Source organism: Styela clava, chromosome 1 (assembly GCF_964204865.1).
Source record: "Styela clava chromosome 1, kaStyClav1.hap1.2, whole genome shotgun sequence".
NCBI lineage: Eukaryota > Metazoa > Chordata > Ascidiacea > Stolidobranchia > Styelidae > Styela > Styela clava.
The window spans coordinates 31,094,302-31,201,702 of NC_135250.1; the positions used below are offsets into that span (position 1 = coordinate 31,094,302).

General features: G+C 36.5%; 9 protein-coding genes and 1 long non-coding RNA gene across 16 annotated transcripts; 4 read left to right on the forward strand and 6 right to left on the reverse strand.

The window, feature by feature from the left end:
* Positions 1–18,575: 18,575 nt before the first annotated feature.
* LOC120335066 (uncharacterized) lies at positions 18,576–22,719 on the forward strand. Of its 3 annotated transcripts, none has more exons than XM_078113470.1 (3): positions 18,576–18,703; positions 19,312–19,400; positions 20,647–22,719. In XM_078113470.1, exon 3 carries the CDS (start codon positions 20,699–20,701, stop codon positions 22,088–22,090), a length of 1,392 nt encoding a protein of 463 aa, XP_077969596.1. In that variant the 5' UTR covers positions 18,576–18,703; positions 19,312–19,400; positions 20,647–20,698; the 3' UTR covers positions 22,091–22,719. The 3 variants fall into 3 exon arrangements, with proteins under 3 accessions (XP_077969596.1, XP_077969594.1, XP_077969597.1); XM_078113468.1 differs by lacking the exon at positions 18,576–18,703 and adding an exon at positions 18,810–19,025; XM_078113471.1 differs by lacking the exons at positions 18,576–18,703; positions 19,312–19,400 and adding an exon at positions 18,810–19,025.
* Positions 22,720–22,884: 165 nt separating this feature from the next.
* On the forward strand, positions 22,885–47,010 carry LOC144424293 (uncharacterized). Of its 3 annotated transcripts, none has more exons than XM_078113462.1 (5): positions 22,885–23,089; positions 37,428–37,504; positions 37,882–37,962; positions 41,879–41,992; positions 44,384–47,010. In XM_078113462.1, the coding sequence occupies exons 2-5, from the start codon at positions 37,441–37,443 to the stop codon at positions 45,868–45,870; spliced, it is 1,746 nt and encodes a 581-aa protein (XP_077969588.1). In that variant the 5' UTR covers positions 22,885–23,089; positions 37,428–37,440; the 3' UTR covers positions 45,871–47,010. The 3 variants fall into 3 exon arrangements, with proteins under 3 accessions (XP_077969588.1, XP_077969578.1, XP_077969581.1); XM_078113452.1 differs by having other exon boundaries at positions 22,887–23,089; positions 44,369–47,010; XM_078113455.1 differs by having other exon boundaries at positions 22,887–23,089; positions 37,882–37,956; positions 44,369–47,010.
* Positions 47,011–47,021: 11 nt separating this feature from the next.
* LOC144424310 (uncharacterized) lies at positions 47,022–85,306 on the forward strand. 2 transcript variants are annotated; one of them, XR_013476613.1, is made up of 4 exons: positions 47,022–47,224; positions 47,990–48,121; positions 48,634–49,013; positions 85,285–85,306. It is a non-coding gene; the product is annotated as an uncharacterized LOC144424310 (long non-coding RNA). The 2 variants fall into 2 exon arrangements; XR_013476612.1 differs by lacking the exon at positions 85,285–85,306 and having other exon boundaries at positions 48,634–51,167.
* On the forward strand, positions 58,646–73,914 carry LOC120334884 (uncharacterized). 2 transcript variants are annotated; one of them, XM_039402399.2, is made up of 14 exons: positions 58,646–58,909; positions 59,676–59,775; positions 61,075–61,181; positions 61,835–61,933; positions 63,083–63,173; positions 63,724–63,857; positions 65,392–65,565; positions 66,260–66,420; positions 66,892–67,147; positions 67,735–67,836; positions 68,672–68,823; positions 69,309–69,516; positions 70,151–70,351; positions 71,159–73,914. In XM_039402399.2, the coding sequence occupies exons 1-14, from the start codon at positions 58,767–58,769 to the stop codon at positions 72,135–72,137; spliced, it is 2,907 nt and encodes a 968-aa protein (XP_039258333.2). In that variant the 5' UTR covers positions 58,646–58,766; the 3' UTR covers positions 72,138–73,914. The 2 variants fall into 2 exon arrangements, with proteins under 2 accessions (XP_039258333.2, XP_039258334.2); XM_039402400.2 differs by having other exon boundaries at positions 63,086–63,173.
* A 689-nt stretch (positions 85,307–85,995) lies between the features above and the next one.
* On the reverse strand, positions 85,996–91,157 carry LOC120334737 (plasminogen receptor (KT)-like). Its single transcript, XM_039402232.2, has 5 exons — positions 91,043–91,157; positions 90,333–90,449; positions 89,971–90,077; positions 89,268–89,374; positions 85,996–88,738 (listed from the first exon to the last, which is right to left on the reverse strand). The coding sequence occupies exons 2-5, from the start codon at positions 90,447–90,449 to the stop codon at positions 88,632–88,634; spliced, it is 438 nt and encodes a 145-aa protein (XP_039258166.2). The 5' UTR covers positions 91,043–91,157; the 3' UTR covers positions 85,996–88,631.
* LOC120334728 (peptidyl-prolyl cis-trans isomerase FKBP8-like) lies at positions 91,098–94,461 on the reverse strand. Its single transcript, XM_039402223.2, has one exon. It carries the CDS (start codon positions 94,339–94,341, stop codon positions 92,875–92,877), a length of 1,467 nt encoding a protein of 488 aa, XP_039258157.2. The 5' UTR covers positions 94,342–94,461; the 3' UTR covers positions 91,098–92,874.
* An 822-nt stretch (positions 94,462–95,283) lies between these two features.
* Positions 95,284–99,398, reverse strand: LOC120334740 (coiled-coil domain-containing protein 174-like). Its single transcript, XM_039402234.2, has 4 exons — positions 99,160–99,398; positions 98,309–98,483; positions 97,552–97,710; positions 95,284–96,775 (listed from the first exon to the last, which is right to left on the reverse strand). The coding sequence occupies exons 1-4, from the start codon at positions 99,394–99,396 to the stop codon at positions 95,682–95,684; spliced, it is 1,665 nt and encodes a 554-aa protein (XP_039258168.2). The 5' UTR covers positions 99,397–99,398; the 3' UTR covers positions 95,284–95,681.
* Positions 99,399–99,405: 7 nt separating this feature from the next.
* Positions 99,406–100,902, reverse strand: LOC120334736 (exosome complex component RRP43-like). The gene has a single exon (XM_078113405.1). It carries the CDS (start codon positions 100,876–100,878, stop codon positions 100,051–100,053), a length of 828 nt encoding a protein of 275 aa, XP_077969531.1. The 5' UTR covers positions 100,879–100,902; the 3' UTR covers positions 99,406–100,050.
* LOC120334730 (2-(3-amino-3-carboxypropyl)histidine synthase subunit 1-like) lies at positions 100,902–105,196 on the reverse strand. The gene has a single exon (XM_039402224.2). The coding sequence runs from the start codon at positions 103,162–103,164 to the stop codon at positions 101,947–101,949; it is 1,218 nt and encodes a 405-aa protein (XP_039258158.2). The 5' UTR covers positions 103,165–105,196; the 3' UTR covers positions 100,902–101,946.
* A 145-nt stretch (positions 105,197–105,341) lies between these two features.
* LOC120334733 (nitric oxide synthase-interacting protein-like) lies at positions 105,342–106,300 on the reverse strand. Its single transcript, XM_039402227.2, has one exon. It carries the CDS (start codon positions 106,264–106,266, stop codon positions 105,355–105,357), a length of 912 nt encoding a protein of 303 aa, XP_039258161.2. The 5' UTR covers positions 106,267–106,300; the 3' UTR covers positions 105,342–105,354.
* Positions 106,301–107,401: the final 1,101 nt, after the last annotated feature.

The window sequence follows — 107,401 nt, forward strand, 5'->3', positions numbered from 1 at the left end:
TTTTTTCAATCTTCTCAATTTCATCTGTTAGATAGTCTTGGTTGGTCCAACGATATGGCAACAAGCACCAGTAGTTCTGATGAATATGTGACAATTTTTAAACCATGTTTATCACTATAACATCATTGGTCTTGTATGTGATCGATCATAATACCTCAATAAACCTGTTGAATCGAATCTTTCAATAGTATATTTGTACCCATCTCACTGAGCTAATAAATCTGTGTTTCTATGATACGACATAAACTTAAGTGCCCTCACCGTGCCTAGCATGTACAAATTGCATCAGAGATTTGGTGACTATCCAGCGACACCACTATTTGAAGATGATGTGGTGGCAGAGACTCTTGAACTTATCTATATCACTTGGCTCTGAAATCTAGCGTTGAACCAAGATTGAAGACTGAATCATCATGAATGTATCTGAAAAATATATCCATCTGTTCATAATTACAGATTGCTTTAGTTTGAGCAATGTTTCCAAGAATGTATTTAAAAGACTTTTCAAACTGCCCCTGCATTTCATTTGTTTCCATACTAAACTCACCAATTCAGCCCCAACTTGGACTCTATCTATTAGTCTATGAATCATGGGATACAGTACCGGTGGTCACGCAGGTCTCCCAGTCCTCTGACATTCTTCAACAATATAAGTTTAAATATCACCTTTCTATGAAAAGTTTGTATCCTTCTCCAGCTGGTGGAAAGAAAAGTTTTTTGGAGAACCAAGTCATAGAAAAGTCATCTCTGAGTGATTCCATTTTTGTATGTCAAATAAGCTTTTGGAACGAAGTTAGGTGTGGTAACGGGCTAACGGCAATGTGAAGGCAGAATAACGTTCATAATAAATCTGTAATTTGTTAATGTGTTATAACTTTAAAAGCACGAAAATACCGCCATCACAAGTGAAATGCCATTCGAAAGCCTTTAAAACGAGCAACGTACCACTCTATCGCCCTACACAAGCCTGAATATTTGCAATGTTTGTCTGAGCAATGACATTAAACAACATGATAGGCAACTCTGACGTCACTCCATAAGACTACAGGCGAAAGATTGTATTTCATGATACGCTCCAATGCACATATTTCTCGTCGCCTTTCGCGTCCGTTTTCAGCTCGCTTTTGCTACTCAGCGTCTTTTTTACGTGTAGTACCTGCCTTTTTGCGCCTGTAACGAAACAAAATAATCTGTCATTGGTCTGGGCGACCAAAATCAAAACAATAAAGGTCAAAGGTCGGGGAAAGGTTCATTAGAGGTTTGGTACTGTCACCACTAGTGTACGCCAATGAGCAACCGGAATTTATTTAATTCTATTGTGACATTCTGTTACTTCTCTTTTAATTTGTTCCTTTTATTTTTCTTGTTTTTGAAAAGGTGCTGTAGACTAGATCAGTGGTTCCCAACCGCCGGTCCGCGGACCGGTGCCAGTCCGCTAGAAATTTCGTTGTTTTGTTGTTTTTATGTCGTCTCAATCGCTTTACCGTAGACAAAGTTGCATTGGCTTATTACGCAATTCTCTTCCTCCGTCATATTGCGACGTCTTCCGTGACATGTTAGCGCCGATCATTCACACTTTTCGCTTTTTCGGCTCCGATTCATCGCGAATGCGCTCCATCAAATCTCGCAAAATTAGGAAGCCTAAAAATCGGCACGCGTGATTTACCTGATTAATATGACCATCCATATAAAACGTAATGCATATCTCCTTGTTTACACCAGAAAACAGTCAAGAACAGTATAATATTCCAGAAGATATGAACTTGTTGCGACCCCACAGGTGGTCAAGACGCGCAAAAAGCATGGGTCGCAGAGATCTTTTTCAGACACAGTAGGGTTTTGAGCCTGTTGCCAAGTTATCGACCACTTTTTCATTGTAATACAAATTCATTTCGTTTGAGGCTTCGATCAACTGCAGAGGGATTAATATGATAGACCCAATGAAAAAAAAGGCTTGATTAAAATGGCGATTCTAATTTACAGTCCAGATTAATAAAGAATTACTTATCACAAATTTAGATGATAACGAATACCCATCGCCAAGTAATCGAGCAATCAAACTGTTGTCCGTCTTTTCAGCCAGTTACTGCGTTATGCGAAAAAACATTTCCATCACTAGATTCAATTAAAACGAAACAAAGAAATCGGCTGCACGCGGCTGCAGAGCTACGTGTTGCAAAAACTTCTTTGAGGCCTCGTTTGCAATTTTATATTGGAAACGAAACAACAGCAAAATTCTCACCGGAGTTCATTGTGCATGTTTTTAATGTGAGATATTTTATGCGTGCCTTTCTTACGCATAATGAGTGCCCAGCACTGCATTTCATTACGCAAATTATTTTATGCTTCACCCATTTTTAATTTTGGTCGGCACATTACTTGATAGTTTTTCTCCGTGAGAAATGTTTTTAAGTGTGCGTTTTCGTCTAGAAGCATATTGAGTGCCCGACATTGCATTATATTACGCAAATATATGTTATTCTTTTCTGTTCTGGCCATTTCAATTTTTTGCCGGTCCGCGAGTACATTTAATCTAATCTTACCGGTCCGCCAGGGTAGAAAGGTTGGGAACCGCTGGACTAGATGACGGAGCAATCGGTTCCTCACATCACTTGTCATTTTGATACTGTATTTATTACATACACTCTATTGTTGAATGTTTTCTTTATTCGAAGTGACAAATAAAATAACTTAACTTCAAAGTTTAATTTAATGGTTTATCATATTCAAGGTTGAAAATTAGGACACACGTCAAAATAAAGATGTTTCTTAGAAAAGAGGACAATTATTTTCCAAAACAAAAACTTTCAAAATAAGACCAAATTCTAAAAATAAGGACGTTATGGCGGCCCTGATTATAGGTCAAGTGGAGAAAAAACGTCTGTGAAAGCTACAATACTTGAGATGGAGTGAGACCAAAATGCTGTGCTACTAGACGTTTTTTTTATATGAAGTGCAAAGTATTCATTTTCGTCACCACTTTACCTACATCTGACCAATGACATTAAACAACATGATAGGCAACTCTGACGTCACTCCATAAGACTACAGGCGACAGATTGTATTTCATGATACGCCCCAATGCACATATTTCTCGTCGCCTTTCGCGACTGTTTTCCGCTCGCGTATGCTACTCGGCGTCTCCTTTACATGTACCTGCCTTTTTGCTCCTGTAACGAAAGAAAATAATCTCTAAATCTAAGAAGTTTTGCTCACTTTGAAAGCTGGAATAGCAGACAAGCTGTAAAGAGCAATTCTGGACATCATAGACGTTTTTTGTTTTATCAGAGAAGATTACAAACGCGATAGCGAAAAGATTTGTGTGGAACATTTTGCAGATAATGACAAAGTTCAAAGTTAATAGTTTTAATGTTTGCGCTTAAACATTGAAATTTCATTTTAAGAGAGTGTCATACAAAACAGCAAAACTGTTTTTACCTCTCTTAACGGTGCTGTGATACAATTTCATAACACAAAGTTTGCACCTGTCGAACTTGCTTTAGTAGGTGAATTTATTACATATTCATATTCAGTTAATCGTAGGTAACATTGCTGGTAATTAATTAATATTATCTTCTATGCAGGAGGTTGCAGGGCTGAATTCAACTTGCAACCTTACCGATCACCTGACGATGCTCATTTAGTTTGGTTCGAGCAAGTATTCTTGAAAGCCTTGTGTGGATGGAAACTACCTATATGTTTAGCTTTCCTCCGATTTTAGGAGGCAAATTTATTCTGAGGGATTTCGCATATAATTCTCATTGATTGTGGGCTGTTTATATTTCCTATTATTTGTGAATTCTGATTATAAAAAAAAGTTAAAAAAAATTTTACGCAATTTACTGGCCCCTTTTTTTGTCAATACTCCAAGCTGAGGTAATAAACAAGACAATACATTTATGTCATCTGGAAGAAAAATATGCACACTAATTAATAGTTTGACACATTGAGATAATACATCATAAAAGAAAATACAAGTTAAAGATATGTATGACCATCACATGGTAATTAAAATTAAAAAAAAATTAATAGGGGCTGTGGAGTATCAAGACAAAGAAAAGAACAAAAGTTCATAGCTCATGAACTCTCAATCTTGCCTCCATTGCACTGTGAAGGCCAATATATTTCAGGTGGCTGAATTGGTTTACCTTTATGATAGCAACGATTTTGTATTTAATATAGCGAGATTTTTTTCAATTTAATTGAAGTGATATTATTTCCCAAAGCAATGCTTGAATCGTCTAGAATAGATCAGTGGTGTCAAACTCATGGGTTTTCGAGAGCCGCATTGCATTTTGAAAATTGTAAAAAGGGCCGCAAACAGTTTTTGTTAATGTATACTTGAAAGATATTTTTAAGATAGTTTTAGTTTGTGACATATATTGTGATGCAACTAAACAGTTGGATTAAGTTTTATTATTTTCTTTAATTTCAAATGCAAATACATATTAATATTTGCATTCCACTATTATTGCACGTTACTGTATTTATTATAAAAAATCATAAAATTCTATGTACAACCATCAAAATCATTTTTGAACAAGCTTTGGATAAGAAAAGAATAATACATACACTAAAAATGACTTAATCTAAATATATGGACCTAAAATTAACAAAAATACTACAGTATAAACTCAATGTCTTTTTTATTTACATTTGTCCTGACGTTTGGCATCTTTTTTGTGTCACCAGCATACTAATGCTAGACTGAAATGATTTTATAGTACCAACTCTAACTAACGAGGTCACATGATCATGGGTTAATTTGGATCTTTGCGAATGTTTAATTAATTCCAGTAATGCAAAAAAGTTACTTTTATCATTTCATGTATAGATCAGTAAAAAAACAAATGACAGATTTTTGCGACAAGACATTTCGCGCCACATTGCATGGCATAGGATTGCTTGAATTATTATTGATATTGATTTTTAGTAACTAAGTGGTTGTATAATTATATTAATATACAAACACATGGAAATTTTCTGTTCGAAGTTGGTCATCGAATTTGTCATATTGACTGCTGAGCTCATTGTGTTTTTTTATTGTATTGATGGAAATATGACAAATTAATCAATGTGCTTCAGAATTTTGTGAAATGCAGAAATATTGCAACTCCCATTTTCTTCGAAAATGCAACCTTCTTCATGTACTTTGCGTTTAATTTAATCACTCAAGGGTTTCATTCAGGTATTCTTTTGCTAGCTTGATGTGTTTTCCTAATTGGGTCAAAATGTGAACAAAAAAAATTAATTTTTCAAAACTACTTTCAGTAAATTGTTTTCTGTGTGAATAATCAATTTCACTTTAAAAGGTTTAAAAAATCTATTATATTTAGATAAAAAAAAAACTTGAAGTTGTCCAAAATATATATAAAAGTATTTTATCATGAATCATGATTATACCCTTTCCTGGATTTCTTCCATAGTACTACCAAAAGTTGCTGAACTAAATATAACACAGGTGTAGTGAGTTACCCGTAATCCTCATTTTCTAAAGCTGTTTTAAGTATGTCTGGCGTGTTTTGTGCCTTTTTACAAAGAAGACCGCTTATGCAATCTTACGCTTTAGAATTTTTAGTTAGTTTCCTCAAGCCCTGCAGGATATGGGGGCCATACACAACAACTCTACCGGAGGGTCAAATGTCTTTGCATGCCTCCATAGGTTGTTTTTCTATTGCAAACATTATATTTCTTGGAATCACACTGTCACTGATATGTCGCCAGACTTCTGATATCTCCCCGTCCGCTATAGTTGTCCTGTGAATAAATAATAGGAAATTGAGATTAGACGAATAGTTGAAAGTTTTTGCTTGATGTCGACTTAATTTCTTGATTGATATACTTACTATTTTTGCTATTGCCTCTTGTGCTGCAGGAGTCTCACAATGCTTAGACAGGTTTGTCCACAACTTTCACATCTGAAGAAAGAGAGGAGATTTATTAATTTTCGTTAAGAATAAATAAAGCAGTCTATATGATTTAGAATGGAAAAGCTAATAAATCTCATCTTTTATGAAAAAATGTTTTACTGAATTTTGTATATAAACCAACTGATAATAGGGTTTATTCAGAAAATTACAAGCATTCGTGGCTCCAAATACTTGAGAAATCAGACTATACAATATAGACCGGTATGAGTGAAATGTTAGGTGAACTTGTTAACCTTTTGATTCAATACGCAAATAAAAGTGAATGCGCAATAGTATGTTACAGCAATGAGTATATATCCTGACTGATTAAAAAAATCTAAATGAAGGTGCATGAACTATTTGAAACCATAAGGGGTAAGTAAATATGCAATTTCGGCAAATGGGTAACTACGTACCGTACTGAATTAATAACTTCGTAGTATTTGACAAAAGCTGGCTTTCCCACATGTACTTAACAGTGCGATGCCCGGGTGTGGTATACAACAATAGTATTTACCTTACCTTTTTCGGATTTCTTTTTACCTCAACTTTCCAAAATTTCATTGAAATCGACAACAACTGTCAAAGCAGGCACGAACACCATTCGTGCTATGCCTTGAAAGCAGCACACATCCGCTCGTTTTCGTCTCGTCAAGTATGTGCATTGGAGCGTGCTATCGGATACGATCTTCGGTCAAAAATGCCGGAGTTGTTTATTGTCATTGATCTGACTGACATTTTTTGCAATGCATCGCATTTTTGATGCCTTGCTTTCTTTCAACAAGGAAGTTGTCACATCATCCTGGTCATTCGCAAGACAGACTGTGTCTTCATTTTTACAATTATTTGTTCATTTTTATCAAATTTCTTCGTTATTCAGCAAATATTTCGATCAGTCATCAATGAACAGGGCTAGTTTTCGAGCTGTGATGCAGGAGCGTCGTCGTCGTTAAGCATCTTGTCTGAACAAAACCAACCGTAACGCCCGCCACTTGGAAGTGCAACATCGCCTTTGTTTGTTTATTATACGGCGAGTGGAGTTGGAGATTTAGTAGTAATATATATTTACGGTTATCCAATTACTGAACTATCAATGAATTCATTACATTAAGATTTTTTCTATTGAGAAATGGAAGACAATTGTTAACTTATCATTTGCACATACTTACCTGTGTGTTGACTTGTCTATATATTGTTTTGAATTTTTTTGAGGTCAACTACCATATTTTACAAACCATGAGACTCACTTTAAATACTTTTTGTCAAAAATCAATCATGCGCTTTTTAAGCCAGTGTGCCCAATGTATGGTCAAGGATTTGCTTTATGCTATACTGCCTACACTTAAAACCATTGCCAGTATCCGCTGCGTTTTAGAGCCTGATGCGGCTTCTGTATGAAGAAAACCCAATCTAGACAATACATTGTGTGTGCCCTAGGGTTCTTAAAATACTTATTAAAGTGTAGTGTACCAGTGTAGTGTCGCAATTATCAAAGTGGTTTTCTTAAAGATAATATGTGTGTTTACCAGAGCAAATTTAAATCATTTTCGAAAGTGCCCAGATAAATCTACAATTATGCTCAAAAGTTTCTGGGATATTGTTGACTCATAACGAACCCTTGTCAGTTATTGCTAACCTTTTTAATACATCCCCCCTTGCTTATTTTAACACTCTCAACCCTCCCTATTTTTAAAGTAATGGTCTCTATTATTTTTTATTGTAAACCTCGACCTTAGCCCACTCCAACATATACTTTTTTTTGGGCCGGACGTTATTGGTATAATTACACTTTTATTATTTTAGCAAAAATGCAATCATTAGGTTTTGTTAAAATGCTTTTCACTGATTTTATTTTTTCTTCAACTCTTAACCACATTCGGCTTTTATTTTTAAATAAATCAAGAATAGATAAGAATGAGATACGCAACAGTGAAGTATTTCACCACAATCTGTTTGGTTCCCTTTTTTACCGGAAATAGCCATATTCTATCAAAGACACTATTATCACTCTTGAGTGACGCATGCCATATAGTTATAAAAACCGCACATTTACCTCTTAAACTTCGTCCTTTCATACTATATGGTCTCATCACTCAAGGGGGCTGTATTTACGCCTAAATTTTTATTTCATCATTATGTGTATGTGTATTTATTTGGTTTTATGTTGTCCCTATTCATATATATTGTCCTGTCTTATAAACTTCCCTGTATAAACAGTTTTGTATACTCCTCCCTTAGCACTTTCACCACACCAAATGATCCATTGCCTCACCTTGCACAACTGTCTGTGAATGGGACCATATTATACATATTTAATCTAACGTTTTTTGTTGTATATTTGTCAAGATGGGTGCATGCCGCACATTTGTGTTTTTGGCCAGTAGGTCTTGTACATGCATCCTGTCTCAAATATTAATAATTATCAATTTATTTATATTTCTCGCTATTACCAGACGAATAAACATACTTACATATAAGTGCGACAATTGGTATTATTGGGACACATGGTTCAAGTGTGACACGTGAGGCAAGTTGTACACGTGGGACCAAGTGAGACACCGCAAAATGTATGGCAGATGGTTGCATCTGTATAAATATTGAGAAATATAATAGAATCAGGTTCCGCACAGAAGATCTCTTTTGTCTACAATGAACCGTCCCAAAATGAATTGCAGATGTGATAAATAGTCATGACTGACAAGAGGCGCGACGGTGTGGCTCATCGTGCTAAGCGTTAGGAATACGCTCGCCAACGCACCTCTAATTAGTCTGCGTGGGTTCGCAGGTTTGAATCCCATGCGGGATGGTTATGTGCGATAGGATTGCTGGACTTCCACCGCCGTAGGGTGGTTCACGAAACCGCTGGTCGGTTACGGCTTTCTCCACCATCAAAGTACATGCTTCCGAAAAAATAAAATAAACAACTAATCCCATACCCGACATGGAATGGTAACCGAACGAGAGGTCGTGGTTCGCCATATAGATAAGCCGTATTATCGGCTTTCCTCTCCCCCGGGATAAATATGTAAATATCTTATCCTATGAGCAAATATTTGAAAAGTCTACGCTAAGTGGCAGTATAGAACAACAAAATTAATCAATGTGGTCTCCGAAGATTGACATCTGATGATCAGGACATTTCATTTAATTTCAACTCAATTCCGACTTTTTCTTTCAGTAATCAAATAATATTATGCAAACTCAACACGTCTACGACCTTTTTAGTGGTACATCAAATAATATTATGCTAACTATCAACCCGTCTCCCATCTAATTTGGAATTTTTGGAACTTCAACAGCAGCCACTATGTGGCAACAATGAGCAATATTCATTTAGGTATCCATGGCGACTAAATTGTAACTTCCGGGCTAAGTTCATAATATTTTAGGTATCTGGATAGCAAAGCTTTGGGGTTCCTAACGTTAGAGATATAGCATAAATTCACTATTGTTTGAGGCTCTTGATATACAACAACTCAATTGTATTTTAAAAAGAAGATTATTATTATTAGGATAGGATAGAAGAGAATTTACATATCCTGAGGGAGAGGAAATCCAATAACAATGCTTTAATCATATGGCCAACCACCAGTTACTGCACCAGTCCATGTCGGGCATGGGATTAGTCAGCCAGTTATTTGACTTTGGATGCATGTTTTTGATGGTGGAGGGAGCTGCAACTGACCAGCGGTTATGTGAACCACCCTACGGACTATGGTTGGGAGGAGTCCAACAATCCTCTCGCACATAATTTTCCATCAAGGGATTCAAATCTGCAAACCCATGCAAGGTAATCAATGGTGTGGTGGCGAGCGTATTTCCAAGGCTTAGCACGATGTGCCACACCGCCGAGCAGATTAACCAATTAGGGCTTGCCATTAATTTTCTTATATGTTTTCTTTCTTTTTTTCATGAGATGAATTCAGTTATTGTCTCACCTTTCTCTGTTTATCTTATAATCCCAACCCAATATAAACACAAATAAATCAAATAATTAATGGTGGGGCAATAACAATAAATTATTTTGAAAGTCACCCAGAGTTGAACCCAAATGTTTGTGTTTAAAAACTTCAGTTTTTATAATTTATCGAAAACACGATATTTATGTGTAATCATTCATTTCCACTTATTAGTAATTGCTTGCAAAAAGTCTTGTTTAGATTACAGCTGTGCGCCTAATACACCATTAAATGTTTGAAATTGCAAAATTGGTTTTAATTTATTCTAAATTATCATAATTGCAACAAATTTTTTATGTGCGCAAAATTTTACTGTTAAAATTAGATATTATCATGATTTTAGATTAAAAATAGAAAAATTTCCAGGCAACAGTAAAAATTTTGATAGAAATTTGACATCTTGTAAAAGTCTTTTCAAGCCAAGTGGCTAAGATCTACCTATGTTGGCATTGCAGGTTATAAATGTTTGGTTTAAATCATTCACACTTTTATATAGTAAAGATTTTAGACTTTAAAAAATGTATATCAGTGGAAGCTTATACAGAGCCTAGTTCAGAGTGAAAAGCAAGAAAAAACATCAAATAGATGTTCTGGTAATTGGTAAGAAAAGTTTTAGGAGTTATAAGACAGTGATCACCAAAGTGTGAGTTGTGACCCCAAGTTGGGTCGCCTCAAATATTTTGCGTGTCGCCAATTGACCGTGCATTCTACATTGCGCTGACTAGCACTACATAGCAAGTTGGGATATTCTGAATTAGCGTGATATCTTCCATAATAAGGCTATTTTGTAACGACAATAATTTAAATTGTACCGTATTCCTCATTTTTTTTTTAAATTCAAAAACTTATCTGGAAAAATAAACCCAAACGTATAATGTCAACTTGCTGTAAAACATGACAAAAATATACCTATACCTTGCCTATTTATTTATACGCAAATTAAATGAAAATGTTTAGAATTCACAACATGGGAAACAAAATTATTTCTGAGGCAAACTACGCCACTTTCAAACATGGCTAATGGAATGTTCAACATCTAGTTTATTGATTATTTTTTTCTAACGTTCAAATATATAAAATTCAAAAAATTGAAATTTGCTGAAAATTTTATAACCAAATAAAAGCCAGTTTAAAGGCAAAATAGTCCATTTTTCGTTGTTGCAAATGGCAAGTTCAAAACATAATTTTTCGATTCCATTACTTTTCTATAATAGCACTCTAGTATTGAAATGTAAAAAATACGAACTTTCCAATTTTGAAGCAAATAATAATTAAACATAAACCATTTTTGGGGCAAATTATATTATTTTCGGTTATTGTTTATGGAGCATTTAATCCATACATATTCGATTATATTCCTAGTGCAGGTGTTGAAATGAAAATTTTTGTTTCCACTATTAGTGATTGCATGTTAAAATCTGTTTTAAGAGTGAATCTGTAATTCGAACATTTCGGTGGTGTGGCGCATCGTGCTAAGCATTAGGAATACGCTCGCCACCGCACCTCTGATTACCCTGCATGGGTTCACAAGTTTGAATACCATGCAAGGAATGTTATGTGGAAGAAAATTGCTGGACTCGTGGAGCCGTCGTAGGGTGGTTCAAATAACCATTCGTCGGTAAGGCTTCCTCCACCATCAAGTCGATGCATCTAAAAAAATATCTGTCTAAGTAATCTGATACCTGACACAAGTCTCACAAGTGCTGCCTCACACATGTAAATCGTTGCAAAAGGCAATGAAATTTTAGTTACAACATTAAGTTGTGTAAAGGGACAGTAATGCCTAAGGGAAGGGTGTATATTCACTTGGCTAACACAGACAGTCCCCCAACTCATGATAGAACTAAAATAAGGAAAATCAGAAGGAAATTATGGCCTAACCCTAACCTAGTACACATAACCCAGGAGTACCGATTTTTGTCCATATTACGTTTCTCTAATGCTATTTTTTTTAATGATCTAATGATTAATGAAGTTTTCTCGTCTGTTGTTGTTGATTTTTGCCAGTATTTGGTTTTATTTGTCTATAATTTTATTTGTGAATAAATTTTTCATTCATCAATCACATGAAAAAAATTGAACGTAAATACCCACAGTAATACATACAGTTTGAAAGTTGAATGTCTTGACAACTCAAACAATGAGCTTTGTTAAGAAAAGCAACAGACTGAAACAAGGCATTGTGAGGCTGTAAAGTGTAAAAGGGAGTGTAAACATTATGTGTTATTCTACAAACATTGTCTGGCAAGTAGAGAAAATCACAAATGGTTAAGTTACGCTTTATTGCCTGTACCCAAACCAGTACTAGTACTGCATGCGCCTTACAGTCCGGTGCGCCTTATGTATAAAGAAAAAATCAATTCAATTATTTTATTGATGTTGTGCCTTATAGCACGGTCCATTACGGCTTCCTCCACTATCAAGTCCATGCTTCCGAAAACAAATAACTAACTGATCCCATACCTGACATGGAATGGTTACCGGACGAGAGGCCGTGGTTCGCCATATGGTTAAGCCGTCTTATCGGCTTTCCTTTCCCCTGGAATAAATTAGTAAATCCTATTCTATCCACCGCCTTATGGTTGTAAAATGCGGTACTTGAACTGTTCACCTAACAATATATATTCAGCACAGCGGATCAAGTATAGGGCCCAACATTTTTGCGATACAGTGTCATATTTTAGTTACCTTATATTTAGTTTTTATCCATTCCATTTGTTTAGTCTTGTCTTGGTTTTGTTAATTTGAACTCCAGCTTTTCATGGTGAGGCAGCTATAGGCTTTTTATATTTATAAGTTGTGTTGCCCAAAACTAATTTACCTAGAAGTGAGGTTTTCTTTACTTTAGACCAGTGGTTCTCAAACTTTTTTAGTCCCAGAGCCGCATAACAAATGCAAGCATTCTTTTCATGTGAGGAATTATTATTTTTTTATTGTTCCCCGAGTTTTTAATTGTGTCGATTTTTGCCAGTATTTGGTTTTGGTTTAAGTGAGGATATTTTTAATTTGTCAGGCATATGGAAAAGATTTTATTGAAATAATCACAGTATTACAGTTTGGAACCCTGTATGGTTATATTATTAGGTATGGTGCCATGTCTGAAAATCGGCGTTTTAGAAGTGTGTGTACCAAGATGGAGGCAACTAATCTTGTTCGCCTACTTTACATCAAGTTGTGTAAAGGGACTTAAACCTATGGGCAGGGGTTATATTCACTTGGCTAACACAAACAGTCCCTAAATAATAGGATTAAAATAAGAAAAATCGGAATAAAATTATGGCCTAACCTTAACCTGGTACACACACTACGGGAGTACCGATGAATCACACAAGCGTTAAGACATCTTACACAAGATAAGCAATAGACAAAAAACAGGCATTGTTTGGTTGTAAACAAAGAGGGTGGGTATCTATTACGTGGTACTTTTATTAATATTATGTTTTAATGGATGCCGATACAACTCTAACATTGGGCTTTGCTATGAAAAGCAACAGACCGTAACAAGGCATTGTGAGGTTGTGAAGCGTAACAGGGTGCGTATCTACTATGTGTTGCTTTTTCAAATATTGTCTGGCAAGTAGAGAAAATCACAAGTATACCTATGTATGGTTAAGTTACGCTTGGTCCACTGTTTTTTATTTGATACCATTGACTTACTATCCTATCCTCATACCTGGAATAGCAATTGAATTGTTTAGTGAAATTGAATTGTAAGTAAAATCACAAGTGTTCCTATGGTATAGATTTGTTATAACTTATCTGAGTGATGTTTTGTGTGAGTTAGATTTTATTGGATTATTTACATTTTAGATTCAACATTTATTTATTTTTTGTTCTTTCTACTATTCACCAGCGATAAATGTTTTTGATGATTTACAAATTTCAATTCTGGGAGGGGATACCTGAAAAAGGTCAGTATTTTGTCCAAAAATATATTTTACTGAGCTCTAGATCAGGGGGGGGTGCAAGATTTTTTGTGGGTGAGCCATATAACCAACTTCAACATCTGGCTGAGCCACACAAAAAATTTACACAATGAATTTAAAATACTCACAATGCAAGAATTTTCTTATTTAACATTTTAGTGGAACGCTTTTCAAGTTTTTGCATAGTTTGTTAAAATCAGCCTCTAACTGACTGGTAAAACATTATGTATTTTTACCCATGTGAGCACTTTTTTAAACATTAACTGTCGTATTCGGATTTTATGCTTGATTGGGAAAATCTAATTGTTGACAAGGGCCACACTAAATAGGGTGGCGGGTCAAGTTGGGGCCCTCGGGCTGCCTGTGGCACACTCCTAGTCTAGGTAAATTGTTGTGATTAAAAATTTCCTTATTTAATATTATTCAAGTTGGGTTTTATGAATATCACTTTTAGACAAAGTGTATACTTTTACTATCCTTAAATTTCTCTTATGTCACTTGCTAGGTCAAATGTAAAACAAGTATAAGTGAGGCACGAGTAGAATTTTGAACGATCCAGACGAATGTGTACCAATATGGCTGTAACTAATTTTGTTCGCTTATTTCACATCAAATTGTGCAAAGAGACTGAAACCCATAGGCAGGGAGTATATTCACTTGGCTAACTCAGACAGTCCCTGAACTCGTAATATAATAGAATAAATGTGTTTATGTACCTTTTGAAACTTTGATACTTGATTGTCGTATGGTTTTACGAACTCTTTTTAGAATGAGTGATTGGTTAATGAAAAATGTAGAACTATGTACTGTTTTAGGGAATATTCCATATTAAATTATTATCAAAAATGCTTTCATCAATTTGAGGATGCATTTATTTAGAAAAAATTATAAATCAAACATTTTCATTCCTAAGCCAAATTCTGTATGTAACAATTTGCTATTCTATTGCTGAAGTCAAGTTTATTTATCCATCCAATAAAAAATCATTCAAACACAGAATATGAGAAAATGACAAATATACAGTTGTACTGGGGAAGGGAAATCACTGGGAACCAAAGCTGTAGTAGCGGCACTCAAGGTTCTAATATCTGATTTGAAATATTCAGTTTTGAAATTACTATTTTCGCCGCAATTTTATAATTCAGAAGTGTTTCAAGCAAAAATGCACTAAATAAAATGAGAGCTCATCCATGTATTTTCTATTTCAATTCCTTGCTTTGTGTCCGTCTTCTCAATATTTTGGTGCCGGTCCACGAGGTCATTCTATTTGATCGTACCATTCCGTCTATGTATAAAGGTCGGGAACCACTGCTACACACAATTATTTAAAACCAGATTCAACTATCTTACATACTAATATGAATGAATGGTAAAATAATATTGCATTTCACTGTATCTAATGGATTTTATTTGATCAATACTTCACATGTAGATGGCTTGGTACATTTTTTTGTTCCTTTGTATTGTAAGATTATAACTATTGAATTCTAAGAGCTATTTGTTAGTAATTCGATATAAACAAAGATTATAATTGGCACCTTCTTGATTCGCTTCAAAAAAAAATAAAAATCTGTACGGCAGCGTTATACCTTTGTGTTCTGTTCTCATTTGTATTGTTTAAAAAGCGATCAATTTCCACAGAACGCACTCTCACATGTGAGTGCATATCATGTTACAGGGTTAATGAAAAGGTTTTTGTAATGTATCTGTTCCACACCATGACAACCACATAAACATGTATCTTTCAAATATCAAATATAATTTGTTGTTATCATTAAGTAGAGTGATCTGCTTTACACATTTGCCTGATATACTAAATTTAAAAAGCTAATTCTAATTGATTTAAATATGTCTTTAAAATTTTAAGATGAAAAAAGTGGGAATTACCCACTCGCCTGTTTTAATAAATAAAGGATTGTTTGTGAGGCGTTTATCATTCTCATACTGAATTAACAAATGCAGTTTTTGGAGAGAGAGTGGTTGGAGAGAAATGAATAAAAAAAAGTTGCTATAATGGTTCCAATAGGTATTTGTAATCTGTAGTGTTTTCTGATATAGCTTTAGACTTTGTTTCGAAATTTCAAAATTGACAGGAGAGAAAATTTCAAACATAATTTGTAATTGAAATCAAATTTAATTCATTCCAGAATAATATTATTTAGAGCCCAACAACCCTGCTTTATCAGTGTTATTGTATTTTGTAGTTTGTAGTTCAAAATACTGTTATTTGTCTGAGTAAGTCTTTGTGTGAGTCAGATTTCACTTTTATTGGGTTGATTTTTGGGCGCTCCAGAAGTATGTGTACCAATATGGAGGTAAATATTTTTGTTTGCCTACTCTAAATGAAGTTGTGTAAAGAGAACTGAAACCTATGGGCAGTGGGTATAATCATTTGGCTATCACAGACAGTCCTCGAACTTATAACAGACCTAAAATAGGGAAAATGGGAATAAAATCATGCCCTAACCTGGTACACACACCATGGAAGTTCCGATTTTTGTCCATACTACGTTTTATCAATGCAATTTTTTTTAATGACCCCGAGTTTTTGATTCTGATGATTTCTGCCTGTATTTGGTATTTGTCTAAGTGAAGACATTTTTATCTGTCAGTCACAGGGAAAAATTTTCATTAAATAATCACAGTATTACAGTTTGGAAGCCCTGGATGGTTATATAATTAAGTATGATGTAATGTCTGATGAATCGGCGCTCCAGTTACCTCCATATTGGTACACACACTTCTGGAGCGCCTGTTTAGAAATGCAAATACTGTCTAGTTATTTGGTAAAATCACAAGTGTCTCTATTGTATAGTTTTATTATGCTTGGTCCATTGTTTTTCATCTGAAACTATTGGCTTGCTATTCCATTCCCATGCCCAAACTGGAATAGCAATTGAATTGTTTGCATATCCTAACCCAGACCGTAGCACAAATTCTACTTTCTATGTTTTCTTCAATTGTTCGCCTAACAATAAATATCTACGCTAACTCAAAACATACCAAAGTAAGCTGTTGCAACACTAATGTGAGTCATCAGCCACTACGATGTGGGGGTGGCTGTGATATTGCCCATCACTGGTCTCAATAAGATCCAGTTTTTTCACAATCGGTCGCCGTTTTCTCGCCAACCAAGTCGAAAATTAAAATTCCAAGAGCGCTACCTTCCGCATAGCAAAATACTCTTCCCAATAAGTCATCTTTGGTCTCGATACTCTATTAACTGGAGAAGCCTTAGTGTTTTAGTGAACATGTTTTTTATTTATTTTTTGCCACATATCAGTCACGCGAGTATGTCAACGCAACACGCAGCGTTCGAAATGAACTCAACGGAACGCGCAGCATTTGCAATGAACTGGCATTTTTAGTAGTGTCTTCTATTATCCATTAATAAACTGAAATGACGCGGGCCTCAAGCAATGGCGGAGATCCAACTGGGCACCTACCGGCTTGGTATCATTTCAAGCTAGACTAACTACCCCAATGCCTGTCACATGAAACCTGAGCGTACCATTAGTGCCTGTGATTTCCGTTCGACTTGGTCCGATTCAGGAGTCTCATATTAATACCGGGAGGCGGGAGAGAAAACTGAGACTAAGATGGCCTTATCAAATGGCGAATCATAGTGTCTCGTCTGTTGGTTGGGGGGATTAGTTAGTCAGCTATTTGTTTAAAATTCATGGTCTTTCAATATCCTTCGCATGCTTGCCGCACTCTTACTTGGAGAGTTCCCCGCCAAGCTCTGTAAGCTTACCGTCTGCCATTTGGGTCGATTCAAGATCGGCCTTCTGTTGCGATGTGGATCAGTGTGCCAAAGATGCAATATGCGACGCCTTAAGGCTTCAAAGAACTAAAAACAATAACTATGAACGCAGTTGAATAAAATCTAGTGCTGGTCGATATGTTTTGTTCCATATATAAGTTAGCTATTTGGTATTTGTCGGAGAGAAACGAATATGAGAAGTTTAATATATGGTGATTGTTCGTAGTCGTAAATTATTTCGGCCCGCATGCTACCGTAACTTTGAAAATTAGGCCTTCCAGTACAGATTTGCCGACCACTGCTCTAGCCTTTGCTCGAGTTTTAGTTTAGTTTACCTTTATCAGAATTTTGATAGCAATGTTAAGGTTGCTTTTGCATAAAGAGACAAATTTGTTTGGCAAAATCGCAGGCTGGCTCTTGTGAGTTTCATTTTTGTCCAAACATAAAGAAATTTATTCTACTAATTTCTAGATGAATTGATTGAATTAAAAAATCTTAGAATTAACTTCAGTCAGTAACACTGACCCTAACATTATTGAACCTGATCTATTCCTGCAAGACAGAATAACAGAATTCCGCTGTCAAATGTCCAGTTCATTAGTTACAGCTTTTTTTACGGTGCTATCCTCAAAATAAATTGTGGCAGCATTGCGATGGAGCAGGATAAGTGTTGCAGAAACAGATCAGATTCGTCTAATTGGCGAAAATATAAATGAAAACAAGATATAATCTGACATTTTGCATCACGTTTTCATTTCCACAGATTGCCTTGGTATATTATCACAATCACAGATTAAATTGATCACGATTAATTTAATGAATCAATCCATTTTAAATATGTCCCTATCGGCCATGGATTGAAAATTTTATGCAACAGAAAAATCATCACGTATTCCATTTTTCATATTTCAACCTCATTTCTTTTTTTCTGATTATATCTTTTTTTTTAAATGACGATTTCATCATTGTCAGTTTTTAGATAAGTAACCGTATTTAGCAGTATATTTAAAGTGAATATGCCATTTCAACTTGATTGGAGAGACAAAACGAGGCATTTTGAGGTTAAATTTGATGATGGTACTCTAGAAATGAAGCATGAAGATTTTGTTAAATGCAGAGAAATTAAGCTGAGAACAAATACGGATCGTAAGTTTATGTTGAGGTGCATTGCTGGTGGTGTAGGTGTTGCAGCAATTGGTGCAACATCCCTGATCTTAAAAAAACCCATCAATTTGCCAGCAATAATTTTTGCATTTGGGTGTGGTATATTTGAGGTGACAATTCCAAGTGACCACGAGAATGAATTCGAAGAGTTTGTCAACAGTGGAAAGCTGACTTCCGAGTTGCAAAGAGAATTCGAAAACATCGAAAGTCATCTGAAAGTTCTGGGAATTACAACCGAATGTTTGGATGATCAAAACAAGATCATCCAATTACTAAAAGGAATCAAAATAGAATCAGTTGAAATGTAAATTCAATGAAATTCCATTCTATTCCCAAACAATTTGTCCAAGTCCAAATATAACTGCAAATTGAAAAAAGAATTTTCAAATTGTAATAGATGTTTTGTGGAAAATTGTAATTATAATACACAGTTACCTATTGTATATAAATTGGCATCATTCTCGAATATGTTTATATTCTGATCAAGCGAGTGAGCATTTCAAACTTTACTGAAATTTAATAATACAGCAAAGCTTTTGCAATTATTATTTATCTCATAAAAATAATAACACATACTTATCCTTGTTCAGTTGTAGTCAAGAGATTGCGGAAAAAGCATTTGAAGATATGTATAGCAAGGAAGAAGAACACACAAGAATGCCTGCCATTACCGACAGTGGTAATATTTTTATTTTTTATGCAAGTTTCAATCAAAGATTTCAAAATAAAAAAGGGCAGATCTATGAATAGAAAAGTTCAAGTAACCACAGATGCACTAAGAGCTTCGTATAACATTTTCTTGTCAGGGAGGAATCCGCATGCAAGAAAATTGGCGCGCACAGAAATTTAATTTGGTAAAAAAGAACTCTACAATAAAAATAGCAGTTTGTTCAGATGCTGACTGAATGTACCTCGTTGAATTAATGAGCCCATCAATACTATCCTGTAGTCAGTCTTATATGAATAAATTCCCTAGCTGTTGCAGGAATAACTTCAAGTAAATTGCAGATGCTGGAAGTTTGCCCGGTTCTGGCCAAAATGCTTATATCGGATACTGTGTTGAATTTCGCCAATGAAAGTGTAATTTGCTGATTCAAATATTAGCAATAATTAAATAGTATTTTACATTCTACAAGAAAAAAAGCTCTTAATTGCTTGATTGGGTCGCGTATGTAATGTATCAGATGAAAAGTGCTGTTTAGTGTTATCCTTCTGAATGGAACTCATGAATTAAGTTTTAAGAGATTTAGGGCCAAAAATTTTTTTTGTAATGACCCATTGACTCCCATACTGGCGTTCCGGTCACAACAGAGATTTGAAACTCAAATGAAAAATCCTATCAAAGCTATTGTATGTATTGGTGTCATAGGGAGGATAAACATACATATATTCAATCATGTATATCAGCCAATACGCTTCTAGCTTTCCAATCAAAAACCGCGATTCCTTGCACCCAAAAAGTCCATCTTTGCATACGTCCAAAGCTACAATTCTGAGATATCCGTTCTTCAATTCGAAATAACAGTCATCGTAATTCATTGCAAACAACTATACTGTCCCGTAAGCTCAAAAATGTTGTGAATGCGTTAACGATAATTACGTATCATCGGAATATTGGCATATCAGGTTTGGCGTTTCGAGTTGGTATTAGATCAGTATAGCCCAGTAAAGCTGGTTTCGGTATTATTACCGATTATGAAGCATAGCAAATACTATGATTCATAATTTGTCATACCAAAAATTAGGTCTAACTGTAGCAGCAATGCCTAATTAGTCATAATTTGGCAGCTCTCACAAAATTGAAAACATCCAGTTTGGTGTCAAAAGTTAACCTGAAATTTCTCTTGATTTTCTGCACCAATGCATCATATTGACATAAAAAACGTATAATAAAGGGTAAAGCAAGGTATCCCTTATTTGTCTAGGAAACACAATAGATCGGGAGGAAATTATTTATGATGTGAATCAAAGGCTTGGATGTCGAGTGTATGTGGGATGAATGCAATCCGCTATAAGGGTAAGAAGAAATGTGCTGTGAAGCTGCGCACTATTGATAGCAGTATATTCGAGGATAAGTTTCTGAATGAAACTGAAATGGAAAACCAGCTGGATGACCACGTGAATATTGTTCGATACAAGAAACATCACATCGATTCTACTGTACAAGAACGTACATTAGTCTTTGTGACTCAGCTATGCAACAATGAGAAATTGGAAAATCTGTTGCCGACATTTTCTTTTAAGCAAAAGAAAATACTGCTTATACAACTTTGTCATGGGCTGAAGTACATCCATGATAATCAAATTGCTCATAGAAATCTTACACCAGGCAATGTGCTACTTTCGTTAGATGGTAAGAACATCAAAATTATGGATTTTGGAATCAACAAGAAGTTTGCATTGGATGAAAAGAAAATCATTACCAGATCAACTGGGTTTAATGGAACCCTCGGTTGGGTTGCATCAGAAATGTGTTCAGACAACCGATCCAAAGGATTCGAAGCATGGGTCAAGGCTGATATATATTCATTAGGTCTTCTTATTTATTATATTTTCACTGATGGAAAACACCCTTATGAAGGAGATGCTAATGACAAGCATCAAGGGATCAAGAACAAGAAACCACCAGATTTCTCATTCATTGAAAATAGCGAAAAATTTCATGATAGGTATTTATTAATCGACGTCCTGAAGGCCATGCTCAGTCATGAACCAGACGCTCGTCCTGGAATTACACAAATACTTCAGCATTGCATTACATGGGATGCAGTAAAGAAGATGAGTTTTATTAAGGATTGCCATCTCTATCTTGAACAACCTCGTGATGAAGACAGGCAAAAGCCAAAGAGAAAAGCAAAAAGACAACTTGAACACAATGGAACAGTGAAACAGAGAATGGCATACATTGGCAAAGAAAGCATTGATAATTACAGCAGTGATGACAGTGAAGAGTTTGTTCAGTTCGGCAGAAGTGGAGGCGCACCCAAGGACAATGACGGACCTGAGCTGACAGAAGAAGAAGAAAAAGCATTGGAGAGAATTCATGAAATCACTGGTGGAGACTGGGTTGAATTGATAAAGAAAATGCTAGAAGATCCCAACAGTGGAAATAATAAAAGACCGTATGAGAACAGCTTTACTGATCTGGTTCGTTATATACGAAACACTCATGAATATTTCAAAGACAATACAAGAAAAATGAAATCTAAACTTGGCTCAAGAAATGAAGGCATGTGGAACTTTATTGCTTCAAACGTTCCAAAGTTCTTCATTTACCTATTCAATCTTATGAAAAATGAGTTAGAAGAAGATGATAAAAAAAGGTATTTGCAAGAAAAAGCAAAGAATTGTGAATTGCCACAAGAATAATGCAACAAGAAATTGCAAAACTGTAAATGGCAGTGGCATTGCCAACTGAAAGTGATTTGAAAGCAAACAATTATCTGAACTCAGCAAAGACTATTTTACTCTCAATTAGCAAGTGATTTAATTATGTAGTTAAGCAATTTTTTTAATTATTAACTGTCTATGCTGATATTTTTTTTCATATGTTATGACACTATGTGGTAATTTTATTGCACAGTACCATATTTCATTACCATATTTCACGGACCATAATATGCATTCAACAAATAGCTAAATCATTATGACTGTTTTTGCACAGTACCGGTATTTCATTTTGTCTCTTGAATTCAAAACCATATTCATACTTAGGGAACTTAATCACTGAATTAAGTGCTTTTGATCGTAGATTACTCATTTTGTTGTCCAAATATTTTATCATTAAGTTTTGAAATCAAATGATTTGTCTATGTAAACTTGGATTTATAGCATGTGGTGTTTGTCTTAGAAAGTCTAGTCAGGTCTGCTTAACTCAAGTACAATTTGAACTCAACCTTAGCCACAATAACAAGAAAGCTGGGATAGAATGTGATTATTCTGACCAGTCATGCCCCAATGACTTTTGTCCAATGACGCATTCTTAATTGTACTAAAGTTTACCAGACCCGCCTAGCTACAATGAAATTGTGTATATTTGCTCTTATTAGTATGTAGCAATCCTCCTGAATTACTTGTAATTTATTTCTTAAACTCATTTTACTGATAAGTGATTATGTTTTTAAAAAATAATTTTCAATTAATGCTATTAATATGTGTGTGTATATTACAGGTACCATACTTAACATTAATTAGATAATAATAGCAAAGAATTATTTAATGACACCTGATTAAAGATTGCTTATGAGAAGAGCAAGAAAATAAAGAAGTACTCCGTTGGATGTAGATGGAAGTTACTGGAATAACAGCAAATTCCAAACTGCCTCCATTTTTGAGAGACAATTGATAGCCTGACTGGTTTATTCATTGGTGAGTTATCAGTTATCAATTTGCCCTTTTTCTATAAAATATTTGATGAAAAGTAGTACATAGATATTTATTGATTTCCACAATAAACAAACTTAATTATTTCTACTGTCTTGTTATTGACTGATTTTCGGTCTTTCTGTAACAGCAACGTTCATTCCGAACGAGGCCCCGTGCAAGCATCCCCATAAGCTTTTGGAGACAGGAGTCTTTCTAGTTCAGTATTGTATAATTGAACTTATTATGCCCTGGGTGATGAGAAAGGGACCTTAACTCTGAATGTGTATGTTTGTGATGGAAAGTAATATACAGGGTGTCCATGAAGTCTCTTTGCAATTTCAATTTTGGTATGAAGCCAGTTCTCAATATATCTTTAACCAGGTTTGTTGTTTTTAATCAGTTATTGTTCGAGTCTTTTTCTTCTGTGGAGGTAACAACAATATATGGTATCGATAAATTCCCTTTGCAATTTTAAAGGCTTCCCAGACTTTATGGACACCCTCTACCTGCGGGAATTTATGAATAAATGAGTTTATTTTCGGTTTCTATGAAACCAAATTCAGGTCAATGGTATCAGATGAAAAACAATGGACCAAGCGTAACTTAACCATACATAGGGACACTTGTGATTTTCTCTGCTTGCCAGACAATATTTTTAAAAGTAACACAATACATACACTCCTTGTTACGTTTTACAACCCAACAATGCCCTGTTTTGTTATGTTGCTTTTCTTAGCAAAGCTCAATGATTGAGTTGTCACGTAATGCATTACTAATTTTAAAGACTATTCCAGAAATTCTCAGATATAATACTTAATAATTCTTTAATAATTACCGGCATTAAAAATTAGTTTACTTAAAACAAATACTGGAAAAATTCATTGACAAAAGAATTAAAAACTTTTAAATCATTAAAAAAAATAATTACCGTACTTGTGGAAATTAGCACGGACAAAATTAAAATAAATAAAGGCGAAAACTCGTGATTTGACTGAATTGCCAGGCAATATTTTTAGAAGTAATATATATTAGACACACCCCCTCTATGTTAGGCTTCACAGCCTCACAATGCCTTGTTTCGGTCCGTTGCTTTTCTTAACCAATCTCAATGTTTGAGTTGTCATGTCACGCATAACTAATTTTAAAGACTATTCCAGAAATTCTCAGATATAATACTGAATAATTCTTTATTAATGACCGGCAATAAAAATTAGTTTACACAAATACTGGAAAAATTCATTGACAAAAGAATTAAAAACTTTTAAATCCTTGAAAAAAATTACCGGTATTACCGTACTTGTGGAAATTAGCACGCACAAAATTAAAATAAATAAATGCGAAAACTCGTGATTTGACTAAATTGCCAGACAATATTTTTAGAAGTAATATATATTAGACACACACCCTCTATGTTAGGCTCCACAGCCTCACAATGCCTTGTTTCGGTCTGTTGCTTTTCTTAACCAAGCTCAATGTTTGAGTTGTCACGACATCTAACTTTCAAACTGTATTATTGCGGCTATTTGAATGAAATTTTTTCCATCGGCTGACAAATAGAAAATGTGTTCCCTCCGACAAATACCAATTGCAAAATTAACGAAATTAAAAAGTAAATAAAAAGCAGTATGAACAAAAACTAAGCCGATGAAAGTAAAATCTGACTCACACAACTAACAGTATTTTGACCAACTACTGGTAAAGAATATCAGAATATTATTCTTGAATGAATAAAATTTTATTTCAATTACAAACTTTGGGTAGTTTGGATTTTTCTTCCCTATTAATTTTAAAATTTCAAAACAGAGTCTAAATAAAACATCAGCAAAACACTATAGATTACGAATAACCATTGGAACTATTATAGCAACTCTTTTTTAATTCATTTCTCTCCAACTGCGTATAAAAGCTGCATTTGTTATCTTAGATATGTATTTCCGTCGTGCATGAAATATTGTACAAATAATATACAAAGTATAATAAAATATTTGCTTGCGGTATCTGCAACTTATACTCTGACGTCGGTACATTTTGATGTTTGCCGTGCCGTTGCCAACAGCGTTTGCCAAACTGAGGTCCGCGGACCACTCGAGTTAATTGATATTAATCAAAAAGTCATTGCATCTTTTAGATGGAGCGTTGCGGACGGATGGATATACATGATGTCAGAGAAGGCAACTAAAATTTTATTGCCTTTTGCAACGATTTACGCATGTGAGATAGCACGTGTGAGCTGTAGTTAGTAATGCACGTAATACAAATTGAAATTTTCTCCCAACAACATTCAAATTCTTCCCCTTGCCCCACTTGTACCCCGCTTGTCTTGTCTTACACTCGGCCTAGCAAATGACAGAAAAGAAATTTGGGGATGGACAAAATCTAAACTTTGACAAAAATCTGTGTTGATAAAATCCAACTTGAATATTATTAAACAAGGAAATTATTTCTCATGACAAACCAAACTAAATTCTAACAGACAAATTTATTCGAAAACAGAAGTTTGCTTCAAATTAGGCCCACCATATGTGTTGTTTGGTACTCCCGAATTATGTAAACCAAGATGGCAAACAGCGGAATGTAGTATTTGTACCAGGTTATGGTTAGGCCATAATTGTATTCTGATTTTTTTTATTTTTGTTCGATTACGAGTTCGGGGACTAGCCAAGTGACTGCCATAGTATCTGTACGTGAAATCAATTATGGCCTAAACCTAACCTGTTACACATACTACGTTCCTGTGTCCGCCATCTTGGTTTACATACTTCGGGAGTAACGTTGATTTAGCTGGGACAGTCCCGCTGTACCACCCGGTAAACTTGAATGTCCCAGTCATGCGGTATGTCATTATAAATATTTTTAAAAAAGTGCAAGTTTTTTAATGGTTTGAAATATCACTCATATTCATATGAGTTGAATGTTACGAAGCCTCTGAATCTAACAAAGACTTGTTCAATTTGCACTCCCAGTTTTTTATTTCCTATCTATGGTACGCCTACTCATAATATAACTTGAAACTAATCTGTTGATTTCAACAAGCCTAACAGAGGTAAAGCTTGGCCAACAAGTGAAAATATAGGGTGAACAATATAATACTGGTAACTGGGCAATCCAGAAGTGTGTGTACCAATATGGAGGTAACTAATTTAGTTTGCCTATTTTACATCAGGTTGTTTAAAAAGACTGGAACCTATGGGCAGGGGGTATATTCACTTGGCTAACACAGACAGTCCCCAAACTCTGGAAAATCGCAATAAAATTATGGCCTATACTCTAAAATTTATCTGAATAACTAAACTTGACAGAATTTTGGACAGATAAACTCTGAGAGATTCCTATTTCAACAATTTATATAAAACTTAGCTACAATTTTTTTTTAGAATCTAGGCTGGCCAAAATCCTAACTTAGACAAGATGCCACACTGATAAAATACAACAAACCTGGCAGTACTAAATTCTCGTGTGATAAATGAACATAATATGGCATTGGAAAAAGTTAAAACAAAAAATGTCCTATTTTAGCAATTTATCAAAAACTTAGCAGCCTAAATTACTAGAATTCTAATTCAGACAAAAAGCCATACTAATAAAATTTAACAATTTAAAATCCGTTTTCCACAAACTGTGAGGCGAGGCGGACCTGGTTATAATGCGCATTGAAAATAAATTGCTTGGATTGGTGTTTTGTCCATGGATAAGTTCATCTGACTATTAAACGCAACCGGTACTGGATTTGAGTGAAGACAATAATGCACCAGGCACTACCTGATACATACATTAGGTGCACTGGCTTATAAGGCAAACAATTGATTTTGGAGATGAAAACTCCACAACACACACAAATTGAAAACGGAGAATTCTGGAGAGCGATCAAAACGTTTAATAATGTTTGAAACAAAAAAAATTACATGTGCCCACCTGCCAGCACACACACAAAACATAAACCCAGCGGTTATTTTCTTACACCCCCCTATAGTGGTGAACAACCGCCTAAAATTTAAATATTTATAAAGTGGCTCATATGTTGGTGAAGATGATCAGTCAAATACATAACACATGTTTATAAGTTACAAATCGTTTTACCACTAATAACAAAATATCTACCACCCACTGGATTTGGAAACACCACCCCCCCCCTCTAAAATAAAAAGATGGGGAACATACTGGTCAACCTGCTTAAATAAAGCTTGGAACATTTATATAAAATTTGTCTGATAACCTCTAACGTTAACTATGTAGATTTGGTATTCCTACAGTATGTGAACCAGGTTACGATTAGGTCATTATTTTATTACGATTTTCCTTGATTTAGTTCTATTACGAGCTCGGGGACTGTCAGTGTTGGCCAAGTCAATCTACCCCCTGCACATAGGTTTCAGTTGCTTTACACAACTTGATGTGAAGTAAGCGAACAAAAGTAGTTACCTCCATATTGGTACACATACTTCTGAAGCTCCAATAATTTTTCATCACAACAATTTATCTAAACTAGGGGTGTGCAACAGGCGGCCCGTGGGCCCCAACTTGACCCATCTAACCGTTTAGTGTGGCCCTTGTCAACAATCAGATTTTTTCCATCAAGCATAAAATCACAATCCGACAGTTTATTTTTAAAAAGGTCGCATGGGTAAAAATACAGAATGTATTACCAGTCGGTTAAAGGTTGGTACAAAGTTTGACAAAGCTGTCATTAACAAATTATGCAAGATTTTGAAAAGTATCGCTATTAAAATGTTGAATAGATAATATTTTGCATTGAAAGAATTTTTCAATCGTTGTGTAAATTTTTTGTGTGGCCCAGCCAGATATCTGAAGTTGGTTATATGGCCCAATAACAAAAAATGTAGCACACCCCTGATCCACAGCTTAGTAAAATATATTACTTTATGTTTGGGCAAAATTTAAAACTGTGACAAAAACATTCTAACCCTGACCAATATTGTATTAACAACCCAACATTGTCGCAACAACCCAAATTGGACAAAAAATACCCAAAATACCATACCATACTCCAATATTAACAATTTATCTAGAACTAAAAAAGTATCATAAATTTTTAGAATATAATTCTTAATCTCCCAGCAAAAGTTAAAATTGAACAGTTGTCTTTCCCATCTATCTTTCAAAAAAAGTTTCGCAACCTAGGAATCACGACGCCCACACTTCGTCATTATCAACGCCGCCAGACTCATTCTGAAAATATTTAGAAACCATAGAAAAGGGGGAAAGGAAAGCCTACAAAATAGCGCGATTTATTGGCAAACCACCTTCTAATCCGTTCACTACAAGACCAACAACCCACTTTGCCTTTCCGCGGTCAGTCGACACATACAGTGCGCCTGAAGAACAATTTTAGAGTGCACTAAATCATTGGCAGAACAAACTATTCCAACTGGGAATAGCTCTTTTTCCTAATCTCGATGTCGGGATTCATGTTTGTCAAAATCACGGAATTTCAATGTTGTATGTATAAACGTCAAGACGGTGCCAATATGGAAATGACGTTCTGTGAGAAGGAGAATGGATTGTCTTGTGCAGACAGGACCGAGCCGATGAAATGGGTCGCGCTTTTTATCTAAGCTTCGTACCTTAAGATCGCGCCAAGTAACTCCTCATTTGAAAAGACGTTATGTGCTTTTATTTTAGTAAAAGCACTCCTCTATTTTCAAGCGTTGGGCATGTGACAGCAGTACGAACGACAGAGATGACCACGCGCCATGCGATCCGTTTTTTTTTTAGCTGGGTACGGAATCCCAACTTAGACGGACTTGGTTGTTCTTTGACGATAGCACTAGGCTTGCTTCCTCTACAAGTGATAAAATTAGTCAAATATAACAATTTATCATACAATGAGAGTAAAAAAATGTGACCGTAAACTCGCGATGTTTTAATCACTTTTGGGTTTTCCACGATTAATGCCTGCGAGACATCCTCAAAAGTTTTTGCGGCCCGCCAACCTCGCAACATTGGACCACCTTGTGTTATGTTTTTGACTGAACATTTGTACTGGTATATACGCCATATTCTGAATATTCAAATACAATTATGATCCAGTTAGGGATTGAAGTCTGGTGCCACACCTCAAAATTAGGGAGGTATCTGAAATTTTAGGGAGGGAGGAGTGAGTGTAGGGAATCACTGCTAGAGGTCGCTGTTAATACGTTAGGCACCCATCGAAACAGGAAGTGGTTTGTTGGTCCCCTGACGAACAAATTAAAAGCCATTAGAAGATTTCCTCTCCCCCTATATCATATTTTCTGAATATTCCATGTCTGAGTTTGAGCTTATGGGCGGGGGCAATGGGGGAGTTCGAACGACGCAATCCTTAGGTTGTAAAACTTCTTTTGAAAACTAGAAACAGAGACAGGAAAGATGTAGAAACTATCCTCTGTCATATTTTGGATTTTGCAAAGATGTGGAGAAATACATTTATAAAAATTTATGATACTAAGATACTATGATACTAATTTGTTAAAATTGGAATTTACTGAGTTAGCTTCAGTCAATATACAGATATAGTATTTTTCCAATTTGGTTTATTGTGACGGATTTCAAGTAATTATCAGTGAATAAATGTGATATATTTTCTTTAATACAATATTGGATAGTGTTGGGATGTAATGAAATAATCCAAGTCGGCACTTGTCACAGTTTTGAAATCTGTTCAAACATAGAGAAATATATTTTACTAAGCTCTAGATCAGGGGTGTGCAACATTTTTTGTCGGTGGGCCATATTACAAACTTCAGATATCTGACTGTGCCACACAAAAATTTATCAAACAATGCAAAATTTTATTTATTTCACATTTTAGTGGGACACTTTTCAGTTCTTGCATAGTTTGTTAACATCAGCTTTGACAAACGTTGTAGCAACCTTTAACTGACAGGTAAAACATGATGTATTTTCATGCACGTGAGAGCTGTTTTAAAAATAAACTGTGGGATTGGGATTTTATACTTGATGGGGAAAATTTGATTGTTGACAAGGGCCACACTGAAGGGCTCGACTCGGCGGGTCAAGTTGCAGCCCACGGGCTGCCTGTTGCATACCCATGTTCCATAAAAATTATCGAAATTAAACATTTTCAGAGTTAAATTCAGTGAAAATTGTATTTTGTCTAGGTTATAAGACAAATTTGATATGAATGTTCCAAGCCTTGTTTCACTAGGTTGACCAGTATGTTCTCAACCTTTTTATTTATTTTTTTTGTTGGAGGGGGGGGAGGGGGGCTAAATATAGGGGGTGGTAGATATTTTGTCATTAGTGATAAAACTATTTGTAACTTATGAAAATGTGTTCACCATAAATGTATTTGACTGATCATCTTCAACGTCATATGAGCCACTTTCTGGATATTCAAATACATTTATATTTTCGTTAAGAATTGAGGTACCGTATGGTGTCACACCTGAAACGCAGGGGAGTGTTTGAAATTTTAGGGGGGTGTTCACTTCTTATAAGGGGGGGATCACTGCTAGGTTCATGTTTTTTTTTTGGGGGGGGGGGGGGTGCTGGTGGGTGAGCACATGATGTTTGATACTTTTTAAAGGTTTTATTTGCTTTCCATGATTCTTCATTTTTAATTTGTGTTCAGCACAGAGTTTTCAAAACAAACTGTTATCCTAATTTCATATCATATTGATTGGTTCATATGACCTATTATCAGGGGCATGTCTAGGGAGGCAGAAACACCCGAGCAGTATGCTATAAGGGTGAGTTTGTTGCTTTGTTCGATGATTTTATACCAATGCTAATTTTATTGAAAAGCTGAAATTTGTTTAAAGTTGCATTTGTATAAATTTGTATTTCTAAAATTTGATTTTCCGTTGATTACACCCAATGCCGTCTGGAGTTAAGCAACGTTGGGCTCACATAGCACTTGCATGTCTCTATAGAATTTATGGTGCTATGTTTGTCATAATTAGAATTTTGGATAAAATTTTCTATATAAATCCTGGGAGAGAGAAAAGCCGAAAGATGTTGCGATAAGATATTGCAAACCACGGCCTCTCATTCGTTTACCAGTCCATGTCGGGTACGGCATTACTTGGACTTGATGGTGGAGAAAGCCGTAACCGACCAGCGGTTACTACCAACTCCTTATTGGTATTACTTGAGTTTGGGTTTCATCTTATTGGTGTTTTGTCTGATTTAGAACTTTGTCCGTTCTAGATTCCTAAAATTTATGTTGCCAAGTTTTAAATAAATTGTTAAATTAGGAGTTTTTTTTAACCTCAAATTATCTTAATATTGTTGATTTGTCTCAGTAGAATTTATTAGGTGGATTTGTCATATTCAGTATTGCCTCCTCATTGGTATGACTATATTTTATGGAACACAAGGCGCATTTCGAATCCTATTTTTTCTCAAAAATTGACCGTTCGCCTATAAGCCAGCGCACCTAATGTGTGTATCAGGTAGTGCTTTATGCTTTGTGGTCTACACTCAAAACCAGTACCAGTTGCAGTTTCGTGTTATAGACTTGTGCGCCTTATGTATGGACATAACCCCAATCTAAGCAATTTGCTTCCAGTGCTCTCAATGGTTCATGGAAAATGGTAGTAGAAATCATTTTACCCCCTCATTGGTATTACTTAAGTTCAAATCTTATCAGTGTGGCATCTTTTCTAAATTGGATTTTTGTGCATCCTAGATTCTAGTAATTTAGGCTGCTAAGTTTTTGATCAATTGTTAAATTTTTGTCTTCATTTTTGTCAATGCGATATTATGTTTATTTATCTCAGTATAATTTAGTAATGTCGGATTATTCATAGTAAGTATCAACTCCTCAATACAATACTCATTGGTGTAAGTTTGTATTTTACCAGTGTGGCATCTTATCTGAGTTGGGATTTTGTTTAGCCTAGATTCTAAAAAAATTGTAGCTAATTTTAATATGAATTTATAAAAAAAGAGTTCATCTGCCTCAAATTCTGTCAAGTTGAATTATCCAGATGAATTTTAAATGATCAGTTAGGCCATCTTGGTTCACATGCTCCAGGAGTACCCAGGTTCGGGGACTGTCTGTGTCAGTCAAGTTGACATACCCCCTGCCCATAGGTTTCCGTCCCTTTACACAACTTGATGTAAAATAGGCGAACAAAATTCGTTACTTCCACGTTGGTACACACACTTCTGGATCGCTCAGTTACCAGTATTAAATATTGTTCATCTTATATTTTCACTTGGCCAAACTTTACCTCTGTTAGGTTTGTTGAGAACAACAGATTAGTTCAAATTTAAATTTTTATATATGATACTATTCATATTAAACAAAAAAAACTGGGACAGTGCAGATTGGACAAAACTAGATTCGATTCGATTCGGACTGTCCTGGCTATTTCAACATGTATGGTGGGCCTAATTTGTGGCAAACTTCTGCTTTTATAAAAAATTTGTTTGTTAGAATTCAGTTTGGTTTGTCATAAGAAATAATTTCCTTTTTTAATATTATTCAAGTTGGATTTTATCAGTACGGCTCGAGTCATTATATCAAAGTTTTAACAATTTTAGTTTTGCTTGAGTATAAAGAGAGATATTAAAGAGATGGCCCTGGTAAGAATTTCGAATTTTCTCCAAACATAGATGAATGTATTCTACTAAGTTCTTGATGAATTGGTAAAATTAAAAATTTTCAGAGTTGTAGATAACTGTATAACTGTAGAGGTACTGTATTAAATATAGTATTTTGTCCAGGTTGGATTATTTAGACAGATTTCAGATGATTGCTAGTGAGTATTATGTCTTTTTCTGATAAAAAGCCACTAATCACAGCCTAAGCAATATGTGATCAATTTGGATCATGAAACTACATGCATGTTGATGGTTGTATGTCAATGTTATTGATTAACTCAAAATTTCTCGCAATAATGTAATGTTGAAAAATATTCTAAAATTTTGAGGTTCCCAACTTGAATAAAATTGTATTTAAATAGCCAGAAAGATATATTATAGTTGTGTGATGCAATAATCCATTCTCAGAAAGTACAGATAACGCACTCAAAAGTAAATCTTGTCAAAAGTGTGATTAAATCTGGTCAAATGCCTTGAATAAGCATGTTCTGTTAAATTAATAAGATCTTATGTTCTGTTGTAGCTTGGCTCATCGGGTTGTGCTTGATTTATTATTTTTTCAAGCTAGACAAATTAAACATGATGCAATACATTGTGATAACGTAATTTTGTTAATTATTATCCAAGTTCCAAGAACTATTATATAACACTCCATTGAGTATATTTACTTCAATTTAATAAGTGTTTGTTGTGTATCGAAAGGTATTTCGAAACTCGCCATAATGACTGCTATTTTTTGTATCTGGTAAACAGATCATTCCCCTGACTCAAACTTCAAATTTAAATTGTTTGAATAATGTTGGCCTTAGTTACTACTTATACTGATGATTCTTTATTTCACTAGGAAAGATGGTTCATCTCTGATGACCACAATAGTCATTTGTAGGCCTACACTAAATTTACTTGCATTGTCATACAGACTCCCTTTTAGGATTCATTTGTTATTTATTATTTACTGCACTATTCACATTTACTTTTATTACATTTATTTACTATTCACATGCTCCTTAACAGCTAGCAGTCATAACTTTGTTCATGGGTCGCTTGACCTCTCAGCCTGCCCACCCCTTCCCTTTCTCCTATGCTCGAATTTATTACCTAATATGAAACAAATGACTTAACAACAGTTTCCATACCTGGCATATCGATACTGAAGGCCAGGTTTCATAAAGTAGTAGTCAGTAAATTAACCGAACTGTATCCTGTACAGCCTGCACACACAAGTTTATTCGAAACAAATCCTACATCTCATTAAATTTGATTCTAGCAGGCCTTTGCTTGAGTTTTAGTTAAGTTTTCTTTCTATTAGAGTTTTAACAATGTTAGGATTGTTCTAATGTGAAGAGCAGAATTTGTTTGCCGAATTTTCGAGGTTGGCTCTGGTTAGAAATTCGAATTTTATTCCAACATAGATAAATAAATTCTAAGTTCGAGATAGTTTTCAACGGGGTTCCGTGTTGCTGTGGGGTTCCGACAGTAGAATGCAGAAGTTCCACAAGTTTCCACTCAGAAATTCTATAGGTGGGGTGGGCAAGATTTTTGAACCAGGGGCCAAAAATTTTTCCATTGGACTGGCAGGCCAAGTAAGTGTGATGTAAAAGTTTATGAACAATATTTACAGTGATACAAAAGCAAATGTGGAAAACAATAAGCCAAGTGCAAAAACAAAATTTACCAACAATCTCAACAAATTCCTTGAGCAATGTTTCAGTTAAAATGTCACAAAATGATTTTACTTGGGCTGTGGCTTCATCAGGTGTACCAGATTGAACTACCCAACGGGTTGGGTTTGGCCTGCGTAGATATTCGGAAGTTAATATATAATTTGAGCAACATATTATTCTTGTGGATTTGGAATAACTTTGTCCAATATATTGCTTATTAAATATTGTGAAGAGTTCACACTGACTTTCTATGAACAAGTCGTATTAAAACAGTTAAGGTTAATTATAAACTAATATCTGTGCAAGTTTGTTGAAAGTAATAAGGATCGAACAAATTTAAGCTGCTGAGAATTGAATTTAAAAATTATATAAAAACTAAACAATTAGTATTGGCAGTGTAATCACCGGTTTTCAAAATTATTCAACTTTTTTACATGATATGACAGTTTACATTTTTCAGTTGCAATAATTTTTTCACAGTTATACTTTATAAATACTTTTTATCATATATAAAAATTGATCAAATTGAGGCCTCTCATCGATGTTAAGATTAGGGATCGACCGATATTGTCTCCTTGAACCGATACCCATAGTTTTCTAAAACTGGGCGAATAAGCCGATACCAATGTTTTCTCACATAAAAATAAGTGAAGTAAGTTTGGGTCCTTGTAACCGGATGTGTTTCATGAAACTAGTGGTCGCTTAATGCTCTCTTCGAAAACTATGCACCTGCTGTTCTGGGAAAATTACCTGGTCAGAACTTATATTATAGAGACAATTCATCCTCTAATTTGACCAGAGGTGGTGGGACCACAATGGTTTGATGTTATTAAATTATAATGGTAACTAAATGCCACTATTGTATAAGACAATAAAGTATGCTAACTTGATTCACCTATTTCACAAATAAAAGTATTAGGGAAATATGTAGAAAGGTGGTGAACAGTTATAGAATACGTCCTCGTAACGGGTCGAAGCATTTGAGCACCAAACGCTTAATATCACAGTCCTGGTGCACAAAACTAAGCCAGTTATAAGCACCATTAAAATAATAATATAAATAAATAGGTTGGGAAAGGAAGGATTTCGCTATTCGCCATTTTGTAATATTAAGTGTTTATAATTATGTTCCCATGTTATTTTATATGTTTGACATGCGATGTGGTGACCATTTGTACTAAGAACCTGATAAAGTGTTGCATAGAACATGGCCAATCAGTCTCATTCTCTCTAAACTAAAAAATCTAGTATATTTATGTAGCTGATTGTATAAAAAATCAAATCATGGTGTCTCAAAAATGCTGTGTCCCACTTGCAACCTTTGCCAAGCTGAATTAAGCTAAATTTGTAGCAAACTTCCGTTTTCAAATAAATTTGTTTGTTTGAATTCGGTTTTGTTTGTCATGAGAAATAATTTCCTTATTCAATATTATTCAAGTTAGATTTTATCAGCATGGGTTTTTGTCAAAGTTTAGATTTTGTCCATTCTTGAATTTTTTTCTGCTACTTGGTACTAATACTGTTATTTGTCTTTGTGTCAGTAAGATTTTACTATCATTGGGTTGTTTTTTGGGCACTCCAGAAGTGTGTGCACCAATATGGAGGTACTAATTTTGTTTGCCTACTTTGCATCGAGTTGTGTAAAGGGACTGAAACCTATGGGCAGGAAATGTATTCAGTTGGCTAACACAGACTGTTCCCGAACTTGTAATAGAATTAAAATAAAAAAAATCGGAATAAAATTATGCTCTAATCCTAACCTTGTAAACACACTACGAGAGTACCAATCTTTTTGTCCATACTTTTGATCAATGTTAATTTTTTTAATGATCCCGAATGTTTAATTCTGTTGATTTTCGCCTGTATATGGTATTTGTCTAAGTGAAGACATTTTTTTTATCTGTCAGTCACAAGGAAAAGACTTCATTCAAATAATTACAGTATTACAGTTTGGAAGCCCTGATGGTTATATTATCAGGTATGGTGCAATGTCTGATGAATCACACATCTTACACAAAACTTCAGAAAGCGATAGACAATGGTTGTAAACAAAGGGAATGGGTATCTATTACGTGATCCCTTTAATTACCATTATGTTTTAATGGATGCCGTTAGTAATGGCCCGTTACAACTCAAACATTGAGATTTTCTGAGAAAACCAATAGACCGAAATAAGGCATTGTTGCGTTATAAAGCGCGACGTGTATCTATTATGTGTTATGCTTGAAAATACTGGCTAGTAATTTGGTAGAATCACAAGCGTCTCTATCGTATAGATTTGTTATGCCTGGGCCATTGTTTTTCATCTGAAACAATTTACTTGTTATTTTATCCCCATGCCTAATCTGTAATAGCAATTGGATTGTTTGCATATCCTTACCCAATACATTCCATGAAGCCCACCTTATATGTTTACTAAATTTTACAGACCATGAAGCGCTCCCAAAATAAATTTTTCGAAGTCTGTCATGCGCCTTCTAAGCCGGCGCGCCATATGTATAGATCAGATAGTGCTTTATTGCCTTTACTCAAACCAGTACTGCTTGTGCCTTATAGTCAGGTGTATGAATACAAACTCAATTTGAGTGTTTTGTTGATATTCACCCTATAACATAGTGCAATGTCTTATGGTCCTAATATATAGTACTGTACTTGAACTGTTTGTCAATAATATATATCTATCCTCAGTAATTCAGAACAGTGGTGCAAGTATGGGGCCCAAAATTGTTGCGATACAGTTGTATCAGTGTCATATTCTTGTTACCTTATATTTAGTTTTTATCCATTCCATTTGTTTAGTCTCGTCTTGGATTTGTCAATTTTGAATTCCAGCTTTTAAAAGTAAAGCCGCTATAACCTTTTTGTATTTTTATTGCAAATCTGTGTTTCCCAAATCTAATTCACTTGGAATTGAGGTTTTCTTCTACAATGAGACCAGAGCACATGACTTCCTTCAGAAACCAAGTCCAATGTCCAGAGTCCAACCAGACTTAGTGTTTTATTTATATGTTTCTCTTTGACACATGCAAGTTTGTTTGAATTTTAATTCCCATATCTATCACTGCAAAGTATATATACACAGTATATATTATATATATATATATAAGGTGAAACTTCATAATGGAGAATAAGGATCAAAAAGCTAGCAATGATCAGGAAGCTGAAAAGAATCAGCCGTCGCAAGGTGAGCCTGTTAAATATTTGAATTTCAATTTACTTTGATTACCCTACTCATGTTTGCAGGTTCAAATCCTGTGGCAGATGATTATGTGAGACAGGATTGCTGGACTCCTTGACACCGTAGGTAGGGTGGTTCACGTAACTGCTGGTCGGTTACGACTTTCTCCACCGCCGAGTCCATGTTTCCGAAAACAAATAACTGGCTAACTAATCCCATACCGCCATGGACTGGTAACCATACAAGAGGCTGTGGTTTGGCATATGGTTAATTTGTCTTACGGCTTTTCTTTCTCCTGAGATAAATATGTGAATTTTAGCTTATATTGTTGCACTTTACTGAAAATTTTTCTGTATTTTCAACTCTAATCTTTTTTTGTCCAGGGAATGAAAGCCATGTTCCATCATCAGACCAAGTGACGGAAGAACCACCATCAGAAGTTTTTGTGGAAGTACAAAGTGGGAGTGTGAAATTTTTGTGATATTTGAAAAAAATTTATGGAGTGATTCATTGTGCTATGTATAAGGTCATTGCATTGCTGACTACCCTTCATACATTCATTTGAGACAAGCCGGACTGTCCTGAACTGTGACTTACTGACTAGTTAAACAGATATATAGTTAGATATAATATATATATATTTAGTTTGGGGTTCCATTACATTTGAACCCACGTACATTTGAACCAGGGGCAGCTACTTTCCATAATTTTGGGGGGGGGGAACTTGGATCGCCTACCGAAAAACACCGCGCTGTGTATCGTCACGTAACAATAACCTGTCATTCTCAAAGTATTAGAATGTCATTTTGCTACTCATATATCAAGTACCTAGGATGCTTCGCTTAAACACGGAACTTGCGCGTCACTGAACCTATTTCTTAAATTCCGCGAGAATTAGCTCACGGCTCTTGCTAACAAACAGAAAACGAGAATATCGGTCAGAGACTGAAGACTTATCGATCGAAAGTTAGAGGACCCCCCAAAACAGCGCTCTTACTCCATAGTGACACTTTGTGTTCCATTACTAATCAATTAATACCTCGCTAATTATACGACATAATTCGCCCAAAATCAATAGGCTGCTGGTCCGAGATAAGATGAATGCACATGCAAAATCTGGAGCAGATTCAATATCGCTTTCGTGAGATATCGCGTGCATCTGACAGAATAACAAACAGACATACAACATACTTACCGATTAAAATCGATAAGTAATTACAAATTTGAGGAGTCGTATCAGGTTATTGTTTCAATTCCTAGTTCTGCATAAAGCCGACTAACGCCATTTCGTAAAATTAGAAATGCAAAACAAGGTAACAAGCTATTGTGCAAATTTTTTCCTAAATTTTACCAAGGAATTATCATTTGAATAGTAAAATTGCCATTATTGCTGATTTATTAAATCATCATTTGAATTCGAAATAACATTCAGGATTCACGCAATGACTTTGCAGGGTTTTTATTTATAATTCAATACAAAAATAAACAGGCACAAGTTCAGGCGCGCAGCCAGGATTTAAAAAAGAAGGTGGGGGGGATCAAAGTCGGAAATTCCCATTGCTGTCTGAACAGTCACCGCAATCACGCGCTCGTTAAAAGAGCAGCCTTTTTAAGCATATAATGATTTTTCTGTCGCGTTGAATATTCAATCCATGACAGCCATGAGATTCTTGTGTGCATCGTTACTCGCGGTTGCGACTTGTTACGTCAAAATAAAAATATTACTAAACTAAAATACCACGGCGATATGTGGACATAAAAATATGAGATAAGCTGCCTGATTTAATTTTGATACGTATTTTTGCAATCTTCCGAACTCGTTATCGCCGTTACAAAAATCTCGATTTCTGATATAAAATCCCCTATAGCAGTGATCGGCAACCTTTTTTAAGTGACGGACCGGTAAAGCCTGACCAAAATTTTGGCAGACCACATTTGTGTTGACAATATATTCAAAACAAAAATGATGCTATTTATTGCGAAATCTGCTATTGTTTGCTGGTCGTTAATTGTTCCCAATTTGGAGATATGGTCGACAGTGATACACGTTTCATGTTTTTTGCGTTCAGCCTACCTCGGTATTTATTTTTTGTAGTTGTTAATATTGAAAACCCGACCTCACATAAGGAAAAAAGTAACGCGCCCGCAAACGTCTGGGTAGGATAGGATTCACATATTTATCCCGGGGGAGAGGAAAGCCGATAAGACGGCTTATCCATATGGCGAACCACGGCCTCTCGTCCGGTTACCATTCCAAGTCGGGTATGGGATTAGTTTTTACTGTATTGTTTGTTTTCGGAAGCATGGACTTGGTGGTGAAGGAAGCCGTAACCGACCAGCGGTTACGTGAACCACCCAACGACGGCGAGGAGTCCAGCAATCCTCTCGCACATAACCATCCCTGCATGGGATTCGAACCTGCGAACCCACGCAGAGTAATTAGAGGTGCGGTGGCGAGCGTATTCCTAACGCTTAGCCCGTTGAGCCACACCGCCGCGTATACATATAAGATTATAGACCAAAAAACTGCCAAGGTATATTTCGCAAAGATGCTTTTCAACTCATTATTATTTGAATCAACCTCTTTATATAACACAATCTCGTTGTCCACGATACAATCGCATCGTTCGAAGAAGTTTCTAAGGCTTCATTGCATTATTTATTTAAGAGTTCATTATGACAAAGGACGCAAACTGGACAAATTTCTTTTCTGTCACTTATGGCTATGAATCCATATTGCAAATACAAAGTATTTTTTCTTCGTGAATGATGTTCCCGGCATATCTACACTCTTAGATTCGTTAAATATTTTGGGACGCAGTCATTTGAGAATTGCTTTTTTGATGTTTGTTTAGCCATAACTATTGACGTAGAAATCGTTTGTGAAGTCAGATGTGCTGTTTTTGTCTCATTTGTGGAGGTGTTATTAGGGCTTTAGGCAGTGGTGGGTTTCAAATTTTATTTTGTTATATGTTTTTTTAGTAATGCTAAACGGTTCGCTGATCTCAGAAAATTCCGCGGATGGTGCGAACCGGCTGAATCCCACCACCTTAGGCTACATTTCTGCGGACCGGTAGTGATCTTGCCGCAGACCGGCGATGGGCCGGGGCCCGGTGGTTGCCGACCACTGCCCTATAGTACAATTTCACTTCATACAATGAAAATAATTATAAAGTATACTAGTAAATCAAAAATACAAGTTCATTGTCTCGAAATCCACGCGGCTCCGCTCAATTGCAATGTTGTCACTCCGATTATTTTTAAAGTTAAAACCTTTCAGTACAATAAAAATTGATCGAATATACTTTAATTAGCTTATATATCATCACGAACCGGGAAAAAGTCGCGTTCTCAGCCATGTTTAATGTTGACACGAAAATTTTCGGCGTCAATTTAAAAGTAATGGTTAAACAAGCAAATCCGCTCACAATTAACCGTGTTTCGATTTTAGTGACGAAATGTTTTTTTAAAGGCCAACCAAACATAATTGAAAAGCGATTTTAGACTGTCGCGGGCCTCAACAAATATTATATTGTTTACAGTTTTATTTTTAGTATTTTATATTGCCGCTTTTCAATCAAAAAATATAGGTCTCGGATTTTACTCCTCCATTTGTCTTTAGAATCTCACCGCCGATGAACTTATACGAATTTTCGCCGGGTTCATAAGTGCTACCCGTGCTAGTACACCCGTGCCAGTACAAAAATGAAATAATTATCATAGTCATCGTGTCACAAATTTGTGGAAAATTTGTGACTTAGAGAGAATAAACGCCAACGTAAAAGCGTTTTCGGCCTAAATAACATAAGTGAAAAGATTCGTCCAGCGGTGAAAATTGTTTATAAAAATTTTAAATCTATTTAATGTTTTAGCGATAATAATTAATTGTTGTAATAAAATACAGTTTGCCTCTTTCACTACTCGCGCAAGTGCCAACAATAACACTATTGAAAGATTTTGACAATGAGAAAATCATATTAAATTGTACAAAAATGAATTAGTTGTGCAAAACCGTGGTACGTGATCAGCGGTGCGTTTGAAGACGGAGTATTACCTGTGCGGGCGTGCATGTTCCACGAAAATGTGAGTTGCTCCGAAGGAGCCCTGGTCTACATTATTGTAAGAAAACAGTTATAATATCGGTAACTTTTAACCGTTTACTTGCGCTTGACTATCGCACTTTTCGGAAATGATATTGTAAGTCGGAAACAACATGTGTTAAAATATATTGCGAAATTATTGGGGGGGGGGGGGGGCGACCATGGGTTCAAATGTACGTGGGTTCAAATGTACGGTCACCTTAGTTTTGGGTTTACTTTTCTTCTTGATAATCATGCTTAGCTGATTCATTCGTGAATGTAACCATATTGTTAACTGCAGCGAAGGTGTTTGGACTTGATGATGCAATTTCAAAGCAACCAACTTGCCCACAAACCTCAGAAACTCCAACTCCAGTAGAATCATCGCCAAGGGAATTTGACCTCAAGCCTGGAGGTATGTTCTGAAAAGCTGGTACCAGACATTACATCTTGATCGCTTGAGTTGGGAACAAAAACTATGCTTTGTTCTCTTTGATAAACTGTGAGGATAACACAAAATACCAACCATACCAAGTCTGTATAACTGGGACGGACTAAAAGTAGGCACTTAAAATTTATGCACCTATTTAGGCACTTCAGAAAAATGGGCGTAATAACTTCTAATACTGCACTTTAAACCTTGTTATTGCGTTTACTTATTGCATATTACATGTTGCATGTTTCACTGAATACGGCATTTTCAGTAACAGATTGAACATAAATGCAAAGTTTTGTTCGCAACAACTCAACTTGTGAGATGAATAGTGTATATACTGAAATATTTATCAATAATAAAATCTTGCCACTAATATCGATTAAACATGCTGTTGTAGTTCGAAAGTTGTGAAATTTCACATTCTTTTCGTTCATGTCGATTTTGACGAAATTAGTGAACATAGTATTTGTGTACCGGTTGCGGTTCAGGTTGTGTGACATCTTGGTGCACATACTGCTGGAGCGCCAAATTTTGTTCGTGACAACTCAACTTATATGTAGGGATGGGCAATGTAGAATAATTTACTATTCTAGAATATTCTAGAATAGTTAAATCGAATCCAGAATACCGAATCCTATTCTATTTCCATACTCATTCAAATAGTGGAAATTTTCCTGATTGCTGGATTTAGATGTCAAAAAATTATAAATGTATTACTATAAATGTATTATTTGTTTGGAAATGTCCTTAACATTGGATTTGATACTAAACAGGCATTTCCCAGGACAATGAAATCTGGGAATATCACAATATTTTTGCTTTTAATTGTTCCAAATGTATGTAATCTCTAAATACTGATATGCTAAATTAAGACACGCTTCAAACACTTAATAGTAAGCGGTTATATACAAAAATAGATATGAAACGGCATTAAATCATTATTAATGTTAGAGTGCCGAGTGTACTAAAACACACCCGCTGAGAATTAATTAGATTCAGGACCAGCGTTTGGCCACTGCAACCTATGCGACCGGTGTAATATAATAAATTTAATCACTATCAAATAAAATCATTTTTTATTCTGTGCGATCAAGACGTGCAAAACAAGGTTCCCGTGAACGCGATTTCGTAGTTAGTTATTAGTTAATATCATCTGAAGACGAATGCATTTTCTATTAATATCGTTACATATCATTATCTACCCAGGCTTGGCCCTACTCAAACTCAATACGTAACTATTTTCGCCAGATGTGGCATCTTTTTTTAATTTATCGGCGAATAAAATTACTACAGATCAAACGTGCTATCTTGAACGATAAAAATGGACTGAAAGATATGTAATCTTTTGAGAGGGAAATTGAAATGTGACAGATCGTGGTGTTTGCGATATAACTTTGTATTTCAGAAACTGGTGTAATAAAAGTAATAAAATTATTCCTAAATGTTATTTGATTTAAATTAATCGCAAGTAATGTCATAACATTTCACGCCTGGGTTTTGGTTTACATGCATCATTTTCTGGGAAAACTCGCCGGTCGCGGAAAATCATTTACAGTAATGTAAAATGAAGAAGGCACGTCTGTAAACAATTGAAGATTGTTGCAATCAGATCGGAATATCGCCAGTAAGTCGGCACAAATAATTATTATTATTAAACCCTAGCTAGATAGCAAAGCAGGAAAACGCAAAAAATGGTGCAATAACGAGTCTTCGTCGTAAGGTGTACTTCACGACCTCTTGTCTAGAATACGCCGATTGAGATTACAGTGTTTTGATGTTTACCGATTTTACGGGTTTTTTGCGATTAGGCAAGTTTAAATAAACGAGAGAAATTTCCCCGCGAGAAAGAACGCTCGTCTTTAATTGATAAATTAGAAACCCGAAATACAAAAATTGACGCACGGTGAAAACGCAAAAATGGTGCAATAACGAGTCTTCGCCATGAGATGTACTTCGCCGACTTCCTGTCCAGAATACGCCGATTGAGATTACAGTGTTTGAAGTTTACCAATTTACGGGTTTTTCCGAGCAGACCGCAAGGGTATTTAAACGAGAGAGATTTCCGCAATAGAAAAACGCTCGTCTTTAATTGATATTTAGAAAACGGAAATGCAAAAATCGACGCATGGCGCCAGAGAGGCGGAAACCGAATCCTGTTATCGGTTCCTGTTGGATTCGGTATTCTATATTGCCCATCCCTAGTTCTATGATGTACCACATTATATTATGACACATTATTATTATTATTGTACTATTATATTTTCCAATAATAAAATCTTGCCCCTCTTAATTGGATAGACCTGCTATTGTAGCCTGATTTTGGTTGGAAATTTTGATTGCTTTTAACACTCACAGAATACCCAATTCCAGTTGAAGAAAACTCTGCAATAATCTATAGTGCAAAAAAAGATAAGTGTCTGGGAAACAGAGTATACGAGGGAAGAATAGTAACGCATGATATTGTTCGAAATACGATCACACAGGATAAATTAGCTGTTAAACTTCGAACTATTAATAGCAGCTTGTCGAAAGAAGAAATAGATAAACAGTATTACAATGAAATAGAAAATTCAATTAAGTTGCTTGCACATGTCAATGTGGCTAGATATGTGAGACATCTTGCATGCTATCTTCTCAATGAACCTACTGTTGTCATTGTCACAGACCTATGCAACCCTGGAAAGTTAGAAAAGCACTTGCTTGGTTTCTCAATAGAAGGAAAAATAATATTGCTTGTACAACTTTGTCATGGACTGAAACATATCCATATGAATCAGATTGCTCATCGAGATCTGAAACCAAGTAACGTGCTGCTTTCATTGGATGGAAAGCATATCAAAATTATTGATTTTGGAATCAGCAAGGAGTTCGCATTGGATGAAAATAATACTATTACCAAATCTTCTGGGTTTAGTGGAACCCTTGGTTGGGTTGCACCCGAAATGTGTTCAGACGACCGATCCAAAGAATTCGAAGCATGGGTCAAGGCTGATATATATTCATTAGGTCTTCTTATTTATTTTATTTTCACTGATGGAAAACATCCTTATCAAGGAGATGCTAATGATAAGCATCAAAGTATAAAAAACAAGAAACGACCAGATTTTTCAGTCATTGAAAATGACAAAGAATTCCATGACAGGTATTTACTGATCGACCTCCTGAGGGCCATGCTCAGTCATGAGCCAGATGATCGTCCTGCAATTAGAGAAATACTTCAGCATTGCTTTACATGGAATGACGAAAAAAAAATGAACTTTATCCATGTTTGTCATAAACATTTTGAACAACCTTATGATCATGACCCAAAATTAGCAAGTAAAAAATCAAGGAAAGCTCTGAATATTATTGGAACGGTGGAACAAAAAATGGCATACTTTGACAGAGAAATAAAAAAGGAGGACAAAAGCCTTGATACTCATAGCAGGGATGATGACAGTGAAGATTCCGTGCAGTTTGACAGAAGGGAAGAGGCACCCAAGGACAATGACGAACCTGAGCGGACAGAAGAAGAAAAAAAAGCATTGGAGAGAATTTTTGAAATCATTGGTGAAGACTGGGTTACATTGATAAAAGAAAAACTGGAAGATCCCAACAGTGGAAATAATCAAAGACCATATGAAAACAGCTTTACTGATCTGGTTCGTTACATAAGAAACTCTCATGAGCATTTCGAAGAGAGACCAGAAAAAGTGAAATCCAAACTAGGCTCAAAAAATGAAGGCATGTGGAAGTTTTTCGCTTCAAAATTTCCAGAGTTTTTCTCTCACTCATTCGATCTCATGAAGGATGAATTAAAAAGCGATGTTAAAGAAAAGTATTTGCAAGAAGAAGCAAAGAGTTGTGAACTGCCATAAGAATAATGCAACAAGAAATTGTGAAACTGAAAATTATCAAATTCCAGTGGCATTGCCAACTGAAAGTGATTTGAATGCAAACAATTATCGGAACTCAGTGAAGACTCATTTACTCTCAATTAACAAATGATTTAGTTATGTTGTTATGCAATTTTTTTTCTAAGTCTATACTGATATTTTTTATTTTATATGTTATGGAACTATGTCAAAATTTTATACATTTTTTGAATCAAATCAGTGCACTATTTGATCATGCAATTTTTCAAGTTTTGAAATTATTTTGGGTGAAACCTCCAATCCATATATCGCATGGTATATCTTCGTTTCGAATTTTGTATCTCCGCTCTGTTATATAATTTGCATATTTGTCCTGCAGGTGAAGAATGTCCATAAGATAACCTGATACAGAGAGCTCCAAGCATGTGCTTTATTTTTTAGTTTGCATCAAAATAGTTGAACATTTCATGGATTGTGGGAAAAAAAACTGTGCACACATCATTAAACCTCGGGATGTAAATAGTGTTCTTAGTGGATATCAGCGAACAATAAACAGTTTCCTTTTGACATACTTAATACAATGATAATAGCTTCACTGTTTTTGCCCTTACCAGTTAGCAGTAATCATTAAATAGTTATTCAATTATTTTCTTAAATTCAAAACCATATTATTACTTTAGGAACTAAAAAAAAATTACCCCCAGTACCGGTAATCCAACATATAGCTAAATCGTTGCTTTAGAATATCTAATTTTTGTATAGAAAAAAAACTTAGATTTATAGTAAGTAGTGTTTGTACTAGAAAGTCTAGTCAGGTCTGGTTAACTTTAGTGCAATTCAAACTCAACTTTAGTCACAATAACAAGAAATCTGGAAATAGCAGCACTGACATGCTTAAGATGTGATTATTCTGGCCAGTCATGCCCTAATGACTTATTCTTAATTGTACTGAAGTTTACCAGACCCGCCTAGCTTTAACAAAATTGTGTATATTTGCGCTTATTAATACGGTATGTAGCAAGACTCCTTAATTACTTGAAATTTATTTTTTAAAATCATTTTTATCAGCACGTTACTGATATGTGATCTAGTTTTTAAAAAATAATTGTCAATTAATGCTATTAATATGTGTATTGTGTGTATATTACAGGTACCATAGTTAATTATAATTTACCGGTAGATTTTAACCTGACTAAGGATTCAATGTTTGAAAAAAAGATTTTTCATGAGAAGAGCAAGCCAAGAAAGAAGTACCAGTACTCCATTGGATGTAGATGGAAGTTACTAGAATATCAGCAGATACCAAACCGCCCCCATTTTTTAGAGACTATGGATAGCCTAACTGGCTAATTCACAGGTGAGTTATCAATTCCTCTTTGTCTTTTTTTGTAAAATATTTGATAAAAAATAAAAGTTTTTCAGAAAATTTTTTGATTTTCATGATAAACGAAATTAACTAACTTCACTTTTCTTATTGACTGATTTTTTGACTTCCTGTAGCTTTTTTCATATGTCACTTATGAGCAACGTTGGTTGTGAATCAAGCCCTGTGCAAGTGTCCACTAATATCCAATACCGTGTTTGTCCGAAAATACAACCAGGTATTTTTTCGATTTTCTTTCGAAAAATAACACTAGGGCTTATTTTTGGGGAATGTCTTTTACCAACCCTGGTGGCCCTCCGTTGTCAGCCTTTTTTATTTTTATTTTAATCGTGTTTTTTTGATTTATTTTTTTAATTTGTTTTTTGCATTTTACTTTTATTTTCGTTCTCATTTTTAATTTTACTTTTGTTTTTTTACAAAAAAAACATTTAATTTTTTTTTTGATTTTTATTATTTCTTATTCCATTTTTATTTTATTTTCGTTTTTTTATTTCAATTTTTTTTTTTGCAAAAATATTTTAATTTTACGCGTGACAACGATGGGCTATCATACATCTGTGAAGGCAAAACAATATATGGTATTGATAAATTTCCTTTGCAATTTTAAAAAATTTTAGGATTTTATGGACACTCCCTAATAACGAAAAATTATGAATAAAAATGTTTATTAACTGTTTCCATGAAGCCAAATTCAATCATTTTTGATCCGTTCCATTGAATTTGTTTATTTTGATTCAGGGTAAAAAAGATGGAAGAATAACCTGACCTAAGAGGAACAGAATTGGAGGAAACAGATCAGAAAATCTGAGGCGGGGAAATACCAGGACAACGCCAATTAACAGAATTTGGCTCGATGGGAACCAAAGAAAGGTGTGTCGAAAATTGTAATAAAAAATTAGGAATTTACTGGCTTGTTTCAGTAATAACTCAAAATAAGCCATGTTGTTGATATGGTAAATATAGCTAAATTTTCCAAATAGCGTTAGCTTGACAAGAAATATTGGGATGTATTTTCTTTAATCGTTAGAAGCAGAGCTGTTGAGTTGGAGCATTGCTTTTTGATATTGGAATCAAAGCAGGGATCTGAATTTTCAAATTATTTAGACTTGGAGTCAAATTTCAGTGCACTGGTGATATGGACGTTGGAATTGTTGGGTAAAAAATCTTAAACAATTAATAAAGGGGGTTGACTTCGCAAATTTGTTTTTCTTGGAGCACAGAGCTGGACTTAAAATTTCCTTCGGGCTCAGTATGTAGTAAAAACTGTTTTCTAGTAGCTTGGTGTTTTTACACGCTCTGGGCGTAAATTTTCCTTGATTTAACAAACCTGATTGAAAGGCATGACATCGTTCTATGAATTAACACAAGTTTTTTATTTTCAGATCCAAAGAGCGGAGATGAAGACAAGATACCGAACACCGAATTCGGAAAGAAAGAACTGAATCAAGGAATCCAGGAAACTTGTGAATCCAGGATAAGAAGAAGAGGAAAGAACGACGATTCTGAAGAAAAGAATGAAAAGAGATTGAATCGAAGGAATTCATATTTTTTCCATATTTTCAACACCAGTCACCCCAGCACCAGGCAGCCCAGTCTGCAAACACAATTGGATTTCAATTTTAAAGCAGAGACAGCCCAATCCGGAAATATTCAAAATTGAGTCCTGTTCAACATAGAACACATAGTAGCCAATGTATATTGGAGGATTAGCGCGGCGGTGTGGCTCAACGGGCTAAGCGTTACCTCTAATTACTCTGCGTGGGTTCGCAGGTTCGAATCCCATGCAGGGATGGTTATGTGCGAGAGGATTGCTGGACTCCTCGCCATCGTTGGGTGGTTCAGGTAACCGCTGGTCGGTTACGGCTTCCTCCACCACCAAGTCCATGCTTCCGAAAACAAACCATATAACTAATCTCATACCCGACTTGGAATTGTAACCGGGCGAGAGGCCGTGGTTCGCCATATGGATAAGCCATCTTATCGGCTTTCCTCTCCCCCAGGATAAATATGTAAATCCTATCCTACTTTGGTATGCGCAAACTATGGACACCCTGTTTATTGAAAGATGTAATTTCATAGAACTACTTCGGTACGAGAACGAAACCCATGGACACACTGTATATTAAAAGATGTCACTACAATACGTGAAAAAATGCAGAAAATCGTTTGAAGATTTCTCTTGAATACGAAACGCCTAGCTGACGGCTAAAAGTGACTATTATTCGGAATTATTCTAAAATTTGCCGAAAATATATTCGAATGCTTCAAACATGCTTTGATATTCATATATTCGATTCGTTTTAGACAACTCTACCTCTACTTATTTTAGCCCCGGCAAAAAAAACCTTAATAAAAAATTGGAATAAAATTATGGCGAAACCCTAACCTGGTACACATACTATGTACCGGTGTCCACCATCTTGGTTCACATACTTTGGGAGTACCCTTTACTTTCTTGTATACACTTAAAACCAGTCCCCGTTGGATCTTATAGTCCGATGCACCTTATGTAATAATAGAACTCAATCAAAGCAGTTTATTGACGGTGCGCCACTACGCCTTATAACCCCGTATGACTTATGGTTCTCAAAAACAATAATTGAGTAGTGTACCAGTTCGAAATTATCAAAAATGTTCTTTTAAAAGATTATTTTTGTGTTTACAGAACAAATGTACTACCGTAAATCACATTCAAATTAATAGATAAATTTTCGATTATGCGCAAAAGTTCAGGGAATTTGACTCATAATGGCCATTGCCAGTTATTCCTAACTTTTTTATATCATCCTTGCTTATTTTAATACTTTCAATCCCCCCCTTCCCCCATTTTTAAAGTTGTGGTGTCCATAATATTTGTGTATAATCTTTGATCTCAGATAGGATTTACATATTTATCCTGGGGGAGAGGAAAGCCGATAAGACAGCTTAATCATATGGCGAACCACGTTATTTGTTTTTGGAAGCATGGACTTGATGGTGGAGGAAGCCGTAACCGACTAGCGGTTACGTGAACCACCCTACGGCAGCGGGGGGTCCAGCAATCCTCTCGCACATGATCATCCCTGCATGGGATTCGAACCTGCGATCTCACGAAGGGTAATCAGATATGCGGTGGCGAGCGTATTCCTAACACTTAGCGCGATGTGCCCCACCGCCGAGCCAAATCACTAATTATACTTCATTTCGAAAGTTTATATTCAATGTGTACGTTTATTAAGGGTATTAGTGTATTTCCATTTAACTGTTACTGAAAATGATTTAATTCCATTGTACAATTTTACATTATATGGCATTACAAAACCCTAATTTTAATTATTTCTCTCTTCAGTTGGCGCTTTTTATTTCTACAGAGGTGGTGACTCCTCTACAGCCCATGGGCCGGGACCACGGCCTATCTAATTGGGCCACATGGGCCGCGGCCCCATCAGGAAAAATTCAATTATCTTACAAATATTTCCAATTTTTACAAAATTGTCAATATTCAAACCAAAAAAAATCGCGGGATGCCTCCAAATTTTTTTCTTACGATAAGCATTTATATAAAAATAAATACCAAGCTACATACTACTCCTGTAGTAGGCTATGTGTGGGGTACAAGGTTAGGGTTAGGAGTTCAGTCACTGTCTGTGTTAGCCAAGTGATTAGACCCTTTACACAACTTGACGCCCAATTCGATGGGCTGTGGCCCCGGCCCATGGGCCGTAGAGGAGTCACCACTTCCACTCTTTTATTTTGCACAGGGCCCGCAATAGCTAAGGAGGGATTTGCTTATGTTTAGGTTGTATATGTATTTTCATTTTTCTTTTACCTGAAATAATTCATTTTGAATGAGCAACTTTACAATATATGAACATTTCGCAACACAAAAATCGTGTTTTTTTCGGCAATTAAAAAGGTTATCTTTTGTCAAATGGTACGGTACCGGTACTGTGATAAGAAATTGGGAGATACCCCTCCCCTAGACGTGTTCATTAACGCCGTTTGTAGCAAAATAAACATAAAAACCGTTACAAAATATGAAATAGAATAGGATTTACATATTTATCCCAGGGGAGAGGAAAGTCGATAAGACGGCTACGGCTTAACCATAAGGAGACCAGGGCCTCTCGTCCGGTTACAGGTGCTAGCACTTGAAAGAGAGATTTCTGTTGATGTGTAAATGACGCTACGATCATTAGAAAAATAGGAAACAGCTAAATGACAAGACGACTTAATCATATGAATAACCACGACTTCTCTATTATTCCCTGTTTAAGGTTTAGTGTAATTTAAAATAAAACTAATCTAACATGAATCCTCCAAGACCACCTCCGAGAGAAAAAACACCTTCCAAGATCAAAAAGGTGTTTATAAAGACAACAAAAAGTACTACCAATGAGGAAAAACTACAAGCTGGAGAAACGGAAGCAATGGAGCTACTCAACGTTTCAACCACGTCTGACTTGTCGCAGCACAGTGAGTTAGTTAGCGGAATCCTTCCTCTAATAACGAGGAACATAATAAATGGCATAACCCTGCAACTCCCTGCCATGATAGGCCAGTGTCTTACTGACAACTACGACCTATCTGACAACTCAGACATTTTGACCCCGTTAACACCAAACATTGGGGAAATACTCAATGACTTAAATCAATCTATGCGAGATATTAGATCTGAATTGACTGAAATAAAAGAAAGTCAAGCGTTTCATACTAGATTGTATGATGATCTTGCGAAAAAGAATAAATTTTTGGAAAAGCAAGCATCTGATAATAAGAAAACTATTGAAAGTCTCCTTGATCGAATACATGATCTAGAAGAAGATTTATTTTATGTCTCCGAAAAAGTAGAAGACCAAGAAAGACGAGGGCGGCTAGAGAACCTGGAGTTCCATGGTGTCCCTATTTCTGAAAATGAGAACACTGACCAAATAGTCTGCAACATCGCGAAGATGGTTGGTGTTGAAATCCAAGCTAGCGATATCTCGACATCACATAGAATGCCAACAGGGATAGAAAAAACTAGAACCCCTGTTATTATTGCCAAATTTGTCCATCGCAAAAACAAAATCAAGATTTTTGAAAAAAGGAAACTCTTGCGTTCAGTAAAATCGAGCACCGACTTCAAACATCCATCAAAAATATTCATCGCTGAAAATCTAACTGCCATAAATAAAGACCTATACTTCAGAGCTAGATCAGCAAAAAATAATTGCGGATACAGATATATTTGGACTTCAAATGGAAAGGTATTTGTGAAAAAGAACAGTGATGTCAAAAATTCTCTATATATTAGATGTGAAGAAGATCTTTCTCAAATCAAATAACTATTTATGTGAGTGTAATTTCTTATTTATTCTAAAATGACTAGTAGTGATTTTTTAACATGTTACTTATGTAACAGATCAATAATATTAGGCCAAACAAAATTAAATTGTGAAATATGTGGCAAACAATTACACCTCGAATGTGCTCTTATTTTCGCACCCTCAGATGCACCACTAGCTCAGCCTTATTTTTGCCAAGCATGTCTAAAGGAAACTCGATCGTATCAAAAGTTTCATGGTGCTTTTGCTAATAATTTTAAAGTGCTTAATGAACTGAGTAGATGTCGATGCCAAAACATAGAAGTGTCAGATTTGAATATTATTAGTAGGTCCATGTCAAAAAACTGTTTTATTGCTTTCCACTTGAACACTAGATCTCTCCAAAAGAATTATGACGAGCTTGTTAACTTATTGTCTGAATTTGCTACCCCCCCACATCTCATTGCTATTTCTGAAACAAGGCTTGGCGTGACCCCTAATTCAAATATATCCTTAAATAATTATGATTTCATTCATAAACCTTCCATAACAATTGCTGGAGGGGTTGGCCTATATGTTAGTCGGGACCTTTCTTTTTGTCAAATCCATGAATATGACCTAGAGCACCCCGACTGTGAAGATTTATGGATAAACTTGAAAATTAATCTCAATATCTCATTCATAATAGGAGTAATTTATAAGCACCCAAGAAAAGATATTATTCAATTTACAAGTACCATTTCTAATGTATTAGATAGGTTGAACCGGGACAAAAGATTATTCATTTTGCTAGGAGACTGGAACATTGATTTATTGGGCCAATCGACAGATTTGGCCACTATGAAATATATAGATACGCATCTTGCCAATTTGTCATTGCCCTTAATTACAAAATCAACAAGAGTGACTCGCACCTCCAGCACACTAATTGATAATATTTTCACCAACGCCATAAACTATGATTTATCGAGCTTTGTTATTTTAACTGATATAAGTGACCATTACCCACAATTTTGCACCGTCTCTACTCCAATATTTACAAGAAGACAAAATCAAATTTTCAGGCATGATATGAGAAATTTCTCTATTGATATGTATAGATCTGACATAGAATCATCTATCCTCCCAATATCAAATTGCCAAATTACATGTGATAATTTAAATATTTTATTTGACTCATTTGTAGCAATTATTAAATCGAGCATTGATGCACCAATAAAACCATTGAGTCGGCATAAAACTAGACTTCTAGCCAAACCTTGGATAACCAAGGGAATTCGTGTTTCAGTTAAAAGGAAACATAAAATGTATAAAACTCACTTCAAAAATGGTACTAACACGCAATATAGAACGTATAAAACTTATAGCAATTTACTGGCAGTTCTCATAAACAAGGCCAAAAAAATGTACTACTTCAATAAAATTAAACAGGTCAGTGGTGATATTAGATCCACTTGGGACCTAATTGGTCGAATAGTTAACATCAAAAAAGAGAGAACGCCAGTGACTGCGATAAAAACAATAAAAACTGATAATGGATCGAGGGTAAATGATCCATTATTAATCGCCAACTATTTTAATGATTACTTCACTTCCATAGGCCCGAATCTCTCTGAAAAAATCCCCCACATTGAGGGATCTTTTTTGAGTAATCTTAAGAACCCTATAAAAAAATCTCTTTTTCTTAGACCGACAACTGTTAACGAAATATATACCACTATAGCGAGCTTATCTGATGATAAAGCAGTTGGTTATGATAACATACCAGCAAAATTCTTAAAATATGCTGCTGATATAGTTTCTCCCATGATGTGTAAACTATTTAATGCTTCCATAGACTATGGTATATTCCCAAATTGTTTAAAAATTGCCAAAGTCTCACCTGTGTACAAGACAGGAGATAAAGAATGTGCATCGAATTATCGCCCAATATCGGTTCTTTCTACGATGACTATAGTTTTTGAAAAAATTATACATAGTAGGCTAATCCAATTTATAGACCAACATAGCATCATAAACAAATCACAGTTTGGATTTCAAAAAAAGCATTCTACTAACCATGCAATGCTTGATATGGTGACTCATATTTATGACAAGATAGAGAGAAAGGAATACATTAGTGCTATTTTCCTTGACCTCAAAAAGGCGTTCGACACTGTCGACCATAACATTCTAATAAGAAAGATGAGCCACTATGGTATTCGCGGTCACGCGTTGACTTTTTTCAGGAGCTATTTGAGTTCACGTCAGCAATGTGTTAAATTTGGTTCGAATTGCTCCAAACTCTCTACTGTACAATGCGGAATTCCACAAGGATCGATCATTGGACCGATAATGTTTATTCTATTTGTCAATGACCTTCCTCATGCCACTAAATTACTTGTCAAACTCTTCGCTGACGATACCGGTTTGTTTGGAAGTTCAGCTTCGCCAAACGACTTGGAATTGCGGATGAATTCTGAAATGCAAAAAATTGCAACCTGGATGACCATAAATAAACTCACCATAAATATTGAAAAATCAAAATGCTTATTAATTAGTCCCAGGATAAATGAAAAAAATAAAATTCGGCTTCAAATTAATATTGACAAGGTTCCACTTGAAAATGTCAACTCATACAAATACCTAGGTATCCACATTGATGACCAATTGAAATGGACATCACACATTAATTACATTGCTGGAAAGTTGTCAAGTGCAACAGGTTTATTATTTAAACTAAGAAAATTCCTCACCATGCCAGCTCTCCGATTGGTTTATTTTTCTCTTTTCCAGTCGTATCTGCAGTATGGCATTATAACTTGGGGTAGTGCGTCATCGACTCTACTCCACAGATTAGAAGTTTTGCAAAACAAAGCAATTAGAGCCATATGTAGTGCACCTTTCCGATCTAGACTAGATCCTTTGTACCACAGGTGTCGAATTATTAAGCTTGGTCATATCCATGAATTTGAGATACTGAAACTCATGCACCAGTACTTCGATAACAAGCTTCCCATGGCATTCGCGGGAATTTTCAGAATGCAGAGTAATATCCATTCATACTCTACTAGATCAGCTTCGTCAAGTTCATATTATGTCCCAAGATATTCATCAAGCAGGACACAGAAATCCATAAAATACACGGGTGTGAAACTGTGGAATGCCTTACCAAGTACCATTAAATCTTTAGGCTATTACGGTTTCAAATTATATCTAAAAAGTAAATATATTAGTTATTATCTCTCTTCCATCAGCCATTGATTGGAGTATTCAGTATGATTCGCCATCTTCTGTCCATAGCTCAGCAGTCGCATTTGTAGACTGTCGCCATGGCTGCCTAAAAACCGGAGGAACTATAGGTGTAAGGAGTCTATTTCTAAAGTACCCGGTACTTTAACTTCACCAACCTTGGTGCAACCTCTACACTAAAATGCCAAAATTCGTTATATTTTAATTTATTGAGCAAGCATATGCCTACCATTCTTTCGTAAATTTTATGCCCACTTGCTGTGGAGCGTATATATATATATACATATCAACGTTTTATGATTTATTAGAGCTTACCAACTTCTATTCAATTAATCACTTACAATTTTGTCTTTGGTCTAACCATTTTCCCCTCGCTTGTCGTTTGTCTTTTATGTAACTTATATACATTTATTCAAATATGCCTTTTTTATAAATTTATAGTTGAGTTGTTTTTCTTTTTTTTTCTCTCTATTATATGATTTTAGTAAAGTTGCGTTTGCTGCGAATTTTTTCAATGATTCAAAATAGTTCATCATAACGACTATTGCATAGTCAATGTTTGTAGCAAATGTAGTTATTTTTTTACACTGAACCAGTAACAGCGCTTTAGGTGTCGCTGCTTGAAGACCTAATATGGTCCCTCGCGACTCCTGTCGCACAAATATCATTATTATTATATTTATTTATTGTACCAATTTTTTGTGCATTTGATGTTTTTGTGACGACGAATAAATGATTGATTGATTGATTGATGCCAGGCCAGATGCATGGGCTTGGTGGCGGAAAATGCCGTATTCGACCGGCGGGGACGTGAACCACCCCACGGCGGCGAGGAGTTCAGCAATAATCGCGCATATAAAACCGGTACCCCCCGCTCCCCCCCCCCCCCCCCCACGGAATCGCAGGGTAATCAGGGGTGCGGTGGCCACTCCGTCGAGCCGGCTAATATCTCCTGCTAATGGCCCAGTAAAATTTATCGGAAAACGGAATTTGATATTGAGGAAGAATGAAAATTTCCAAAATAGAAAATAAAATTAATTTATTGATTAAAAAAAAATTGGAATTGATCGAAAAAGGTTAGAAAGAGTCCCGCTGGGGCAAATCCGGTGGAGCAGGAGTCCAAGTTTTGCTCCAGAATTGACCAGAAGGTGCACAGCGTGATTTAGTGTTTTTGTTGTTACATTTGCCAAGAAGTCAGCTGTTCAGTTGATTCAGTCTGCCAGTGATCGGTGTTTGCTGGGTACAGTAGTCTGGTAGTACCGTATGCTATGCAGGTAACCTACCGTACCGGTACCTATCTAGTACGGTACAGTATCCCAGTATTCATTCTGATACCGGTACCGGTAGCATACCTGTATTTAAGAATGAAAATACTGGGATACCGGTACCGGTACCGTAGTTTTCATGTTTTATTTCTCAGTTTCTGGTCTATGGATTGGGAAATTTTATTAACTGTACTGTAAAAGCGCCTAATTCCGGACAAAATGTTCATATTTTTTTCAATAATTGGGCCATTTATTGTCGAAACGACGCCAAAATTGCTCGGTAAGACGGTGAGGTAATTCACATTACCTGCAAATTTCGTGTTGATTGGACTATTTTTATAATTGAAATAATCAATTTTTCTTGCTATGTGACCGTTATCCTTCACTGCCCTAACTTCGAACAGTAATTTTCCTCACTGCGTAATCACGACGCACTGAGAAAAAGAGGCTTCCGATGCGGGTGACGTAATCACGTCGATGCGTGAAGATAAGACGCTCGATCGGCGTCGTAATGCAACGTCGTGGTGTAAATGCATTATTTGAAACTTCCGTCGTCCTATGTTTACATCTTTCATTCGTTATTTTTGTTACGTCAGATAGCACAATACCATGTTAGTCATTTTAATCAGGAAATACATAAGTAAATATATCTGATGCAAACCGTTCCAATCTACAATGAAATATTTTAACGATTGTAAAGTTCAATTCAAAGTTCAACTTAATCTTGTAAACATATTTGTATTTTTGTTGGGGGTTAAATTAATTGTTCACTTCGAGTCTCGGTCGTGAGCGGAAAATGATCTACGTGAGGTTGACGTAACTTTTGTCGCTGCGTGAAATCTCAATATTCTTACGGAATTTATATTTCAGGTTTTATTTAAATCTTGTACGACATCTTGCAATCACTCTGATAAATTATATACATTGTTATCGCTCTCTACCGAATGATGGTATTTTGACGACGACAGCTTAAGTAGAAGCGACGCTCTACACCGTTGAATGCCGGGCAGTCAAATTTCAGCAAAATTTCCGTTTTTCACCAAAAAAGTATTTATGCAACATTAAAAAAGTTGAGAATAGGTGTAGATATAACAACGCTACCTATGATAAAAAATTGGCAACATAGGGCGCTTTTTAGCCAAGATATGGTCGTTCAAAATTTTTGTCTGAAGTTAGGAACTGTCTGAAGTTATGCGCTTTTACGGTACATCCTAAAACAGTAAAATGTTAAGACAAAAGAAATAAAATGATTGGTTCAGTGGTTAAAAGAATACCTGAATACACTAAATTGAATTTTTTCAAATTAAAAATTTGAACCCTGGGTGTCACCTTGTCACTGCTCGTTAACCAGCTTTGGTTCCTCGTGACTTCCCTTCCCCAGTAAAACTGTAATTTTCATTTTTTTTTTGTATTTTATGTGTTCATTGGTTTTTTATGTATTTACTGGTTGGAAAAAATTACCTTGACTTGACAGCACTGTCACATTTATATCTAAATGAGTTTTTACCGACCAGTCATGCTCCAATAGTTTTTTGATATTGAAGTCAGAATGTAAACAAAATCAATGATAACGTAAGCTCAAATTTTCTCATAAAAATGTCTTTATTTATCAGAAATAAACATTGATAACTGGTTTATCAAAATAAGTAGAACATATTTTGGCACGGTCACTTATGCTCTGGGCTTACAACTTTGATAATTAAACTAGAAGCAGAACTGAGCCACTTTGACAAAATGGTAAAGTCTCCAAAACGTAGGAGGATGTCGGCATCAAGCCATCACTCTTCGGAAGGGAAGGCTGTTGGAATGGACATGGAGGAAGCAGCAACAACAACAAAAGACAGCGATAAAAAAGAAGGGGAGTCATCTCCAGCCAGGTGAATATAATATGTCTTCATCATTGTATAGAGAAATTATTTTAATTCAGTCGCAAAAAATAAGATTTTATTTTAAGATCTGCAATGGTACATAAAATTACAAACACAGTAGACAGATATTTGGGAAAGGCACTAAAATTTTGAATGAGGCTTAAAATATGTTTACTGAAATTACTCAGAATTAAGAAGGCAGAAAGCCTGGGAAGTGAACAAACTCTAAAACTGAGGCGCAGTTCTTACCACTTCATGGCAGCCTCTGCCATGAAAGAACCGATTGCAGCTGTTGCTGTGGTTATGGCGCTATTACGGTATATTCACAAAGTCATATACAAAATTTTAGTTTACCATGCAGGATCATATATACTTAAACCGGCAACCTAACCTCAAATCCATCAAAACTGTATCTATAAGAAAGATGTTTCAACTTACCCAATATCTATCACCATCAGGGGCAGCCCTGCTATTACAGCTGACATGCTGTGGTTACGGCAGCAAAATTTTACCCGTCGTTGGTTTTCAATTCGCTGCCGTAGTAACAGCAGCTCGCCATTGGTTCGTGGCAGCTAAAATGTCAGTCGCCATAGGTTTCGCCATAGTGGCCATGGTTTGGAAATCCAGCCATGCTTTTGCGGCAGCTTCGAACGCCACAAAATACTTGAAACTGCACTTGCTAAAACTTGTTAAACGTTTTTAGCTAAAACATTGGTAGTAGGGCAATACAGAATAATAACCAGCACTTCTTTACATAAAGTTTTTCTCTGTTCAGATGCCCAATATGTCTGGCACCTCCTGAAAATCCAGCTAAAAGTGAATCCTGTTCTCATTTCTTTTGCTTCATTTGCCTGAAAACTTGGTCAAAACAGAAGGTATGTTCTTTCTATATCAAATTTTATTTATACCGATTCCCCTATGTGGGATAGGTGCGTGTAAAATGATTGGCATGACATGTTGTGGGGTGGTTCACATAACCACTGTTCCATTGCGGCTTCCTCCACCCTCAAATCCATTCAAGGTCTTAAACAAACAACTGGTTAACTAACCCCATACCCAACAAGGGTTGATAAAACAAAATGCAGTAGTTTTTCATTTCATTAAGCAGCTTTAATTTGATTGCACTGGAGATCTTAGTTTTTATTACCGAATTTCTGAAGATTACTTTCATTTCCAGATTAAGGGTGTGTATTAGGCATTGTTGTAGAATATGGTAAATAAGAGTTAAGTCTGGTTATTGAGGTTAGGGTTAGGCCATAATTTTAGGTATAAATACTACGGGAGGCTCTTGGCTAGTCTTCGAACTGATAATAGGACTAAAATAAGGAAAATTGGAAAAAAATTATCGCCTAACCCTAACCTGTTACCCATGTTACGTTCCGATGTCCGCCATCTTGGTTCGCATACTTCGGGAGCACCGAATTTTTCACCTTCAATTTAAACTTAGATAAGTATCCTTCATTTTGAATGAATGCCTTTGACAAATGAGCGAATTCCCTTCAAAAAGAAATTCATATCCAAGTTATCAATTTATTATTCCATGCGAAGAAATTCTATATCGCAGCATTAGAACCGAATTAGCTGATGTGGAAAAATGTCCTGTAGTGTCACATACAATATGCACATTATTGGCATGGATTTTTAGTGTTACATTAAGTAACTTGAGCAACACGTAGGGGGATAGTTCAGCTACTGCACCAGAAAATATTATGGGCTCCTACTGTACAATCGCAAAAATTTACAGCACAACACAACGTACTGTTAGTGCATGGTGGATTTGCCGTCCTGTAGTGTCACGCTATATTTTACTATATTTTTTATATCCAAGTATGTCTTGGGTGTAACTTTTGTGCAATTTTTTACATATTTAATAAAGCAACTGATTGGACAATGAAACAAAACATGTAGCTGAAAATGTGAAAATATATTGAATTTAACAACATACAAAATTTCTGGAATTGTCCTGTAGTGTCACTTGGAATAGCCCATATGGGAACTACCTAAAATCAGACCTAAAACAGATACCAGACCAAGATATGGTCCACAATGGCAGAGGATTTAAAAAATGTGACACAGCCACTTTTACTGCGTCAATATGGCAATTGTGATGATTTACCCAACTTTGTGCTCCGAATTCATTCTATCATTTAACTTTTAATTTATTCTAATTTCAGGCTGAGTGTCCTCTCTGCAAGATGCCGATACGTACGATTTATTACGATATAAAGAGCGATACAGAGTTCCATGAATACCATGTACAACAGCGACCTGCCGAAACAAGGTTTGTAATGAAGGCGGCTAAAATTTTGTGAAGGGAAATCATCGGAAACTTGCCTATATCCTAAAAGAAACTCATTTCTGAAATATTGAATCTCACCACTGTGTAGAGGTAAAATCGGGCCCAAAAATTCTAGCCCGGCCCGACCCAGGCCCGTGGGTATTAAACCAGAGCCGACCCCGACTGATTAACTGGATTTGCAGGCCCAAGCCGAAGCAAACTTGAAATTTCATATTTTATTTAGGAGTTCTTTGAATTGTCATTGCAAGAGTTTAGTACAGTATGTGTCGTGTTGATGAGGCAACTTCAGTTTTTTTGTGTTAAATACAACGGCTAGTAAAGTACACGGCATATAATTGACATGTAATTTTGCATATGCTACTACAAAACAAACGTCGTACAAGGCAAGCCATCATTACAGCATAAATGGGCCATAAAATAGTTGTTTGTGGGTTGCATTTGGCCCGCAGGGTCAACCACTGTTTTAATTTTATATTCAACTTTTTGTTTTTATACACTAAAAGTGAGTTTTTTGTTTTATGCATTAAAAGTGTGGTTATTCGAAAGCCAAAAATTTTTTGTTTTTGGGCCACAATTAGCCCACAGGCCACGGTATCTGGACCACTCTTTTAATTCTATATTCAACTCTATTCCAGATACCAATTCCCTAATTCATCGTATCGAATGATCAACATTGAATCCTTTGACAACTGGTGGCACGGCAGGATGTTGGAGTTCAGAAATCAACAAAGAAGGTATGAAACGAAAATAATAAGCGTTAGAGCAGTGGTTCTCAAACTTTCTAATTTGTCCCTTTTTTAAAAATTTGTCAAGTTTTGCGTCCCACCTCGAAAATAGATAACTAAGAATGAACTACAAATAACAGATAGTAAGGCAAAAGTACGTTATAGAACATGTTGAAAATACATGGATGGAAAGTAAATATCCAAATACAGAAATGTGAACATAAGGTGAACAAGATCAAATCTAACAAGTGTTCGTATTTTTAATTATCCCCTCGAAGAATGTTATGCACCCCCCCTGTTACAATATAACGTAATATACCCTATAGTAGCATCTGTGTTTAATGTCCTTGACTGTTCTTGTAAAACATGGTATTCGTCTTGTAACTGTCTACTGTGCAGTGTGTCTTCATGTTTACTGATAATATAAGTTGGTGATACCATGTCAAGTGTTGAGAACCTGTGGATATAGAACGAAATCCTCCCTTTCTTACGTATAAGGATGGAGGAATGAAGGCTACTCCCAAAGTATGTGAATGAAGATGGCGGACACCGTAACATATGATGTGTACCAGGTTTAGGTTAGGCCATAATTTCAGGTACAAATACTACGGCCGTCACTTGGCTAGTCCCCAAACTGAAATGAGGAAAATTGAAATAAAATAATGGCCCAACCCTAACCTGGTACACATACTATGTTCTAGTGTCCGCCATCTTGGTTGACATACTTATGGAGCGCCAAAATAAGAGTCCTGAAATAGGCAGAGAGAGAAATTTGTGGTTTCCTAAATTTTTTTTAAATTTCTCTCTCCACAAATTTTCGATTTTTTTTTTCTTCCCCAACTATTCATGGAAACTCTGTTATTTGTGGCCTTATCTTTGTGGTTTTAGAGCAGAGGTGGGGAAGGTTTTTGGATCGTGAGACAGAAATTTTGCCCATCTAGACTGGCGGCCCATTTAAGTGTAACGTAAAAGTTACATTTTATGAACAATATTTACAGAGGTATGAAAGCAAAGGTGGTTTTGGTTTTGTTTGGTTGTGGCAGCATCCGGCAGGCAGATTGAATTAGTTTAGTTTGCCCATGTCAGTTTTGGAGTAAGCCTTGTATTTCAACTCGAGACTATTTCTATTTATATTATATTGATTAAATATTATTTCAGAAGACGTGAGAACAGCCTGGCTGCCCGAGAAGCTTTGAGCAATGTAGGTCTCATACGGGAGAGAAGAATGCATTACTGGAACAAAAAAAAGGTAATTTTGTTTTTATATTTCAGATTTAACTTTTAACAAGAATCCAGCGGTCCTATTATCTTTTCTCTCCTCTGAAATAACTATGTCCGTAACTCCTGCCTTAACTTTGTTTGGAGACATTTACTGATTATATGGTACTTCTGTAGTATGATGGCGGACACCGGAACGTGTACCAAGTTAGAGGTAAAATATATTTATTCCAATATACCTTATTTTAGTTCTATGAAGAGGTCAGGGACTAGCAGGATGACTCCTGTAGTATTTGTACCTGAAATTATGGCCTAACCCTAACCTGGTACACATACTACGCTTTAGTGTCTGCCATCTTGGTTCACATACTACAGGAGTACCTTAAAACGTTGCTTTAATCTACTTCTTCATGCAAATTTCCTCCTGGGGAATTCCCTCTCCATTTGGGAAATGCGGACATATTCAATTATTTTTAAAATTTGTCATTGTGTTTTCATATCCTTCTGTTATGACCAGGTAAACATGTCAAGTCATTTTGTAAGCATAGATAAATTTAAAACTGATACAATTCTTCATCCAGGTTCATCGTGTTGATACTGGGAACAGAGTTCGAGATATTTCCGCTGAATTTTATCGTCAAAATCCGAGTCAAATGCACAGACTTGAACCTTGGTTAAGAAGAGAATTGACTGTTCTTTATGGTGCTCATAACAGGTAGGATTGCAGCTTTTATAAATTGAATGAATTCTTTTTAAATGAAAATTTCTTTTAAAATTAAACACTCTGCTTTTGGAGTGAGACAATATAACTCTGCATGTTGCAAAATTTATTGTTTGTCAGGCAAGACACACAATATTCAGCTTTTTTATCCTGAAGCTTGGCAGCAACGAAACTTGTATTTGGTACGTAATATATGCTCTATCGTACTTGCCCAAACTTAAATGGTGTCTGTGTATGTCATATTTTGTCAATTTATCGCCGTTTCCTCGTCAATCAAGTCGAAAATTACAAGAACGCTACCTTCAGCAGAAGGAAATACTCTTTCGAACAAGTTGTCTTTCGCCTCGATACTATCTGAACTGGGGAAGTCATAGGGATTTTAATGAACATTATTTTAATCATTAGCTATATATCACTCATGCAAGAATGTCTACCAGAAACATGCAGCGCTTAAAATGAACTGGCTGTTTTTGTAGCCCGCTTACTTGATCATGCTGTCGTCATTTCTATGGATAGTACCCGATAGCTTGAGTGCAGGCCTCAACTGTCGGCGGAGATTCTGGGCGTGTATTTAATTAAATATGAGTAGATTTGAATATTCAAATTGCTCAGGACGTCCCTGTCCTCTTAATATAATTCAGCCTACTGCGTTTTCCGTCATACTGTGATACTTCAGTTGCTCAAATGATTATTTTTAATATGAAGACTGTTTTTAATTATTTTCAAATAATAAAAAATATTGAATATTTTCACATTGATTCAAATGTTCAATTTATTCTGGGGCCCTTCCGAAGTATGTGTACCAAGATGACTCACAACTGAACCCTAGCCTGGTACACACACTATGTTCAGGTTGTGTGCCATCTTGGTGCACATACTTCGGGAGCTCCCATTCTGGACCTCTCTAGGATTTTAACATCTTAACTCTAGGGTTTCATGATATACAGGCCATATATTCATAAAATTGAATTGAATGATAGAAAAAAAATTACAAAGAAAATGATACTTTTTGAGCTGTTTTCTGACTAAAATTTAGAAGTTAAATTGACTAAAGTGTGTAAATAAAAGGTACTCTAGAAGTATGTGTACCAGGTTAGGGTTAGGGCATAATTTTAGGTACAAATACTATTGGAGTCACTTGGCTAGTCACCGAACTCGCAATAGAACTAAAATAAGAAATATTGAAATAAAATTATGGCCTAACCCTAAACCTGGTACACATACTATGTTCCGGTGTCCGCCATCTTGGTGCACATACTTTGGAGCATCAAATAAAATAGCTTTTGTCTAATTAGATCTCGTCATTTTATTTGCAGCCAGTAACTTGGTGCAAAAACTTCTGCTTTTGAGTGAGTGCGCCAGACATTGCTTTGAGCAGATTTTTTGCCGCTCCGGAAGTATGTGCACCAAGATGACGCACAAACTGAATCCTAACTTGGTACGCATACTATGTTCAGGTTGTGCGCCATCTTCGTGCACATACTTTGGGCGCACTCTTTTCCTTGTAAAATTCTATCTTGTATTCCAGGCTTTTGATCAGACGTGTTCGAGACCTAATAATGTCCGCTGTGACAACAATTGGGATGACATCACCGACTTTTTATTCAACGATACAACCGTATATGCTGGAACACACCGCACAATTTGTTCATGAATTTGTGTCTTTTGCTAAATCACCATACGATATGGTGCAATATGATAGGTTAGTTAGTAGGTATATTTCATTTTATTACAGTTATGGGATTGGGCAATTACATTTCTGCAGTTACAAAAAATAGACTCACAAATGGAAATGTCACACCTTATCCAACTAGGCCAGTCACCAATGATAACCAATTAAAGAGACAAAATTTAAAAAAAGGGAATTTTTAAAGAAGGTCCAAGTTGGACCATAATAGCTTGCGGATACTGCCGAAGACCATTAAAAATGTGAGTTTTCAAGTAGTCCCGAGGGTATAAAAAAATTCTTCAAAATGCGGGTTCTCCCCCCCAAACCCCCCTGGCTACTCCATTTCTTGATGCTCAGAGCTAAACTTGATCTTCCCCAACTTGAATTCGGACTCCAGTGTGGAAATATATATCAACCCATATCTGTGAGTCTCATCCAATGTTGCTTTTCAAATGGCTCATAACTCAGAGCCTGTATTTATTGCCTGCTCCCTCAGCCTCGCTTATGAGCTGGTCTCACATATAAGCCAACCCCCTGAAAGAGAATTAATGAAATGAAAACCATTATTATGCGATCAAATATATTCGAGTACAGGCCGATTTTTTAATGCGATCAGAGTTATGTTCCTATCGGCTGACCACTTTTTTTTGCGTTTTAAACTCGGCCTATATGCGAGGATGACTCATAGACATGAACCTGCTCAAAACTAACTCGATTCATCATGCAGGCATGCTCAATATGATTCTACATCTACGAGCGAAGAATCACAACGACGGTCAGGTGGGGGCAGTAGAGATTCTGTTACTGTTCCAAGAAGGAGGCGAAGTAGAAACCCCACCAGGATTATCAGATGGGAGGAAAGTCCGGATGCAGCAAATAACGTCCCTGGTTAGTTTTTTTTGGACACCAAGTGGACATAGTTTGGAACCGAGTTTACTAAATTGTTGTTTTGTAAAAAAAAAATTTTGCTTCGAAACTAACAGCACAATCTATTTCAAATAGGATTTACATATTTATCATGTGGGGAGAGAAAAGCTGATGTGACGACTTAACCTTTTGGCGAACCACGACCTCTCGTCCGATTACCATTCAACTTGATGGTAGAGGAAGCCGTAACCAACGGTTACGTGAAGCACCCAACGGCGCAAGAAGTCCAGCAATCATCTCGCACATAACTATCCCCGGCTGGGATTAGAACCTGCGAACTCACACAGAGTAATCAGAGGTGTGGTGTCGAGCGTATTCCTAATGATGAGCCACACCGTCGTCTGGCGTTTCCCAAGTTGCACGATTTTTATTCAAATTTTTTACATAAAATAAAAATTTACTGAATTAAAATTATTATTTTTTTTATTACAGGGGAACCCACTAGCCAATCTGTCATGCTGTCCAATACTTCATGGGGGGAAGATTTGGGGACAACGTATCCCCCATCCAATGCCCCGTACCCCCCATCCAGTTCAACATCAACATTGAGTTACCCAAGATCAAGTAATCGTGCGTATGATGCTTACCCTACTCCTCCCCCTCCCCGGGACTTCCCCGTTGCGGCTCCAGAGTGGAATGTTCCATATTCCCGCATGATGAGATACATGAACAGACCACCGACAATTGAGTGAGTATTATTGCAGTTCAAACCTTCTTTTTTTGCTTAATTCCTTTCTTTGACTAGTTTAATTAATGTTCCTTATTCCTCTCTATGTATAAAAACGATTCCAGGTCCCCCCACCTCCCTATCTCTTAATGCAAAATCGGTGGTTTCACCTTTTTTACTAAATTTCTTCCTTTGCCTATTTTAATTAAAGCTCTTCTTTCCTCCTCTCCATGAAACGGAATCCATCTGCCCTCTTCATCTATGGAAAGGAGGGTTTCTCCCCCCATGGTTTTCACATGAAAAGTATCCCAGCTCCGTAATCCGAAAATTTCACATAAAACTTTATATTATAAATATTCATTATAAGAAGTAGAAATGTCCTACATAAGTTTGATAAGTCTATTTACTAGCCTTTCAAAAAAAAAAACTGTGGTCGGCAAATTGCGACAATTTTTTTGTGGTCCTCGAACGACTTCAATTTTAATGCGTAAAAACAGGAATTGCTCATAAATTCATCTATGAACAGGCATCTGTCGTAACAATAGCTGTATCTTGCTTTCATTGTACAGAAAATTTTTTATCATCCAATTTCTTCTTTTTTTTTTCAGTCGTGAGGTAGAAGCCCCGCTGGTTCATCAATCAATAGATTTACATCGTCCCGGTGGTTCATCAGCGAGACATTATGATCGGATGGAAGTCTACAGAAGACAGTAAGTTATTAGTATCTGTAGTTTGGTTACTATCCTTTTTATATCCTATTTTTGTTACTTCTCAATCTCGATCGGTAAGTATTTTGATAGGTGTTTGTCTGTCTATCTGTTAGACGCACGCGATATCTCACGAAAGCGAGATTGAATCTGCTCCAAATTTTGCATGTGCATTCATCATATATCGGACCAGAAGGCTATTGTTTTTTGATGAATTATGTCGTATAATGAGCGAGTTGTTAATTAATTAGTGATGGGACATGTGGTGTCGCTATTGAGTCAGAGCGAAGGATACACCCCGCTTGATCGATAAGCCGGCGGTCATTTGTTCATTGTTTATTAAACACTTGAACTTTCTGTTTGTCTGTAATTGAACGAAAAACGACAGAGTCAAAATTTTCGTTATTCTAGTTTAAATCATACTTGAGAACGGGAAATAACAATATATTAATTATTGTAACGATCGAAAATACCAAGCGCCCGTGCTTGAATAAGGGCCCGGTTAGTGAGTTGGTTGAAAAAAATATGGGCCCGGGCTACAAAACGAGCAAATACGGTAATAGCCAACCTCTTCATGGGCTACATAAGACCAAACATTTGGGAACCCCTGAAATAGATTGGTGGTTTTCAGCTATTATGGTGAAGCGGAACGCCGAATGAAACACTACATAGGTTCCTCTGTGCAATAGTTAATCGGGTGCTCCTGAAGTATGCGCACCAAGATGTCGCATAACCTGAACCCTAACCTGATACAAAACCTGAATTCAGGTTGTGCGCCATCTTGGTGCGGGGAAAACAACTGCACTGGACCATCTTCACCGTTTTTATCATTTTACAGTTTTGATCGCCATTCTCGACGTCGAAGATTGGAAGAATCTCGTAAATTGGTCAAAGCCGTTTCGTTTGGTGGATCTGAAACCATCCGTGAACCAGACCCACCAGAAGTCATCGTGATTTCGTCTGATTCAAGCGACAAGGAACAGGAACCAGGTTGGTTATCCAGTGGATTTTCTATGACATGATGATTTATTTTAAAAATTAAGAGATTGACGACGATTACGGAACGTAAATCTCCCGCTTACATATTTACTAAAGTGGGTACTCCCGTAGTGTGGGTACCAGGTTAGGCTCAGGTTATAATTTTATCCCGATTTTCCTTCTTTTAGTAGTATCTTTAGAGATCGGCATTGCAGTATTTATACCCAGAAAGCAACGCGATCCCACACTACATTCATTTACAGTCTTATCAATTCATGGCATTTTAGTGGCCTGTAGCCCCGTGCTTGGGATTATTCCCTTTAATACTGAGTGAGTTCTTGTTACCTTGTTAAGGGTGTCCAAGTATTTTACTTCATTTAATACATCTTTGAAGGCCAAAAACAATATGGTATCGATAAACTCCCTTCGCAATTTTAAAAATGTAAGACTTTATGGACACCCTATATAATGTGAAAAATAATGTTTCGTTTTCTTAGGTCCATCAGACAGTGATTACAGACGCAGAAGTCCAGTTTTGCTTCATTATCATCCGACAGAAGCCGGAACATCGCGAAGTAACGCTGAATCTACGGCAGATGATCAAAGACCTATGGAGGTCAAGATAGAAAATAGTGCAGAGTCGCAAAAGCATGACTCGGCTTCTGTGAATTCTGATTCAGAAGACAGTGAGATTGAATTCGTCAAGTAAGTTTTTGATGAAGCAGTGTTACCAGCTAGTGAGTCCTACTGGAGGCTGAAAAAAGTGGCTTTCATAAATCCTGAGGTTCCAAAAGTGTTCACACTGCCAAAAACTGCCATGTGTGTCTCCCACACTTATGAGGGGTGAGCAAGATTTTTGAACCTGGAACCAAAAAAATTTTCCCACTTAGTCGGGCGGGCCATGTAAGTGTGACGCAAAAAGTTACATTTCATAAACAAAATTTACAGTGTTACAAAGCATAAATGGAAAACAATATGCCTCGTGCCAAAACTAAATTTAATCGCCAGCTCAACAAATTCCTTGAGCTATTTTAGCCAAAACATATCAAAATTTGGTTTTAGTTTGGTTGTGGCAACATCAGGCTGGCCAGATTGAATTACCCAACGGGCTGGAGTTTGCCAATGTCTGCCTTATACCCCCTCATCACGTGCTCCATAACACCAAAAGTTTGATAACCCTTAATCTAGGTAATGTGTTCCATTTTATTCCCTCAGCTAAAATTGGAGCATTGTTTTGTGTAATCAGATAAGAGGTGTTTCGCATTATTTCTTCGAATTGTAAAATTGTAGGCTTTGATTGTATTAAGACACAGTGAGTAATGGGGTTAATTTTTTTCAGGTATGTGAAACCCCCCCACCTTCGTACCCCTGAGGCATTTATAAACATAAGCTCAACAGATGAAGACCAACCAGGACCAAGCACAAGAGGGGGCTATTATGAGGACAGAAACAAGAAACCTAAGCCTATTGTGACATCATCATCGTCGTCATCTTCCAGCAGTGAAGAGTCATCTTCAGATGAAAGGAATCCCGATTCAAAGTATGTATTACTTTACACCAAACATAGCTTTAGACCAGGGGTTTTAAACGTTTTTGGTGAATTGTAACTCAGGCTAGTTTAAGTATAGCCAAAACAGCTTCCATTCAATTTCTGAAAAACCAAAATTTTGCTACCATGTGTCTGTATTTTTTTTTAAATACCCAATTAGAATATAATCACTGGTTACTGGGTACCGGTAATTAATAAATAATAGGCATTCTTATAAGAGGCCTTGTAAATTGAACCGACTTTGCCAGATACTTTGAGATATTTGTTGATATACGCCGCTCATTCACAATCTTTGCTCCAAACAAGGCTCTTTACAAGCAGTCTCTTGTAGGTGTGGAGCTTCTTATAATTTGAAGTGACTTGAGTCTTTCTAGCTCGGCATCCCAATCGAACCCAGGATGTGCAACCTGAAATACCAATACACTTAGCTGATACGTCTGGCATGGGCAAGTTACAGCCCACGGGCCAAATCAGACCTGTCGTGAATTCAATCTGACCTGCCTGATGCTGCCACAACCAAACTGAAACTAAATTTTGATGTTATAGTTTAAAATAGTTCAAGGAATTTGCTGAGATTGCGATTAATTTTACTCTTGGCGCGAGACTTATTGTTTTCCACTTTTTGCTTTTGTAACACTGAAAATAAAACATAACTTTTTACGTCACACTTACATGGCCCACCTGTCTAGGTGGGCTAAATTTTTGGCTCCTGATCCAAAAACCGTGCCCACCCTAGTGATCACTCTGATACGAGATTCTTGGACTAAATACCATAACCGTCAATTTCCTAATTTTCAGAAATCGTCGTCGGAAATCCACTGGATCATATAGTCACAGAGACGTTTTACAAAGAACGAGAGATTTTTTGAATCGAGCACGAAACGCATCTCGTTCCCATAGCAATGATGATGTCACAATACCCTCTATTGCCACGGTAACTCCTGTCGATGACACAGAATTCTCTGGTGAACCATTTATTTCACCAAGTGATCACTCACCTGAAGCTATGCCAATACCAACTCGGCCTGTGACATCACCAACCCCACTTATGACATCATCAACTCCTGTGATTTTATCTCCTATGATGTCATCAGACAATGCAATGGATTCATTACAAACTGCAAGCAATTCTGTGACATCACAAAGTGCTGACAAGCAGAACCCGAAGAAAATTTTCGAAAAAGGAAAAGTTACGATTAATTTTGAAATACCTGGAATGAAAGGAATTCCGCTATATAGTTCGGATTCAGACTCGGAGATCGATGTGGGAATGGAAACAAAACGAACACCGTTGGAAATTTATTCTGCGAAGCCCTATGAAGTGGAAAATTCACAGCGTAGCCGTTCAAGAGATGATTTTGAAAACAACCAAGAATCTCCTCAGATTCACGGTGAATTGAATTCACCAAATTATAGCTTCACTTCTTCATCTAGCTCGGAAAATCGTGAAAGAATACGATCTCATTCTAGTGATTTGAATTCACAGAGAAATTCACGAACTCATGAACAGTTTTTGGTGAATTCAAATGCTAAAGAACCTCAGCGGCATAGAAGTTCATCTTTACATAAAAAGAAGAAACACTCACGAAAGTCTCACAAAAAAAGATCACGACATCATGGTGAATCGGACAGCCTCACGAAACATCACCGTGAATCTAGATCTTCTCATGAAGATGATCACAATCACAAATCAAAGAAACACAGAAAAAAATCATCGAAACATCACAAATCACGATCTTCCAGTGTAGAATTTGTCTCTCGCATTCGCAATTATTAATTTTTGTTCATATGTATTCTAACATGAAGCGATAACTAACTTTTTCATCAGCCATCTTTGCAATACCACTATAAAAAAGGCCTCACATGTTACTCTAGCCCAGTGGGCTAGTGACCTCCTTCTGAAGATGGCTGAGGTTGCTAGAATTGCTGTTCCTTTTGTTCTTGAGTCCTATGTGACCTTATTGCTTTACCCGAAATGATGCTGTTTCATTTCATGGATCGTTATTGTTATGTCGTTAGGATTCTTGTTGGGCCAATTCCTTTGAAATTTTCAGTGGTGAAAGATTGTATTTTTTGCTAGAAGACTATTACTTCTATTTATTTAAAAAATTTCTGTAGGCTTTCAAGGAATTCATTTTAATCTGAAATGAGGTTATCAAAATTACTACTGTCTACTGTGACAGGTTGCTAACCTTTACAACTTTATGTCTTGTATTCATTCAATCATGCTTGTTCCCTAATCTTTCCAGCAAACATGGTGCTCGCTCGGTCACTGCTTAAGCCTCGCCATACCAGCATGTGTAAACTTCATATTCATTTACTTATTTAACCCTTGCACCTTTTTTTGCTATCGTGTTGTATTTTACATTTTGCTGCAGCTATTGTAAAAGTTCTTTTTTTAATATAATAGGTGTTGTTCAAATGTGTGTTAATTTGAAGGTGAGTCTTGATGGCAAGTTTCCTTGTGCTGGTTAATTTGATGAGACAAGGAAGTGGAGAGATAGATAACAATCAATGCTTTCAACATGTTCAATGTAATAACTCTAGCCCCACAATATTGTTCTTTGTACATGGGAGTACAACATTTGGATCATTAAGTTATCTTTAATTGAGATTTGGCTGGAGACGCTAAGATGCCTATACTTTCGTTTTCCAGTACCATTGGACCCAAAGTTGTACTGTTTTATTTTATTCATTGGGAGCACTTTTCATGAAATATAAAACACTTTATTATTCTATCACGCCATTGTACATGGAGTACAACATTTTGATCGTTATTGTTGAGTATATCTTTTAAATTATTTTTAGAATGAGGACGACCAACTCGACTTATGTTTCTAGTACCATGGGACCTTAATTTGTAATGAAAAATGGAACACTGTCGTTTCATCACGCCTAGCTGCCATGCTTTTCACCAAACTTTGTGCTCAGCCACTGCTATGTTCAGACTTTGTATCCATATCTTTGACTGTCCCCTTTTTTCGCGTATTGTGTTGTATTTTACATTTTGCTGCGTCTATTGTAAAAGTCATTTTTTAATATAATTGATAATGTTCAGGTGTGTGTTGATTACTTGTGCATTTGAAGTGAAGTAGGTCGGTCAGTCTCCCTTGTGCTAAGTAAAGTCGATAAAGAGATGAAATTCTATGCTTTCAACATGTTCAATGTAACAACTCTATTTGTACATGGAGCGCTACAGTTGAATCGCCTATTGTTGGGTATTGCTTTTCTCCCTAACTGGTTCACCATTGGATTTCAAATTTACACCACTTGCAGAAAAAACTTTTGTATGCTATTACTTTTGCTCTTGAGTCCCATGGAACCTTATTTATTACCCAAAACTTTTACTGTTTTTTTATAATTATTAGAAACTTTATATATTCCATCACACTTGTCCGGCGATCTTTTCAGCAAACTTGGTGTTCAGCTTTATTGTACGTGTATGTGTGAACCTCGTATTCATATATTTAAACATTGTTTTTTTTTTTGCTCTTCGTGTTGTATTTGTTGTCAAAGGTCTTTGTTCTTTTTTAATATAATCGATGATATTCAGATGTGGGCTGATGATTACTTGTAATATGGAAGTGAGGCCAAGTCTTCTTGTGTTGGGGAAAGTTGGTGAAACAAGGAAGTGGAGAGATGACATTCTATGCTCCCAAAATGTTCAATGTAACAACTCTGTTTGCTACAGTCTTATCGCATATTGCTTTTCATAACTGATCAAACAATCATTTCAAATTTTCAGTAATTGAAAGTGGGTATTATCGGACCTGACATACCTCTCAAAATACCAATCAACCAACCATGACTAGTGCTGGGCATTTCGAATCGAATAGTAAATAAATCGAAATGGTTTAGAGCAAATGTTCGAATCGCCGCCATCTTGTTTTACTTTTTCCGCCAATGGTCGAGGTAAATTTCTCAATTTTTTTTTCATCGAAGCCATATTTTGTCAACACAATTCTGACTCATGACTCTTTTCTGTATTGAGGTATTGATGAAAACGTGTTTTTTTTATTGTCAGTACTGTATTCTATGTTTTCAGTAACTTATGTGTCTGGAGGAACTAAAATACTAAGAAAGTTACATACAATTTCATACCTTTCAAGATTCGATTCGAAAAAATTATTTAATTCGATTCTGAAATCATCAGGTATTCGAAAATGCCCAACCCTAACTATGACCTCATAAACCAACTTACTTGTGAACCAACAAACTAACCGACCTGACACTTAACTAACCTCCAAACTTACATACAAACCGACCTAATCACCAACCAAACTATAAATTTACTTACTAACAAACTAACCAACCGACCAACTCATCTCCCAGCCTCTCAACCAACCAACACATTTACCAATCAGCCAACCTGCTTACTCACAAGCTTAACAACCTATCTACCAAACAACCTACCACCAGCCAACACACATAGGCTACTTACTAACCTACAATTTACCCTGCAAATCCAACCTACTTTCTAACCTCCTTACCAAGCAACTTGCGTTCCTAAGAGCCAATCCGCCAACTAACCAAGCATCCCGCCACCAAGCAACAAACTAAGCTACTTACCAATCAACCAACAAATAACTGACTTAACAACCAACCTGCTTATGTATCAATCTGCCAACCATCTAGTCAGCCAAACATCCAAACAACTATTCTACAAAGTTACTCAAAAACAAATCATCTAACGCTTCTTTACATTTATCTAACAATCCTTCAAACACACCCCCAACTTACCAAGCTCATAAACAAGTCAATTGATGAACCAGAGAAAAAATCAACCTATTACTGTATTAATAAATCAACTATCTACTAAACAACAAACTAAATCCACAACCAATCAACACAAGGACTTGTTAACTCACTAGCTTATCAACTTAACTACTAACCTAGATTCTAATCACTAGACAAACACATTTATCAATCTATCAACCAATAAAAAAAAATTACCAAGCAACCTACACACCAAACAACCTAATCTAATAATCTTTTACCGTACCAACTAAAAACTGACTGACAATCAACCTACGGAACAACCGATATAAAAATTACCAAACCCACCTACAACCTGCCCACCAACCAACCAATCGACTTATTAGCAAACCTACCTATTAACTAGCCTAATGCTATTCAATCTAATAGTTGATTCAAACCAGCCTACCAATCAACTTACTTACAAGCAAACGAACCTACAAACCAACCTACCAACTAACGTACTACTAATCCAACCAACCTGTCAACGAATCTACGAACCAACCTACTTATCAACTAACCTACTACTATCCAACTTTTCTATCAACCAATTTACCTACCAACTAACCTGTTACTATCTAGTGGGTAGTAACAAATTATTCAACCTACAGCAAACCAACCAACATACCCACCTACCTATCAACTAACCTACCCACTAACTTACCCACCAACTAACTTACCTACCAAATAACCTACTACTATCCAACACACCTACCAATTGAACCTTCCTACCAGCAAACCTACCTACCAACCAACCACTAACTACAAACTAACCTACTAATATCTAACCAACCTACCAACTAACTTTTCTACCAGCAAACCTACCTACCAACCAACATAATAACTCAAGTACTAATATCTAGATGGGTTAGTTCGGTAATTGAATAGTAGTAGTTCAGTCGATAGCTAGGTTGGTTGGATGGCTGGTAGGTAGGTTAGTTGGTACTGGTAGGTAGGTTCGTTTGATAGTAGAAGGTTAGTTAATAGGTAGATTGGTTTGTTGGATAGTGTTAAGTGTTGCTTGTATGTAAGTTAGTTGGTAAATTGGTTCATTGGTTTTCTGGTAGGTAAGTTAATTGGATAATAGCAGGTTAGTTGGTAGGTAGGTTTGTTTGGTGGGATGGTGTGATAGTAGCAAGTTAGTTAATAGGTATGTTGGTTTATTGGTTGGTAGGTAGGTTTGGTTAGTAGGTAGGTGGGTATGTTGGTTGGTTTTCTGGTGGGTTGGTTGGTTTGATAGTATGTAATTGGCTGATTGGCCGGTAGTTAAGTTTGTTGGATAGTAGTACGCTATTTGGTAGGTATGTTAGTTGGTTTGCTGTAGGTTGGTAGATTTGATAGTTGATAGATAGGTTGAAAAGTTGACTGGTTTGGGATCAGGTTAGTTGACAGTTGATAGGTTGGTTGGTTAGTTGATAGGTAGATGGGTATGTTGGTTGGTTTACTGTAGGTTGGTTAATAGTATATTGGAAAGTTGGCTGGTTTGTGGGTAGGTTGTTTGGTTGGGTAGTTGATAAGTAGTTGGTTGGTAAGTTAGTTGATAGGCTAGTGTGTATGTTCGTTGGTTTGCTGGTAGGTAGGTTTGTTGGATAGTTGATAAGTAGGTGAGTGTGTTTGTTGGTAGGTAGAATGGTTGAATAGTAGTAGGTTTATTGACAAGTAGGTTGGTTTATTGGTCGTAAGTTGGTTGGTAAAAAGGTTTGATAGCAGTTAGTTTGTTGGTAGGTTGGTTGGTTTATTAGTTAGTTGGTTTGTTTGCTGGTAGGTGGGTTCGTTCTAGCAAGGTTGGATAGTAATCAGTTTGTTGGTAAGTTGGTTAGTTTGTTGGTAGGTAGATTTTGTTGGTACTGGTAGGTAGGTTCGTTTGATAGTAGAAGGTTAGTTGATAGGTAGATTGGTTAGTTGGAGGATTGGTTGCATAGTAATAGATTAGTTTGTAGATCGGTTAGATATTAGTACTTGAGTTTTTATGTTGGTTGGTAGGTAGGTTGGTTTGCTGGTAGGTAAATTAGTTGGTAGGTTGGTTAGATATTAGTAGGTTAGTTTGTAGTTAGGTTGGTTGGTTAGTTGATAGGTAGGTGGGTATGTTGGTTGGTTTGCTAGTAGGCAGATTTGTTAGATACTTGATAAGTAGACGGGTGTGTTTGTTGGTAGGTAGATTGGTTGAATAGTAGTAGGTTTATTGATAAGTATGTTGGTTTATTGGTAGGTTGGTTGGATAGTAATAAGTTAGTTGGTAGGTTGGTTGAATAGTAGTAGGTGAGTTGATAAGTACATGGGTATGTTGCTTGATAGGTAGGTTGGTTTGCAGGTGGGTTAGTTCGGTAATTGAATAGTAGTAGTTTAGTCGATAGCTAGGTTGATTAGATGGCTGGTAGGTAGATTTTGTTGTTGTTGCTTGGTAAGTAGGTTGGATAGTAGTTAGCTTGTTGGTAGGTTGGTTTGCTGGTAGGTAGATTTTGTTGGTACTGATAGGTAGGTTCGTTGGATAGTGGTAGGTTAGTTGATAGGTAGATTGTTTTTTTGGGAGATTGGTTGCATAGTAATAAATTATTTTTATGTTTGTTTGATAGTGTTACGTGATTTGGTAGGTTGATTGGTTGGTAGGTTGGTTGAATAGTAGTAGGTGGGTCGATAAGTACGTGGGTATGTTGCTTGATATTAATTAACTAACCTACTACTATCAAACGAACCTACCTACCAAAAAATCAAATGACTACCAACCAACAAACTAACCTACCTACCTATCAACTAATCTAATACTATTCAACATACCAACCAAAGCTGCCCATCAGTAAACCAAACTATAAACCAACATACCTAGTTACCTTTCAACTACCAACCTACCCACCAACTAACCTACTACTATTCAACGGGCCTAACAACCAGCCTATGTACCAACTAATCTGCTATTGTCCTATTAACCAACTTACCTACCAGCAAGCCAACCTACTAACAAACAAACAAACCCATCCACTAAACTACTACTATCAAACCAACCAACCATCAAAGCAACTTTTCTATAAAGTTTATAAATTAACCAATCAGTCTACCAAGGTATCCACCTACCAGCTAAACAACAACATACCCACCTACCAATCAATAAACAAGCTAACCTAACAACAAATTAACTACTATCCAACCTTTCCACAGACCCACTCACCTAACCGCAAACCAACCAACCTACTAATGGACCAACCATTCCACCAACAAACTAACTACTATCGAACCTTTCAACCAACCAACTTACTTACCAGCAAACCAACCAACCTTGCTATTAACTAATCTACTATTATCCAATTACGCCAACCTACCTACCTGCAAACCAATTTACCAATCAACTAACCTACTACTATCAAACGAACCTAACTACCAGTACCAACAAACCAACCAACCTACCAACAACTATCTAACCTTACTAGAAACCAACTCACCTTCCAGCAAACCAACCAACTTACTAACAAACCAACGAACCTACCAACAAACTAACTACTATCCAACAATTTCACCAACCAACTTACCTACCAGCAAATCAACCAACCTAACTATCGACTAACCTACCACTATCCAATTACCCGAACCAACCCAACTGCAAACCAACCTACCTACCAAGCAACATACCCACGTACTTATCAACTTACCTACTACTATTCAACCAACCTACCAAGTAACCTATTACCATGCAACCAACCTACCAATAAACCAACCTACTTATCAATGAATCTACTACTATTCAATCAATCTACCTACCAACAAATCGACCTACCAACAAACACACCCACCTAATTATCAATCATTTAACAAACCTACCGACTAACAAACCAACCAACATATTTACCAGCCTATCAACTAACCAATCAACCTACTAACCAACTACTCTTTAAGTACCCAACCGACCAACCTACCCACAAACCGGCTGACTTCACAACATACTTATCAACTAACAAATTAATCAACCTACAGCAAACCAACCAACATACCCACCTACCTATCAACTAACCTACCCACTAACTTACCCACCAACTAACTTACCTACCAAATAACCTACTACTATCCAACACACCTACCAGCAAACCAACCTACCTACCAACCAACCACTAACCTACTAATATCTAACCAACTTACCAACTAACTTACCTACCAGCAAACCAACCTACCTACCAACCAACATAAAAAATCCAGTACTAATATCTAACCAACCAACAAACCAATCTACCTATTAACTAACCTACTACTATCAAACGAACCTACCTACTAAGAAATCCTACTTACCAACCAACAAACTAACCTACCTATCAACTAATCTACTATTCAACCTACCGACTAAAGCTGCCTACCAGTAAACCAAACTATAAACCAACATACCCATTTATCTATCAACTATCCAACCAACCTACTCACAAACAAAGCAATATATCCACTTACCTATCAACTACCAACCTACCCATCACCTAACTTACCCACCAACTAACCTACTAAGAAACAAATCAACCTATCAATTAAACTACTACTAACAAACCAACCTACATTGAAACAACCTTTCTATAACCTTTATAAACAAACCAATCCACTTACCAACTAATCTACTCTACTATCCAAACAACCTACTTACAAGCAAACCAACCAACATAGAACATACCCACCTAACAATCAACTGAACAACCTACCAACAAAGAAACTACTACCCAACCAACCAACTAACTGAGTACTATCCAACCTTCTTACCCAAAAACGTACCTACCAGCAAACCTACCAACCCAGCTATCGACCAACCTACTACCATTCAATTACCCGAATCTACTAACCCTGCAAACCAACCTACCTACCAAGCAACATACCCACGTACTCATCAACTCACATACTATTATTCAATCAACCTGTCAACAAACAAACCAACCTATGAAATAAACTACTACTCACAACCAACCTACCATCAAAGAAACCTTTCCATAAAGTTTATAAACAAACCAATCAACCTATTAACTAATCTACAGTACTATCAACTAACAAACCAACCTACCCACAAACTTGTCAACTTGCCAACATATCTATAAACTAACCTACCAACCCATTTACCCACCAACTAAATTACCTACCAATTAACCTACTACTATCCATCCAACCTATCAACCAACGCACCCACCCACCTATCGACTAACCTATTACTACCAAACCAACTTACGAACAAACATACTCACCTACCCATCAACCAGCTTACTACTATTCTACAAACTAACCAATCATCTTATCAACCAACTACTTATCGACTCTCCAACCATTCAATCTACCAGCGAACCAACCTACCTATACTACAGAACTTTTTAACCAGTCTATCAACCAACTTACTACTAATCAACTAACCTTCCTTCCAGCAAACCAAGCAATCCATCTACTAGCGAACCAACCTATCTATCAACTAACCTGCTACTATTCAACAAACCTATCTACCAGCAAACTAACCTACCTACCAACCAACGCACCCACCCACCTATCAACTAACCTATTACTATCCAACCAACCTACCAACAAACATACTCACCTACCCATCAACCAGCATACCACTATCCTACAAACTAGCCTACTACTATGCAACCAACCTACATACCAAACAAACATATCTAATAACAAATCAACCTATCTATCAAATATTCATCCAACCACCGAATCTACCTACCAGCAAACCAACCTACCTATCAAACGACGAAACAACCCACCTTTCAACTAAACTACTAATATCCAACCAAACCTGCCTACTAGCAAACCAACATATTAACCAACTGCCTATCAACTATTCTGCCCACAAACTTATCTACAAACCAGCCAACTTACCCACCTATCTAGTGATTATCAAACCAACCAACCTATCAGAAAACCAACCAACAAACCAACTTACCCATCAACTAGCATACTACTATCCCCCATACCTACCAACCAACCAACATACCTATCAAATATTCAGCCAACCGCCAAATCAACAAACCAACCTAGCTATTAACTAACCTACCTCCTACTATCAAACCAACCTACCAACCAAACCTACCTACCAGAAAAACCGACCTGCCTATCAAATATTCGGCCTATCGCCGAATCTACATGCCAACAAACCTACCTACCAACCAACTAATCCACTCTTATCCAACCGATATACCAACCAACTTACCTACAAGCCTCCGAGTCAACCTACCAACATACAATCTACCTACCACTATTCAATCAGCCTACCAACCAACTTACCTACCTGAAAACCAATGATAATAGCAACAAACTAACTAACCTATCAACTAATTCACTACTATCAAATCAAACTACCATAAAACAAACCTTCCTGCAAACAACCCATCAACCTAACGACTAATCCACACTACTAACTACAAACTAACTAACCAACCTACCAACCAAACTTACCTACCAGCAAAGCAACCTACCTACCAACCGACATTCCAACCTACCTATCAACTAATCTTTTATTATCCAACCCACCTATTATAAACCAGCCAACATACCAACAAACTAACTCCTATCGAACCTTCAAATCGACCAACTTACCTACCGGCAAACCAACCAATCTACCAACCTAGCTATCTACTAATCCACTATTATCCAATTACCCAAACCTGCCTACCTGCAACCAATCTACCTACCGAGTAACATACCCACCTACTTATTAACTAACCTACTACTATCCAACCAACCTACCAACTATTAAGCTATTACTATCCAACTAACCTACCAACTAAGCTATTACTATGCAACCAACCTGCATACCAGCAAACAAATCAACATACCCACCTATCTATTAACTAACCAACCAACCTAACTACTAACTAATTACTATTAAATCTTCCTAAAAACCCTTTTAATTACCAGCAAACCAGCCAATCAACTAATCTTCTACTATCCGATTAACCAAACCTACCTACCTGCAAACCAACCTACCTACCAAGAAACACACCCACTTACTTATCAACTAACCTACCACAATCCAACCAACCTAACAACTAACCTAATATTATGCAACCAACTTACCAACAAACCAACCTACATATCAATGAACCTACTACTATTCAACCAACCTACATACCAACAAACCAACCTTCCAACCAACACACCTACCTAGATATTAACTAACCAACCAGCCTACCTACCTACCTATCAGCAAACCAACCAATATGCCCACCTACTTATCAACTAGCAAACCAACCAATCAACCTACCCACAAAGCAGCCAACTCCCCAACCTATCCATCAAATCAACCAACCTACCAGCAGACCAACCAACATACCCACCTACAAACTAACTTACCAACCAACTTACATATCAACTAAGTCATCTACCAATTACCCTAATAATCTCCAACCAATCTATCACCCGAACCTACCTACCAGCAAACCAACCAAACTACCTATAAACTAACTTGCTATTATCGCTCAACCTACCAACCTAACCTACCTACCAACTCAAGTACCACTATCCAACCAACCTACAAACTGGTCTTTTACTATGCAACCAACCTACCAAAAAACCAATCTACATATTATCTAACCTACTACTAAGTACCCACCTAACAACAAAACATACCTACCCGCAAACCAACCTCACCACCAACCAAAAAACTATCCTACCTGTCAACTAACTTACTACTATCTAACCTACCAACCCAAGCTGCTTATCAGTAAACCAAACTATCAACCAACATACCCATCTACCTAGCAACTATCCAACCAACGTATCCACAGATCAGCGAATATATCCACTTACGTAACCACTACCAACCTACCCAACTAACCTACTACTACTCAACCAGCCCACCAACCAACATAACTACCAACTAACCTGCTACTGACCAACTAGCCTACCAACCAACTTACTTACCAGTAAACAAATCTACCAACAAACGAATCAACCTAGCAACTAAACTACTACTATAAAACCCCCAACCTACCTTCCAATCAAAGCTACCTTACAGCAAACTAGCCTACCTATCAAGCATACCAGCAAAACAACCAACATACCCACCTACCTATTAACTGACCAACCAATCTATCAACAAACAAACAAACCTGCCCAGCAACTACCATTCTACAATCACACCAACCTACCAGCCTAACCGACCTACTTACCAATCAACCTACCAACCAAGCCACCAACCAACATACCTACCAACTAACCTACTAATATCCAACCAACATATCCACCAGCAAATCAACCTACCTACAAACTACTACCAACTCTCGTACTACTATCCAACTGAACCACCGACAAACAAATCTATCTATTATTACCTACTGCTATCAAACAAACCTAATTACCAACAGAACATACCTACCAGCAAACCAACCTACCTACCAACCAACAAACTAACCTACCTATCAACTTACCTACTACTATCCGACATACCTTTCAATCAATCTACCAACAAGCCAACCTATCAACTACACACCACTATTCAATCAGTCTACCAACCAAATTACCTACCAGAAATCCAACCAACCTCTGAACCTAGCAACAAACTGACCAACCTATCAACTAACTTTCTACTATCACACCAACCTACCAGCCTAACTTACCTACGAACCAACCAACCTATCTAACTACCAACTAATCTACTAATATCCAACCGACCAACTTACCTACCAGCAAACCAACCTACCGACTAACTTTCCCGCCAGCAAATCAACCTACCAACTAACCTACATTTATCTAACCAACTTTCGAACAAACCAACCTACCGACTAACTTACCTATCAGTAAATCAACTTACCCACCAACCAAACTACCAACCTACATACCAACTATCCAACCAACCCAACCTACAAGCAGACCAACCAACATACCAATCTACCTATCATCTAACCAACCAGCCTGCCTACGAACCAATGACCTTAAACAACGTCATTGTACGAACTTACCTACTACCATCCTACCAACTAACTTTCCTACCAGCAAACCAACATACCTACCAACGAACCAACCCACTAACAAACAACCCAAAAAACTAACTACTATCCAATCAACCTTCCTACCAACAAACCATTCAACATACCAACTAATCTACACTATTTTTCAATTAACCTACCAACTATCCAACCTACTAACTCATACACCAACCTGCCAATCAACCTAACTACCAGCAAACCAATTAACATATCCACCTACCCGTCAACTTACCAACAAACCAACCAACCTACATTACAACTAACCCACTACTATCCAACAGCCTACCAACCAACTTACCAGCAAACCAACCGCCCAACCTATCACTATCCAACCAACCAAAACAAACTTCCCATCAACCAACATAGCTACCAACAAACCGACCTACTTACCATCAATCCAACATGGCTACCAACAAACCAATCTACCTACCATCAACTAATAGAGGTAAAATCGGGCCCAAAAATTCCAGCCCGACCCGATCCAGGCCCGTGGGTATTAAACCCGACCCGAGCCAGAAGCGAACCCGAGATTCTTAAAATAAGCCGCGAAAATTTTGCAATGGTAAAGTGTATGAAGAATATTTTCGGGGGTCAAAGGTCGGGAAAAGGTTCATTATAGCTTCTTCTCTGTTTTATTCAAATCATGTCTTTTATAAGTATTCCTTAGTTTAGTATCCACACATAGTTTTAGTATATATTTTTTATAAACATATATTTTTTTAAAAAAAGTCAGCGAAAGTGAAGCCCGACCTGACCCGAATGTAATGATCAACATATTAGGCCCGACCCGGCACGAATTTCGGGTCGGGCTTCAGATCTTAGATCTACAATACAACATATCTACCAACAAACCTACCAATAAACAGCCCTACTTATCAATTAACTTACCAGCAAACTAACCTAAATACCAGCAAACCAACTTACCTAACTGCTCACTCATCCTTCTTATATACCCAACCAAAGTTCACTATCTTCCAACCCTCCTTACCTGCCAGACTATTATCAAAACTATATTCCCAATTACCTACTTTCCTTCCCACATTCTTACAAAACAAATAGATTATAGCATAAAAAGTACTGAAAGGAACAGTATATGCTCTGATGGGATTCAAACTTCAAGAATGGGTTCTCTCTTGTATCCAACTCGCTAACAACAGTTGGTGTGGCTCAACGTGCTAAGCGTTAGGAATACGCTCGCCACCGCACCTCTAGTTACTCTGCGTGGGTTCGCAGGTTCGAATCCCATGCAGGGATGGTTATGTGCGAGAGGATTGCTGGACTCCTCGCCGTCGTTGGGTGTATCACGTAACCGCTGGTCGGTTACGGCTTCCTCCACCACCAAGTCCATGCTTCCGAAAACAAACAATATAACTTATCCCATACCCGACTTGGAATGGTTACCGGACGAGAGGGCGTGGTTCGCCATATGGATAAGCTGTCTTATCGGCTTTCCTCTCCCCCGGGATAAATATGTAAATCCTATCCTAATTAATTTTATTAAAAAAAACAATGTCGAACCTTTAGCTCAATAATGATGACGTAGTCGAGTTGACTGATTATATCTTGACATCCCAAGATAGGGTACACACGCACAAAATCCAAGTTCCACCACTAGGTACATATATATTGATAAAAACAGCCGCTATTATTGACAAAGCTTTATAGTATGTGTGGTCTACTAGACTAGCGAAGTCCAGGTCACCAGTAAGACCTAATTTCAGACCTCGCAAACTTACCCTAATTAGATATTGAATCTTGGGTGTCGCTGCTCGATAACAAATTTTGGTTCCTGTGGCCTCCCCCTCTCCAGTAAGTACGCGTCTTAAATTATTATTTTTTTTTAATTTCGTATGTTGTATTTTACTGGATGGAAAAAATAAACTTGACTACGACTATCCACGTTGGATGAGACTGCACTTTTGTTGCCATAAAACCACTCAAATATTTCTGATAATAATTATATTTTGAAAACATTTCTCTACATACACACACTATTAATCATTAATTCATAAAGAAAAGATTGGTTCATTTTTATAAGTTGAATGAACGCATAACAAGTCTTCATTTTTGCAACACTGAATACGATAGACATTGCCATTGATTGCGACAGGGACAAAAATACCTGTACACGATAGTAAAACATATAAATATGGATATTAAGCAATGTTCCCTCCCGTACTCAGAAATTGAAAAAAATGGTCTGCTGAGGAATCCTAGGTGATGAAATTATTGGACACATAGTGGACATAACGATCGTTTCCATATTATGTTGTTCTTGTTCTTTGACACAGAATAACACACCTAGTGGAAATATTAAAAAAACGCTTTTCTCTTCGAATACTGGACCAATTGCTTTGAAATTTTCAGTGGTTGAAGATAAAATTTTTCCCCAGAAGGCTATTACTTTTATTCATTTTAAATATTTCTGTTAGCTCTGTGAGATTTGTTTTTGTTTGCTATGAAGTCATTAAACGTTCTGCGGACATCGGACGCCTACTGTACTGCTTCGCTTGGTGTGAATATATTTGTAGACTGTGATCTGACGGTACGGTAAACCGTACTGTACTGCGAACAGACGTGTCCATTATTTGGGCGTAGCTCTCTTGTTCTAGAAATCGACAAAATTCACCAAAAGAAAAAAATGGGCCCCAAGGTACCAGCACAATAAATTTGAAAAAATATTAAAAGAAATACCCTTCATGGAGACAATTTTAAAGTAATTGGTCCAGTATTCAAAGCGGAAGGCTGACAGCAAGCAAACAAAAGGCATCATGCCCCCAACAATTTGACACCTATAAACAGTTGAATAAAAACAAAATATGGACATTGTATAATGGTGTGAAAGAGCGAATATCTGGATTTAGGTGGTTATATAAAATTTGGCTTCTTGTTATGAAATCTCAACATTAATAAAAGTAATGCATTCATGTAATATAATCGTAGTTCGAGGTAATTCAACAAGTATTTGAATGAAAGGTTAGCGGAGTTTTAATATAAATATTTTTCATCGTTCTAACACTTTTAAGTTTCAACATTTTAAAATTATGTTTTGCAATTTTAAAAATGGTCTCATAATTGATTAATTGCAAATCTCTTAACCCTTTCCATGCGATTTTTATTTTTTATTAAATAATCGTATTTGCTACGCCGATTTTATGCATTTGTATCCCCACAACTAATCGATCGACTGACAAAAAACTAATGATCCTCTGCTGCCCACTGACGGCTCGTTGGAAAGCTTATTCAAAGAGCTTGCAATTGGCGATTAAAAAAAAAAATTTTTTTTAAAAGTGGTGGTCTGAGTCACAAACCGGATAGAAAAAAGGCATTTTTTTTCTAGGGAGTTAAATTTCAAACCGTGATAAAAAATAGAAATATTCGCTAAATCCTTTACTGTTACCGCTTCGTGGTTGTGGAACAATAGCATAATATTGCTGTAGCAATTTCGTGATCTAACTCAAAATACTTGGTAGATGGAAGAGATAATATGTCTTTTATTACCACCCAAAAAACACCGAAATTTGCATAAATTTCAAAACCACTCCCTCGTTCCGCCGCAAATAAAATTTCCGTCGTAAACGAAAGCGAGATTTACAGTCGCTTATGTTAATCTCGAAGAAGACTTCTTTTCAATAAACTAAAACCTGGAAAAACTAGACCAACAGTTTGCGACCGATTGCAAAATAAAACAGTGGAGTACATCAACTTACCCGCCGCAATCTAGCGACCTTTGTCGTTGGTATGTATACGTGCCCACCGCACGGAAAGGGTTAATTTCTATGTTTACTAAACACATAATTGTACATATATATGACATCTGGAGCAAAGACAATCACAATCTAAGTATTGATACATGAAGCAAATAAAATTGAAAAAGTACCAGAGAATTCAATACTCAATCTTGTAAATTTAGTCAGAAAAAAATATTTTTTAGGAAATAGCTATAGAGTACGTGATTTTCAAAAAGAAGGTAACATTGATTGAATACACATTCGTATGAAGTGAGAAAAAGGGAAATTGCTCTTCTTCGAGCAAATACATGAAAAAACACTAGAGAGATTTGAACAATACAATAATATTGTATATATGAAGATTTCAATTTGAAACAGGCACAAGCCCAACGGGGAATCACCTTGGAGAGAGAGATTTTAAAAAGTCAAACCCTCTCTCAAGAATTAACCTTCAATATTAATTAAAATTTGGAATATAAAATTCCACTTCCCACTATACAGAACTCTCAACCCTTACTTTGAGAAAATTTGATTAGTCCTGGGAATTCCAGGTAAACATTTTTGGCCATAACCTGTCCTGACCTCTGCACTAAAAAGCCTGATCACATTCTTTGTGAAAATAAAAATAGATTATTGAAAGTATTGCGATTCAATTAATATTTTTCTCTCCAATGCGACACATCTAGGATGGAAATTCTTGTGATCACAAAAATGCCAAAAGATACTAGTCAAAATTGAGATCCTCCATTGAGAAACAAGATACATTATATTTGGGAAACCCTGATTATTGTTTGTGAAAAAAAAAGGAAAATTTAAAGTTTTTGCATCTTCTAATCAACATTATTTTCTCTACTGCTTCCTGGCTAATCTTCCTTCTTCTATAGTTTCAAATGTCGGGAGACCTTTGGGAAGTCCAAGTAGATCATGTTCGTCTTTTATAATGCTGTTGGCGCCATCTAGCAATTTAAAAAAAATATTAAGTCCAAGTTTATTTTTTTTCAACGATTTGGAACATATAGATAATGTCATATTTATTGCCACATTTTGACGCTACCATTTTTAAATTTTAATATTGCCGTTAATGCTTCTTTGGACAGTTATAAAAATTAACCAAGTCAGTATTTTAAATGAGAGTAAATGAATAGCTTGGTTCCTCTCACAAGGCCGAGAGTCTCATTATGGAGCGCTTTGAACCTATGACATAGCTGCCGAGAGATTCGGTGGACACCGGAACGTAGTATGTGAACCAAGATGGCGGACACCGGAACGTAATATGCGTACCAGGTTAGGGTTAGGCCCTAATTCTATCCCAGTTTTACTTATTTTAGTTCTATTACGAGTTCGGGTAGCCAAGTGACTCCCGTAGTATTTGTACCTGAAATTATGGCCTAACCCCAACCTTGTACACATACTACGTTCCGGTGTCCGCCATCTTGGTTCACATACTTTGAAATATTTAAAAAATTAAAAGGGAAATCAACTGACCTCTGACCCTTGACAGCAAAGTTCCGTAAGCTGCGTCATATTGGAACGCAAGAATAAATGAGAATGGAATTAGTGGAATGGCTGCGGCTGGACGACCTTTCATTGCTCTGAAAAATAAATTTAAGTTGGAGAATGTTACACAAGTTCTGCTCAGGACAGACAAGGCTTTGAGTGGGCTAAGCTAAAACTAGGATAAACGTCCCAAACTTCCTGATCAGGGCTCTGAGGACGAATTTTTAGGGTTATTGTGACAGAATTTTGAATGTTTTCACAGAAGTCGGAAGACAAAATTCTGAAATCTCCTTGAGGAGGAAATACAATTTTTATCAAAGGTGATAGCAGAATTTTTGGTGCTCCCGAAGTATGTGTACCAAGTATGTGCACAACCTGAACCCTGATTAGGGTTCGGGTTTTGCGCCATCTTGGTACACATACTTCCAGAGCGCCGAATTTTTTACAAAAACTGAAAAGCGGAAGTTTACTTAGTGTTCCGAAAAAAATAGATTTCATTATTTGTATGGAGTATTAGAAAAATCATAAATGTGAATAAATAATGGGATGGAGCCACTAAAATTTCTGGTTGCTTTTGGTCCATCTAATATGGTAAGCTTGGCTCTGGCTCCACCAAAAAATTACAGCTTCCCAGCCCTTTCCCTGATTCCACATCCTTTGACAAAAGTAATAGAACCAAGCAACCACTCACCCAGCCAAACCCCCAACAAGAACGAAGCTGTAGAATCCGGCATAATACTTGATAATTTCACGAGCTCTTGCAATTCCCATCGCCATTTGTCGCTCTCTCATTTCATTCTATAAAAATAAGCATTAGATGAAGAGTTTGAGAGTTGCGATAAAAAGCCACCATACCTCTGATTACCTTACACGAGTTCGCAGGTTGGAATCCCATGCAGAGATAGTTATGCGCAAAGGAATTGTCGGATGCCTCCGAAGGTGGTTCAACATCTCCATTTCCACAATCAAGTCCATGCATTTGAAACACATAACTGGCTCGTCTAGCGCCTTCCTCAGAGTGAATTTTGACTACAAAACTACTACAAAACTCACCTGCATAACAATATTCCGCTCCATCATGGTTTGTTGGTTTTTCATCATAAAATCCTGCTGCTTCTTCATGTTTTCATCCATTACTGAACCCATTTGGGACGAAAGCATTGAACCCATCTGAAAAACAACAATCATTTTTATCAAAAGAATAAACCATGAGCCGCAATACGTATGTCAGCTTAAGGAAGGCAGCGAATAAGTTGGCAGTCTAATACAAAGAATATCCAATGGTTCAAACCAGTGGTTCCCAAAGCCGGGGGGTAAAATTAGAAGCAGAAGGATATTCGAGGGCGAGGAGCGCCTGCAAGGGGCCGATACTGGCCCCGAGATGTGTAATTAAAATAACAAAATACTTGAATTGTTGCGAATATACAAATACTGATACTGGGATACTCACGTAACAATTGGCGACAGACCATATTAAATCTACGTAACTGGCCGGGGTTTGGGAAGCATTGGTTTAAACCCACGTTTCCAGACTGGGGAGAAAGTTATCCCCTTAAATACACCAATTTCACACAAGTATTACAGTATATCTATTGTACTTTTTTAGACTTTTTATTTGAAAAACAAGTACAAAACATAAATCTCACGATTTCGAGAGAATACATAGGATCAGAGAATGCATAACAACGCCGACTTTGACCGTAAAACCAAAGAGAGCTTGCATCGAACGCATTTTACTGAAAGGAAAATATAAATTCACTCACCTTGTAATATTATTTTATGCTCCTAATTTAATAAAACTATAATTTTTATCGAATATCTGCAAAAAAACACAAGAATCGAAAAAAATAATAAGAATTAAAAAACATATTGGCCATTGGTTGCACAGTTACTTACATTAGAATCAATTATTGGAAGCAGTAAAACTACAATGTGTCCAGAAAATTTTGTCAGATTTTATAATTGTATGTTTAAATAAATTTTATTGTATGCTAAATGCGAACTAAAAGCACAATAAGAACTACCGGAAATAAATGAAAACGAAGAGAATTTTAATTGTCATTATTATAAAATTGAGCAAAATTTTTTGGACACATATATACAATCTATCAGCATGTCAGCAATTGCTTACAACCGAAAATCAAACAGATCAAAAAATATAGCTATGAGAATACAACTTTTCTATCAGCACTATTTCCATTTTTAATAGCGACCTCTTGACATTCTCTCGAGAGAGAACCGAGTAAAAAAGAAAAAAAGAGCAAAATCACTATTTGCTATTAATTTATCACTGGATAAGTTAAAAGCAATGTTAAAGCATTTCTATGGATGGATCAACTGATCACAAGGATTTGGATTCAAACCAAACATAAAATGGTTTTCTTAGAGAATCGCAACTCCATTTTTAATAGAGAGCCTTCTCTCATTTATAAGAGAATGGAATACACACGTAAAAATAAAAAAGAAATAAAATCATAATTTGCTAATAAATCATCACTGTATATATTATAGCATTCCCATGGATGTATCTACTAATGAAATTTAAATTCAATTTAAAGTAAACCTAAAATGGCTTTTACAGGGAATTGCTATTTCAAATATTCATAATAATTGTAAGTACACCATTAGAGTATTAAAGTTTTTAAGTAAAATTATACAAAGCCAACATTTTGGATGATCTGGATTGAAATAAGCTGCAGAAAACCCTACTGGTAGAGGAATTGTACGATGAACTTAATTCCGGATAAACCTAAAAATAACTTTTTTAGGGAATCACAATTTTTAAGTATCTAAATATTCACAACAAGCATGATAATATTAACTATTAGAACAGTAAAATCAATATTTATGTGAAATTAATTCAAATTTATATTTTTGGGTGATCACTCCGTAACAAAGGCCGGGGTTTCCCAGCCGGGTTCCTGCTCTCTAGTAGCCCACAAAGTGCTTCTACCAGGGCCACAAATAATGCCAGGGGTCCACCCACTTATACTACATTACAGTGATAATAGAATACTATTAAAAAAATTTCGGTCCCTCAGAGTCCATCATGTATGCAAAGAATACCTGGACGCCTACATTTTCAATTGCAGAGACAGCAGAGGAGGGATGCCAGATTTTGAAAAAAAGCTCCAAGCAAATATACAGTATGACAAAGCTGAGATTAAAAATTGAAACAGCATCAACCCCCTGCTGTTAAATGGTCACGCTCGCACACTCTGAATCGAAAGAATTCTGTGTAATTAAACATGAACAGTCAACAAATAATAGTTATTTTTTGCAAAAAATTTCTTTGTAAAGAAAGGAAATGAATGGCACACTGAAATAAAACGAAGGCGAGCAACCATCAGCTGAAGCTCCAAGAAGTTGATTACAATCATCACAGATTATAATATCGGTAAAATGAGCAAACCCATGCGATATTTTGCAGTTCCTTCAATATCAAAATAGAATTTCATATAGGAATTTGTTGATTTAATATTCCCTGACACAGGGTTAAACAAATAGCCATATTTTATTAATTAGACATTGAATAGGTATTTGACATTAGGGATGCCATATTGTCAGAAAAATTATCAGAAAATTATTGAAATGTTTAGCTTCGTTGAGCGAGAAAGACTCCAATTAAAACAGCACCAATAGCAAGAGTTCCACCAACAACACGGCCCCAGTTCTGAGACCAAAATGACGTTTTCTCTTCTGGTTTCATTGAAGCACTAGTATCTGGAGTACCGAGCATTCGTCTGTACATTTTCTTCTGCGACTCTTTTTGTTTATCCAATTTCTTTTTATGTTTTGCAATTTCGTTTGCGATGACTTTGTTTTCAGGTTCTAATTTCCCTGCTTTCGTTAAAACATCAACTGCTTTATCTAATTCTCCAAGCATAACATGAATTTTTCCTTTTCTAAAAAGCGCTTTCACATTATTGGGTTCCAATTTTTCTGCAGCACGGCAAGATTTGAACGCATCTTGCCATTTCTCTTGCTTCATTTGTGACGCTGTTAAATTATTATAACACTTAATCCTCAATTCGTTGATGCGTACCCTCCCTGCTTCCGATTCCTCGCACATCCAGCCCTTTTCAAGCGCTTTGGTGCACCTAGTGTACGTCATTGTCGCTTCATCATACTTTTTCGCACTGTATAGTTTATTCCCGGCTTGTCGTTTTGCGTCCGCCCACTTAATTCTTCGATCTAAGTCAATAGTGCTACTAAACGGGCCGTCCTGTATTTTCAAAACTTCAATTTCGAAAATTAATTTTGCATTTGGTGGAACTTCTGGTAATTTTCCTTCGCTTCCGTAAGCGTATTTAGCATCACTCTCTACTGCCGCCACTTCACCTCGTTCCATTAAAGCTACGGAAATATCAATAGCATCCAAGATATCTTGCATTCCGAGAACGAAAACTAAATCATCATTTTTCTCAACGAGTGTTCCATCTTCTAGTTTTGCTTCGTACCTCACAGTAATTTCTTCTTCTCGTTTAGGTCTCGAATCTCTCCCCTCCCCACTTTTTAAAATCTTTTTCCGTAGTAAACTATTGCCGAGAATATCTAGCCATTCTTCTTTCTTTTCGACATCTTGCGCCGCATTATTTTCAATCTCCGAGGCTACTTGTTGTTTTGCTCCATCCACTGCATTTTTGATAATCTCTTTAGCCATAGTTGCCAGATTTTCTGCTTCACCATCCTCATTATCTGCTGACGCAGCAGTTTTAATTTCAGAACCGTTATTTGCTGAGTTATCACCATTATTTGTTGAGTAATCAGTTTTATTTGCCAAGTCATCACTATTATTTGCTGTATCATCAATCTCATCTGCTGACTCACCATATTTATTCAAATCTTCATGACTTTCTTTTAACGAGTCAACGTTTTGAATAGCGTCATTCTCGGGAGAATTTTGAAATTTTTGTGATAGGTCCTCCCCCTTTCCTAATTCGTCATCAAATTTTTTGGGCTCCTCCCCGCTTGAAGTATTCAATGCCATATTAGCATGGAGATTCTCAAAGTTTACGGTAATGCTGGCATCCTCAGGTTTTTTGTCAGTTATGTCTTCCATTTTTTCTTTTAAAAAACTAATTAAACTACTTTAATATTTCTGTGAAAAATAGGCAAAATGAAACTAAAGTTGCACTTTATAATTAATATAAAATATATTTGATCACACCGACTTACTAACTATTAGGGATGGGACGAGTCCGGAATTACAGAGATTCGACGAATCCGAGTAATAGGTCGAGGACTCGAATCGAATCTGCCGAGTCCGTGATGTCATAATGGAGAAGCCGAAAAACACGTTTTTGACCATGCTACAGCAACGTGCGCTCACAAACATACGTCGTAGCTCATACCACCGATAATTCTAGGCGGCTGTTTCGAAATTCTTACATGCCAATATGAAAAATAAAAAGCTTTTGACTACATTGCTTCTACATAATTCCATATACTTCTTACTATGTGCGTGTGCGCAAATGGTAGATGCCACTCATGCCAATACAATGTTGTACATCTGCTTGAAATTTAGTAGTGCATGTAAAATTCTAAAATTTGCCATGTTTTCAATTGCTCTCTCTTTAGGGAAAAGATTACACGTAATAAACTCAATTTAAAAGAGGTATGAATAAATTCCCCCCCTGGGTTGATCCAAGGCATGTTTCATTATACGCGAATCGAAGACTCAAAAGTATTGCGCTAATGTTCACATGTATACCAAAAAGGATATATAGTTTTTGAAGGCGACAGCTTTGTTATAAGCGATCAATAGTTTTTAATATGCGTTTTGATTGGTTAGGGCAGGACCAGGGGCCAAAAATTTTGCCCATCTAGACTGGCGGGCCATGTAAATGTGACGTAAAAGGTTACATTTTACGAGCAATATTAACAGTGTTACAAAAGCAAAAGTGGAAAAAAATAGCTTCGTGCCAAAACTATATTTAGTCAGGATCTCAACAAATTTCTTGGGCTATTTTTTTTTTAGCTAAGGCATCTAAATTTGGTTTTAGTTCAGGCGGGTCAGATTGAATTCCCCAACGAGCCGGATTAGGCCCGCGGGCCACAGTTTGCCCACCCCTGAGTTAGGGTATGTGCTGAGATTTATAGAGGTAAAAGTACAAACATAGGCGTAAATTAGTAAAAACAGTATTGATTATAGACTCGGTAAAAATGACGTGGACTCGAAATCGAATCAGAGTCCAAAAAATGCGTGGATTCGACTCGAATCCGAATCTCGGCCCATCCCTAATAACTAAAGGAGATTTATCACTAATAGTGTCTTTCAATGCATTTAACATGCTGGTAGGTGGCAGCAATTTTGTCCCCACATTGAAAATGACCTTTGACCCCAATTGGAAAAGGACCCCAAAGGAAAAAACAAAAAATTTCACAGTAAATATACAAAAATCAATCATCAGAAAACGCAGATTTTGACACCAAAACTTTCGATTTTTTAGGCACTTGCTTAATTTTCATTGTTATTGGTTTATCAGTAGGAACAAACATATTTACATCATTTTCTACAATATTTTCATACATTTTTGGTTCTTTCTTGCCCAGATCAGGGTTATTTTCACCCAAAATCGAGCTAGCACCAGAATTTTCCTGTTTTATACTGGAACTAGTAAGATAATCCAGAACTCTATCAGTTCTTTCTTGTATGTCTGCGGAAATGCCAGGATTTGTCGCAGTTGAATTTGATGAAAAATTTGTTTTTTGTCCCAAAGTGTTCAAAATACCAAATTGGTCCCCCAATTTTTCTTCAGTTTTTATACTAGCACTGTCTGTCCTATTGGATGTGCTCTGAGAATTGCCGTGTCTAATATGGGTTAAACTGTCACTATATGAAGTACTCAAAGGGTTAATTGGGTGTGTGTTATTTTGCGGATATTTCCTTTTATTTTTATTATGTTTATGATCCTTTGTTGTGTCATAGTAGAAGGATGGAGGGGCAAATTCATCTAGTCGCTCATTATGAGGATCTTTCCAACTTTTTGGTGGTTTTGTAGGTTCTGCGGGCAACCACTCTTTTCCTTTATCCCACTCCCGTTCTTTGCGAACTCCATCGTCACGCTTCGTGATTTCAGCTATCGTGACATCACTTTGTGTCGGTTTTTCTTCTTCTGCCTCCGGTGGTGAGAGTTCAATCGGTTTTAATAATTTTTCAGGAATTTCTTTTCCTTGTGCTTTTAATTTTTTAATTCTCCCCAACCGAACTTTTTCTAATCTCGCTTGCAACGCTGTTCGTTTCTTTTTCTCTGCGTCTTTGGCATTTTCCCTTTCCTTTTGCGTCTCATCTCTCATTTTACGAAGAAGTTTCATCTGTGTGTCTCTTGTTTCTTGATCGGTCGAAAATGCGAAATATCCGACGCCGAGTTCTCGAATCTCTCTTGCTCGTAAATCCTCGTAATGTAGTGGTCCGTTGATCTCTTCTACTGCTTCTTTCTCCCATTGTTCACGCTTTATTTCACGTCGCATGTCATCAGACAGCAATGTTCTCTCTGTCAAAAAAAGAAAATTATTAGGAAATGTGTTTTAATAGAGTGGCTTAGTCCTTTTAATAAGTTGGCCAGGTACCGCTTGCTGGTGCCAAGCGTTAGGAATACGCTCGCCACCGCATCTCTGAATACCCTTCGTGAGTTCGCAGGTTCGAATCTCATGCGAGGATGATCATGTGCGAGAGGATTGCTGGACTCCTCGCCGACGTAGGGTGGTTCACGTAACCGCTGGTTGGTTACAGCTTCCTTCACCATCAAGTCCATGCTTCCGGAAACAAATAACTGGCTAACTAATCCCATACCCGACCTGAACTGGTAACCGGACGAGAGGCCGTGGTTGTGGTCCCCTGGAATAAATATGTAAATCCTATCCTATCCTACTCTTTATTTAGAGATAACTATTAGAGTTATAATCAAGAGATGTACATATCCTCATGGTTAGGTTTCTCCCTTACTATTTTTATCAACTTTGAAAATTATGAATTACTGTAAAATAACTCTGATAAAAATGGGAAAATTTATTGTAAAAAAGAAATTTTGAAGAATTTTTAAAATTGAAGAGGGAAATTTTCCAAGTGAAATTGAATTAAGATTCTTCTATGATTTTGCTTCCCACTAATATTGCACTAATGAGCTTAGAGGAAGATTACACATTTACTATAACATAGTCGCTTATTACATATCAGTGACTGCCTGAAACCAGCCTCATTCAAAGTGAATGAACAACACAAAGTTAATAAGGTAATATAAAGCTTCAGAATTTCATGGTTTATCAGTACCTCCAGGTTCCTGTATTTCCGGTTTTCTTCTCTTTTCTTCATTCAGTTTTTCATCCATTCTTTTCATTCTGTCCAGATCTTTTTTCAAACACGCTCTCGTCCGACCCAAACTATCTGTATATTCAACCCATTCATTCTCTGATTTCTGGAGTTCAGAAGCTGAGAATAAGAAAAGAAATATTTTAAATTGATTGTTACACATCTATTTGAAAAAGGCTCTAGACTGCCTCACTACTGCTAACTTCATGGGGACAGAGTTAGTGGTGCTCAGAGTCGTTTTCTGTTTCGTGTACGACTGCTGTGCATAGCAGATCGCCTCATGGTATTTTTTTCAATTAACATACATAGTTCCATTTTTTTATATTAATTTCCCGAGTTATTTATGAAAACCACTGCTCGTGCTGATAACCAGTATTGGTTTTCTGCGTCTCCTTCACCCTGGAACGCGGTTTGTTTATTGGACATAGAGTGGACATATGGATCGCTTCGTTATTATGTTGTTGTTGTTCGTTGTCACAGAAAAAAATCAATTTTCTTTCTGAGTACTGGACCAAATGCTTTGAAATTTTCGGAGTAGACTGTATACGATACTACACCGTGTCCATATATTTGAGCATCGATCTCTTGTTATTTATTGAAATTTGTATGTCTTGGTAAAAAGTATGGTGACAAATAAACTACTGATTACTGATCGTACCAGCTTACTTCTCCTAAGATTCTCAATTCCCTACAAAATCCTTGATTTACAATTGCTCACCTAACTCTGTTGCCACATTTACACCAACTTTTGGTTTGATATCCAGTTCATTATTTGTCTTCTGTAATCTGGCATCCATGGATTTCTGCTCAAAATCAACCAGAAATAATGAAGAACTCTCTTCATCTGGCAACAGGTTTCCTGATGACATTTTCTCATAGAGTTTGGCTTTGGCCTTGAATAATAAAATAAAAACATTTTACTTACCGTATATGACAATGTGTAAGAAAGCTGATGAGACCGCTCAATCATAATGACAAGTCAAAGCCAATGAATTATGAACGAGAATATCAGTCGGAGACCAAAGACTTATCGATCAAAACTGCAGTTTCGATTCATGACTCTATAGTGAATCCGCGTGTCCCATAACTAATTAATTAATACCTCGCTAATTATGAGACATAATTCATCCAAAATCAATAGGCTGCTGGTCCGAGATATGATGAATGCACACGCAAAGTTTGGACTAGATTCAACTACGCCTTCGTGAGATATCGCGTTCATCTAACAGACAGACAGATACCTATCAACATACTTACCAATCTTAAGATCGATAGGTAATAAGACGGTGACCTAAGCTTAGTGCATTGCATGTGAATAAAACCTATCTTTGAGCAAAGTCACATGCACTCACTCAAAGTAAAGGATACTCATATCTGAGCAAAGTTACAAACAGTCACTCTGGAGTAAAAGAGACTCATCTCTGAGCAAAGGTAAAGAAATCAGCACATAATAGAAAAATTTTCTTCCAGGGAATGCAAAACCTATAACCTCATCTCCAATAATCGCAAAAAACAACAAATCCGAAAAGAAGGTATAATAGTTTTTATTACAAAAGAATTCATTTTCACCTCCAGCACAGATTTCACCATTTTCCCTTTATCTATTTCTTCAGATGTTTCGGCAATATCTCTTGCGTTACGTTCTTCAACTCCCGGATTCTTCTCATTTTCAGGTACTTTCCCCTCCCCATTTGAAGAACTTTTCAATTTATGTTGTTTTCTGATTGCCGATGTAACTATTTGACCAGATTTCTTTGAAGTCACCTCCTGTTGTTTTTTAAACAGTTCCGATTTTAAACTGAACATGTTTGTTAGCTAAGAAAGGAAGTTGGCAATGATTAGAAAGAGCATAAAGAGGGTGTTTGCTCACACAGAGTCTTGTTTAGAGTGTAAAAATAGTGCACAAAAAGCATAGCATGAACGTATGATTGGATTTGCATAGAGGAAGCTTAAAGTCCCCTATGGAAAATTTGGTTTGCAGTGGAGAGAGAAAGCAATAGAGTGCTGAGGTTCAATACGATAGATACAACAAATAAGATTTCCCTTGAAAACGAACACCACGCTTACGGCGAAAAGTGGCTATTATTCAGGATTATTCAAAAATCAGACGAAAAGGTATTCAAATACTTTGATATTTATTTGATTCGTTTTGGGCAAACCTGGTGATAATTAGTTAAATAAATATTTGTTTGAGTTGATAACAGAAAACTATATCGCACATGCTAACTTGCGGTTAACACAATCAAACTTTACTACCAAACGCAGAGATATATTGACATATAAAGCCACACCTCTCCTTACATATACCTCATGTTCAAGTCAGGAAAGAGAATATTCACGTTACCAGCCTATTCATATGAGCACCTTGTACCTACTGGTCAGTTTTAATTAGGATATTTATTCTAAAATCCTTCATTTATGCAAATTTTGCTTTAGTTTATTATTATCAGAATAAAAATATTATTGAAATTGTTGCAGCAATGAGTGCAACTTTTGACCGTTCCGCGTTGCTGCTTTTATACATTTTTCTAATTGTTTGTCTCTGAGGGGGAACCCCCCAGGCCTGTGAAGATGACACAATTTGCCTTGGTCATCCGTTACTATGGTAACTACTCCCGATGTCATTTCCTCTTCCTTCAAAGTTGGGTCAGCAATTAGATGAGTAGAGTCGAATAACACAAAAGTTGAAGAAACTAGCCTTTTTCGAACTATCAACTTTGACCTCTGTTCCGGGTCAGCGAGCGTCTCTATGACATCATTTTCTTCATTGTATTTTATTTTTGGCAACGTTGTGCTCTCGAGAGCGGCCACTAAAGCCATTATACAAGCATCATTTAAATTTCCATCGTAACTCAAACAAACAACATCACAATATAAAACCCAGACCAGTTTGTCTTTAAAAATACATAATTCATCAAGATTTATGACATCACAAGTCTTTATGATGTCATTAAGAAGTTGGCTCGCAACTTGTGCTTGTTCGGACGGTGGACCGGGTTTGAAATGAGCCGCACACATCGGTGATAAGTCCACATTCGGAACAATAATTCCACAATCTGGTTTCGAAGCAGGGGGTTTCGTAAGTTCACCTTTGACCCCACAAACGACCATGGTATTTCCCATTTGCACAAGAGCAGAGCCGTCCGCTGTACTAATAGATCCAACGTTAATTGTCATTTTTCTAAATTTTCCAAGATCTCTTCCGTCCGGTCGCACGTCATTTTTCAATACCTCTTTGTAATGTTCCAAAGGCAATGAAGCTTCAAAATTACTTGTAATATCTTCCATAGTTAAATTAGTTACGTAGAAAATCTAAAATGAGAAAAAGCACAAAAATTGTAGCATTTAAATTATAAATAATGTTACATTTTTGAAAAAAAATCTTCTAATAGCATCGCAAACTCACTCAGAAGTAATAAAGATATTCCGAATTGGGTCATGCTCAAGAGAGAACACACAGAAGTCAATGCATATTTGAAAAGTTTGAATTTGGAAATGCACTAAAGATGGCTTCCTTGTTCGTATCGTGAGACCTCAAATGCTCAAAGAAACTATTCAAAATTAAAACAAATAATTGAGCAAAATGGCAAAATAATATTTGAAAAATTAAAATTTACCAACTTGATGCAGTAATAACTAGGGCTGGGCAATTTCGAATACCTGATGATTTCAGAATCGAATCGAATCTTTTTTTCTAATCGAATCTCGAATACTTGGGTCAATGGGAGATATGTAATTGTATGCGACTTTTTTTTATTGTAATTGGTCCTGTCAACAAATGAATTACTGAAAACATAGAATACGTCACTCAGACAGATTGCGAAGCGTTCACACACAATGAGAAACACTATTTATCAATACCTCACTACAGAAAATAGTCATATGTCAACAATGCATTGAAAAAATATGATTTCAATAAAAAAAAAATGGATAATTCACCTGACCATGGTCGAAAAGAACAAAAACAAGATGGCGGCGATTCAAAATTTTGCTTTGAACCGATTCGAATAATTTACTATTCGAATCGATTTGAAGTGCCCAGCCCTAGTAATACCTCTAAGTAAACCTTAATTTGAAACCTGACCTCCCACAGATCTGATATTTCACTTTAGGTTTCTAACTTGGATGGGAATATTGTACTTGAATATTCAGAAAGTGACTCATATACCAGTGTAGGCGGTCAGTTAATTACATAATACACTTAGCTATTTTAATAGCTAAATATCTACCACCTCTTAGATTTGGAAACACCCCCCTAAAATAAAAAGTTAAAAAGCTTATTACTTTACACAGATGACCTAAGACTCGATGGGTATTTCAGTAAAGTTTAAAAACTAGTGCCAGATTAGCTTTATATCAAGTGGCTTTGACAACTTTACTTTTAACCTCTCTTGGAGGCTGATAATTTGGAGTCCAGGGTCCTTTAGATTGACGAGCATAAAAATCCATAGGGTAATTCCCCTCCCACGGTTCTATGTCTTTGATTGCCACAGCAGCCTCGTACGGGGTCAAGAGGGGTGTGTCAAAGGCAAGGCCCCAATCAATGGACAAACGGGGGCAAGCAATTTGAACCCATGCTCCAACATCAGGAAATAGTTTTAATTTTGACGGAAAAATTTCTGAAAGTAAGATTTTTACAACTCTTCGTCCAGAGTTAAGAATTCGCTCTTCTAAATGGTCCAGAACAGTCGTAGATCCCTGGCGTCCCAAGGTACCTAAAATCAGCCCCCACGTTTCAGCTTTTCGTGCTTTCTCGATCGCGTTTCTTCGCACTTTCTGCATAGCTAAATGGTCGTACTTTTCGATCGTAAAAGTCTTTGCATATGGGTCATATTTGTAAGCCGGAATTTCTGGATTTGAAATCATCATAGATTCGAGATGAAACCTGCCGTCTCCGAGATAAATCACAGCGTCACATTTCACATCGCCAACATTCGGCGAAGTACAACCAAGAATTTCACCAGGCGTCAACGGTTTGATTTGTGGTATATTAACATTAAAACCATCCTTCATCAATTGGTTTTTGACTGCGTGTAGAGTAGCGACAAATTGCACGGTGCTGACTAGATACAACGCTTGTTCACGTGTAAAATTTTCTCTCACTGTCGCCATCAAATGTTCAATATCAATCTTAATATCAACGAAAATATATAACATTTTGATATCAGGCATATTGTTGATAGGTATGAGGCAGCTATGGCCATAGTGAACCATGAAGTCACACTCCAGCGCACGTGCAGAAAAATCATCAACGCAGCATGCTCCGTATGTTGTGTCACCCATTATGACAGTTTCCGCTTGAGTGAATTCCTCTATGATGTCAGAAATGGTACAAGCGAACATCAAAAGTCCGTCAGGAAATTGTAAAGCGACGCGTTTTGCTCCGTTCTGCCTGATCCGCCATATTGTTTTGTGAATTTCAAAATTGTAATTTGAAGGAAGATTTGAAATTGCAGCAGCCAATGAGGAGTCTTCTAGAATTTCAGCTGGAATTTGATTGGCTGTTATTCTAGATTTTGGCCCAACCCGTTTTCTTGTTGGATTAGCTTTAACAACTGCAGTTTGATTTTCCATTTTAAATAAATATAAACCTATATTTAGATAAATAATCTAGTGTAAAAACAATGATTTTATATTGAAAATGAAAAAAAGTTCAACTTCACAAACTGTGATAGAAGCTTCCATATTTATACTCAGGGAGGGGGAATGCAATAAGACAGCTCACTTATTGGCAGACCAAGGCGTTGGTCCTGTTACCAGCTCAGGTTACACATAGAGATGATTTATTTACCAGTTAAGTACTCCAGATGCATAGACTGACTAAATAGATATAACCTCACAGATGATCTCAGGGCAGTGGCATCAGAGTTTGTCATATTTTTATTGAAATTAGGGCGCTCCAGAAGTGTGTGTATCAATATGGAAGTAACTAATTTTGTTCGCATACTTTACATCAAGTTGTGTAAAGGGACTGAAACCTATAGGCAGGGGATATATTCACTTGGCTAACACAGACAGTCCCGATCTCGTAATGGAACTAAAATAAGAAAAATCTGAATAAAATTATGACCTGACCCTACCCTGGTACACACACAACGAGAGTACCACATTTATGGCATAAATACCGATCCAACTCTAATAGAGATAGAATAGAATAATATAGCAAACAACTATAATGACTTTATATTGAAAATGAGAATAAAAAATAAAGTTAAAGAACTAATGTGAGAAGTCTGTGGGGAGCATGGACAATTTTTTGAGAGAACAAGAGTAAAAATATTTCTTAGATTTTATATTGTCCGTCTTACTTTGGATATTTACATTTCAAAAATTTTCATTGATATTATTATTTATGTTCCATTCACGTATTTTTTGAATGAAACATACTCCCGCCTTACTAGCTGTTATTTGTAGCCTCTTGTTAGTTAGTTATTTTTGAGAGGGGGACCTGACAAATTCTAAAAAGTGGGTGTGGCTTAAAAAGAGCAACTATTTTTCCACAACTCTCATAGTCATATGGCACATACAGTACGGCACACTATACAAATCGAGTGACATTGCCTCGTTTCTGAGAAACCCATTTTACAGATGATCAGACACCCCTTCTTTGGGAGACGTCTGGACATTGTTGTCCCTCAATATCGGTAATAATACTGTATAATGAAGTTGCGCAAAATACTACAAAAAAGCGCACTTCAGTAACGTCATCATTGAATTCCTTGGAAAAAAATAATCCGATTTACCGAAGGAAAAAAAATTTGACCGTAGCATTCGAGAGTTTTTAGCAAAAACGGCAATTTTGGTCATGTGACGCCCACGATTATTTTAGATTATTATCGAGACAAGCATGGCACGATATGAAGCATCTGACGTGGTCCCAGACGCCCCTCGTTGGTGAGACACATAGAGTGTTTGTTTCATTGAGCCAAATGAGGGGGAAATTCTTGGAATTTGGATAGTGTGCTGTAACGACATATGTCAAAAATACAGACTTACAATGGTAATAATCGACTAAATCGACTAAAAAATCCTTCACAACGGATATTCAAAGGTTTCGTTGCAGTCGGGAGTTGTAGCCAAAACTTCCCAGGGGGGACCAGAAGCCAAAACTTGCCCACCTAGACTGGCGGGCCATGTGAGTGAAACATAAAAAATTACATTTTATGAACAATATCTACAGTATCACAAAAGCAAACATGTAAAACAATAAGCTTCATGCCCAAACTAAATTTACTCACAATCTCAACAAATCCTGAGCTTTTTTTTTTGCTAAAACATCAAAATTTGGTTTTAGTTTGGTTGTGGCAGCATCAGGTGGGCCAGACAGAATCACCCAGCAGTCGTAGTTTGTCCATGTCATATTTAGAGTCATTTCCAACGTATACTCGACTAAAACATGTGTTTTGTGTCGAAGTGGAAACGCCAAAAAGTTTCAAAAATAGTGATTAAGATTGGGATTTTATACTGTCTGGGTAGAATATTTGGTGCTCCAAAAGTGTGTGTACCAATATGGAGGTAACTAATTTTGTTCGGCTACTTTACATCAAGTTGGGTAAAGGAACTGAAACCTATGTGGTATATTTACTTGGCTGACACAGACAGTCTCCGAACTCATAACAGAACTAAAATAAAGAAAATCGGAAAAAAATTGTGGGATAACCCCAACCTGGTACACACCACTACGGCAGTACCAAATATTCAATGGAGGAAATTTTCGTTGGAGCTTTCAGAAAGAGAGATTTTTTTTAGAAATTTTCACTCAAACTAAACATGCATGGAAGGTCTGTATTTCTTAACGTCCAGAGATTCGTTCGTCTGAGAAAAACCAGTCCCGCCACGTTGCAACGGAATAATATCTCGTTTTTCATCTAAAATTTCATTGGTTATAGGGTGTCTCATTTCGTTTGGTTTAATTAATTTTTCAACACAATCTGCAGTAACGACGTCGCCCGTCGGACGCAAAACAACCGACGGTACAGAGTTCCCTAAAGTGTCATGGGTGACTGCACACATCCAACGGTCCTTTTTACTAATTAGCGCAGTTTTTGTGTCCCGATCAGCAATTGGTGTAAATTTCACCGGTATTAAATCTTTCATTTTGATCGAAGTGTTATTTATCGGACAATACACCTTCGAACTTGGTTTTTTAAAACGACTTTTGCTTGCCGCTGGCGTTAGCTGCGGGATCCAGAAGCTTGTTAATTCTTTCTTTTTATCTCCGTAAAGGTTGCTCAATTCCGACTGCCCGTTTGATTTACTTGTTCCTGGTTTATCGGCGCCCTCTTTTCGGAACGGATTAATCGGTTCACTCACAATATTCGTCTCCTTTTTCAAAAACTTCGCAACTTTTTCCTTCTTTTCAATTTCAGCGAGTTCTTTTAATTCTTTTTTATCTTCATGTTTCTGATTTTCATACGCTTTCATCTTTTTTGCAATCAGCGTTTTTTGTTGCAAAATATATTCCAAAATAGCCTGTTTATCATAAAGAACGCCCTCCGGTGTCACAACAGGCTCTTTACACGGCTGTAACGTAAGATTACAAGCATCAAAATCCTTCACAGAGTCTTTTCCGAGACGTGCTTTGTCCGACCCGTACCCGCTTTGCTCTGTATCCTTTTTTCGCTCATGGTAAGTATAGACTGCCCCAGCAGTCGCATTCCGTTGATGTCTCGTCATGTTTGAGTATAATTATAAATAATCTAGTAAGTACCTGCGATATTGTAAAATGAGTACATTTATTTCCAGTCCCAAATTAGCATAAATGAGATAGAAAAACGCAATGGAAATAAATACAAAAGTTTCATCACGAAGAAAGCCAACAAAATTATCAATCAAATTAAAAAATTATTTAATTCAATTGTCATGAAGTATCAATTATTGCAGTATTGTACACGACGCGCCTTCCCCACTAAAACTGTATAATTTATACTTGTTAGAGGAGTCACCACCCCTGTAGACTTGGCCCAAGTAAGGCTTTTTTCCAACAAGTCTACAGGGGTGGTGACTCCTCTACGACCCATAGGCCGGGGCCCAGGCCCATCTAATTGGGCCACATGGACCGTGGCCCATAAAGCTATGGGCCGCGACCCCGTCAGGAAAAATTCAATTATCTTACCAAAATTTTCAATTTTTACAAAATTGTCAATATTCGAATCAAAAAATAAACTCCTGTAGTATGTGTACCAGGTTAGGGTTGTTCAGATTTTTTACATTATAGTTCTATTATGAGTTTGGGGACTGTCTGTGTTAGCCAAGTGAATAGTTTCTTTACACAACTTGATGGGCCGCGGCCCATAGCCTGATGGGCCGAGGCCCAATTTGATGGGCCGTGGCCCCGGCCAATGGGCCGAAGAGGAGTCACCACTTCCACTCCAAGTTAAGTAATCAAAGTAGAATACAAGTTAAGTAATCTACCGTATATCCTTAAATATAAGTCACCTCCAAAAACGGTGAATTTATAAAAATCTGCATATAAGCCGACCCTACGGATTGAAACATGCAGTATCACAGCAAATGGTTGCAGAAAAGAATTGATAAAATGATAGTCATTATTGATATGTTTTACTTTTATTAATAACAGTAAGAAATGTCTCAAAACAAACCCTTTAGTGCAATCAGAGTTATGAGCGTATACAGGTGTAAGCCACCCCCTTGATATGGCAACTGTTTCTTTTGAGTTTTAAACTTGGCTTATATGCGAGGATATACGATGAGTACATTACAATTAGAAGGAACAAAAATCAAACAGTTAGCATACAACGAAATAAAAAGCAATGTTTAAAATAATGCAAAATTATTGCAAGGAACTTTG

Excerpts from the sequence above, each read along its gene's own strand:
- LOC120335066 (XM_078113470.1), top strand. The coding sequence starts at position 20,699 with ATGTCGAGTGTATGTGGGATGAATGCAATCCGCTATAAGGGTAAGAAG.
- LOC144424293 (XM_078113452.1), top strand. The coding sequence starts at position 37,441 with ATGGAGAATAAGGATCAAAAAGCTAGCAATGATCAGGAAGCTGAAAAG. Across the intron at positions 37,963-41,878 it reads TGTGGAAGTACAAAGTGGGA|CGAAGGTGTTTGGACTTGAT; the intron begins GTGTGAAATTTT and ends TGTTAACTGCAG. Across the intron at positions 41,993-44,368 it reads ATTTGACCTCAAGCCTGGAG|AATACCCAATTCCAGTTGAA; the intron begins GTATGTTCTGAA and ends TAACACTCACAG.
- LOC120334884 (XM_039402399.2), top strand. The coding sequence starts at position 58,767 with ATGGTAAAGTCTCCAAAACGTAGGAGGATGTCGGCATCAAGCCATCAC. Across the intron at positions 58,910-59,675 it reads GGGGAGTCATCTCCAGCCAG|ATGCCCAATATGTCTGGCAC; the intron begins GTGAATATAATA and ends TTCTCTGTTCAG. Across the intron at positions 59,776-61,074 it reads AAACTTGGTCAAAACAGAAG|GCTGAGTGTCCTCTCTGCAA; the intron begins GTATGTTCTTTC and ends TTCTAATTTCAG.
- LOC120334737 (XM_039402232.2), bottom strand. The coding sequence starts at position 90,449 with ATGGGTTCAATGCTTTCGTCCCAAATGGGTTCAGTAATGGATGAAAAC. Across the intron at positions 90,078-90,332 it reads AGCGGAATATTGTTATGCAG|AATGAAATGAGAGAGCGACA; the intron begins GTGAGTTTTGTA and ends TTATTTTTATAG. Across the intron at positions 89,375-89,970 it reads CTTGTTGGGGGTTTGGCTGG|AGCAATGAAAGGTCGTCCAG; the intron begins GTGAGTGGTTGC and ends TTTATTTTTCAG.
- LOC120334728 (XM_039402223.2), bottom strand. The coding sequence starts at position 94,341 with ATGGAAGACATAACTGACAAAAAACCTGAGGATGCCAGCATTACCGTA.
- LOC120334740 (XM_039402234.2), bottom strand. The coding sequence starts at position 99,396 with ATGTTCAGTTTAAAATCGGAACTGTTTAAAAAACAACAGGAGGTGACT. Across the intron at positions 97,711-98,308 it reads AAATGTGGCAACAGAGTTAG|CTTCTGAACTCCAGAAATCA; the intron begins GTGAGCAATTGT and ends TCTTATTCTCAG. Across the intron at positions 96,776-97,551 it reads GGAAATACAGGAACCTGGAG|AGAGAACATTGCTGTCTGAT; the intron begins GTACTGATAAAC and ends TTTTTTTGACAG.
- LOC120334736 (XM_078113405.1), bottom strand. The coding sequence starts at position 100,878 with ATGGAAGATATTACAAGTAATTTTGAAGCTTCATTGCCTTTGGAACAT.
- LOC120334730 (XM_039402224.2), bottom strand. The coding sequence starts at position 103,164 with ATGGAAAATCAAACTGCAGTTGTTAAAGCTAATCCAACAAGAAAACGG.
- LOC120334733 (XM_039402227.2), bottom strand. The coding sequence starts at position 106,266 with ATGACGAGACATCAACGGAATGCGACTGCTGGGGCAGTCTATACTTAC.